The 144,179-nt window shown below is 36.5% G+C and overlaps 10 protein-coding genes across 16 annotated transcripts in view; 5 read left to right on the top strand and 5 right to left on the bottom strand.

Annotated features, from left to right (window-relative positions):
• tnrc18 (trinucleotide repeat containing 18) overlaps positions 1 to 33,636 on the bottom strand; it is a 67,199-nt gene extending 33,563 nt beyond the window's left edge. For all 4 annotated transcript variants that reach the window (XM_067382392.1, XM_067382394.1, XM_067382395.1 and 1 more), the window contains exons 1-6: positions 33,472 to 33,636; positions 31,830 to 32,165; positions 15,452 to 15,598; positions 8,187 to 8,291; positions 5,516 to 7,264; positions 3,814 to 3,916 (exon numbers count right to left, since the gene is read on the bottom strand). In XM_067382392.1, the coding sequence (XP_067238493.1) occupies positions 3,814 to 3,916; positions 5,516 to 7,264; positions 8,187 to 8,291; positions 15,452 to 15,598; positions 31,830 to 32,040 (2,315 nt within the window). In that variant the 5' untranslated portion in view covers positions 32,041 to 32,165; positions 33,472 to 33,636. The remainder of the gene's footprint in view (positions 1 to 3,813; positions 3,917 to 5,515; positions 7,265 to 8,186; positions 8,292 to 15,451; positions 15,599 to 31,829; positions 32,166 to 33,471) is intronic.
• Positions 33,637 to 68,094: 34,458 nt separating this feature from the next.
• slc29a4a (solute carrier family 29 member 4a) lies at positions 68,095 to 80,735 on the bottom strand. 4 transcript variants are annotated; one of them, XM_067382389.1, is made up of 12 exons: positions 80,552 to 80,735; positions 78,499 to 78,538; positions 77,677 to 77,903; positions 76,852 to 76,983; positions 76,234 to 76,347; positions 74,101 to 74,229; positions 73,899 to 73,973; positions 73,543 to 73,808; positions 70,856 to 70,979; positions 69,284 to 69,471; positions 68,962 to 69,202; positions 68,095 to 68,805 (listed from the first exon to the last, which is right to left on the bottom strand). In XM_067382389.1, the coding sequence occupies exons 3-12, from the start codon at positions 77,837 to 77,839 to the stop codon at positions 68,672 to 68,674; spliced, it is 1,566 nt and encodes a 521-aa protein (XP_067238490.1). In that variant the 5' UTR covers positions 77,840 to 77,903; positions 78,499 to 78,538; positions 80,552 to 80,735; the 3' UTR covers positions 68,095 to 68,671. The 4 variants fall into 4 exon arrangements, with proteins under 4 accessions (XP_067238490.1, XP_067238489.1, XP_067238492.1 ...); XM_067382388.1 differs by lacking the exon at positions 78,499 to 78,538; XM_067382391.1 differs by lacking the exon at positions 78,499 to 78,538 and having other exon boundaries at positions 73,552 to 73,808.
• Positions 80,736 to 91,774: 11,039 nt separating this feature from the next.
• Positions 91,775 to 95,734, top strand: atp5mf (ATP synthase membrane subunit f). Its single transcript, XM_067382397.1, has 4 exons — positions 91,775 to 91,895; positions 95,187 to 95,294; positions 95,385 to 95,501; positions 95,616 to 95,734. The coding sequence occupies exons 1-4, from the start codon at positions 91,781 to 91,783 to the stop codon at positions 95,642 to 95,644; spliced, it is 369 nt and encodes a 122-aa protein (XP_067238498.1). The 5' UTR covers positions 91,775 to 91,780; the 3' UTR covers positions 95,645 to 95,734.
• A 101-nt stretch (positions 95,735 to 95,835) lies between these two features.
• cpsf4 (cleavage and polyadenylation specific factor 4) lies at positions 95,836 to 100,572 on the bottom strand. Its single transcript, XM_067382396.1, has 8 exons — positions 100,173 to 100,572; positions 99,957 to 100,007; positions 99,716 to 99,868; positions 99,336 to 99,431; positions 98,240 to 98,333; positions 98,059 to 98,131; positions 96,748 to 96,918; positions 95,836 to 96,647 (listed from the first exon to the last, which is right to left on the bottom strand). Exons 1-8 carry the CDS (start codon positions 100,273 to 100,275, stop codon positions 96,579 to 96,581), a joined length of 810 nt encoding a protein of 269 aa, XP_067238497.1. The 5' UTR covers positions 100,276 to 100,572; the 3' UTR covers positions 95,836 to 96,578.
• A 2,792-nt stretch (positions 100,573 to 103,364) lies between these two features.
• bud31 (BUD31 homolog) lies at positions 103,365 to 104,595 on the bottom strand. Its single transcript, XM_067375800.1, has 4 exons — positions 104,320 to 104,595; positions 103,970 to 104,092; positions 103,716 to 103,882; positions 103,365 to 103,563 (listed from the first exon to the last, which is right to left on the bottom strand). The coding sequence occupies exons 1-4, from the start codon at positions 104,411 to 104,413 to the stop codon at positions 103,513 to 103,515; spliced, it is 435 nt and encodes a 144-aa protein (XP_067231901.1). The 5' UTR covers positions 104,414 to 104,595; the 3' UTR covers positions 103,365 to 103,512.
• Positions 104,596 to 104,743: 148 nt separating this feature from the next.
• On the top strand, positions 104,744 to 110,042 carry pdap1b (pdgfa associated protein 1b). The gene is made up of 6 exons (XM_067375786.1): positions 104,744 to 105,061; positions 105,258 to 105,349; positions 105,827 to 105,922; positions 106,990 to 107,108; positions 107,290 to 107,441; positions 109,505 to 110,042. Exons 1-6 carry the CDS (start codon positions 105,049 to 105,051, stop codon positions 109,567 to 109,569), a joined length of 537 nt encoding a protein of 178 aa, XP_067231887.1. The 5' UTR covers positions 104,744 to 105,048; the 3' UTR covers positions 109,570 to 110,042.
• Positions 110,043 to 111,207: 1,165 nt separating this feature from the next.
• shmt1 (serine hydroxymethyltransferase 1 (soluble)) lies at positions 111,208 to 117,448 on the top strand. Its single transcript, XM_067375772.1, has 12 exons — positions 111,208 to 111,399; positions 112,320 to 112,415; positions 112,716 to 112,861; positions 112,993 to 113,108; positions 113,220 to 113,380; positions 114,389 to 114,470; positions 114,823 to 115,035; positions 115,471 to 115,587; positions 116,236 to 116,358; positions 116,483 to 116,599; positions 116,749 to 116,859; positions 116,945 to 117,448. Exons 1-12 carry the CDS (start codon positions 111,223 to 111,225, stop codon positions 117,115 to 117,117), a joined length of 1,632 nt encoding a protein of 543 aa, XP_067231873.1. The 5' UTR covers positions 111,208 to 111,222; the 3' UTR covers positions 117,118 to 117,448.
• Positions 117,449 to 117,697: 249 nt separating this feature from the next.
• smcr8a (Smith-Magenis syndrome chromosome region, candidate 8a) lies at positions 117,698 to 122,158 on the bottom strand. The gene is made up of 2 exons (XM_067382387.1): positions 119,879 to 122,158; positions 117,698 to 119,749 (listed from the first exon to the last, which is right to left on the bottom strand). Exons 1-2 carry the CDS (start codon positions 122,002 to 122,004, stop codon positions 119,302 to 119,304), a joined length of 2,574 nt encoding a protein of 857 aa, XP_067238488.1. The 5' UTR covers positions 122,005 to 122,158; the 3' UTR covers positions 117,698 to 119,301.
• A 782-nt stretch (positions 122,159 to 122,940) lies between these two features.
• top3a (DNA topoisomerase III alpha) lies at positions 122,941 to 131,448 on the top strand. The gene is made up of 19 exons (XM_067382385.1): positions 122,941 to 123,120; positions 123,221 to 123,280; positions 123,371 to 123,444; positions 123,549 to 123,624; positions 123,705 to 123,813; positions 124,189 to 124,332; positions 124,426 to 124,596; positions 124,690 to 124,793; positions 124,943 to 125,017; positions 125,636 to 125,718; positions 125,961 to 126,168; positions 126,249 to 126,434; positions 126,530 to 126,659; positions 126,747 to 126,860; positions 127,819 to 127,984; positions 128,114 to 128,260; positions 128,380 to 128,502; positions 129,585 to 130,315; positions 131,251 to 131,448. The coding sequence occupies exons 1-19, from the start codon at positions 122,950 to 122,952 to the stop codon at positions 131,403 to 131,405; spliced, it is 3,027 nt and encodes a 1,008-aa protein (XP_067238486.1). The 5' UTR covers positions 122,941 to 122,949; the 3' UTR covers positions 131,406 to 131,448.
• Positions 131,449 to 133,412: 1,964 nt separating this feature from the next.
• The window catches only part of flii (FLII actin remodeling protein), a 17,668-nt gene continuing 6,901 nt past the window's right edge, over positions 133,413 to 144,179 (top strand). The window contains exons 1-22 of the mRNA XM_067382384.1: positions 133,413 to 133,550; positions 134,643 to 134,753; positions 134,857 to 134,928; positions 136,578 to 136,658; positions 136,833 to 136,918; positions 138,836 to 138,997; positions 139,156 to 139,259; positions 139,365 to 139,540; positions 139,743 to 139,900; positions 140,002 to 140,086; positions 140,184 to 140,331; positions 141,629 to 141,762; positions 141,866 to 142,078; positions 142,190 to 142,369; positions 142,462 to 142,544; positions 142,636 to 142,710; positions 142,802 to 142,885; positions 142,964 to 143,135; positions 143,221 to 143,325; positions 143,462 to 143,653; positions 143,758 to 143,946; positions 144,033 to 144,172. Of these exons, the coding sequence (XP_067238485.1) occupies positions 133,488 to 133,550; positions 134,643 to 134,753; positions 134,857 to 134,928; positions 136,578 to 136,658; positions 136,833 to 136,918; positions 138,836 to 138,997; positions 139,156 to 139,259; positions 139,365 to 139,540; positions 139,743 to 139,900; positions 140,002 to 140,086; positions 140,184 to 140,331; positions 141,629 to 141,762; positions 141,866 to 142,078; positions 142,190 to 142,369; positions 142,462 to 142,544; positions 142,636 to 142,710; positions 142,802 to 142,885; positions 142,964 to 143,135; positions 143,221 to 143,325; positions 143,462 to 143,653; positions 143,758 to 143,946; positions 144,033 to 144,172 (2,813 nt within the window). The 5' untranslated portion in view covers positions 133,413 to 133,487. The remainder of the gene's footprint in view (positions 133,551 to 134,642; positions 134,754 to 134,856; positions 134,929 to 136,577; positions 136,659 to 136,832; positions 136,919 to 138,835; positions 138,998 to 139,155; positions 139,260 to 139,364; positions 139,541 to 139,742; positions 139,901 to 140,001; positions 140,087 to 140,183; positions 140,332 to 141,628; positions 141,763 to 141,865; positions 142,079 to 142,189; positions 142,370 to 142,461; positions 142,545 to 142,635; positions 142,711 to 142,801; positions 142,886 to 142,963; positions 143,136 to 143,220; positions 143,326 to 143,461; positions 143,654 to 143,757; positions 143,947 to 144,032; positions 144,173 to 144,179) is intronic.

The raw sequence follows: 144,179 nt of genomic DNA, 5'->3' as shown, positions 1-144,179 counted from the left end.
CTTATATTCTTATATTAGCCCAAAATGTTCTAATTTAATATATATATTTGAAATGTTCGCCATTTAGTCATTTGACCCTTGGTGTTATGGTAGTAATGCTACCTGAATGAAGAAAAGTAATCACCTGAAAATTTTTTGAATTTGTTTAGTTATTCCCAACAAAGACTAACTTGGAGAGAGAGAAAAAAAAAAAAAAGAAAAAAAAAAACTTTCAGTTTTGGCTGTTTTTGGCCAAGGATGTTAAGTTTGGGACAACACTAATTATAACACACCCACACACACACACACACACACACACAGTCACACACAAAATGTACAAGACTGTTGCTGTATGTTGAAATCTGAATTCTAAACAATAATAATAGTTCACCCATAAAGGAAAATATGCAATTATTTTCTTATTCTTTCAAACTTTCAGGACTTTTTGTTTCATAAAGCTTTTTGCTTTTCTTATAGTTTTTAATGTCAATAACCACATTCATTATAGTGGCCAGAAAAAAAGTCCTGTTTTTTGTGTTTGATAGAAGAAATATGTCAAACAGGTTTGGAACAATATGAGTGGGTAAATCATTTTCACTTTTGGCTTAATTGCCCAATATCCAGGTGCCCACATTTGATGACAATAAAAATGTATGATGCTTCTACATTGCAAAATGCATGCTTATTCAAGACCAAAAAGGAGGACTGGTGGCCATTTAGCCCCAACTGTGACACAAATTCCCCAGTCTATGACTTCTATTCTGCCTTACACTTAAGGACAGACACTGAGGGCGGAATCCTGCTGAGAGAGCCAGTCACTTTTATAAGCACCAATTTCCCCAGTGGGGAAGACTGACTTTTTCTACTCCTCGAAATGAGAGCCACACTTTGAAAATAGGCTCATATTTGCAGAGAACTGTTGCCATAAATCTGTCCACTCTAAAGAAAACCATGCTGAGAGTGTGACCAATGAAAGTAAAATGTTGCTCCGTTTAGCCAGTGTGTGGAACCAAAGAAACAAGAATCCTTTCACATTGGCTGGATGTGCTTAGTTCTTAATTATTAAGGTGAATTATTTTAATAAAAGGTTGCTTTAATTTACAGAATTTCATTCAGGAATCTGACATCTTTTTAGAGCCAGCTGAACAAAGATGGCATCTATTTGGGACATATCACTGTCACTAAATCCATGCTGAGATTTTAACTTCAGCCAAGGCAACAAAGAGTATCTTTAAAGACCCACAAATTCAAGCTGTCACTGATTTGAACTGAAGTGACTTTAATGAGTCACCTTCACAGGACACTTATGCATTAGCTGCCCCTATCACCGGCTTCAACACATCATCAAGGTGCAATAAATAAATAAATAGCCAGCTTTCTTTTTTTAGCTTAAACACTGCTTTTTTTTTTTTTTTTTTTGACAAAACTGTAAATACAACCTGATCCATTTTCCATCATATTTTGACAGTCAAAACTACCTATGAACCAACAAAAAGAGCACAATATGGAAAGTACTCATATTTTAATGCTGGGATTCTAAAAGGTACCATCAGTCATTTTTATTTGTCTCGTGCTGGATGATATGGCAGTCAATTTAGTCAATTTGCATTTGCAGTAGGTTTACTGCGGTAGTCTGTGTTACCGGTGTTACACCGTGTTCGGCCATACACTGATTACATTACTTTCTCACTCTTTTTATGATCCATTTTAACATGTTAAAAAAAATTAACAACATTTTGCAGATTCTGCAAGGTGTATGTACACCTTTGACCACAACTGTGTGTTTATTTGTGTGTGCACGTGTATATTATACTTCTATATAAACACACACACTAGGGCTGTCAAGCAATTAAAATTTCTCATCTAATTAATTACATGAAGTGGCAATTAATCTAAACAACTGCAAATTAATTGCACATCAAATTTGGTTGAGAAATTACCAAAAAATCATTTAAAGTCATTATTGTGTAAATAATCAAATGCATGACAAAAAGTAGCTTCAGAAAGACCATGATGTTGAGTAAATGGTGACTAAATTTTCATTTATGATTGAACTATTCCTTTAATGCTTTTTTTAATAATATGGAAATATGAAGTTATTTTTTATAAAATTATACTCTAAGAAACTAAAACTGCCAGTAGGTGGCGGTAAATGTCTTAATGATTAAGTCATTCGTTCATTCAATTTGTTCAAGTGGTTGATTCATTCAGGTGTGAAGTAAATGGTTCTCTTTATGAACGGTCCATTGAATCATTGGTTCACCCCATTCATTTAAAATGCAGATTTAGAAAAGAAACATTGCCGTTTTTCAGTCTCCGAGCAACAAACAGCGCTCGTGTGATATTGTGCTTGTTACTTGTGTGATATAGCATGGCATTTTTGCCCCCATATCTTGAATTTTAGGGACATTTTAACTGCATTCTATAGGCTCCATCGCGCTCCATTGCCCTGCAACAACTTGCAAGTATAAATGTATACTGTGTGCAGAATTATTAAGAAAGTTGATTTTCTGATATTTTTTTTTCCAAGCACATTTTTACCAATTACAAACCAACCAATCAATCTTAATAACTACTATTAATTTTGCATTTAATAATTTATAAGCGTATTATTTATAAGCCTGGAAAGTGGAAATGAAAAACGGAAGATCATTTGGAAGATAATTTTTATACCATCTCTGCAAGACAGAATTCAGGGTAGGAGATGGACTAAAAATGAAGTCCCAAAACTTACTGCCAGATTCTGGACAAGAGGATGTGGTGCTGGTCCTTCAAGAGTCACTCTCAATCTGTCTGTCTATAAAGCCTATAAAAATGTCTTCATGTATTTTACAACACTTCAGCTTGTGATTCTTATTATGAGGGGGTCATTTTTTAGGATTCTTTACCTAACCCAAGTATCTGGGATCCTGACACCTTGCACATCTGGAGACTCCAGGTAGGTTGCAGTTCTGGACAATTGTGGCGCTGGAGACTAAAGGGTTCTTGGTGGTTTCACATTTAATTCTTCACCTTAATTCTTAATTTTTTTGCAGTTAACATGTGTCTTTTCTTCTCCACCTGTTTCTGTCTGACCCTGCTGACCCATTGAGCATTTTGCTGTCCAATGGTCATGCCTTAACTGCAATTTCTAGTATTGCATTAGTATTGCATCCTTCTCATGAGCATTTAATAATTTTTGACTTCTCAGTCTGAGCTAAATCTCTTTTTGGCTCATTTTGCCTGTAAAAGACAACTTGCCTATTAATTAAGCACACCTGAATATAAGGCGTTTTTCTTTCCAGCCTTCATGTACGATTATATAACACTTATAAATGATTAAATACAAAATTAACAGATGTTAAGATTGATGTGGTTTGGAATTGGTAAATGTGCTTGAAAAAATATGATTAGTCAATCAGCTAGCTTAATAATTCTGCACAGGGTGTATATGAAGGTATACACACTCATTGCAGACCAATTACATAATTACATAACTTTCCTTATATCTAGCTTACCACAAAAAATGACCAAAATCAATGTAATTTTAGCATTCAGTTTAGTTTAAAGCACCATGAACTGTCACCACACAGTTAAAATTTACAGCCAGTGAAACATAAAATCATTATAAAATCACAAATGTAAGAGTTGGACAAAATTAACCTAAGAAATGACTTGTGACCTAAAACGGAGATGTTCACAGTCTTCAGTCTAACTAATGCTTCTATAAAACTCCAAAAGCAGGATTGAATTAGCAGCTAGAATGATGCTTGGTACATTTCTGAGAGCTCACTTCAACATGCACTCAAAGTGTTTAGGGTGCTTTTTGTCAGCATTTATGAACTCTCATCTTACCTTAACACTTTCTCCTGCTCACGCTCCACACGTCCCGACAGCAGGCGCTCGTCACGGTGGCGCGTCCTTTCATCTCCTTGTTCTTCCTCTGTGTGGATTGGGCCTGCAAGGTTAGGACATTACACTAACTAAAGATGTTGGCAAACAGTTTTTAATGAATATGGTAATGTTGCCAGTGATATCTAATTTTTCACCATTTCAGATATGTGTGATCCCAATTTTCACATTTTCTGACATCTTAGCTTAAAAACAAATTCAAACATTAGTAGTGTCTGCCAGTCTGGTAGAACTTAAATGTTACAGTTTTCTCTTTATAAATACACTGCTCCAGAAATAGCCCAAACTTATCAGTCCCAACACTCAGCACCAGTCATATTCAGTGTCTTACACATCTATGACATTGCAGACAGACTTTGCAGAGGAAAAAAAACACAGAGAGTATGCAGTGTAACATATCACATTTACAAGAACCCACTGAGGCCCATCAATCACTTATCAATGTTTCAACACCACTGTGGCGTCATATATGGTTCAAATTGCTCTTCATAGAGAAGCAGCCATTTGGAGAATCATCATACAAAACAAGCAGCATTTCACATTCCGAACTAAACTAAAAGAGCCTTTGAAGTTTGTGTTCAAAATATCACAACAACACAGCCCTGTAAAAGATAAACACGTAGAACGTATCCGAGCGGGATTTAGTTAGGAGTGTATTGAACCTTTCAGTACTGACAGACAGCGGCTGAGAAGGGATTGTGTTCTTTTAAACAGAGGAGGGGGACGAAAGTGCACACAGATCTCTGTCATGCTCCAGGGAAAAGGTTTCAGTCTGTTTCCAAGGTTACCAAAAGCCTGTCCGACATGCTATCCGTTTGCATCAAAAAGAGGGCAAATTAGTCAAGCAAAGCTCTGTCCCTAACACTTGTTTTAAATGTAAATTCAAACCTTCTCTCAGAGTGTGTAGACTAATGTTATTACTGCAATTTCCTTGCTCACAAGAGGACATAAATTAATGCCTTCACCCCACCTCTCTTTCTGTCCCTTTCCAAAGCTGATTCAATTGCTAAGCAACGAAACTAAAGTCATATTAGAATGCACTGCTTGTTTGCCACCTTTAGTAGAGCTCGGTAAATTATGTTTATAAGCAGTCGAGCATGCGGTGTCTTAGTGAAAGGCTTAATACACTCCCTATGCTAACAGGAAACACCGTGGGCCAAAGCAATAGCAGAGCTCATGCTGTTTAAGAAATAAAAACAAAAGAGGGAGTAACCTTGCAGCAGAGCATGCCCATGTAAATGGGCTGTAACAACGGAAAATAAGACTGGGTCAGCGTGTTGTTCTTCAGATCCATTAAAGGTGTGAAAGCATGTACAAACAGTGGCCAGAAATGTACAATTTATGACACCTTATAGGTTAATTGTTCTTTTTTCTGAAGAACACAAAAGTCTCATCCGTTTTGCCCATACACTGAAAGTCAATAGTGCCCAAAACAACACTAAACCCCACTGACTTTCATTGTATGGACAAAAAAAAAAAAACAACAAGGCATTTTGCAAAATATACCCTTTTGTGTTCCACAGAAGAAAAAAAAAAAGTTGTACAGATTTAGAACAACTTGAGGGTGAGTAAATGAAGGAATTTTAAATTTTAGGGTAAATTATCCCTATAAAAACAATGCATGCAAAGATATGAGGCAACGCACCTTTGATGGCTCCTCCAATTGGCCTGTCTCTGTCCGATACCGAGCTGGGCTTGCTGCTGTTGTCCCTCTGTCGGGCAACAGCCACCGCAATACCCACCGGGGGGTGACGAACCTCCGCTTCCCCCTGAGAAGAGCTTCCGTCTCTGCCAAAGGATTTAGCACTCTCTGGTCTCTCAGGTTCCTTCTTCAACTGCTTTCCAGGCTGCTGTGGTGGAAGGTGCTGAACTCTGGATACTCCGGGATAACCAGCCTCTAGTTTCATGCTGCCCAGTCCTCCAAATGGACTACGGCTATCGGATCCGTGCCTGGAGCCAGACTCGTTGGAAAAATTGCCACTGTACTTTATGAGGCTCTGCATGGCTGAAACCTCCCCGTGGCCCTCAGGACTCCTGCCGCTGCCTACCGGTCTGTGCAAGCCAGTAGTGTCTAGGTACATTCGCTTGCCCTCTTCCTCACCTCGGGGGCCATGGTTGTGTTGAGCCGCCAATGTGGCGATGTGACTGGTAGCATAATTGCCCATCTCAAAAGGCTTCCATTTGGGCTCAGCAGAACCCAAGCCCTTCAACGGATGCTGCTCTGAGTGAAGTGTACCTGGATCCATTCCAGAGAACGGATGGGCAGACCTTTGAACCCTATCCCGCTCTTGACTGCGGGATTCATTCTCGAGTCCCATTTTGATCACATGTTTTGATGTAGTGTTAGTTAAGTCCCTGGCATCAGGGCTATTTCCAGATTTATTCATGCACATTTCCAAATGCAAGGGCTTTTTCATGGCCAAACCATTTGACCTAATTATCGAGCCTTCCTCTCGTAAAATGTCTCTCTTGACGTCCCCATGAGGGGGCGACTCACTCCTAACGGAGGACCGACCATGGTCCATATGTGTTCTCTCATTCCCCACCTGCAGGGCTGATCTGTGCGAGTCCCTCTCCCTGCTCTTGTCATTTTTATTATCTCGAGCTTGGGAGGCAATTTGAATTGGCCCTTTTCGCTCATCGTAAACCTCGACAGAAGGCACATAAGTAGGAGCTATCACTCTGTGTTCTTTGCCTGGCTCTTTCGCTGTAGAGTAGAGCGGGTACATGTTGGGTGGCATGTGGTGAGGGGGAGGGTAGGTGCCAGAGGACACCAGCCTGGGCGGGAGATGGGACGGGTTGGGCTGCAGGGAAGAGGGACTAGCATACGACACATGCAGCGTGCCAGCTGATGTAGCAACTGAATCGCATCTTTTCTGCTTGTCAGTGGAAAGGTGGCCCCCTGGCCGACTGGTTTCGTCATCCCGGTCCCTGTCCCTCCTGTCCTGTTCTGTACTCGGGTGTCGGGCTGGTGTGCCGCTACTTGTCCCACAGTTGCCATGTAAACTCTGGTGAGAGTGTTTGGGTTTAGTGTCCGTGGTGCTCAGAGCAGGCGAGTGCTGGTGAAAGAAAGGCCGAGCATGTTCCGTAGTTTTCGCAGACCTTTCTGAGTTGCCCGCTCTGCGCTCATCTTCTGCCTTGACATCCAAGGTGAGGTCCACCACACTGTGGGGCCGTGACTCCTCTTTTGGCCTTTCTCGTTCCTTCCTTTGGAAGGAGTGGCCTAGGTCACTCTTACAGGGCTTTTCTTTTCCCAGATCTCTGCTTGAGTCTTTAGAGCTTTTGTGAGGAGGTAGGGCCTCCTTTTCCCTGGAGAAGGAGCAGGGCATGTGAGCCACTGGGCTCCTGGCCATTGCAGACTGGGAGTGCACTGAACCTGGCAGGTAAAACCCCTCTGAGAGAATAAGAACAAAGTAGAAAGAGTGAGTCCAACAAAGCTTAAGACATCTGGTGTAAAAGATAAGACTGCTCAAAGGCCCTGAAGTGCAGAAAGTATATAAAAAGATGGACCATAAACTAACTTGTTAAAACACTCTAAACAAGGCACTATCTGCAAGTACAGCAGAACAGAAATCAAAGAACTTGAAAAAGTTCATGCACTAGTTGGTGAATGCTAACAAAAACAAAGTGCTGTCCTTTTCCCTCAGCTCTGAGGCAGAATAAAGTCTAAAGTTTTACATGGTTATATTTTATTGTGACACAGGTAAATTACACAGGGTGTTAGACATACAGCCATTTTTAAAACCATGCAATTTTAGCAATTGCTTTAAGTTGCACATCTAGCATAATAGCTAGCAATCCATCAAACCACTCATCCATGCACTTTAGTTCTAAAGCTTAATTTCCATCTGTTAACATATTACAGAAAATAATAGAAAGAGAACATTCAGAAAGCCATACACATACTATTGGTATTTTCATAAAGATATGCCAAAATCAAAATAAGACTAAAAATAAGAAAACCCTTTCACAAAACACAAAATATAAATAAAATAAGAAAAATAATTATATTTTGCATTAATAGTAACTTTACACCGAACTATTAAATTCTGCATAAATTATTATTATTAATATTATTATTATGCATTACAATTGGATACTTGTGTATAAAGAGTCTTATAATATGCTTTGCACAATTTTTCCCCCTTTTTGATTTTGGGGTGAAACATGACCATGACCATGACCATGACCTTTCTTCACAGTTTGGAGAGATTCACTTTATATACACTTTAGGCATAAATGTTATGATAACAGTCATATACACACATAAATCACAGAGATAATGGTTAAACATGATTTTACAGATGTACACAGACCTTTTTGGGAGTCAAAGAGTGCATGTTGGCTGAGCTGTGGATGCTCAAGGTGGCCCAAGGGAAAATAAGGGCTGGGGTACAAACTGCTTGGCAAGTGAGGAAAACCTAGAAAGGAGAGAGTACGGACATGTCAGGTCTTATTATTCAAGAGAACTGTCAGTTCTACTTACAATATTTAATGCAGCATCTGTATCTGGCTATCATCAGGCAAAAGGAACGATAGTACAATAACCTTTGAATATAGTTTATGACAGTGGCACTTGAGTCATTGACTGTACATTGGTCCACAAGACCTTTCGCCAGCTGAACAAAAATCTTTCTGTGTCATTATTCAAAGCCAAATTATGCACATTTACAAACACATGGATTTGACGATTTATTATCTTATCAGTTCATGAATCTGCTTCATAGCCAGAGCAACAGCTCACCTCGATCCAATCATAAAATTGACTTATTACCACCACCCAAAGCAAAAGGAGAGAAATATTTCTCACATCTGACATCTGGTAACTGGGGAACGGCCATTCACACATGCAAAGTCATGAATTTCATCTAAGATTTCACCAAGGGCAAAGATACACAAATGCACATTCATAACCTCAATCACTACAAACAGCCATAAACAAAAGCACAAAGGCACGCACAAATAGTGCTGACACATAACATTATCCTTCCCTTAAAAAAAAAAAAAAAAAGCTTTAGTGAGAGACAAAAAGGCTGTCAGAGCCAAGAAAAAACAGCCCTCTAAAGATAGAAATGCTTGACATTCAAAAGGAAGGACGAAATATTTAGAGTATTATCCTCTGCAGTATAGGATCATATAAGTGCATTCATCATTCCTAGTTGTAAAAGATTAAAAGATACGTTCAGTTGGAGAGGATCACATCCTTCATTTAGAACCTCCATTGTGAGACTTTTATTGTGGGTGGGGCATGCTTGCATTTAAAACCAGCAAGACCCAAGGCACATACGAGACCTGTTGCTGCTTTTACGGAGCAGCTTGGCAGGCCTGTACCACCCTGGCCCGCGGTGCATGCTGATCCAAAAGCAACTCTGCATTAGGACAGGTAAATGAAATGTTTGTTTTCAGACGGCCGCGTCTTAAAGCATGCAATTACTCAGAACACTATCGGCTGCGTCATGCAGGCTTGGAGGTTTGGCAAGAGGTCAGGTGGTGCTGGAATGACTCATAAGAACACCCTGAAGAAATGAGTAACCACTAAATCAAAGAGCGCAAAGTAAACGATGTGTTCGCGCTAAATGCTAGCTGCTGAAAAGAGACAAGAGCTGCTTCTGCTGCAAATGAATTGAGCGAAATGAAGCCAGAATGCACTTCTCCCATGCCTTTGGCAAAATTGCAACACAATCAGAGAGGCTTTGCTGGAGAAAGGTCAAGCAGCCATTATATTGGCCAAGTTAGCGGGGCACTGAAGCACTCTTTAAGATTTCACAACAAATTTCTGCAACTGAAGAAGACCAGAAAGCAAAGTGTTAGGCCTAATTTCCAAATAAACAGAGATTAAGGGAGAATATTTACGACACAGCTGTCCGTGCATAGCAAACTCTTCATTCTTGCCATTCAAATCTGCTGTTTAAACAGTGTGAACGGACCGGTCTACTCTCCTCTGTGTGAGGATATTGACAAGTTCAGTTTATGAACAACAGCAGGAGTGTCTTAGGTGTAATGGATTAGTTCTTACCGTCAATGCAATTTAAATCAGGTCACATCAACCATTATGGATTGACTTGCACAGGCCCGGAGTGGTCAGTTCTCCGAAGCAATGTTTAGAGAGAGATAGCAGATACAGGGTGCTGGAGGGGCAGGTTCAAAGGTCGGCACCATTTCAGTGAGTGTTACCAGAGCTCTAAAGCAAGGTTTATTGGGGGCACATGGAAATTCAGAGTCTCAAAGCCTCAAAAAAACAAAAACGTGTCTTGGATCTCATATGCCATAGATTAAATTCCTCAGACAGAGCAGGCAGTGCTGCTTAAAACAGGTAGTGTCAACAGTATGCTAAATAAAGGACCGAGTCATCCCACAAAGCTAGTGTGGTAATATCTAGTCACAAGATTGCCAAAGTGCCAGTGGTTGAGATGTTTGTTTATGCATTGTGCGAGTGGCAAAGACATTCTTTCGTCTATCTGTCTAAATAAGCTACAATCACATGGAAAGACTGCATTCATTTCCTTTATTTTAATTGGGAGTCAGAGACAAAACATTGCACATAAAACACCAGGGTTACTCAACATTTATCTACAATCACAGCCTCAGTCAAAGCAAAGTCTTCGTAATTAGAGATAACGGTAACATGAGAACATTAAGTGTTATTGACAGTCAAAAAACAAAACGTCTAAAAATACAACCTTGTTTTAAAGTGCACAGTGTGTTTATAGCACTACAAGTAAGAAGAGCAGTGGTTCAAAGGCTGTCACTTTATTTAGTACATCTCAGGCGACTGGGTAGTGCTATGCCGCTGATTGCATTCACACACCATACTGAGAGATGATTGAAGGCGTCCTACTCTTAGCAACAGGGCTCGAACTGCAGCACCACATTTATTTCTGTGTTCTTCTGCATGCCTCGTGAGGGGTGTGGTGGAGGCAGGAGTGCTCTCAATGTACGGCACATCTAATCTCAGTTAATCTCGGTTTCTCTAATGTAAAATAGAAAGTCTCAACCTACACGATATCTGCAGACTAATTAGTTTTGATTGCCACTGCCATTTCCTACAGTTCTGCACCACAATGTGCCTAATGCAGAGAAACTTCCTGACAAACCAGGAAGCTAGACACAGGGATTCTACACGTTGACCAATTATTTCTCAGTGCCTTTTCCGTTTGCTCACGACTACTGGAAATTTTTTATTATTATTATTATTCCGAATCATTTTATATGGGTTGCTGGACAGAATACCTATTTGTATGCAAGGTCAGTTTTTTTGTTTTTTTGTTAATGGCTTTAAACTTAATTGTTTTTTGACTCTAATAAATATCTGGACATACACAATGACTGTGTCTGAAATCATGTACTATTGAGTAGGTACTACATTTGAATTTAAATTTACTTCATGACCGTTGTACATTCTATATAGTACGTGGCATCATGGGATAGTAAGTCATCCGGGTACATTTTCGCCTACTGTTTGTCGAATACTATGAATTCGGACATGCTACTCTGTTCGCATACCGTTTTTCCTATACTATATAGTAGAGAAGTATTTGATTTCGGACGCAGCTAATGTTTACAGCAGGCTTTTAGGCAAGTTTTCACTCTACCCAAACAAGCAATATCGAGCCACAAACTATAATAATAATTTTTTTTCCCCCAAGGTATGAATTTAAGATACTCATTTCCATGATGTTTCCAGTCAGTTTTAAAATTTCCTAATATTTCAAGGTTTTCCATAGTTGTAGGATTAATGTAGATAAAGGAACCTCCTAAAAATTCCTGAGAAAAAAAAAAAAAAAAAAGTGATTTTCCCAAAACATTTGGTTTAGTGTGACTGTAAAGAGGAAAGATGTGTGTGTGTTTCTGGAGCACAGGAAGCATTTAACCTAGCTCATTCTTTAGGGATATATTACGAAGGACAGTGGAAGGTTACGTGTAAATGGGTTACGTGTGGAGAGGGAAATTTAGCTCAGAAAGGAAGTGTCAAAAAAGCAGGCCCATTAACATTCAAAAGCAAAGATGCAACGACATACCCTTGCTGACATAAAAAAGAAAAACTGTTCCCTGAGGTTCGGATTATATAAAAGTCATAGAAAAGGCTTTGAAGGAGAGGATGTGGTTCAAGACCTGTATTTAGACACAGAAGGGCTACAAAGGTCAGAAGAAACTGCACCAATTTCAACAAACCCATTTATGTGCACCAGAAAGAAGCACCTACCAGAATTTCTGTCAGTGTGCATCTGCCTCCACTCTCCCTCTTTTCATTATATATATATATATATATATATATATATATATATATATATCTCCAATTTCACAAACACACCAGTATTCGAAACCGTCATCTGGACCCCAGGGACACCACTGGAAGCGCAGCAGAACATCAAAGCGCTACCTGCGCCAGCAAATCCATCATCATAGTCAAAGAGGGGCATTCCTTTCTGAGCTGAGCCCAACGTGTGACAGGAGCAGCAGGCATGGACGCTCTATCAATCACAGAGCACCGCCCTGCAGCCACCATCATCTCCTGCACAGTCCAAAGGTGAGCAGACCTCAGCAGCCATGCATCCGATTACAAACTGCTGCAGATAACAGACACAGACACTAGCTTGGACAAAAAAAAAAACAAAACAAAAAAACAGTGCAGCTGCAAAGCCACAGTGGCCCGTGAATTAAGTCCAGGGAGGACACATTCCAGGAATACTCTGATTATTGTCTAATATAAACAGAGACGAGATCTGCACTCGCCCGATCCACACAAGACACCCTTGTTGAGGAACGCCTTGAACTTTCAAAACTCTCATTAGCCTATACGCAAAAAATTGTGTATTTTAAAAGGTAACCGCCAATCAAGAGGTTATCGCGCAAAGACCTAGCGTGCATACAAGCCCCACGTCAAACAAACTAACATTTCACAGATCGCTGCAATTCATGTTTATTAATTGAACTTCAAAGATAAATCCGACAGCACGGCAGTGGTTTTTCCCTTTGATTATGAAATATTTGCAATCCGCAGTGGGGCGAATGCGGCGTGCCTGATTGTTTCACACATTTCGTGTAAAAATAGCCAAATTCCACAGCTGCTACTTCGACTTCCTTCAGTTAATAAGATCCAGGTGCACCCTTCAGAATAAACAGGCATGTTCAAATATTTTCACAGGCTGCAGAGACAGAGTACACTTCAATGTCAGCTATTCATCGCAATTCTACGCAGGCAGTGTGAAGCAGGCTTACTATGATCTGTGCCAAGGTTTTAGACAATTCATCTGTACTTTCTCTGCAGGGACTTGAAACAAAGGCCTATGGGTACAAGGCCCTTCAACAAACCTTGTTAATAATCCACCCACACCCTTTTACAGAGCTAGAGTTGCTTTTCTTTCGATTGTTTGGCATACACGTGAACCATTTTGAGAGCTGAAATCTCTATCTTCTCAAAATGGCAGGGTCTGGAACGGCTTCAGTGCCGAATGAATCATCTTGTTTGAACATGCAAGTTTGAAGTTACAGCACAGATAAGGGCTTGACTTTATACACTAAGATGAGGAGGAGAGAATATGAAGGAAATGTGTAATGCTACTGCAGGGCAAAATAAAAAACTCAAAACTCTTCAGCGCTCAACAAGTATGGCTTGGTGGCCCACTGAATTTCAAGCAAGTTGATGTAAAATTCATTGGCACTGTTAATCTATTACTCCACTGACACTAAAGCTTACAGTGATTGATTATATTCATGTCTTGTGCAAACTGAAATAATATTTCATAATATTATCTATAAGGTAAAGTTATCTAGCTACCAAATGAGCCAGGTTTCATCCATATATTTTTATGTGAAATTCAGGAAATGCTGGATATAAGCGAAATATGAATAAATTCTCAAATGTGTATAAATTTTTGCTTGTGGTGGATGAATGAGGAAATAAAAGTTGATTTATTCATTCAGTTTGTAAGATGGCATGCACAAATTACCGTGCTGCTTTATTATTAATGTTTTTAACATAATCAGTTTTGTTTGTTTTGTTTTTTTACATGGATGGAAACTAAGTTTGGATGAGGTTTTAATAAAACAGCAAAAATGATCTGTGATAGCCTTAGAAGCATCAGTTGAAAAGGATAGGGAAAAAAACATGAATCATCATATGCCATTGGTGCCACAGAGTTGCATTATACTTGTATAGTTACAGATTTTATTGCCATTTATAAACCTAAATTTAAGGTTTTAAAAATGTACAACACTGTTGTTGTTTTTTAAAGAAATTAGTACTTTTATTTGTAAAGGATGCATTCAATTGATTAAGTGATAGTAAAGACATTTATAATGTTACAAAAGATGTTTTCCTTTCCTTTTTTAATGCCATCTATGGCTTCCAAAAGATTTCTATTTCCAATAAATGCTGTTATTTTGAACTTTCTATTCAACAAAGAATCATGAAAAAAACAATGCATCAGTTTCCACAAATATATTGAAACAACTGTTTTCAACATTGATAATAATAATAAATGTTTCGAGAGCAGCAAATCAGCAAATTAAAATGATTTCTGAAGAATTTATTAGAATGATTTCTGAAGGATTATGTGACACTAAAAACTGGAATAAAGGCGGGTGAAATTTCAGCATCATGGGAAGAACAACATTTACATTTTTAACAATAACAATTACATTTTTAAATTTTTAAATCATATTTTTGAGCCCTTAAAAGCTGCTAGAAATCAGTTACATCAGGCAATACAATACAATACAATATAATATAATATAATATAATATAATATAATATAATATAATATAATATAATATAATATAATATAATATAATATAATATAATATAATATAATATAATATAATATAATATAATATACATAGAACTACTATACAAAGGACATCGCTAATATCTGTCAAAGCTCTCGGATATCGACTATTGACTGCCACCAGCTATTTCAAGAAAGGAATTGTTTACAGTTACGTTGCAGCAGAGTGACTGTCAGATGTGGCCTATTCTACATTAGGACTGCAGGGTCGAAATTGATTTTTTATTGTCTTTTCTACAGTCGTTGCACACCATTCACACAAATCTAGTTTATTGACTTCAAAAGAGAGAGAGAGAGAGAGAGAGAGAGAGAGAGAGAGAGAGAGAGAGAGAGAGAGACAGAGAGAGAAAGAGAGGGGGTAATCCATCGCAGACGTCAGACATGAATGCATATTACACATCACTGGCCGACAGCCTTAACCAGCCCCACACTCACTTATCAAAAACAATACTGCACCTTTATCTGCTTAAGCACAGTCCACACCACATGCTCATACTCCCAATACCAAGTCGATTTCCATTAACTTAAAATATAAAGCTGGCTAAAAGTCCCTGTGGGTCGTATCATGGAGGGTGTGTTTTTTCCTTTAGCCCGTCCACCCAGCCCTGCCTGTCACCCAGACCTCTGACTACAGCCTTTGTCTGAGTTCACTGATCTGCCAACAAACCTAATCGTTAAACCCAATACGTTCAAGCTGCCGTGTGCAAATGCAGGTCCCGCTTTGCTTTAAGCAGTGACATGCTTTGATTTAAAAAAAAAAAAAAAAAAAAAAAAAAAATTGCAGTGATTCTTACCTTCATGAGGGTGAGAGGCCCAGAGCTGGGCCATTTGCAGGCTGGCTGAGTTGGGAGCTCGGAAGGCCGGATCCGACGACCCGTGAGCGCTGGAGGCGCTGACGTATCCGCCAAGGAATGGGCTTGAGGCACCTGGGAAGGCATCACCTGCGAAAAAGAGGATCAATCGTTTGCTTATGAAGTGCCAGAATAAAATGAGGCTGTAAAAAAAACGTAAGCGCTGTCATTTGATATGATGACATTCCACTCAAGAGAAAAGCCTTGGCAAAAGTGGAATGATTAGTCTGTGAAGCTCTGCGGTTTTCTTTTGAAATTCAGGAACCACAATCACAAACCTGTTCTGACTGCCGGACAGCCTTTTAATTCCCTTCAAAAGAAGAATGTTTACTGAGAGGCACAGAAAGACCACAAACACGAATTTCATTTGCTTGTAAACAACTGTCATGAATAATTATTACTCATCCTAAATGTTATGTTAACTGTCATTACAATAGCCACCAGATGTGCAGCTTCAAAAGGGGGAATGTCTAAATAAACGCACGTTTTCTTTTTGCCAGCTTTGACATTAGAGCAAGAGACGACGCAGAGACGCGTATGGTATTCGGTCCGCCGCCTCCCTGGAGTTTTTAAAGTTGAATAGGTAAAACCAACAGCGATAGCGCATGTGGTTTCTCCACAGAGATCTGCAGAAATGTTTACAAATGCTGTTCAAGTCCATGACGACTCTGGACGGGTCACTAAAAATCCACGGGAATGGATTGAAGATTCCCCCTAGTAGGGATTTTGCTTGCATTTAAAGGGAGAGTTCACCCAAAAATGAAAACTATCATCATTTACTCATCCTCATGTCACTGCAAATCCATAAGGTTAATCTTAATTTTGAATTCATTTATTTTTATGATAATTCTATATGATGAACAGATTTGTTTAGATGTAAATGAAAGCCTAAATTAAATCCATTCATCATATAAAGCAATCATATCTTTGCATAAGACTTTTTAGTTTGGATCTTTAAAGTTTTGGTTACCTGAACATTTAAAGGAGGGACAATAAAATATTTAATTAAAAATATTTTAATTTGTTTCAAAGATTGGTTTGCATGACAATTTTCATTTTTGGGTGAACTATCCCTTTAAATCACTGAATTAAACCCATACGGCACACTATTCAAGCATGACGTATAAATGGAGGGCAGTGAAAATTAATGAGCCCTTCCCCCAATTCCTCCAATACAACAGCTCTCCGTTCCCACATGCCTTTCCTCAATCCAGCGTAGGAGGGGCACTTCACACTTATTACTCAAACCAGAGATGGACTCGGACACACTTTCACAGATACACATACACACAGCATTTCCTCCTGTGCTGCAGACACCTTGGCACAATGGGTCCATTTTTTGCATGTGTAAATAGTGCATTAGCATGACAAGAGGAGGAGGAACAACAAGGCATCAACGGCAACATGAGCCTTTTGTCGGAGAGGTTAGCATGCGATTAACCTAGGAGGGAAGCAGTCTTGCTCTGCTGATGAACCGTTGGGCCATTGTATTGCACATCGCTAACAGCAGATGTGAACCCATTGGACTGCATCTAAACATTAACCACAGGACAGATTACACCTCTGGATGGGGTGCAAATGGAGGAGAGGAGATAGTAGAGCAAGAGGGGATCCATACTTGCGAGATTTGGAAGGTTATAGTGCAGTATGCAAGACAAAAGCCATTAGAGATCGACAGATATATCGATTTACCGATATTTTCCCAGATTTTTAAGCATTTTACCATAATCAGATATCAGTTTTGTAATATCGTATTTACCGATAAACGCCCGCATCTTGTGGGTGTTTTGAGAATTGCGCGCAGGATTGCCATTACAGCGCATTTGAGGGGAGACGAGACAACGGTGTGCATAGGTAAAGTAGCCTACTTACCTGTGATTAATGAAATTTATTTAACTTAACAGCCATTAATGCACAAATTAGATGTGTTACATAAATGCCTGAAATTTAGCTAGTTTATGCAGCTTGTCTCTAAGAAAAAGAGACAAGCTCATGGAGTCACATAAGATAATCTGTCAAGTCCTGTCCCAACAAAGTTGTAACTTTGCATGAATTAAATAATACAGCCATGAACGAGCACATGATGGAAATAAAAGCACCGAATTTAATTCTCTGTGTTGTCTATGCTCATCATTAGTCTCGTCAAGTCGTCTGCATTTTGCTGTTCACTCAACGGGTTGATGCTTAGGAAATGCTCCTCCAGCACGGCCATGGAACTTTTAACAAGATTCACTCGTTTAAAACAACGTAATTATATAAACATTTACTATATAACCATTAATTCGCTAATAAACATCCAAGTAAACGCAACTCTATGGAAATTAATTTATTATCTCCGCGAGCGATCGCAGTTTGAGTATAGTTCTGTGTAAATGCAGATAAGCAATGCAGATTTTGTCAGCAGATATTAATTCTGATATAACATACCAGTTGAGAAATGCAATAAAATACAATGTTTTGTTTGTTATATTCCAATATTCCAGAGAATATTATTCAATTATTTAAAATCATCCAGCAAATTATTCTTCACTCTTTACTTTAGCCTATTAAACAGCTTATAAATCTACTAAAACTGTAGTTTAAAATGAAGTATTACATTTCTGCAAAGTTGATATGACTCCTGTCTTTAATTTATTTACTCCATTTGAAAACATTAGACGTTCTAAATTTATTTTGCTTATTGTTAACATTAGTGTTGCTGCTGATGCTTTATGTAAATAAAATTACTTGTGTAATATGAAGATTAAAATTAACATGAAAGACTACTAATTTTCAACAAAAACAGTTTAGTAACCACACTTTTTTATTTTTTGCACTTTCAAACCCCTCTATTTCTTGGTGTATAAATAAGATTTGTTTTGTTTTCCATGCAAGGAGGGAGTGATTGTTATCAATAAAATGTAAAGAATGTTATGTAAAAATAAAATTCTCAGTTCAGTGGTGTTGTAATCGTGTCAAATACAGAAGTATAACAGTAAATATATATTGGTTCTGCATCGGTTATCGGGCACAAACAAATTATCGGTACTGGTTCTTAAAAAAAAAAAAAAAAAAAAAATCAATATTGGTCGATCACTAAAAAAACCATAACTTATAGCGTTTGCAATAACACACATTTATTGCTTTGTAAAGAAAGAAAGAAAAAAAATGTCAAATTGCACACTACTGGGCTTGAGGGTCTATTGGGCGGGCCAGGGGTGCATTTCAGACTTGTAAGCCTTTTCTTCAAACACACAGCAAGGGCATCGCTTTATTAATTCAAACAGAAGATCTAGACTATGGCAGAGGTCACGTGACAAGAAGTCAATGTTTTTTTCCATTTGAGTCCAGTTCTGTTATGCAAAGAATGAGAGAGGAGTCATTTACGAGACACTTCTAATCCAAAGCAAAGAATGGTACATTTTTACTACAGGGTCATCCTCTCCTCAAGAGTGCAATGGTTACTGGGTAACTCAGCAACTGTCCAGTTTACAGTTCACTCCTTATGTGGTTTGAATAAAGAACCTTTAGGGTTACTCTTTAACCACTACACCAATACTCCTTTGAGAATTTTCAAAAGTATATATAAAAAGGTACTTGTTCAAACATCAAAAATCTGAAATTGAGCCATGATTGTTTGGGAAAAGCTTCATATTTTTTTCTAAAGATATGCTGTATACTAATATTTGCACTATAGTTAAATATTAACAAAATACATCAGGCTATACATTCAGTCTCACAAACTGAATTTCATATGAGAAATTCCATGTACATTTATTATTGATCCAATTGAAAAAGGATAACAAGAAGTGTGCAAACTAACACAAACAGATGCTTAGTAGATCATTAAATATGCATGACAGATTTGCATATAATGTGACAATGTACTGAACCAATAATATCAAGCAGGGTTATAGAACTAACTATAAATTAATGGTTCAATGTAACAAAATTAACAAATAAATCATCACACAAGACATTTTCTAAGTATATTTTCCAAATTGTCCACAAATATGCATAATTAATAAAATCACAATGCATTTTTGCATGCCCAGGTTCTATTTATGACTAAAGTTTTGCACTAGATGTTGGAATGGGATTTGATTCCATTTAGCTCAATAACATTAATGTCAGGCATTTATATGGAGCAGTCATGCTAGATGGCATTCTGCTTATCCCTATGGTGTTTATTTCAATGCTCTGTGCAGGTCAATCAAGTTATTCAATTCCCATCTCAACCATTCCATTTTGTAAATGTGTGTATTGACATTAAATCAGAAAAAGGCCTTGCCTCTTTCAAAAAGTACAAAAAGTCTAAAACATCTTTGTATTTCAATGAGAGCATAAGTATCAACTGAAATGTGATGAACTTGATGATATTTTAAAGAGGTGGCATCCAATGAAGTCTTTTTGTCTGGAGTTGGGAATCCTTAAAAACCAAGAAACAAACAAACAAAATTGATTCTGCCTTACGATTCCAGTTCAATTACCTTTTTTTGTATCAAAAATAACTTTAACATCAATTAATTCAACATATACACTGTAAACCCTTTGATTGAGTAGGGCACACTTAAAAGAAATTAGTTCAAACAAATTAACCTGAGTATTTAGAACTTTGCTTTTCTTTCACAAAACGGACACATTTTAAGTAAATCAAAATGGTTTAATTGTTTTGAGTTTAATGAACTTGATAGTTTTAACTTAGACAAACTTAAATTTAACTGAAACTGGGCTGGGATTTCCATTTCCCAGTATGCTTTCTCCCAGTTTTGATATGCTAATTTAGAAGAGTTTCTGTAATGTTGGTAGGGTTTACCATCATATGAGTGGAGCATGAGCTTAGTTTGAGAACAGGTAGGCTGTATATGTTAAAATGTTCTATACTGCTTTGCTCATTCAGTAATTGCTATGCTAATAAAAAAACTAGGGTTCTAAAGTCGATATGTGGATCGATTCTGAGATTTTTACCGGATGCATCACGATTCTCTCTTGAAATGATTCTGAGCTTAGTTAACAGCAGACGGTTCTCTAGGCTACTTTTTAACTGCACACTCAAATGCTGATGAAGAAGAACTTGTGCGTTCGGCTACGTACTTGCACCACAGAATGCTTTTATGATGCGAGATTAATGTAAACAACCCACCGCAAATACCCTTGTAATCGGTGTGTGTATCAATATCAAGTAGGGCTGTTTCTAAAAGCATGCAGTACCATCTGCTTTTAAAAACGAAGCACAGAATCGATCCAGAATCATTTCTCGATTCACAATTCAAAGATTTATTGTTCCCAGCCCTACAATACACTTACCAATTTACAAGTTAGCATTTACTGAATTAGCTAGTTATAGCTAGATGTGTTTCCACTACTAAAAATATTAAGTTGAGATTACATGATAATTTTAAGTTAAATGTATGAGTTTACTTACTCATATTTCAAGTTAAGAGCAATTAAAATGTACAGTACAAAATAAAACCAGTTATGCTTACTTAAAATTTTAATTTCTTAACTTAAAAAAATGTGAAGTAACTGATTACTAACTACTAACTAACTATTTCAGTTTTTTAATAGTATTTTACCATTTTTGCAAAACTAAATTTTTCTGAAGAAAATTTAACACTTGTCTAACCTTTGTATGATGACATGACTGTCCTGTAACTATGCATGTCTACTATCTGCTATCCCATCTGTCTGTCTGTCTGTTCACCCAATCCACGTCACATCCTAAAGTCTTTCAGTATGGTCCATTTTACTGCCAATGTTTGTCTATGGTTGTGTACTTCACTGCTGGGTGCGGCTGGATTGACTGAATCACAAGTTTGTCCAGACTTTTGGCCATGCACAGAATACATTTTTGCAAAGTGAGTTTTGACTGAGTACAAGTATCCTTTAAGTTTCTGTAGGGTGAATGCTCCACTCAAAAGGAATCACAGTTATGTCTGCGCCACAGCCTGTAACATAAGCAGCAGCAGCTCCTGTCAAATAAATAAAACTAAACCTCAAAGCCAGCATCATTGCTGTGTGCAATTTCCGGGCACAGTGAGAGAACCACAACACAACAGCAACCATAAAACTGTTGCCCTGATCAGTGCCGCAAGATCGTTTACCTAGAAGGGAGTCCAAGAAGGTCTCAATGGGAATTTACAAAGTCAGTTGTTTCGCATTATCTCTGAAATATTCATATCCCATCTGCAAACATTTCCCAGTGCCATATAATCTCTCTGAACCCAGAGTTTGCAGGGCACGTTAATTGTTTCCAATCACTCAGCTTTATAGCGCTCAGTCGTCATCCAAGATGCATGAAGAAAAACACAAGGAGTTCAGTAGGTCAGAAATAGTTCAGTTCCTTAACATGAGAGAAGGGTTCAACCATTTTCCTCCTCCAAACGAAATGGCCACTGTCAGAAACCAGCTGAATAGGACACAGGAATTTCCTAATTGCTTATGTTGCACAACTCAACTGCAACCCAACAGGCCTTGCGCTGAGCTTTCGCAATTCCCCAACCAACACCCCTTATAATTAAAGCCAGACCCTTAAAAACAATTCAGAAAGAGCTGTTGTAAATTAGAAAAAAGAGAGACACTAATTAGAATAAGGTCTTAAACTGAGGCAAAGAAAACGGGACCATTAAAATACTCAGAGCCACTCTTAACTGGTCCTTCAAAGCCCACCACCTGCTCTGAAAAACATAAAGAGCACTCCCACACGACAATAGACGACATTATGATAGACATTACAATGCTGTAGACAAAGCATGCTCAGCCGACCAATTCACACATCAAGGGGAAACTGGATTTAGTGTCATTTAAAGCAAAGACCATGACGGAATTACACAAGAACGCAAAACATTTGAATGGTGAAGTGCATATTTAAGTTAAAATAATTTCTTTCCCAAATCAATTTTTTCCTAGTCATTATAAAAATCTAAAGTTACCCTATTTATACAAGGCCCTGCCCTACCTTTTTTGTAGTTTGATAGCAGTTTCACACAGAAATTTGTTAAAATATGGAAGTTCATTTCCATTTCATGCTGACTTTAATATGCAGACACAACTAGAAGTATATAAAAAATTAATTAAGTAATTAAGTACAACCATCATGCAATCATTAGTCCAACACAGCAACATTATCTCAAACAATGTAAAAATCTTTTTGTTGACCAATAGCAGGTCCAATAGTGTACCTTAAATTATATTTTTATCACACACACACACACACACACACACACACACACACATCTTATAATATCTTCCACTCAAGCATGTAGCCTTTTAAAACATGGTTATTTCTTTGATACCCAAACACAGAACAGAAGAGCAAAAACCTTCACACAAAATCAAAACAGCAATCTAACAAGCTCCTCGCTAGTTTTGTTTTTAAAAAGAAAAAAGTTGATTTTTATCTAACCCCACTGGTAGCCCAATGATTACGGTGGAAAACAGCTGTTCAACTTTTACTACTAGCCTACTATTAAGAATTAAACACCACCCTTGTTGAGCAACACCAACATTCACTTGGAAAAAGTATACATTTAAGATGTTTTCAAGAGTTATTTTTGTAAGCATTCCTATCCGTTAAGTTCTGCATATTTTTATGGCCCGATGGAAAACGAGTAATTTGGGATTCTATCTCAGCTCGATGCATCACCTGCAAAGAAACAAAAACATGTCCAAATGTACCAGTTCTAACAAGTAAACCTGGATCTTGTACAATATATACACTGAATTCCTGCATCTCACTCACACCGCAGGGCTCAAACTGAAATTTTTGTTCAGATGTTTTGACAAGACAAGAGTGACAAAATAATTGCTGCCTATAGTGGTAAATCCAACATACTGAGGTAATCTTTGTCTAATAAACTAGCTTCTAAGCGTCAAGTTTAGGCGTCACTGCCTATTCAACTACCAAGCCTACAACTGTGTTAAACAATGTGTCTGGGCAGCAATTCATCCTAGAAAATGGCAAGGATTATACATGGCCCTTTGTTGTATACAATAGTGAATGTTTAGTTTTGCATGCAGAATTTGTCCTTTAGTTTGAGCAGAATAATATGTAGTCAAAAAGCACATGGGAAGTAAATATGATTCAGGACAAAATGTACTTTTCTTTCCTATTTAAACAGGCTTGAAGTACAAAGACTCCAAGTAAATAAACTTAAGAAAAAGTATGCGTTCTATTGCTGTCAAAGGATTTGCCTTTGAGCTCCACCCAACGCCTGATTGGTTACCAGGAGAGGCAGAAACATGAGCCAGCAATAGAAAGGTCAAGCACATTTGTGACCATCAGCATTCAATCCTTCCTTTCAAGACAGAGTGCTGTTAAAGTTACAAAAGTAAAATTTGTTCACAGCGTGTCCGCCAGCGAACAGAGCCGTGACCTTGTGGCCAAGGAACGATTTGCGCATGCAATGAAATTCTTTGCAATTTCTTTGCAATTACTTGCCCACAATGAAACATGAAAAAACAGCAGAAAAACACCACAGAAGCAGCTCTGTAGTACGGGACAGCTTTCTCATCATATCTACTTCAAACAGCTGTGCGATGTGACGCACTGCCCTTCTAACATTAATATCTGCACTGAAGAAAAGCTGCTCATCACCTTTTCATTACACAAGAGCAACATTGTACATTAGTGACATGGAAAAGAAGGCTTTGTGTCCAAATTCAAGATCCCACCATTCCAGATATTACACAGGGAGCTGTGATTTCACCTGACCCTTTCATCTTTCCTCAGACAAATTAGCACATGATGGCACATGCCTGAGGAGAAAAAAAAAATCTGAGTAAACAAAGGATACCGTTAAGAATTATTTTTATTCACTATCCTTATTAATAATAAAGAATAAAATAAATAGAAAAGGGAAAATAGCACATTTCTACAAAAGATGGACACATTTAAAAAATAAATTTAAAAAATAAAAATGACCATTTAGAGTAAGTAACAGGAAAACATTCTGGAAGTTCTAGTTTAACAAGATCCCATTCAGAATCAGATGGTATTTATTTTCCTCAACCTTCACAGCTGATCAGAAGCCTAGTAACTAATAAATAACACTAATAAATGGATTGTTTACCAAGATTACTCCTAACGTAAAAGCAGTTCCTTAACTCAAAACTGCACATTTAAAGAACATAAAGCAACAAATAATCCATGTAAATGAAACAACAGTATGTATTTGGTACATTTTTGCCAGGGCTGGGCAAGCTAAAACAGTACAAGCGTCTTCAGCACTTTATTCCAGGCACTGTAACTGGAGTCAGTGATATGAGAGCAGGGCTGCAGTGCTGGCTTTCATTTCACATCCTTTGTTAGCTTTTCAGAGGCAAGGCCTAATCCCAGGTCAGGTCACTGCTACCCTGCGTGGCCCTTCCCCCGACACAAACTACCCCATCCTCATGCAGGCCGGTCTCAACACCACCCTCACTGCCCTTCGGCCCATCCTTCAGACACGCGTGCACATGCAGCCTCAGCAACTTCAGATGTGAACACTAATTATTACTGCAAGTGACTCAATGAACTGTAAATGTCATTATCAGCCTATAAAATCATTTTTAGATACCAATTTAAAAAAGAACTTCCAGCAAAGCAATCACTGGGGCAAAGGTTTGAAAATCAACCCTTCACAAAATAAAGGGGAAAAAAAAAAAAGAAAAAGAAATCACAATATAACCCTACCAATATATAGTAGTCAACATTTGAAGTAGATCAAAACCTTTCATCAAAGTTGTCATAAAACCCTTCTTCTTAGGACAACTTTGATTAACTTTTTTGATCCACTTCAAATGTTGACTACTGTATATGTGTAATGCAAAATATATTATAATATAATATGCAATAAAATGTAAAAAACTAAACAAAAACAAAAAACAATACCAATTAATGCGAAGAGTGAGCAAACCTAAATGTGGCATAAATCAGCAAGCTATTTCCGCTTTGTCCTTTAGCAAAGACATCCAAATTAAACAATACACATGGTGTGGTTTTTCTAGGCCATAAGGGTATGCAACAAAGAAACCTGATCTAATCATTCTCAGTCTCAATCAGTCAAATTACATTTTAATAACATTTTTACCCTCTAACACTTCTTGCAGATGTTAAATCAGGGAAGTTCCATTTCCCACTCTTGCTGTAAGGAAATTCTGCATTAGTTCCTGGCACTTCCCAGGTTTTTTTTTTTTTTTTTTTCCCTCAGGCAGCATTATAAAGGAAGATCAAACACTCAGGGAGAAGAGCTTCAAATGAGGAAAAAAAGAATCATTCGGACACTTAAAACAGAAAAATAAAGCTGCAAACACACTCCAGTGAGACCTCAGCACTCCTCATAAAACACGTTCATGTGAGCATGTCTAACAGCCGGGGCATTTTATTTCAAATATGCGCATTGCATAACCCATGTAGGATGAGCAAATGGGGTCTACGCGGCAGGACACTAAACACTTTATGTTTAATTCAGAGGAAAGTCAAGGCTGCAGGACGTTTACACACATCCTCCCCCCTTGCTCTCTTTCCGTCAGCCCCTTCTCTCCTTCCATACCACTCAGGACGAGAGGGGGTTGGACTCCTGCATTTTACCATTCACCCTTTCAGCTGAGCTCCTCGCCTGTCACAGTAGATCACAATGAGGGACAGGTCTCATACTGTCTACTACGGCCCGCTCGGCCCACGCTGCAGGCAGAACACAGAGTAAGTCCCACTGCCGTGATAGAACCAGACAGCACCGAGGACGGTCGCACATTAATTCGGCTCTCGCCACATCCCGTTGCTAAATAAACGGCAACAAATCACTGGTTTAGCTCCTTCCCCCTCTCTGCACTTTATAGGAAGGTTCCTGTAACCTTGAAACCTCAGCATACAGAGCGGGAAAGGATAACACCTGGATGGCAAAGGCCATTTTTACAAGTGGTTTTCCCCCCTAAAAACACCCTTCAAGGGATAAATGAGGGTTTGTTCCCTTCCTGATTAAGGCAGCGCAGCCATTTCTGGAGAAGTCATCAAAACGATGGTATAATGTATAGCTTATTAAACAGAAAAGGCTGAAATAACAAATGTAACGCAACAGGAACGTTCATGCACAGCTCTGGATACCCGCAAGCTAGTGTAACAACAGGAAAATGCTAAGATAATTCTAAGATTTACAGAAAACTGAGCTGCCATTTGGGGTTTTTGCAAAAAAAAAAAAAAAAAAAAAAAAAGGGTGCTCAAATGGAATCAATAAACCAAACCCCAAAATCTAGAGGGGAGTGAACCATGTGGAGGCAGTCATTCCTATCTTGAGGCCAAACACCAGGGTCCTCTATTTAAAACAGCCCATAAACCACCAGCAGGGCTGCAACTCCGGGATCCTCTGATGCGGCATATGAAAATCGATCAATCGTACATTCCAAAAGGCAGCGCACTTCAAAGGCATATCAAGCAAAGATTTGCATTTTCCCATGATGCTTCGGTAATTCAAAGTTTCACGGGAACCCAGTTAAAAGAGTGCACTGTGGAGTAGAAAGGCACGTTTCATGCACTACATTTCATGTTCAGCATGTTGAACAAATATTAACATCCCCCTATTAGTAAGGCTATTACAATTGCTAAAGCTAGCATTACTAATATAAGGCAAGGAAGTAAAAAAAAAAAAAAAAGTAATGGATGATTGTTTTAGCCTGAACAACAGACAACTACTGTCTCTAAGACAACGAGAAAGGAAAAACCATCAAGCAGAAAATGCAGGTCAAAACGAACTTAGTGAATCATTCTCTGGAGTTCAGAAAGCTAGATAATCTTCAGGTAGACTAATATCCTTTAACAATCCCTGAACATGTCAGTCATTACCAAGAAATTGAGTATTACACAATTAAAGCTTACTCTCCTTCATCCTCCTTCCCAGCAACAGAAAACCATGTTAAAAGGTTTGTTCACCCATGAAGCTTCAAAGCTTTACGAATCATTTGTTTCAAATCAGTGGTTCAGAGCGCCAAAAATCACATGATTTCAGTAAACGAGTCTTCGTTACATCATAATTGTTCTGAAACTTCAATAGTTCACTTGACTTAGGCAGTTTTAACCACTGATTCGAAATAAAAGATTCATAAGGCTTCGAAGCTCCATGAAGCAGTGTTTTGAAACCGCCCATCACTAGATATTGTTGAATAAAGTCTTTTTTTGTCATTTTGGTGCACAAAAAGTATTCTTGTCGCTTTATAATATTAAGGTTGAACCACTGCAATCACATGAACTGTTTTAAATATGTTTTAGTAGCTTTCTGGGCATTGAAAAAAGGAGGGTTATGGTTGGCGATGCAGGCCTCACTGAGCCATTGGATTTTATCAAAAATATCTTAATTTGTGAATGAAGGTCTTACGGGTGTGGAACAACATGACGGTGAGTAATAAATGACAGAATTTTCATTTTTGGGTGAACTAACCCTTAAATGCTACTGTCCCTAAACTACAGTATCATATAGGGGAGTAAATCCACCTAGTTCCAATGTGCCCTTGCAAATCACTTTCAATTGCATTACAAATTGTATCTTATATAAAATAAAGGGGACTCAAATGTAATGTAGTGCTATGCATTCCTCTTTCAGTGATGTTCCTTGTTAAATGTGAAGACCAGCAGATGGGCAGGTTATATACCTATAAAACGCTCCAGGATTCATGTTTCTCAAACCATCACTTTAAGCTCTCAACATCCACTGGCATTTCCTACTAGACGCCCAAAAACAAAGCCCTTTGGGTGATGATTCATATAATTTATGCTGTGTTTACAGGTCAGTTTTAAATGGCTGCACTTTATCAAGAGGTGTTCAAAACATATTTGAATGAGCTGATCTTCTTTAGAAGCAAATCAAATGAGTAGATAAATGTGAAAAGTTAAGAATCTAAACTGTAAAAATGAGAAAGCCAATACTTTAGGAAAACATGTATAACATTAAATACAACATTTTCCCATTTATATACATCTAAAAGAAAAGAATGAAAAGAAAATATCTGCAGTTCTATTAACATTATGATGATTTACAGTTCATAAACAATGTGTTCATATAGGGTCCTTGTCAGACTGCATAAAATTGGTTGCTATTAGGACAAATTACAGATAAACCATGTGGAGGAAAAATGCATTTCCTATAGAGACACTCTGCAACTACTTTTCAGTAAAAAGCTTTCCATAACAGCAATGTAAAGCATTAAAGTTAAGGGACAGAATGTTGTCACTTTGAAATCCAAGAATAACAGCCATCTGGCGAGTTGGATTCATGCGTGAAATTTTTGGAACGAGTGTTCAATGTTGTACATGTTTGCTTCACAAGCTGGTGCAAAAACTCCAAAAGGTCCACCCACCCCTTTCCAAAAACAGAGCGACACTTACATTTAATTTAGCTTGCTCAAGCATCTACTTTCCTCGAGTAAGAATATTACAAACTAAATTACTCGTTTACACGGTTCTATCCTCTCCAGAACTACTGCTTTATTCTTTATTCTGAACAATTCTACAAAGTCTTACAGAATCAAACAGCAGAGCATTAGTAATGCAGCATTACAAACGGTTGGGTTAAAACCAGTATACTTCTGAATCTGTTGGGAAGCACACATATGGCACAAAATGAGATTGCTTTCTTTCCACCCCACATGTACAAGGCCATGTATATTCAAATTACATATATTCCACATGAAACTTCAGGCATGAAGTTTTTCTCACATGCCCCTCAAGTCTTTCACCATGTGACTTGGTTTAAATCCAACAAACCAGAAGCCACCCTCCCTCGTAACCTGGCACTGAGACTGGGATTCAAAAGCAGCCTTCTTTTACAACTTCAACATGTCCGTGTATAAAGTGCTTGAAAATGTCATTTAAAAACCTCACTTCCCGACATTGCGCACTGTACTGAACATTGAACAAATTTGAGTTATAGCATGCTTACATGCTGCTCTTAACTCTTCCATCTATCCTTATCAGTAACTAATGTATCTAGTCACAAAAAACAACATATTCCATAGAATCTGGTGAACGGCAGAACAAGAGACTGAAATCTGTTTTCTCTTTCAAACAGAGGAAATTTGGCTATTGAACAGTTATTATTGGAAAGAATGGAATGTTCGGGCAGTTCCCAGGAAACTGAGTCATTCCATAAACATATGATGTATCCGCCACTCATTACAACTACGTAAGAAGACCATTTATGAAAAAAAGTCATAAAATACAAACAAACATCTCAATGAGAAAGAAGTCAGTGTGATGACCACTTGGATGGAGTACATTTTAAAATAAATGCTCTTATATAATCTCAAATTTGCATTTTGTGTACAAAATTCCAATGACATCATTGTGTGGTAGGTTAGTGCCACATAAAATGTATTGGCAAGATCAAAAAACAAAATAATAAGAGCACAAATTTTGGCTCATGAGCAAAAATTCCACATGCCCTTTGAAGGTTTCTATTGATTCTTGTAACCAAGAAATTGCAAAAAAAGATAGATATGCATTTGTACACACACACAGACCACCACAACAACAACAACAAAATGCATGTTTTAATTCTTTAAAGAACTAGATGACTCAAAGCTCAAGGCAATAATAATAAAACCATCATCTCTGAAAGTTAGTCATCCAAGGGTAAGGTGCTGTCAGATGCAGTGATATAATTTATTATTACACACACTAGCCAAATCTTATCAGTATAAAGCATCCAATAACATGGTGTAAAAATGTCATGGTAGTCGAGGGTTAGTGTGAGGGCGACTAAACGAACACAAAGCTCTCAGGTAGATGGGAAATATGCATGGTAATGCTGCTGACATCTACACACCCCTAAACAAAGTGAAATCTCCTTTCTTCAGAGATCTAAAGGTTCTCTTTGACATCTGCAAGGTGTTACATCTAGTTGAAGGAGGAAAAGGAAAGAAAGTCTGAAACTTCATTAATCACTATATAAAGATTAATGAAATATCAGAGATACATTTTTAAATAAAAACCAGAACGTGACTGAATTTTTCTTCAACAAACCCAGCATTGTAGTCAGTTGTGATAGCCTTTGATGCATACATTTGTTACAAATAATTTGCATTGGGTCCAGCCCCAGGACACAAGGCAGCTATTCTATTTGGCATCATTAACGCTGTTCTGCAGTCATTTGGTTAATGACGACTTACAATTTAGAATTTTAACAACTACAACAATAAACAACAATAACTACTGAATTATTGTAGCAATACAAGCCGTTACACATTCATTTCAATTAGCGCACAAGACAGAAGCCACCATTTCAAAATAATGCATCGAGACAGTAACAGAAACTGATATTAGCTGCAGAAATACATAATACACTACGGGTTCTTTCTCTGAACTCAATAAAGCCTTTTTTTGCATCCTAAAAGGGACATCACAACACAATGTTCTCCTTCAGCATCCAATTAAGTAAATTATGTCTATGCAGTACACATTTCCTGGAAAAGGGTCAAGTATGATATTTTTAACCTCAAAAATAACTTGTTACACTTTACAGATACAGATCCGTTTCCACTGATGGGCAACTAGAAAATATATAATACAATAACATGTTACTACTGCAAATTCAGATATTGCATCTGCATAAAATCATCATAACACTTAGCCTACAGTACAAAATGCATCTCAGCAAACATAATTCTCCTTTAATATGCAGTGTAGAGCATTTCTAAACACGATGGTCAGACACTGCGCCTTAAATGAGTGACAGGGAAGGCAATACTTCACTCGGGGAGAGCAATAATTGTAGTGTTTGCCCCAGCCAGAGGAGGGGGAACGATGGAAAACAAATGGGGCAATTTCAGTCATAAATCCATACTGTCGATTTTCAATAGATGCTAGTTAAAACATTTAGGTCTTTTGCCCAAAACACACCTCGTGCTTTACTCGAACAGCTGAATTTGAAGTCATGCAAAAACGCATTACTCTACACGCTTTTAGCATTTTTCTGATGTTGTTCGCGAGCGAACAGAGAAGAATTACACGCTTGATTTGAGCGCTGCTAGTCCACGGTTTTTCAAAAACAACTGTTCGCATAAATGTTTATAACGACAGCTGAACGCTAAAGTGAATGCGCGAGTATTGCTTAGTGAATATATTCATTATTACAAGTATATTTTACACAAGTGTTAGCGCACATATACTGCGTAAACTTAAAAGGATGCATTAATAATTATTAACACTATCAAACATTATTCACTCCTTACCATATTTCTGTAAAGTCTTGTCAAGCGATATAAATATGCGCAGCACTGCAAATTGTTTACAAAAGTTAGAAAGCGACCTTACGTTTTTACACTTTAAAAATAAAAAATAAAATACTGAAAGGAGGAAAATTAAAACTGCACTTACTATGGTGAGAATGTAGGTTCATGGCCGATGAAAGAAATTTTCCAGTGTGTAGAGCCGCCGGGTGCCCCGCGCCCAGATGACCGGGAGACGGTGGTATTCTGCCGGCTGCAGCGGCCGCGCCGAGTCGGTGAGACTCCATGGGCAGCCCCGAGAGAAGGGGCGGCGGTACGTGAACAGATCTGGGGGGTCCGAAGTCTCGGCCATCCATCATCCACAATGACCCAACTTGATCAAAGAAACAGTCCGATCGGGTAAATCCGAATAAGCCAGTCTTAATGGCTATAATGTCCCTAGATTCCTAGGCAAATCAGTGTCCTTATCCGGCATTCTGCCGACCTACAAAAACAAAACAGAAGAAGAAAATATTCTTGATAGATGCGGATCACTACTGAACAGAATCCAAAAATTACATGGAGATGAACACAAGCAGTGCTGTCAAATAATGACGCAGTTTTAATCTCAACTAGATCGCTGGAAAAAGAGTAATCTTCTCAAGTGCGAGTGGTGAGGCTGCAAACAGACATCAAAACGTTTAATATCGCTCTCGAAAAGTCCGTTTTAGGATAAACACACGGTAATCTGCAGTATATTGGGCGAAAATCCATCCTTTTGGAGGGGACTTGACCGATCATTCGCGCATTAAGTGACTCATTCAAACGTATTTATATTCTTCGAAGGCTGTATATATACATATATAAACGGTCACGAGCAGTGTGTTTATGTTTAAACGCGCGATGTGCACGAGACAGTAAAAACTAAATATTTCTAAAAAACGGACGTATGTAACAACCACCATTTGCGAATGACTGATATCGATTAAACATGTTAATGATTGAAAAACAATATTATTTTCTCTCTCTTTTTTTTGCTTCTTGTAGGCTACCTTTTAACGGACTGTTATTGCCGAACCGTTTGTCTGAAAACAAACCCAGTTTACCCACTCCAAATGGGCTTTAATAGGCTAAACATTATTCTGTAATATCTAAATAATGTCGGAAGCATCTCAGAAAACTAATAACCATATTTGCATGCAGTTTGAATCATGTAATACCCTGCTGAACAGTTTGTCACTGCAGCCTCATATCGTTATATTGGGCGTTATTAACTTCAAACAGATGGTAATGTTACAGGACTATCATTTGTGCGGTTCCACTTCTTCCTTTTCAAATGGGATTTAACGCACTACTTTATCAAGTTGTTGTTGTTGTTATTATTATTATAATTTCAGGAATTTTAATAACGCCTTTTTCGACTGACCTTTACACACGGCAACTTTTAGTAGCTTGGATGTTGCCGCAAATGGCAAGGTTAAGTAATCCAACACGAATGAAAATAAGTTTAGATACGCGCATGTTATACAGCCATGCTTCATGATGGCAACAGCAGCCCGATCGACAGACAGACAGCCACGTTTCAAACTTTCCCGTTTCCATTTCCAGCAACGAAACTTTTACGCCCAAACGTTAATGGCTCGAGCACAGTGCTCAGTGCGCTGCAGATAAAGCAGTACTAACCCGTGTTAGTCAAACTATCCCCCGCCTTTTCGTCGAGAAAGCAGCACATTCTTTCTAAAAGTGTCTCCGATTTTGCTTCCTAAACATCATGTTACTGTGTAACGGAGTGAAAGCTGGCGACGTCTTACTTGAAATGGCGACTCAGTTTATAAAATCCAGTTTCTTCGCAAAATCCGTGAGACGTGTGGTGGAAAATTTCTTAGACTCCATTTACAAACCATCCGCAGTTACGCAGAGCGAAAGCACATACGGGGGGAAGGCCCTGTGTTCAAACCACTGTAGCTCTCGGTAAACTCTTCTGCAATGAAACAAGCATTGTTTAACAAGCTCCGCCTCCGCGAAGCTCACCCGACACGTTCTACAGCGAAGCACGTGATTGGTCCAGAGATGTGTCAATCAACTCCATGTAAACACTTTGGCTGCTCGCCAGCTCTATAAAACCAATTATGGAACAAGGAGGTTGAACTGTTTCAAGCTCCCCTTCCTTCAAGACTTCAATGATCAAAACAAGCGAAGAATTTTTGGAGGGCAGTTTCAAGGCCGCTCAAATTCGACTCATTAAAAAGACGGATGCGGGCATGGTTATTTTAGCAAACTCAATGAACACACTCTATACGCGAGTCCACTCTCTAAACTAAAGCATTATTGGTATGAGCTGTAGGCCGACCTAGTAGTTCAGACCAAGGGTTTTCGTAGTTGGGTCCGGGTATCGCAAGGGGGCGCTTGGCGTTCCGCGAAAACATTTAGAGAAAATAGATGTTTTGTGGGGCTGCCAAAGTTAGATATTAAAGGGTTAGTTCACCCAAAAATTAAATATCTGTCATTTATTACTCATGTCGTTTCACACCCGTAAGACTTTCGTTCATCATCAAAACACAAATTAAGATATTTTTGATGAAATCTGATGGCTCAGTGAGGCCTCCACTGACAGCAAGATAATTAAAATTTTCAATGCCCAGAAAGCTACTAAAAGACATATTTAAAACAGTTCATGTGACTACAGTGGTTCAACCTTAATGTTACGACATGATGAGAATACTTTTTATGCGCCAAAAAAAAAACAAGCTTCGAAGCTTTACGAATCTTTTCTTTCGAATCAGTGGTTCAGAGCGTGTATCAAACTGCAACGTCACGTGATTTCAGTAAACGAGGCTTCTGCCTTGTCACTTGCGGTCTCTGGCCACTTAAGAGCGCGTGCACGCAACAGGAAGTAAGTGCGCAAGACTGTCCCGTGTCTTAAAAATGCCCAAATGCAGTGCCCTTAATGCACACTAAACCCACACTATTCAAGGCTAAGCGTATCCTGATAGGATATGCATTATGTTCGGGAACTCGTATAGCCCAAAATTGTGAGATGTAAAGGAAAACATTCGCGTGTAAGTTAAATTAATTATATATAATTTGGTAGTAAAATAGTGTTGCTCATTTTATTTTTTTAAAGATTTATTTTTGGCATTTTTGCCTTTATTATGATAGAACAGCGATTAGACAGGAAGCAGAGAGAGAGGGGGACGGGATCAGGAAAAGACCACGAGCCGGGGCTCGAACTCAGATCGCCCGAAGCGCATTAGCTCTACACGTTGGCGCGCTGCCCATGAGCTTGCACATTTTATTGATGTAAAGATGAGTGGGCTATGTATGTTTTGTACATCATTTGCACCTGCTTTTTATCACTTAAAGAAGCACCACAATTTTAAAATTGTGTCTTCTGTTAGTTACATAGCGACCACTGAACAGACATTTAGAAGTGCATTTTAAAATGCAAAGTATTGAAAATAATAATTTAAAACATATCTGTAAACGCTTGCATTTTTTACAACACTATAAGTGCGTCCCATCGGGTAATCAAAAGTTCTACACACTCTTGCAGTCCTCACACCTACTTCAACACTTGGGCCAAATACAGGAAATACGTCATGTAAGTAGACAAGTGGTCAAGTGCAAAGACAGCAATGTCATAAGTGTTTCGAAATTTCAATGGTTCACCACTGGGGGTGTGACTTTGGCAGTTTGAAACAAGTTCTGAACCACTGATTCGAAACAAACGATTCGTAAATCTTCGAAGCTTCATGAAGCATTGTTTTGAAATCACCCATCACTAGATATTGTTGAAAAAAGTCGTTATTTTGTTTTTTTTTTGGTGCACAAAAAGTATTCTCGTCCCTTCATAACATTAAGGTTGAACCACTGTAGTCACATGAACTGTTTTAAATATGTCTACTTTCTTTTTAAAAGTGTAAATTAACTTGCTGTCAATGGAGGCCACACTGAGTTATCGGATTTCATCAAAAATATCTTAATTTGTGTTCTGAAGATGAACAAAGGTCTTACGGGTGTAGAACGACATGAGGGTGAGTAATAAATGACAGAATTTTTTATTTTTAGCTGAACTAACCCTTTAACTGTGTTCAACACTTTATGTTTTATTATCTGATATTATTACAGTTCCATTCTGTTATTCATAAATCTCTAGATAAGCAAAAATATTTCATTTTACTGACAGCCTTAGTTTTCAACTGAATAAAAAGAAGTTTGCCTATTTAGTTTAGCGACACAAACATTCAGGAATAGTTTGTTATAGGCCTATCTTTCCATATAGTTTATATTGTCGTCTCCAGGTGGCACACTGAATAATAAAAAATAACCTGTCAAACTATAAATTCTCCAGGAAATATGTAATTGGTTTTGCCGTTTGTTGTTAAAAGCTTTGGTTTTTGTACAATAACCATAAAAATTAAATTATATAATTTAGGAAACAGAATGTTGTCTTACAATATCATTAATAATTTTTTTCACGCAGTATAAATGGGTTTTTATACATGGAAATAATCTTATGTGAAGGTTCTTCAAAAAGATTGAAAATTCCTGTGAACACATATGAGACTCTCTTAACCCACTTTACCAAAGGCGTATTATTTCTTTAGGCTAAATTTAATTACATTTATCAACTGGATGTAAAGTTTTGCATATGTTTATGTTAAATATTGGGAAATTTCCCTGGTCTGTGATCTGTTTTCAAAATCACAGCCAAGCTCAAGAAACATCATAGTTTATTTTGCCAGTTCTCGGAATCACTTCCAAAGTAAGTCACATCACGATTTCATCTGAACTTGAACTGCAAACTCTAGGCGATCAATCGATCAGTTCACGAGACCTTTCCACATTGGGAAAAAAGATGATTAGGAAAAAAACGGGTGCGGTTTCTAACCGCCCCTTAGCGCGCCTCTCCAGTGAAGCGGTTTCAAGGCGTCCTCGTGAAGGCAGTGGAAACGGGTCGCACAGGAGGAAAAGACCTACGTGAATTGTCAGGTTTAAAAGAGCATACCTCAATTGCAACTCCTACCAAAATGACGACACTTTCGGGAAAAAGCAAAGCTTCAGGACAGGTCGTTTTCTCCGAGGACTCGCGGGAACAACAGCGCTGCTTTGCTATGGGAACCGTGTGGTCATCAGTGCAGCCCTACGGCTGAATTCATGGCTCTCCGAGCGCCTCGTCCTGCTATTAATGACCAGCCGAGCGGCAGCGAATGGCAGACGCACTCGGGTTTGTTCGTGTTGGCAATTGTAACTGTACTGATTAAATACCTGTTTCCCTCTGGATGTTGTTGGTTGCATACGTGCGCCTTTCCCAATGCCTAAAACCAGCATGGATTGTAGATTTAGGATCCCTTCTTTCGTCCATTGTTCACGATGACCCTCATCTCGGTTGTTAAGGTGGGTGTTGAATGAATGCGTGTCGTGGAAATAAACATTTTACATATACCAGGCCTATGTTTTTAATTGTTCTGCCTTTCATGGTCATTGTTTACATGTTCAGGACTGAAATAAGCTGACTATTTAATGAGTATTGATTTTTTTTATTAAGGAAACGTGTACAATTGTAATTGATAAATATGTTTATGCCTAAACGTTCATGGAGTAGGTATGCTAGCCTACACAACATAATATGTTTCACAGAAAAATATGTTGAGGGACTAGTGCATTAAACTCTCGGCTTTTATTGTATTTTACCCATTATTTTATTGAACAAATGTTTCATGTTTATATTTAATCAGAATCTTTTACATGTCTCAAAGCTAAGTACAATGTATACAAACAAAAATTTATTCAATAAATTTTAAAAAATATATAAAAGTCTGGTGTATTGGATGTACTACTTTGCGTCAACTTGCAGTCAGTTTACAACCTTAGGGTGTCTGATGCTTCGGATGAGTGCAAAAATAAAATACAAAATAATGTGGGGGAAAAAAATCAAATGAGAATTGAATTCATTGTCCATTCATCATCTCCTGATAAGTCGAGTTAGTGTATTAAAATAAGTAAATTATTAAGTCTAGACAGATCTCAGATAAAATGAGAATTGCAGGGCTTGACATGAAGACTTTGGAGCTATATGCAAATCTTTGTTTATTCAGACCAGAAGGGAACTAAATAATTTAATAATAAGCAAAGTACAGATGCAAACCAACACATTTTGCATGTGCGTAACAGGCCTTTTTCCTGAAATGTGCAAATATAATCAACTAATGCCCTGAATTTGCAAGTCACACTGGTACAAGGAAATGGAAGGTAGACTAGATGTTTGTTTGTTTGTGTGTGTGTGTGTGTGTGTGTGTATATATATATATATATATATATATATATATATATATATATATATACACACACACACACACACATTTGTGAATAAGCAAACATTATATCCAGCTTTAGTATTGAACACTATATTATATGTGACCCTGGACCACAGTAAGATTTATACATCATCTGAAAGCTGAATAAATAATCTGTCCATTGATGTATGGTTTGTTATGATAGGACAATATTTAGCCGAGATACAACTATTTGAAAATCTGGAATCTCGAGGGTGCAAAAAAAAATCAAAATATTGAGAAAATCGCCTTTAAAGTTGTCCGGATGAAGTCCTTAGCAATGCATATCCACTCACAAAAATACAGTTTTGATATATTTACGGTAAGAAATCTACAAAATATCTAAATGTAACATGATCTTTACTTAATATCCTAGTGATTTTTGGCATAAAAGAAAAATCAATAATTTTGACCCATACAATGTATTGTTGGCTATTGCTACAAATAAACCTGTGTGACTTATGACTGGTTTTGTGGTCCAGAGTCACATATTATTGACATCTTACTTGTATCATGTAGTTCATTTGAAATATGGTCCTCTTCAAAATTTCACAAAAATAAATGGTATTCCTGAATAATCAAATGCCTAAGGAATATGGAAACTGTTACTGCACAGAAGAAAGTATAAATAACTAATAATATATATGGTATTTTATCAAGAATCTAAGATTTTGCATGTTCTAGGTAAACACATTCTCATAGAATCTTGCCTGGGTAAACTTTTTTTTTTGTTTGTTTGTTTTTTTGGGCATGCTGGGAAATCATCCCATAATCATGAGGGAATCAGTTTCCTAAAACAATAGACTTCGACTCTTTTCAGGGCACATGAACTCCTGACATTTCTAAACGTAACAATTTCAACATCACATTTATGTTCTTGGCAGACACATTTTTACCAAAAGAATTTCCAAAAGTAATAAAAGCCCTAACTTAGTGTAACCAAACATATGATAGTATAATGTTGCCTCTACCAGTTTAGAAAAAGGTCAATTCTATAAAATAAAGATATGATCTGCCTCCCACAGCCTCTGTTGCTTTTGAATCAGATGACTCATAGCAGCCACTTTCTGTGTGTGTGTGTGTGTGTGTGTGTGTGTGTGTGTGTGTGTGTGTGTGCATTTTTGTGATTTATGAGGACACAAATTTATATAATGACATGGGTATTACACTGGTATTATGACGTAAACATGAAATAAGAGGACATTTCATGAGTCCTCATGTTTAAAATAGCTTTAAAAACATACTAAACAAAGTTTAATTAAAAATGTATTGTGTGATGGGTAGGTTTAGGGGTAGGGGTAGTGTAGGGGGATAGAAAATACAGTTTGTACAGTATAATAACCATTATGCCTTTGGAGAGTCCTCCCTAAGATAGCAAAACAAACCTGTGTGTGTGTGAGAGAGAGAGAGACAGAGATAGAAACAAAAGATAAAAACTGTAGATTGTTGTGGCTTCCATTTCCTTACCATCTTAAACATATCTGATGCAGTGCATGTTTTGTTTTAAATGCCTTTTTAAAATCATGAATGGTTGGTTTGAGAAATATGTAATATATGGATTTTTATAGAATGGCAGTGTTTGTTACATTATGTGTAAATTTAGTGTATAAGTGTGTGTAAAATGTTATTAAAAATTGCTTATTCTAGCCTTAGTGAACACCTCATTGATAATGGACCACAGGCTTGTGGAAGTAAAGACCAACTCGAGGCGATTTCACCCTGCCTGCTGTCATGCTGCATATGAAAGTATACATTCAGACGAAATTGTTGAGCTATTGTTATGCCACTAACTCATTAATGATTACTGTGGATAAAATATGTCCTTTATTGGGATGAAAAGATCGTGATTCAACCTAAAAATATGAAAGCGTCATGAAAAACAGCGCCATCTAAAGGTCGCGGGCACACTGTAGTGTATGTCAGTGGGCTTCATTTCTCAAGGTCCTGAAAGGGGAGGAGGAAAAAGCTGACCCTAGCAAGCCATGTAATTTATTCTACTTGTATCTAACCTTGATATTTTAACAACTGGCTAAGCTCATTTATATAACTTATTACCCTATAATTTTCATACAATACATGCGACAGAAATTCACCTCTGTTTCAGTGCAGGTGTGACCCCTCCTCATAAAAGTGTGGAGGAAAAAAAAACATAAAAACAGACATAAACCAAAGCATCTGCTTTTGCACTAAGCACTAACTCTGAAGAGCTCGGTGTAGTGGATGTTAGCCAGTCTCTTCTACTCCATCAGCAATAAAGATTACTGTTTATCAACAGATATAATTTACAGTCAAGGGCAAAGTAATGCCAGTGCTGTGCTAGTAAAGCTGTTGTGATAACCTTCAACGTTTATTTCTTTATTTAAAAGCCATATTTTCACTAATACATTAGGCAACTAAAGCCAGAAGTGTTTGAAATTATCGTAAAAAAACTTGACAAAATTTCAGAAATCAAGAAATGAGATTATAAAAAAAGGATGAAATATTTCAGAAGGCATGTCACCATCATAATGGTGATGTCATGACATGACGCCGGCAATTATTTCTGTGTGCGCGAGAGATGAAAATATACTCTTTAAATATAGTATGGTCGTATGTGCTGACAGCTTAACAACAATTTTCTTGAGCTGGAAATTTAAGCAGAGACGGGCAGTGCAAGGGGAATGCCAGTGGGATATTTTAAGAGAGGTGTTTTTCTGTGCTTGTTTGACCACTTGCATGTGGCAGAGCATAACCGATACAAATAAATGTTCAAGAATCGGCATGCGCGAGTAAAAACGATGCCCTTAAGTTCAGTCGCACCTATTTGATTTCAGTGGTTTTGCTATATCTGTGATTTCAGTCACACAAATGCTTTACATTGGTCGCCTGGGGCAGATGTAATCTACTTTACGGCTTTATCTGCACTTTATGAAGGCACAGCTGCTTACTGGGAAAATACTTCAGTGCATCAAAAGGTAAATAAACAGCTCTTCTGCAAAAAGAAAACCCTATTCTACATCACTTAGAAAGAGAAAATCTGTTTGTCTTTTGAATAGCATTTATGTGCAATATCATATGCCTGGATACAGAATTTATTGCGCTTTACAGACTCGCATTTTTTGAGGGATCCTTGGTAGAAATCCTCAGGGAATGTAGCTTTCTGCCTTCCTGTGCCTTCGGTCTTATAGGCAGTGACAACTCAGCGCTTGACAGGCGAGTGAGACAACCTGCCACAGAGCTCAGAGACCTTCCCAGGATGTCGAACCCTTCTGGGGCTTAATCTCAGTGTGGTGGGCCGCTCCTATGACAGCTTTTAATTCTCTCTGGGCAACATTCATCATGCACTGTCTGCTATGGGCGCTGGATCAAATGTACCCCAGGATATTCACATTCCAGCCAGCGTGTCCCAACCCACTTTACACCATCACATATATTCATGGCTCTTTTATTCATGAGTTTGTTTGCCTTTTGTTAGATTGCTCACTCCCCTGTGCAGCGTCTGTCTGTGAGTGACAAGAGAGCGGCCGGTAGAGAACAGACTGATCTAAATGCACAAAAAAAAAAGGATTACACATCAAATCATACAGCGAGATGTGATATTCATGGTGCATCTAATAATAGTCTTCTTTTTTATTTTAAAAGGAAATCAATAAGTTCATTTTCTTATTAAAGATTTTCTTTGATAACTCACAGACTACTTCTATTTAACTGCCAATTTGTGGTTTAAGAAATGTGTCAAAAGCTGCACTTATAATAAGAATTTCATAATACTAAATTTGAACATTCATTCATTTATTAACAGTTGTTGGGGCAATTGTAACAGTGGAAAAATAAATAGTAAAAAATTATATATCCACTGTATCTGTATATACACTTGTAAGGGCTTACTATTTATAATACCATTTTTGAATTCATACTTTTTAATATTAGGGAAAAGTTTTTCCTTTCTACTATGGTTTTATTTTTTTTAGCTTTCAGGACTGATTTGTGTTTAAAGCCAAAGTCTTTCTATTTAAACCAACATTTTTATTTTTTCTTTTTGAAAATATACTGTTTAATTTTCTAAATTATTGTATTTATTGTAAATTATTGTTTTTAATAACTAGCATTGTTTCTCCCCAACAGCCATGAAAAAAAAAATTAAATGACAGCTATTAATAGCAGTCTTATGTTTTTGTGATGTCAGATGATTCATTGTGATTAATTGCATGCAAAATAAAAGTCTGTTTGCATATGTGTGTATACTATGTATATTTATTATGTATATATAAATACACATGCATGTATATATATATATATATATATATATATATATATATATATATATATATATATATATATATATATATATATATATATATATATATTAAATATACAGTCAAACCAAAAATTATTCAGACATTTTTAATATATTTTTATTAGTGGGTTCAGGACACTATAATTCATTTATGTAAGTGAGGAAAGCAAAATAAAGTAAACTGTGACACATTATACCCAAAAATTCTTCATACAGTGCACTACTAGTCAAACTGATAAAAATTTGGGACCAAAAATTATTCAGACACTTTGACCTGACCATGTTTTGCTGAAGTGTTATCTGACATCATTAAGAATACATTTTTCTGACACAGTTTATCTCTGAGATCTTGTCATATTTTATTACCATCTTTTATTGAATAAACTGTTATAATGAATGAAATGTTCAAGGGGTCTGAATACATTTTAGTTTGACTGTATGTGTGTGTATTTATATATACATAATAAATATACACAGTACACACACATATATTGTGTAAACAAACAGCACTAAAAGTCATCAAAACTTTAGACTGCATTTTTTAGACTTTCATACCCGGACATTTTTTATTTTTATATAACTTTAGAAATTATAGAAGCACTTTGATAGAATATAATATTAAAAAATCATGTAAATACACACTATATCATGCTGCTCTTCAAAACTGCTGGGTTAAATATGGACAAAACCAGGGATTGGGTTGTTTTTACCCACAAATTTTGGATTTATTTTTTTAGCCAGCAATATATTAATATAGTAAAAGGCATGTTTTGCTCACCCCCATATAGGGACAAATTTGTGGGGTATTTTAAGCTAAAAGTTGACCAGAGACTTATATTACATCTTGTGAAAAAGAGCACAATAGGTGCCCTTTAACTCAACCTGCTGGGTTTGTCCATATTTAACCCAACTTGGGTTGTTTTTAACCCAGCATTTTTTAGAGTGTGTCTATTAAGAGAAAGAAATTCTTCTTTAACTCTGAATTCTGATGACTTACTTTCCAAAATATTTCTTAGTTTCCAGTTTTTAATACAAGAACTACAGCAAATCCATTTGTAAAACCTTAATCTTCCTCTGGAAAGAAACGTTGTGAATAAGAATGTTGTTGTGGCTTAAACATTTCCAGTGAAATCCAATCAGGGTCTTAACACAAAGCATCTATCAGACTCTGAGGGTCAGAGAGAGCTTTCAGGAAATTAAACTTATTTCAATGAAAAATTAAGCGCAGTTCAAATCAGGCCCTATTGAAGGGGCGTTCAATGTGGGTGGGAGAGCGTTTGACATTTTTAATTAACTCAGGCTTTATATTATCCCTGGGTTCATCACAAACCAGCAGTGTACCTCAGTAGTGGAGATGCAGACTTTCAAAAGGGCAGTGCTTCAGATGTTTCAGCCAGGGCCGAACTACGCACATACACAAGCTCTTCCCCAATAACCCTGCGCGCCTGACCTCCCGTGACCTTCCCGCTCTCTTTTTCTGCCAGATTCAACTGACTTCTGGTCCTCAAGTGTCAGTCAGAATAGAATTTTGTTGCCAGAGCAGAATTTAAGTCCGTCTTCTCCCCTAGAGCTTTGGCTGAGTTCGCACACACATGACACTGCGTCCTCAGCATGGGGAAATAAGGCCCTCATGCAACACTTCTGTCATCTTGCCACAATGTTCACACCCCCCACTGTTTCAAGAGGCTGCGACATATCTGACCATCCATTATTCACAATAGAGCATGGAGCGTTTGAAGTCCCTTGACGTGCTTTGATTTAAGCTCTGTGATCACAAACATATCACGATGGTTTGGCTTTTAAGCCATTTTTTTCCCCCTCTCGTAAGTGTGCTTGGGTTCTGATGCTTAATAGTGAGATTAAATGTACTCTTGCTGTAATGATGTTGTTTATGTGAGTTTGTGTTTTGTTATATGCAAATAATACTCTGTTCTGATGCACATCAGAGCTGCAATTAAACCTTAATATCAAAAGAGTCCTTTAGGGCTTCGGAGTTGAGAATAATATCATTTTAAAGTCATTTCTTTATTTATTTAACAAACTCCACTGAAAGACTGGCTGATTATACGCATGCTGATGTGGATTATAGATGAGATTGTAGAACATAATCAGTGCATATTTATGTTCCTAGTGCTTCTGATTTCAATCTCTTTTATGCTATTGGATCTTTGAACGTCTGGACCGCATGTTTCCGTGATATGGGGAAATTATTTTGCTTTATCTGTGGTGATGGGAAAAAGTGTACAGATCTTGTTACTTTTAACCAGCTGCAGGGAATATAATGAAAAGTACACAAAATCAGAATTGTTCATGCGTTTTGTTGCTCTCGCCATCTTTAAATAGCACAAAACTGGCACTGTGTTCTGAGGACGACGATGGTTGAAAACTTGCTATTAAAAAGTCATGAGAACAACGTAACTGTAAATAGACGCATGCAATTCTGAAGAAAGAGGGGAAAAACATGCTTTATCTCAGCTGCTTATCTGTGGTGGAGTTTAAGTGGGTGTCACAGTCAATTAAGTGAACATGGCTGTTGAAATTAGTAATATTATTTGGGAAAAAAAATAGCTATAGCTATTTAAACAAATACTATGAGCAATTCTGCCCATTTTCCATCAATTACCTCTTTAAAGGTATTAAATTGGGAAGACTGGAGAGTGTAACATTTTTTGTTACTCAGTTATTTTATTTTCCTTTACTTTTTTAAATCTACAGTTCAAATATACAGAGTTGTGTTATACCAGCCCCCATCAGGTTGGTTTAAACTTGAAAATAATGTCATTAAAGGTGCTAAATAGGATCTTTTCGTCGACTGAGAAACCAAAGACTGTTAGTGAGTTTTTGAAATGAGCGCATGCCTAAGAACAACCCCCCTCCCATTTCAAGGGAACGCCTCCAAAACTCGTGCACAAGTACTGGAACACAAGTTTTTGTTTACCACCGCCATTTGCTGTGTCGTGTTAGTGGATTCATTATGTCGGACTCACCACATAACTCATAATCTGCAGTTGTTACTCCTGTCTCCTGACAAAAACATTGCATGCGGCGCCTGTGGAGTGTGGAAAGTTACTGGAGCGTGCAGCCCATAGACTGGTGCAGCCGCGCTCATCTCTCACAAGGAACGCCACGGCAGTTATTGACAAGCCAGAGGGCCAATCGTTTATGTGATTGGCTGATGTTTTTAAGGCCCTACCTTGTGCACAGATGATGTATATTAATATTATTCCTTTCTTTTATCAGTTAGTAAAGACAGTTTCAAGTAATATATAATGTAAAAATGTATAAAACAAAACATCCTATTTAGCACCTTTAAAGCTGCAGTTTTTTGTAAATATTTACAAAACTTATATAATGAGAATATACAACATGAATCCATTTTCCAAACCGTGTTTTTGTCGTATCTTGAATCCTTATGGTACACTTATAATAAGTGTTTATATTCGGACTATTTCAGACCGGACTGGTAGGACTCGCCGCAGAGTATCACAGTAACTGCGTGACTCGCCATAGACATACACGGGGAAAAGTAGCTCCGGCTACAATGTTCCTCCGCAAGACGCGAGTGCTTTTTTTGTGCAAAAAAACAACTTTATTTTACAAAATATTAATCTCCAACACAGGTTCACACAACAATGTCTACTCGCGCGCCAACACAACACACATGTGTCTTGGCGTTTTCGTGAACAGTCGCGCGTGCATGTTGTGTTGGCGCGCGAGTCTGCTCTTGCTTCAACACAAAACGCATGCGTTGTGGTGAACGCAAGTTGGCGATTAATCTTGTAAATAAAGTGGTCAATTATGTTCTTTTGTGCTAACAAAGGGCTTGGAAAGACATGAAGGTGAGTAACCTAAATAATGACAGATTTTTCATTTTTGGGTGAATTAACTAACCCTTTAATTCAAAAGGAAGAAAGAAAGAAAGAAAGAAAGAAGAGTATTTTAAAACAGCAAACAATATTACAACAGCAATTACATAATTTTGCCTACATAAAACACTGAGGTAAAAATAAATGTTAAACAAGGGAACCTGCTGATGCTATTTTGTCATTTAATATGCATTAACCTGAAATTTAAATATTTCTTTAGTTTTTATCTACTCCCAGGCACTTCACCGGTTCACAAATACCCACAAGCTCTGCCATTGCTTCTTTTATTGTTTTTGTACAATAATATGAGGTTGGGAATCATCTTATAATGTCTTATGATATTAATTAGATTTACATTTGGTATAGAGTTTCTGCAACACCAGTTTATGATTCAATTTACCACAAAAACATGTTATTGCCTTTAATTGTAATTGCCTTGCATGTCATCGCTAAAGCTTCCCACACTCTAGATTTCCGACTTCTGACTGTAGCATTGACTGTGGTTGAAAAGGGGAACATTCTGTCAGCATAGAGACCCTAAAAAGGAGCATGGGATGCAATTAAAGTGTTCATCGGCTGGTAGCAGTCATCAGCAGTCCAAAGAAGATTTTATTTGGTTATGTAAGCCGTGACAAACAAGCGGTGGAACAAAACCCTCCTATGACATTTTCAGAATTCATTGTATGCCTATTGATCCATAGAAGAGGGACAAATGACAGTCATTTTCTGCTTTGTTACTAGACTCCATCAGTCTTGCTCATTTGCTCTCATTTTGCTTCATGTCATCAATCACATACAATAGAAATCATTTTGTTTGATGTATTTGCTTTGTGTGTCAATACACAGAAGATTAAAACTGCTGCCGAACGCAGCATGGTATTGTAAATAAACCGTTTATGGGAACCTAGTCACATTAAATGGCTAATTATAAATGCCAGTGCTTTGTAGTAATAAAAAAGCAGTACGTAAATCTAAATGAATAGATGTGGGCTTTTTTTAGTCATCCTCAAGCTACATTCGAAGATATAAAAAGGTAAACATTCAGCACGAACATTATGTTGTTTTCAAGTAATGCACTCAAAGACAGTGCCACAAATGAGTGTTTATCAAAAATGACATGTTTTAGAACAAAAACACGTCATAGATTTTGTGCTACCGTGATGCTTATCTTAGAGTCTAAATAGTCTTTATGTGCATGAAGGTGACTCAGAGCTGGGTGGTAAGTGTAGCTGGCCATGGATTCTGGGAAATACAATGTGATGTGCTTCAGCTGTTTGCCATTAACCCAGGCGCACCTACCTTGGAAGGTCATCTGACCTCTTCCGTGTTAAATAAAGGCCTGATGCTTTGAATAAATCGGTCAGATGAAGAGCAGGATTGCTGTGGCACAGCGTGAGCGTCACTGCATTGTGATACAATGACCCACGATGCCTGCGATTTATAGCACAGCTTTTTATTTAGTGATAAAAGCTGCTGTGATGGAAGGTGACAGCTTCTAGCACAGAAATAAATCACACAGAAAATGGAAGGCTTTCGCTTTGAGCCTGCATATAAAAAGTGTCATTTTGCATTATTGATCTCTTGGAAACTATGACCGGGATGATGGATGCCTAAATTTCTGTAAACCTGCATGGATTTGAAAAATATCATGTGTATGCATTAGGGATAAAAAAAAAAATATTAATATTTCATTGCTTCTGACCATGTTTTTTTGGTCTGGCAATTGTGTTGTGAAATATAAGGAAGCATAAAGCTTGACAGAAATAGGATAATGGCTTAATGCAAGCAGGCAGTACAAAACCTTTAAAATCAGCAACAATTGATGTTTTACTCATTAATAATATATATATATATATATATATATATAGGTTTTTTTTTTACAGGAACTAAAAAAAAAACAACTCATACGAGAATGTTAACAAAGTGCAATGCGCATTGTATCTGTGTGCAAAAACCCAGCGTGGAAGTGGCTTTGAAGTTTGCTAGCGACTGTGCAAAAATAGCATAGCATGACAAAAACAAACTCCCGTTAATATGCACTGTCTCATTCTGAATGCACCCACACGCCATTTTCATCTACCCGTGTGTGGTTTGCGTAGTCGGTGAATCTGAGGCCTCTGGAGTGCGGGCGTCAGCCTCTATCAACCGCAACATGCAAGCCATTTCTGGGCATGAAAACCACAGCTCACCCCGGGAGCCGAGACTTAGCATGCCAAACAATACCTTACAGTTACACTCGGTCTTTTCAGCATTCTTTTAATCATGACATCATGAGTATCGGCTTCCTCCTCTGAAAAGGCGCCCAGATGCAGCTGCTCGTGTCACTCCACAAAGTAGACAAGTGCAAGCAGATGAGAGAGAAGCTTTGCCGCTTTGGCACAAAAGCAACTTCATATTACAAGAATGAGAGACAAATGTTTGAAAGACTTTAATGAAACTGTCACTGTCGATGATCTATATCCAGCTGACGGTGTCGTGCTAATGCTCAGGAAATATGTGCATGTTGCTAACAACATTTTCAGATGGTTTCCTGAATGAAGACATTGCTGTATGTCGAAATCGAGTTGCCTTTTATAAAGACTCTTGGGTCACATTACTCATGATATCTTCCATTTGATTAAGATGCATAATAATATATCCTACTTTTTTTGTTTCTTTAAAAGTGCTGATACATACAGACCGAAATCACCAAGACTTTTCAGTGTATTTCTTTCTGTGTGCACGATCCAGAAAAGCAAGGATTTTCTGTGACACTTTCTGCACATTGTATTTCATTATGTGCTGGCTTCATGAACGAGTCATTACTGAATCACTCATTTAACTGATTCATTCAGGAGCTAAAAAAGTGACAGACACACTGTAAAAATAAGAATACTCAAAACATTTAAGTAAACTAACTAATTTTTTTAAGTTAGCAGAAGTAAAATTTTTTGTGACAAGGGGGGTGAGGCCGAGAGCCTTGGAAGAGGAACAAGGCCAATGTGGTGCACATGTGTTTCTCATTAACAATCATGGGCATCCCTTCACTCCCACAGTTCTTAGCCTCGCCCCACTTTTTGCAAGTTTTGCAGCCCATCCTCAACTTAACCACAGGCTCTACTCTTCACCACAATGTTAACTCTACAAAACTAACATAACAGAACCCCCTGTAAATCCCAACATAACATGAAACACTAACATATGTCTCACTATGTTAATCTTGTGCAAAAACTATTTCAATATTTATTTTCCTTATACAGTCTGACGCAAAGCATGCTGGGAATTAAAAAACATTTTAAGTTCAGCTTACTACAATCAAAATTTGAGTTCATGCAACTTTTTTTCTATTTAGTACAATGAACATTCGTTATTATTTAAGTGAAAACCAACTCATTTCATTGATTTCACTGTTCGGTTTTACAGTGCAGCCCATGTACATCTCCAAGATATCTTTAAAAGAGTGCTTCATCTGGAAATCATCTTAATTAACTTGGAACGTTTTGAGAGCTCTGACTAGTGCAACGTGACCGCTGTACCACCTGACTACTGCAGATTCATTTTGCAGTTGATCACTGTAAACCCTAATGCTCAAAATAATTAATTGGTTTGAGTAGGACAAACTTAAATTAAACAAATTAGTTCAATCAGATGAACTTTTATGAGTATTTAGAACTTTCTTTTTCTTTCTAGTTCACAGAACTGAAATATTTCAAGTAAACTGAAATGTTTCATTGTTTTGAGTTTTATGAACTTATTTCTTTTCATTTAGATTAACTTAAATTTAACTGAAACTGGGCTGGGATTGCTATTTCCCAGCATGCTTTGCCCATGGCACTCGAAATGGAGAGTAAATGCTAAAATTAAGTGTTATATAATGTTTTTTTGTGCAAGATTAGTATTAGGTGGGAGATTTAGTAGTGATTAATGTTTAGTTATGCTTATTCAAAAAAGTTTGTTAATGTGAGTTTTTGGAGAGTTGTGGCTTGGTTTGAGAGCAAGTATGTTAAATGCTTTATATTGCTGTATTCATTCAGTACAGTGCTAATACCATGTTAATGTTAACATTTTAACAAATTAGTAAGTTAGCATTTTCTGAATTAGCTTGTTATAGCTAGCTAATTTTACACTAATACAAATGTTTACATTGGGGTTACATGATAATTTTAAGTTAATTGTATGATTGTACTTAAACATTTCAAGTTAAGAACAATTAAAATGTATGAGTAGTACAAAATAAAAATCTGCCAGTTCTGCTTACTTAAACTTTGAATTTCTTAACTTAAAAATTTTGAGGCAATTGCTGATTGCCTCTATTTTTTTAGTTTTGCCAACTTATTCAGGTTTACGGTGTGGTTAAATCATTCATGTTTTGATTTAAATGATTTTTTATTAGTAATTTACAGTTATTCAAAAAAAAAAAAAAAAACCAACAAAAAAAAAACTAGCTATGCTTACTGATAATATTTAAGTTTGCAAACTTACAAAAATAGAGGAAATCAGTTGCTTCAAATTTGTTTGAGTTAGTAGAACTTATCCGGGTTTACAGTGTAGTGTTGCCATAGAATTTAATAAGTCCAAGTGTTTTTATTTACTGGTGTACCTATGCTATGTGTATGAGTGAGTCATTGAATCATTCACTGAAATCATTCAAAAACACTTGCTGTACCTGAATAGCCCCTATATACCATCATACATCATTTCATACACTGCACTAGTTGACTGAATGAGTGAATGAAAACAAGTGAGCGAAATAGGACACTGAGTGTGTGTTGGAACTGCTGCAGATGCATTTTCTGGCAAGACACAGGAATCCATTGGCCGTGACCCTTATATTGTACATTTGTTGAATTGTACTCTCGTTATTGAGGTGCATTATGGGATTGAAAGAGTGTACTTGATAATATCCACTATGGTTTCGGACACTCCCCACAAATAGTGCACTATATAAGGGTATAAACTGTGATTTTGGACACAGCCACCGATTCATTTGGAAAAGAAATGCTACTGTGTGTCGCTCAGAGACTCAACAGTTCGTTCTGTTGTAGCTTTGTTTGTAACTTTTATTAACAAAGCAAAAATACACTAAGTAACTGTCAATATTGTGTCTGAAATTTAAGATACACTCTAAAAAATGATTTTAATGGTAAAAGACTGTAAAAACGCTACAGTAAAAACCTGTTAACAGGATCTTACTCGATAACATTTCATGTAATTTTACAGCAAAATACATAAAATATGCAGTTTTTGGAAGTGAAAAAACAACTCTTATAATTTACAGGGAAAATCATAAATTGATATTCACAGACATTTTCTGTGACACTTCAAATCTGATTTTTTCCCCCCGAAACAACTGTTTCTTCTTAGTTTTTTATTATCAGTTATATGGTTTTATGTTACATTTTATGTTGTTAAATGAATGATTATTGCATTATTTTAGTGTCATGTGTGTTACTATGATGGTGTTTTGTGTTTGTGTTTATGACACTGTGTGTCAGCTTATGTATTTACTTCAGCATGAGTAAAAGCTATTTATGATTAACTTTGTGGCTTTCTTATTACCACCTGTGTTATTAATGTTGGTTGTTGTCAATAAAGGTAAAAACAGAATTTAGTAATATGGTACCTTAACATTACTTCATAATGAAATACATGTTTTTTTATTAAGGTCAATCTGTAAAACATAAAATGTTGCTGGCAACCACAGCTGCCATTTTTTAATTTAAATTTCACAGATTGTTTTTACAGTGTACTCAGTATTAACTTGTAGTTTCCTAGTTTGTAGAACTTGTACAAAATCATTATCACACTCATAATTGTTTTGCTGAGCTGCAGTAGTAAATATGTCAGCTGGATAATAATGTTCTCGCTTAAAATGTAGCATGTGTGGTGAACGCAAACCACAAATTTCAACAACCTTCGGCATTGTGTAGTTCAAAACTCGAGCAACACATTATATAATTGCAGCTCATGTCTGCAGGGATTGACTGTCAAACACATTTACTACAGCATCATGAAGCAGCCCTTGCCATGTTTGAAGCCTACATGCAAGCAGTGTTTTTCCTCCAAGGATGTAATGTCTCTAAAATGTTACTCATACCACATGGGTGGAAACCTTCATTACTCATTTTGCCTTATGAGTTTTCTGGCTCAGACCAAATAAGCTGTTACCAGCACCCCTTCTCCAAAACGAGATACCCAGCTGTGTAGGAAGAATAAAATTATAAAACCTGAATAAAAGATTGGTAGGAAGGAGCAGTAAAAAAAAGTATGCTATTTCAAGCCCAGCAAGGCTGATCGCACTTTGTTTCCTTTTAATTTCTAATGGCTTCATCTCCTGTGCTCTCTGGGGTGTGTCCAATGCATAGAAACAGCTGTCTGCAAATCTGGGTCATACCAGCCCAGCCTTCATGGCCTTTAACAAAGCAGAAGCCAGGGAGCAAGGCAAACAGAAGCCATCCCATCTTCTGTATAAGAGCTTAGAATGTTTTTTATAATTTTGCACAGATTCAATCAACATGTTTTATTACAAAAACCTGCACCCATGTCCTTGCTGTCAAACCGTTTTTCCTGGATTTGTGATTGCTTGAGCGGAGCATTGACGGATGCAATTTTTTACAGGCATCCTAGACATCCTTGGGGGTGCTTTATAGTGACAGTAAATGTGGCTTGGATATTGAAACGCACACTGCAATTCACATGACAAGATCCAAAGCTTTCTGAATCGCTGCGCCTTATAGCTGTATTCAGTGAAACAACATTATCTAAATAGTCCTATGACTTGTCTGTCTTGTTTTGAACAGAGTGTTTGTCAACATTCAAGTCATTGTTTAAAGCATCCCTATGGTCAAAAAAAAAAAAAAAAAAAAAATCCTAAGGAATTTTATCAAAATCTTAAAGGATCAAATCAAATGTCATCTGAATATACATTTTTATTTGATTTATAGATTATTCTTAAAGAGTTCTTTTTGGATATTGTGTCATCTTTATCAAAGATTTTCTAGTATGAATATTCAGGTATTGTATTCAGGATAATTAAAAGGAAAATATATGAGCTTTAAAATCCTGAAATTCCAAACTTCCAAGGGGGACTCAAGAAAACTTAAAAAGATTTAAAATAAGACAACTTTAAAGGTTTAGTTCATCCAAAAATAAAATTTCTGTCATTAATTACTCACACTATGAAAAATGCTGGGTTAAAAACAACCCAAGTTGGGTTGAAAATGGACAAATCCAGCAATTGGGTTGTTTTAACCCAGCGGTAGGGTTAAATGTTTGCCCAATCTGCTGGGTAGTTTTATTTAACTCAACTATTGTTTAAAAATTACTGTATTGCTTACTTAAAATTAACCCAAAGTATGTTGGAAATGAACATTTATTAATGTTCAATGAATAATTATTAAACAATAAACATTTATTAAATTGCTTATTGATAAATTTATATTAATAAACTATTAAATTTATATTAATAAAATATTAAAGCTTATTAATAAACATTCACCTTTTGTCTATTATTGTTGCCTCTGATTACATCTGGTTTTTAATTTCCCAACTATTTTGGGTTAATTTTAAGTTAGCCATATAGCAATTTTTAAACAATAGTTAGTTTAAATAAAACTACCCAGCAGGTTGGGCAAACATTTAACAGCTGGGTTTGTCCATTTTCAACCCAACATGGGTTGTTTTTAACCCAGCATTTGCACCATCATGTCATTCCACCCCCTTAAGACCTTCGTTCATCTTCAGAACACAAATTAAGATATTTTTGATCAAATCCAAAAGTTTTTATTTATCCTCAATAGAAAGCAAAGAAATTACCACATTCAAGGTCCAGAAAAGTAGTAAAATCATCAATAAAATAGTTAATGTGACTGCAGTGGTTCAACCTTAATGTTATGAAGCGAAGAGAATACTTTTTGTGTGCAAAAACAAAACAAAAATAACTTTATTCAACAAATTTGTCTCTACCCTGTCAGACTCATAAGCAGTTGACGCGATGAACACAGTTCAGCACTTCCGTGTTTACGTCCGCACGCCGACTCATTAGCTGTGTCTCATTTCAAAGGTTGCATCCTCCTGAGGTCACATTCGAAGGTTGCATACGTCACTGAGGCTGTATCATGTCAGAAAAGTAAGTAGGACACTCCGAACGCGACCTTGGAATGCGTCCTTCTTTCACAGGAATTCGGAGTATGCATGAGGTGTATCCTTCACTGCTGCAGATAGCCCACAATTCTTTGCGTTGCTGTTAACAACCGTCATTTATTAAAAAAAAAATAAATAAAAAAATAAATGGCGGCGTCATCAATTGTACATACACGCGAAGATGTGTTTAAATTAAGTAGTTTCATGCTTTTTGTTTTAAACTTTGTTCTTCCTAATATCCTCCTCTTTTGTCTCTGTAACAGATATATGTTGTACATAAGCCAGCTCCTCAAGCATTAACCAAAATAAAACAAGTAAATACATTTTCTTTTCAAATTACATACAAATTTATTAATAATTTTCATTCCTTTGCTGAGAGCGCAACGAGGCTGCCGTTAACGCGTTGGCATAGCAATGATATACTTCCTGTTTCCTTTCCTGCCTGTGTGTCCTACGAAGGACGTCTCGTTTAATTCTGGCTTACTCCATATACCGCATCCTTCACAGGATTCGTCTATTGCAGATAAAAAACTTCTTGGATTTCATCAAAAATATCTTAATTCAAAGATTAATGAAGATCTTATGGGCTTGGAACGACATCAGGATGAATAATTAATGACAGAAATTTCATTTTTGGGTGAAATAACACTTTAAATCTTATACAGTAGATCATGAACATCTGAATATTATTGTTGCTAGATGGGTCTTGGTGTCAAAAAGGTTGAGAACCACTAGTATAGAGGCATTTTATCCAGATAATCTTTGGAAACTATGTGTTCCTAAAATATCTAGGTTTTAATTTTGTGTTATGCTGTAAAGGCCGAACTGGCGTGATGAAAAACAGGCCAAAACACGTTCATTTTGGGAGTTTGGAACAGCTTGCCAAAGTGAACTTTATGGAAAAATTCACTCTGTCTGGTAAATACCGAACAGTTCTGCTGCAAACAGGGCTGTCCTTAGGGAGGTGCAACCGCTCCCAACCAGAACGTGAAAGGACACAGAGGAGGAACCCCCCCATTCTTGGGATGGCCCTGGCTGCATGTATTTTGACTGTTTTTACCCCCAAGTAAAGAACGAAAAGGAACTTTTATATTGGGGCCTTATATAAGCCAAATTATATGCCAGTATTATATATGGCAGAAATTTGATTTATATATATATATATATATATATATATATATATATATATATATATATATATATATATATATATATACACACAGAAAATGGATTTATTTGGATTTTTTGACTAAAGGGAAAGTTGAATTAATCTAAAACTATAAATATACATTTTATAAATATTATAATGTAAAATATTGCATGTAGGAGCAGCATCCAGATCATTTTCCTTTTGTACGGAGAATTGTTTCTAATAACAAAACTGCCCAATTGTTACCTTAGCAGCTGAAGTTTTTCACTGACTCATTCAATAGAAATTAAATACGAGTTTTCCTACAGTACATAGTGCATTGTGAAAACCTTTAGTGGAACAGGAGAACAGTGGTTGTCCTGACAATCCAGGTTTATAGAACAATAAAACGCACTTGTACTCAACTGTGAAGCCTGACTGGAGAAGAGTTACAGCACAGCTTCAGATCATAAAATGACTTTCACTGAATGCTGGCTTACCAAAAGTGACGTCACAAGGTTTATATGTTCTCTTTTTCGACACAATGCAGTAATCCTACCAGCAGCCATTTCAGTGGAGTCCTGCTGGGCAGCTGTAAAATGGAGAACGACCATATATTGAGAGCTGATGGGAAACCAATTTTCTTTTTCTCTAGGGAACATATTTCACATGGTTCTGGTTCCACAAAATGCTTTGAAAATTGTTCTGAAAATAGTAAGTACCAATAGCAGATAAAAAAAAAAAGTTGGCCTAGAGAAAGTGAGGGATCAATGGACATGCTCAGTAATGCTGCGGACACCAGCGCTTTCATTCAACATGGCAGACACTCCCTGGCCCAGATTAGCAAAAAGCTCCCTGTGTAACACCTGATCTGAAATTCAATCCCATATTGAGTGCATGTGTGAGTGAAAATTGAGGTCATACTAATCTGTACCTCTGTCTCTTCCTGTCAAATCATAATCCAATCCATAACCTGCCACTGAAGCCATACAAAAGTAAATGCCTAATCCCTTATAAGCCTGGTTTTCACCAAAAGCCTGTAAACTACAGCTAATGCCTTGTGTGTTTTAAAAAAAGAGGTTAATAAATGATATCCCAAATCAAGTTTGTACCACACTTTTAACCGTAAAAGAGGTTTAGTACATGAATACATGAATGGAACCTGAAGTATTATCATGACACTCCATTTGTATTCAGTACCATACAACACAATCATAATCCTGATTGCATTTGCTGCTCAAAGTGGATCTTTTGCCTGCGCTTATCTCATAATCCAGAAGTAGAAAGGCAGGATGCGGCGCTTTCAGAGAAAAAGAATAAAAAAGAAAACAGAGCCAGCATGTGGTCTCTAGTGTGATTCCTCTGTTACTTCTGTCACTGTGAAATCAAAGAGCAAAAACGCACTGGCAATCACTTTCTGGAATATCTCTGAAGCAGCAAATTAATTTGTTTCACTGTCTTGGAAATTACTGCTTTTACTTTTTATTTTTAATCACAATTTTTTTAAATAAATAAATAAAAAGTGAGCATTGCTGATAACCACCAGTTTTGGAGAAAGCTACTTTTAAAACTATAACTAATAGCATTACTTGGTTACTTTTTATGTAAAGTAAAACATTACATTACTTTTGTGTCGCTTTTTCTCACCTGGGCTGGACTTGCTTGTTTGTTTTTTAATAACAAACCAATCATAAGTTCTATTTTTGGGAAATGCAAAGGTCCTTTAACACCAAAAGTGAAATGAATAAGCCACAGGCTGAAAGAAATGCAAATTCACGTCTGTAAATTAGAAACAGACAAACCTTTCGGATGTGCTGCATTTCAGGATGGCAGAAGAATAGGATGCAGGAGAAGTTCAACACTCCTACTACTTAAGAAATCATTTTAAAAACAGTGAAACACAAATTTGATATTTATCTAAAGTCATTTTTACTTAAGTGTTTGGTTGAATTGGATCATCAAAGGACAGCAGCAAACCCTTATGGAAAGAAAATATATTTCCTTATATATGAATGATCGATATATTACATGATTTAACAGTATATTTGAAAATATTCAGGAAAAATATATTGCATAAATATATAGAATAATACATAAGGAATTGCCGCTTTTCATATATTGAAAAATATTTGATAATATATTTAATAATATATCATAATGTATGTAATTTTAGATTCAATAATACACCTCATAATATATAGATTTATATGTGATCAGATATGGTATTGCATGCATAATAAATTGCAGATATATTTACTCATGCAGTATAAACACATATATGGTAAAATATACTATGATACACATTTCTTATATTTTATAATTATTTACATTTTAAATGTTTCATATTTTCAAATTAGTTAACAAAAACACACCTGCATGTACTAAAGCTTCCACCAAAGAGACTATCATTGGGTTATAGTGTGCACAGCTGTTACTTTTTAAATAAAGTTATTATAGCCGTAATGGTGTTCAGCCTAACCACATGCTCTACTCTTCAGCACAATGGTTACCCCAAAAACTCAAACATAACAGAAAACCTTTTAAATTCTAAAATAATACAACTTTAAACACTAACAGATCTCCCCCTATATCAATATTGAGCAAAACACATGAAATATTTTAACATTTACTCTCCTTTAAAAGTCAGAAGCAAAGCATGCTGGGAACTAGATGTCTGTTGTAACCTCTGATTGTAACTCATTCCATGAATATGTGTGTAGAATACGTTTACATTTATATAGGAACATGTATGTGCAATATATGTACAAATAAAGGATCAAACTTTATGAATGTAATGCTATTTTTGTCTTCATTTATACATATTTTATATGTACCAATATACATGGTCAATGCATATATTGCAGTATATTGAGAAATTAAAAAGCACAAGTTTCCCATATATATGGAAATGTATTATGTAATATATCATATTATATTTTGCAGTATATTCCCATATATTTTTGTTCCGTAAGGGAAGTCAGTGGTTAATAAAGTACATGAGATTAAATAAAGTATTTTGATCTTTATCATATTTAATTATTGCAGGTTTGCATAATATTCTGAGTTTGCATTTCACTGTTTTTATTCATTTTGAGAAATAGGCCTACTGAATCTGCAGTCAGTCAATAAATGGGAAAACAAAGTAACTTGCGTTACTTATTTGAAAAAGTAACTCAAAAGTAATGAGTTACTTTAATAGTTACTTGTTGGAAAGTAATCTGATTATGTGACTCAGGGGCCGTTTACACGACACCATTTTCAACTAAAAAGAAAAACTTTTTATGCGTTTTGGCCGTTCATTTTTTGTGGTCTGAAAATGCAAACCTTCAAAGTGCAAGTTTTTGAAAACGGTCTCCGTGTAAACAACAAAAACGCGTATCTGTGAAAACGGTGCACATGCGCATTACACGTTCAGTCTATAGTGTTTCATCGCCATCTAATGGCCTGCCATCAGAATACAGCCTTTTTAGTCATTTTCACGGATTCGTTGGAACAATTGACAATGGTATCGTATGTACACGGAAAACTCAAAGGAAAAACATACCCTCACATTACTTGTAATGCTTTTCCCCAACTCTGAAAACCACCATGTCTTTTGGATGCTGGTTTGTTGAAAATAAGCAATAACCAGCATAAACTAGCCTGGACCAGCATGGAAATTCATGCTACGCTGGTCTTTTCAGCAAGGAAAACTTAGCTGATAACATGATACATTAAGCTTGTGTAGATACATCTACTTCTTAAACAATGTGTTTTTGTCTTCAGTTTCAGCAGCAACTGTCCTTCCCAGTGTTTCTCTTGCTCTATGAGTCATCGAGTGTAGCCACATTAGCACCTTCACAGTCAAGTCCGACTCTTAGCACTGTCTGGAGCAGCTGTGTCAAATGTAACCTTCCCAGTCTGCTCATTACAGTCCCTGTAGCCCTGCCATTAACTGGGTCATGGTAATTCAGACACCCACAAGTAGCTATTACAAGAGCCCTGACTGTACAATAACTTAAAACCAGCCAACATGGAAACGAATGCGCTGCTCTAAGGTACTGTATCTCTAACCCAACAACAGAAGCTCCCCATCTGCTGGCCAAGTCGAAAATTACTCTAGACTGTGACTGTGATATTTGTTCTAAACAGCATGCAAAATTAGAAGTAGTGTGTCCTACATCATAGTACGCTTAAATAAATATGCCAAAAGTTTCTGGGAAGTGTGTATCTGTGCATGTTTTTTTAAATTGCATTGAGCTCTTGCACTATTGAAAAAGAGGAATTGCCCAAGTGCTGAGGAATACAAGGCTGAAACTGCAACCTCCTTTTTAAATGCATGAATCCAAAAGTTGAAAATTAATCATCTTAAGGTAATTTAGCTTAATCTGTTTAAAGATACACTATATAACTTGAAAATGTGTCTCGTGGAAGAATATTTTCTTGGTTGTGATTCAGCTCGACGCAGATGAATGTGGTTTTATGAATATAGGACATCTTATCAGAGCAGATGGACAAATAAAAAACTTTTTTTTTTTTTTACAACCGGTGATTCTCCTTAGGTTTGCATTTTAAATGATCCATGTCAAAATTTTCTTCTTTGCTGTGACAACAAACTTTCAGCTTCATTTTCCCCACAACCAGAACTACTTTTCAGACATTTCCTGCTACATCTGTCCCCACAGCTCTAAAATGTAAATTGCTATTATAGTTCAATAGCATTAATAGCATTTTGTTATTTTTTATCAAAAAAGTTACATAGAGTAGCCTGAAATAGAAACTGTCTTTTATCATCTTATGCCATATGTCCCAATACTTTGTTACAATACTTTTACTCAATAAGGCTGCATTTTATTTGATGAAAAATACAGTAAAAACATAAATATTGTGAAATATTAAATATAAAAATTATTTAAAATAACATTTTATTTGAATATATTTTAAATGTAATGTAATCCTGTGATGCAAAGCTGAATTTTCAGCATTATATACAGTCTCCAGTGTCACATGATCCTTCAGAAATCATTCTAATATGACATAAAACAAAAAAAATTGTTTGTTTATATATATATATATATATATATATATATATATATATATATATATATATATATATATATATATATATATAAAAAATACACACACAGTCAAACCAAAAATTATTCAGACATGTTTGATATATTTTTACTAGTGGATGCAGGACACAGCAAAATAGTGTTACATATTATATATTATAAAGTGTTACATATTATATCCAAAAATTCTTCATACAGTGGACTACCAGTAAAATTGATAAAAAAAATTTGATAAAAAAGAACCAAAGATTATTCAAACACTTTGACCTGACCATGTGTAGCTTAAGTGTTATCTGACATAATTAAGATTAATTTTTTCTGACACAGTTTAACTCATATCTTGTCATATTTTATTAAAAAAAAAAAAAAATTAAATAGTGAATAAACTGTAATTAATGAATGAAATGTTCAAGGTGTCTGAATAAATTTTGGTTTGACTATATATATATATATATATATATATATATATATATATATATATATATATATATATATATATATAGTTTGTATTTTAACATCACCAGCAATGTACATAGTTCAGAATTATAAATACTAGTAAAAGTATGCTTATTGCAATGCAGAGTAGAAAAATAAAAAAGAAAGAAAATATGAATCGATGAACTTACACGCCCTAACAAGTAATTTTTAAAATTTTGGTCAGCATAAATGGTTTGAATATGTAATTTGTTGTTGAATTACTTCCTTGCATGATGATCATTAGAAAGCTCTCAGTATAAAATGTGACTTCTCAGTACACTTGCTGGCTAAGAAGGCATATGTCATAAGATTGGGGCCACAGTGTCTGGCATGTCATTAAACATTCAGCACTGTCTCGATTAGAGGTCTCACAGCGGGGAAAAAAAATTGTTGTACGATGGTATGATGTTCACAATCCGCTCCATCCCTTGAGAGTGCAGCACCTTGTAATCAGTATGTCTGTCACGGCTGAGACTCTCGCTCTGACATACTCACAATTTAAACCATTCACATGTCTTTTTCATGAGTTTAAACTTCAAGCAAAATAACTCCATTGCCTGTGTACATTTTTATTGGATCATCCCTAGCGGAAAGTAACACATACACCTGTAGTATTTGCTTGAGTGTGCTGACACTTGTACCACATGAAACAGCTATTAGATACTGTGCAGTCGTGAGCATGTGCGTGTCAGAGAAAGTGTATGAATGCAACCTTGACGATGTCCTTGACTCGCTGAGAAGCTCACTACAAAGAACAAGAATATTCCACCACAGCTTGGAAACAAAAATAAAAATCTCCTACTTCAATAAGGGAAGGACTCTTAAGTAGCCCATTTACAATGAGAAACTGTTGGGTTTTTATCTTTGAAACAGTAAACTAACTAGTTGGTGACAACAATGATAACAAAACAATGACAACGATGTTAAATCAAGGAGAGAGACGGCAGTTTCTGAATTGTTACTGGCCAACAGTGTGATTTAGACATTAGTTATTTCACTGCAGTTTGGAAAACTTGATTCTCATTGGTCAATTGTGGCATTCTGCAATCAGATATTTCCTAATATTCACCATCGTCCATGGCAAACCTCGCGTTTCATACAAAAACAGCTGCCGCTTTCTTGCATCTCAGTTACTGATTGTACTAACAATGACCATCAGTGGATTAAAGGGGTGGTTGATTATGTTTTCACTTTTTTAACTTTAGTTAGTGTTTAATGTTGCTGTTGGAGCATAAACAACATCTGCAAAGTTACGACGCTCAAAGTTCAAAGCAAAAGGAGATATTGTCTTTTAATGAATTCTCTGTTTAAGGACTTCAACAAACGGCTGGTAGGGACTACAACGAGCTTCTTCCCGGGTTAGTGACATCTCTAACCCTAAAATTTACATAAACCCTGCGCCCGAGAACACAACAAAGGGGGTGAGGCCATGTTACTGCTTTACAGTACGTAACACAAAGATGACAACATAAGTTATAACCATAATTAAAATAAACTATACCTGTTCAGTCTTCATGCAGCATATATTCTCTGGCTCTGTACAACAGTTCCCACATGAGCGATTTATAGATTATCATGACAGAATATGCTAATCAATGACTTTAAGATAGTTAACTCCACATTAGCTACATAAATTCATCAACTAACCGTTCAGAAACGTCCTGTTGCGTTCTACATGTTGTCACTTCTTCTTGAGTCTCTCCATCATTGTCCGACTCCGGTTTGGACATAAAAGGCTGAACAGTTTCTGACATTTTCAGTGAGTCTTTGTGAGGTAATCGGCGCTGCTGAAACTCTGCCCTCTTCATAGGAGCAGCAGCTCATTTGCAATTAAAGGGACACACACAAAAACTGAGCGTTTTTGCTCACCCTCAAATTTAACATGCTATAAAAATGATCTGTGGGGTATTTTGAGCTAAAACTTCACATACACACTCTGGGGACATCAGAGACTTATTTTACATATTGTAAAAGTGGCATTATATGACCCCTTTAAGTATTAACATTACTGTAGTATTGTTGCAGTATTTGTGTTGCTATAGGCAATATATTGCTTATAGGCCCCATGTGTTTTTTATCTTAGCAGAAGCTTTTTCACAAAACATGCACAGCCATTGAAGGTTTTTGGAAAGAAACTAATACTTTCATTTAGCAAACATACATTAAATTGATCATATGTGAGAGTAAAGACATTTATAATGTTACAAAAGATTTCCATTTTAAATTGTCATTATACTTCACAATATTACTGTTTTTACTGAATTTTTGATCAAATAAAGGCAGCCTTGATGAGAATAAAATATTTTTTTTCCAAAAACATAAAAAAAAATCTTACTTTTGAATGGTAGTGTGCATGTAATTTAATAATAATAATATTAATAATTTTCAGTCAAATCAATATTTCATTTAAACATGTTTTTAGTGAGTTGCCGTGTAAATGGAATAACTACTCACGGTCATTCCAAGGAGCCATAAACTTACTTTACTGACATTGTTCTATTGGTGTGTATCCAGTTTAGAGGACAGGGAGCAAAGTGGGATTATAACAAAGGATAAAAGATGATTCCCAGTGATAAATTGTATGTCAGTTGGCACATCCTGGCCCGTTTAACTTTCGGCGAGTTGATCCATCTCCTCTAGAGTTTTGGAGGCTGCTCAAAACACAGCGCCAGAACTAGAGCAGAGTGAAAAATGTTCAGGAACTGTACTATTAGACACCAGAAACCCTCCAGCGGCTAGACCAAAATTAGAAGCCTCATTGTAACCAAGACTACACCCTATTTTAATTCTCTATGGAGTTAATTAGGCCAGCGTGGTTACAACACTACTATACATAATGTTTCCACTATACTCTGCTCAGGTGGTTTGATGAAAAGAGTGTGTGGAAAAAATGATAGACGCAGGGCCGGATTGGGACTCATTTTCAGCCCTGGAGTTTCATACCTTAGACCGGCCCACTTTAATTCACGATTAACCTTATTAAAATAATGTGATTAAAACCTCAGTATATAAGTCTGCAATAGTGCACTGTTCTCTACAACCTTGTAAATAATTGTATTTTTCAAAAATATCTTCAAATACCCATGATAGTACAAATGATAGTACAAAAAAATGCTAAAATTTGATATAGAGTTATTTTTATAGTTATAATAATGATTTTATAATGTGAACCACTGATTAATTCTCTAGCCATCTAGTGGCTGTAGTTAAAAATTCATGTTATTTTAATTTTAATTTAATTAAGCATCTTAGCATCCAGTAGATGGTAGTAATCGTTCACTAAACCCAGGCACATTTCTATCACTACGAATGAAATTTAGAAATGTAGATCTTTATTAAAGTGGATTTAACATAAAATTTCGCTATTTTATATAAATGTATATACTTAAATTATTACAAAATTAGGCAAATAAATAACACAAAATACCATAAATCCTACAAAATTGCTTCACAGTAAAATAATAAAGTAGGCTATTATGTTTATTTAAAAAAAAAAAAGTTACATGTTACAAAATCACATTTTACTGTCTGGTTAAGCTAGTTGGACAGAAAAATTAATATTGTTGGCCAATGTGTAATAGCATTGCAAGCAACACAAGTGATAGGCCATATTTTATTATTTGCCTACTATTATTACAATATGAGTTAGCTGCATACATGCCTTTATCTTTTGCATGTTTTCCCCTCTTCCTTTTTATTTATTTACGTTACTTAAATCGGCCTCTGGTGTCTTAGACATTTTGCCTTACCATAATTTAGCGTTGATTTAGAACTTGTCCCGCTGTCCCTACAGATGTCACCTCCCGATTAGCCAATCCGGGCCTGGGTAGACGCATGAGAAATTTTTATAATTGAGGGTAGGTCAGATTGTGCAAATAATACAAATATATATATATATATATATATATATATATATATATATATATATATATATATATATATATATATATATATATATATGTATATTATGTTGTTGTTTATTTCATTTGTCAGTTCTCTTCTCTTCCCTTCTCTACTATACCTGTCAATAAAACATTAATGGTTGCTATTTGAATCCCCACTAGAGTCAATTCATGAACTGGAGAGTGACTGGGATCTCCCATCTCCATTGTGCCCTTAAGCAGCCTCAGGTTGCCATGTAATGGCCTAAAAGTACTTAAAATCTAGTGTCTAAATATTTTAAAAGTATGGGAATAAGCTTTTCCTGCTGCATGCAATTAAAACCTAATAAAATGACTATTGTCATTATATTCAGTAAAAATAATTGGGTGAGGGCTTATACCAGCCCAGCAGGTTTTATATGAATGTATTAGCTAAGAATAGGTCAGCTAATTTAGGAGGAAATCAGTACTGTGCCTGCTATCCAGGCAGGAAGGGATCGATTGCCTAGAATTTGATTGCCAATTGCACTTTTTTCCCTCACAGAGTCGCAGTAAATTGTCTGGTGCTTAACTGGATTTAGCTGATTATCCCACCAATCGTGTTCATAGCAGCATATCACCGCAGTAAAGAGGATCTCCAGAATGTCCTGCCATTGAACCAGTTAGTAGTACGAGGATGTGGGCGTAGCATCATGAGCTGTCGATCGTGGTGTATATGCTATGTATTAAGTTATCGTTTGTGTTTATTCAGATTGATCTGTAAACCGAAATGTAACGAATGTAGCCAAGATAAAATTATATACAAATCAGTGTTTGCCAAGAATGCTGGACAGTGTATCTGTGATATATGATAATCTATTTTGTAAACGTTGTGCAGCAGCGCCATCTGCTGTCGGGAAGATATTACATGTAGCAGGCTTTTTTTGATACCTCACATAAAATGTCTCCACGATCTAATAGATATCACTGAAATATGTGTCTCATAAAAATCTTATATGTCCCTGCGACAGCCCTAGGCTCTATAAAGGGGTAAAAACAAATAACCAATGTCCACTCTTGTTAGCCAATCATGCAACAACGAACAGTGTTTGGGAGAACTGTGTATATTTCTGCTTTATGAGGGAAAATACTATAGTGATTTATAGTAAATACTAGTGTTTTTGAACCATACTATAGTAAAGTACTTGAATTAATTTACTGTGGTAATTCTATAGTTGCTGTGATAATATAACAACAACTATAGTAATATAAACAAATTACTTCACCTAATATTGTACTAAGGTATAGGGTATGTATACTATACTACAATACACTACAGTTTACTGTAGTAAAAACTAAAGTATACTACAGTATTTATTACAGTTCATCAGTATGCTATAGCATTCATTAAAGGGTTAGTTTACCCAAAAATGAAAATTCTGTCATTTATTACTCACCCTCATGCCGTTTCACACCTGTAAGGCCTTCGTTAATCTTCCGAACACAAATTAAGATATTTTAGTTGAAATCTGATGGCTCAGTGAGGCCTCCATAGGGAGCAATGACATTTCCTCTCTCAAGATCCATTAATGTACTAAAAACATATTTAAATCAGTTCATGTGAGTACAGTGGCTCAATATTAATATTATAAAGCGACGAGAATATTTTTGGAGTGCCAAAAAAAACTAAATAACGACTTATTTAGTGATGGCCGATTTCAAAACACTGCTTCATGAAGCTTCGGAGCATAAATGAATCAGTGTATCGAATCTGGTGTTCGGAGCGCCAAAGTCACGTGATTTCAGCAGTTGGTGGTTTGACACGTGATCAGAATCATGATTCGATACACTGATTCATTTGTGCTCCGAAGCTTCCTGAAGCAGTGTTTTGAAATCGGCCATCAGTAAATAAGTCGTTATTTAGGTTTTTTTTGGCACTCCAAAAATATTCTCGTTGCTTTATAATATTAATATTGAACCACTGTAATCACATGAACTGATTTAAATATGTTTTGAGTATCTTTATGGATCTTGAGAGAGGAAGGCCTCACGGAGCCATCAGATTTAAACTAAAATATCTTAATTGGTGTTCTGAAGATGAACGAAGGTCTTACGGGTGTGGAACGACATGAGGGTGAGTAATAAATGACATTATTTTCTTTTTTGGATGAACTAACCCTTTAACAAAATGTAAATTATATAATATATACTGCATACTACAATTTACTATAGTATGGTTCAAAACACTGTAGTATTTACTATAAATTACTATAGTATTTTTTTCATGTGGGTAGCACTAGAAATCACTTACAGTTGCTCTAGGACAACAATGAGAATGTTCACATCAAACAAATATGCTTTGTGACATGACAAAAATGTAAACACAAATCATGAAAAGTTTAAAGGGATAGTTCACCCAAAAAATGTAAATTCTGTCATCATTTACTCATCCTCAAGTTGTTCCAAACCTGTATGAATTTATTTCATCTGCTGAACACAAAAGACATTTTGAAGAATATGGGTAACCAAACAGTTGATGGGCTCTATTGACTTCCATAGTACCCCCATACATGGCTAATCAAAAGGTCAGCTGATATTTAAAGCATGTAAAGTGTGTGGGAAGGAGCTATAATCATTAAATATGCTTTCTTCATAATATATATAATGTCATTAGGTAAACTACAGCTGAAAATACAATCAGGTTTTATCTTTCATGTAACAATTTTGTCATTGGAAAAATGGATGTTGTGGTTACTGTGATGTCATTTTATGAACTGGATGAAATACTCTGATTGATGTCCTTTCACAAGCAGCCTGGAATCAATCACACCTCGTTTGTTCGAAACCCGACAGGTTACTCCCAAGTTTTCTTTTTTTCTCTCCATCTCTGTCACCAATGGAGTTTGGGTTCCTTGCCACTGTCGCCTCTGGCTTGCTTAGTTGGAACACTTAATATTCAGCAATATTATTGATTTGACCGTATTGACACTATTGGATGAGAACTGACTGAACTGGACAGTGAGATCGCCATTTTCTGCAGAGCTGCATTATAACTGAATTTAACTCAATTCACTTATTGAACAGAACTGAATCAACACTGAACTGACTTTAGCTGAACAATGACACTATTTTCTTTTTACAGCATCATTGGTTGCATCATTGAATTATTATTTTCCAGTTTATCACTGTAAAGCTGCTTTGAATCAATCTGTATTGTATAAAAATAGAAGATGAAGATGAAGCATGAAGATAACTAAAAATGCTAAAAGAAAAATGCAGGAACATTTATAAAAAAAGAAAGAAAAAAGAAGCATTTATTTGGAGATGTTTACATTCAGTTAGCTTTAGCAAAAAGGTCCAGTATCCATATTGCACTCAAAAGACTATGATTTTCTTTTCGGCAAATCCCTTTAACATGCATTCAGATATAATGACCCTCATCTAGTACAGTTCCTCGGTTCTGTCAGAATTAACTCATAAACGTTCATGTTTGTCTGTCAATACCATATACAACACAAAACGTGGAGAAACATCAAACTTATTCACCCCAGATTTTCACATTGCTACCATCTTTATCACCACTCAACAAACGTTTGGCATCTTAACGAAAGCGCCTTCAAAGAACATTTGGCAACATGAAGAAAACGCTCTCAGAGAACAAAAGAGGCAACAGAACACATATATAACTCTTTACAGTGTCAAAGCTTGTTTCTTCATCTATTTGACTACATTCACAGGCACACAGCATTGCAGGCGGGTCAAAAGAAGCCTGCAGCAGAGGTCTGATTAATGGGAACTGCGGAGTTGCTACACAGTGTGGCAAAGGTTCCGCCTGATGAGATTGATGACAGGAACAGACATGTTTTGTTTTTTTTTCGGCTTGGACTGGGGTACTAGTACCCCTGGGTGAAGTTGTAGCCAGTCTCTGAGTGGAAGATGGAGCCTGAAGCGGTGAAACTGTAGGCAGCATAGGCGACCACAGAGCCCAACATCAGTCCAGACATGTAGGACACAGTCATTATGTTCCCTGTAGGACAATATCACATGAACTAAATTTAATGACTGCATCTCTAGAGAGAAGATTATAAATGCATCTTTCTGAAGACTTACATACAAGCACCTGTTCATCTGCATAGACTTGTGCATTTATACTCAATGAATCAAACTGGAGTGATACATTTACCTGCCAGCTCTCTCTGCTCAGGTGCCACCTTGCCTGCAGCATGAATCATGGGAACACTGCCAAAGTAGCCATTAGTGATGCCCATGAGGAGAGAGAAGATGCAAGGCCATGCCGGGTGGCTGAAGGTGGGCTTCTGAGCGGGATACACACACATGATGAACAGAGGGATGAAGACTACTCGCACACAGGAGCAGAAGAGAAGACGAGTCCCGTTCCCTTCATACGGCAAGGCTGCTAAGATCTACACACACGGACAGACAAGATTAGGCATCAGACAATTTCAAAAAATGTTCAAAAATGTTCTGTATGTCTCGGAACATACTTTGCCCACAAAGTCGGATATGTTGAAGATGGCCATGATCAGGATGGGCAGCCATTCCCCCAGTGTGACATTCCTGATCTCAGACTCCAGTCCAGGGAAAAGACACAACGTGATGAAGTAAGTGACGGCAATAGACAGCATGTAAGTCCAGATCACCCGGGCAACTACGTAACGATGCAGGATCATGTCTGCAACAGAAGGGGTCACTGCTCAATTACACAATAACATGAAAATTAGGTTGTTTTGACACATTATATTGTTCAAAAGAGACAGTAAAGCCATTTATAAGATTTCTGTTTCAAATAAATGCTGTTTTTTTATTTTATTTTTTTTACTTAATTATTAAATAAAGTATCCTGAAAAATGCTTCATGGTTTTTACAAAGAATACTAGGCAATAAAAACTATAAAAGGCTCATGTGACACTGAAGACTGGAGTAATGATGCTGAAAATTCAGCTTTGACAACACAGGAATAAATTTCATTTTAAAATATGTTCAATTCTAAAACAGTTATTTTTAACTGAAATAATATTTCTCAACATTACTGTTTTTGCTGTCACAAATATAGAGACTTCTTTCAAAAACTCAAACTTTAGTATATTTGCAAATTCTTGCTAATTGGGAATGCACAATATAGCGGAAACATTAATTATCTGAAAAAAGAAAAAAAAAATTTATATATATATACGCACACATACATACAGTATATATACACACACACACAGTATATATACATAACTGGAACACAATTGGAGTTATATTAAAAAAATATCCTGGCGCTTCCAAGCTTTATAATGGCAGTTAATAGTACCCAAGATTTTGAACTCAATCATGAAAGTAATCCATACAGCTAAATGCAAAAATGCATCGCTTCACTTTAGAAGTGAAGCGATGCATTTTTGAAAGAAAAATATCCATATTTAAAACTTTATAAACTATAATCACTGGCTTCTGGCAATGGCCGTACGCAAGTTGAGTTCCAGTGGAAGAGTGACCTCTGACCCGAGGCATGATGTAGGAGCTTAGGTGAGAGAAGACATCTCTCGTGGTTCAAAAAAATAGGGCTGTGCAACAAACTCAAGCTCCTCTTCCCTTATATCGAAATCCTTCAACATTTCTCTTTAAAAATTCTCGTTTTAGACTTCTTTCTTCCGGTATTTTGATTTGCTTTGTCAATACTTGCGTCAGGTCAAAGGTCACTCTTCCGCCAGAACTAGACTCGCTTACGGCTGTTGCGGAAGCCAGTTATTATAGTTTATAAAGTTATAAATATGGATAGTTTTCTTGCAAAACTACATCGCCTCACTTCAGAAGGCCTTTATTAACACACTGGAGTCGTATGGATTATTTTTATGATGGATGGATGTGCTATTTATTTTTATTTATTTATTTAGACAAAATAATATAGGATTTTAATATCAACCACTCAGTTAATGACAATGAAAATGAAAATAATTTATAGTAATATGTTTATCAGTTTAGGCTAGAATTGTAATATTATTGATCATACTTTCTTTATAACATGCATGAGGAGAATTATATAAAATACAGTACTGTAAATTAGATCACACCTTTGATGCCTGGCCAGCTCCGTTTAATCTTTGGTTTGGGTACATCAAATCTTACATAAGTGTTTCCTCCAGCAAAATCTGTGCAGCCGTCCTCAGCTGGGGAAGAGCCCACTGCACCATTACCCTTGAAAACAGACAGGACATCTGAACAATTCATACTCAATACATTATATCGGTATAGGACAGTGGAGTGACCATCAATAATAGTCTTTGCTTCATTATGGCAACCTTGCATTCACTAATACATGAAACAAAAACTAACACATCAGAGCCAATGGCCGCATCAAGCAGGTCACTGCAACTTTGTAAGAGCGTGCACCGCATTCAGATATTGTAATGCTCCTCCTGATGAACTAGCATTTCTGCAGGGGTTTTGTGAGGAGGGCCATTACTTGATTAAGTGTCTGGCTGAGCTAGTAAAACCACTCTCCTTAATTTGCTGAGAATAAAACAAGAGCACTCAGGTCCCACGGCAGCACAGACAGGGAACTGCTCAGGAGAAATACCCCTTCAGAGTATCACGAGCTACACCTAAGCTATAGCAGGGAAGAGCATTAAATATATCAAAAATAAATACACAGCAATGACTAACAGAGATACAAATATAGCCTCATTTTGGGGTGTTTTGTCTTTGCTACTTTAAAAATAAGCCATTCTTCAAGTTCCCCTGTAGTCAATAATTTTATCCCCTAAAACTCATCTTTGATCACCAAAATTACATATTTAAACGTTTTTTCCTGTGGAAAAAAATCTTAATGCCTTAAAATAGCTTGAATGTAACTCTACACCTTTGCCTCATTTAATATACACAGATCTATGAATATGATAATTAGATCATTAGAAAATACTCAGCAATGGTGTTGACCTATGAATTTGCATTACAGCATATTAAAAACACCACATATACATAAAAACAACATTAAAAACTTGATTTTCACCACAGGGGGACTTTAAAAGAATTTGTATTGGATTGTTCATGGATTTTTTTTCCTCATTCAATTCTAAACACCCCTAGGATAAATATTCATTAGGATTTTTGTTTGATTCTAAGAGCAAATATTTTTGGAGAAAATAAGATCGGTTCCCAATTATGACAAAAAATCTGACTAGCAATCATTTAGGATTTCTAAACAAGGAAATTTCTGGATGAAGATGAAGAAATTTTGAGAGGAGAAATGGCAGTGCTCAGTCTGTCACCCACAGGAAAACATGAAGTCACTCTGAAGTGCTTTCATATATTACTGTGTCTGAGTTAGCACTTAAATCATGCTCTCCAGTGTGCTTCTCGGGGCCGCTGAGAGCACAGTCTCAGAGAGCACTGACCGGCACAAATAGAATGAAGTTATGGGAGATTTTACAGAAAACGCTAAACATTTACAATTCTACATTTCAATGAATTTCATCACACATTACCAGCAGAGCATGATAATGCTACTAATTTATTTAATTCCAAATGGATTTCTAAACCATACATTGCAAAGAGAGAAGATTTGTTGTTTAATTTACACAGAATTCTTGGGGACATTTGCCTGCATAAACTGACCTCACATGTTGGGCTGGGCAGCAGTAATTATGACAAAAACACTTAAAGCAAAAGTATGAGAAAGCTAGAGAACATTGTGGACACACTCAAAATAAATGACTGAATTAAAGGCCCATGCACACCAATAACATTAACTATAAATATATTCTCAATACAAGATCTTGATGTGAGGTGCATCAATTTTTGGTCAAGATCTTGTATTGACAATACAAGAGGTGAGCACTCTGTAAAGTCTCCTCCAGCACATCCCAAAGACTTTCAAAGAAATTAAGGTCTGGACTCAGAGGTGCCAATTCATGTGTGAAAATTATTCTTCATGCTCTCTGAACCATTCTTTCACAGTTTTATCCCTGGTGAATCTTGACATTGTCATCCTGGAATATGGCGATGCATATTCCTATATGGTTGTTTAAGAAATGAAAAACTATACATCTTTAAGGGTTAAAAGAACCGTTGCCAAACATATAACATGCTAGAAACATAATAATCACTGTAATAATGATCCATCCATAGACTCTTAAGTATTTACCCATTAAAATACAAACAGCAACCTTTTTTTTGGCCGGGCAGTGTATATTAGAAAATTGCATTTTGTATATTTTTTAAATGTATTTTTATATTAATTACGTATTATATATCTAATATGTGTATAATACAAATTATATAATTGTATTTTTAATGTTTTCATTTTATAATTATAATTTATTAATCTATTTATATGTATACATATCAATACAAAATAAATGTTTAATAATATATATATATATATATATATATATATATATATATATATATATATATATATATATATATTCTAATGTGCTTAACTCCCAGTCAAGCTGTAATTTTGTGAAATTGTTATTTAATTGTGTGCATTAGAATGAATAAAATACTAGCTATGAAACTAGCCTTTAAGAAAGCAAGGAGTCTGCGACTATTCTAAAAATAGATGAAATATTAAAAAATATTTTCAATTTTATTTTTATTATAACAATAAAACATATTTAAAATCTCATGTCCAGCACAAATTGAAACAAAAATTTTTTTTTAGATGTGGTGAAAATGCCATTTGTTTGTTCAGAAGAATAACAGAATCACTATTGACCTTAATATGTCCTTCTCGCATTTGACATGCAAAACTTACAAATCTTACTTCTTCTGTAATGACATCATGGTGGACCTGGTACTGAGTTCCGTGGTGTGGATGGTCTTTGGCATGGGACAGGCCCTGTCGTGCCAGACTCGTGTAGTACTGGACAAAGCGTGTCCGTCGCACCAGCATGTGCAGAACAAAACAAACCAGCACCATACAGATGGAAATGACGAAGAAGATGATGGTGTTCTCCCTCTCGTTTTTGATCAAGAGTTTGGTGAAGATTCGGCTGAGTGAAATGATTACTCCTGCTGTGCCTACATAGAAAAAAAAATAAGCAATGAGAATCTTGTTTTTGAAGTTAGCTCAAACATCATGACAACATTAGATGGCAAAAAGCCTCTTACTCTCTCCGGTCATCACGCCCTGAGTGTAGCGTTTGGGAAGCATCCCCATGTATCCATAGAAACTGGACTGCTGCACTGGAGACACACCAGGTTAAAAGACTGTTATGGCTGGAAATGGTTGGGAACACAGTGTTCTGAGCATGAAAGAATGATAGAGACTCCCAACATGACATTCTGCAGAAAGGAAAATATGAATAAATACCAGTACATCCAAATGCCACAGTGCCCATAGACATCAGATTGATTACGTATGCCTGCTTTGTGGTGAACTTCTCCAGCCACAAATCAAAAATGGTGACAAAAAGCAGAGGTCCAAGTGCAAAGAGGTAACCTGCAAGAGATGATCTCAAATATAAACAAATCTGACATAGCAAAACTCAAAATCAAACTATGTTTGCAAGTAATATCATTTAATATTTCATTAAATTGTAGTAGATATCTTAACAGGCCTGATTTGTTTTTGAAGGGCTCTTAAAGGCATAGTTTTTCCCAGAAAATCTTTGACACTCTCATTACATTCCAAACTTCTACGACTTTCCTTCTTCTGTGGGTCACAAAAAAGAATTTTGAAAAATGTCCATATAATCAAAGTTAATGAGGCCTTGTTAGGGGTTCTCAACATGCAGTCATTTTATGAATTTAGTTTTAATTCATTTTTATTTAATTAAACTATAAAATATTAAAATAATATAAATATAAAAGTATAATGCAATAATTTAAGACATTTCTCCTTACATAGAACCTTTTTGGCAAAAAGGGTTCTTTAAAATTGAGTCAAGAATCCAAGATACTATAGTGAACCTTTTTTTCCCTAATAGTGTACGGACAAAACACTGAGACACATCACCTTGTGTGTTCCACAGAAGGAAAAAAAGTCATAGGGGCGATCCAGACAGAATGAAAAAAGATGTGTTTAGAGTGAATTATTATTATTTCTTAAGTTTAAAATGTGAGACGCTGCAAAAGACACAAGACGTGAGCGCAATGGATAAAGACGTCCGTCTAGCACGTGTTTACATTGGAAAACAAAGGAAAAGTAGCGTGGTGGAATGGAAAAATGCGTTCTAGGTGAACAATTTCATTAAAGGTGCCCTAGAATTAAAAATTGAATTTACCTCGGCATAGTTAAATAACAAGAGTTCAGTACATGGAAATGACATACAGTGAGTCTCAAACTCCATTGTTTCCTCATCCTTATATAAATCTCATTTGTTTAAAAGACCTCCTAAGAACAGGCGAATCTCAACATAACACCGACTGTTACGTAACTATGTTACATAAACAATATTTGCATATGCCAGCCCATGATCAAAGCATTAGACAAGGGCAGCCAGTATTAATGTCTGGATGTGCACAGCTGAATCATCAGACTAGGTAAGCAAGCAAGAACAAAAGCGAAAGATGGAGCAATAATAACTGACATGATTACATGATATTTTTAGTGATATTTGTATCACTTTCTAAATGTTTCGTTAGCATGTTGCTAATGTACTGTTAAATGTGGTTAAAGTTATCATCATCTATTACTGTATTCACGGAGACAAGAGCCGTCGCTATTTTCATTTTTAAACACTTGCAGTCTGTATAATTCATAAACACAACTTCATTCTTTATAAATCTCTACAACTGTGTGTAGCATTAGCCGTTAGCCATGGAGCATAGCCTCAAACTCATTCAGAATCAAATGTAAACATCCAAATAAATACAATACTCACATAATCCTACGCATGCATGCTGCATGCATGACGAACACTTTGTAAAGATCCATTTTGAGGGTTATATTAGCTGTGTAAACTTTGTTAAGGCACTGTTTAAGGCAAGCGCGAGCTCCGTGGGCAGGGAGCGTCAGCATTTAAAGGGGCCGCACAGCATAAATCAGCTCATATTTAATGATGCCCCAAAATAGGCAGTTAAAAAAATTTATTAAAAAAAATCTATGGGGTTTTTTGAGCTGAAACTTCACAGACACATTCAGGGGACACCTTAGACCTATATTACATCTTGTAAAAAAACGCTCGATGGCACCTTTAAAAACATGAAATGGACATATTATTCCCTGTTTGCTGCCATTCTTGATGGTCGCTAGTGAAGAGTTTGTGGCAGTGTGTGTCATCAACCAGTTTCCCTGTGTTTTCCTACTGTATCCATTACATATGATCTTCTTAGAGTGTATTTAGCAGTATTTTGTGAGTGCTATTCTTCAGGTTCAGATGAGTGATGCAGCTGTCAGACTGGACTGTTGCCGCTCCTCCCTTTCCCCTCAGGGCAGTCGCTCGCTCAGGTCAATCAGTGGCCTCCTCCCCCATCCCTTTGTGCTCTACATAAACAGACTCACCCACAGTGATCCTGGTGTGCAGGCTCAGCATCTCCACCAGGACATTGTTTAGGATCACGGCCACTAGGGCCACAAGAATATATGTTAAACCCATATCAAACACGATAGATGTTCCTGGAAGACACAGAAGACAAAGACAAAATGACCTCCAAATTTATTGCACGAACCACAAAGTGTCATGCATTTTCAGATATCAGATCCAAAATGTTAAAATAATAGTTTAATTGTTAAATTTGTTCAATTTAATTGCTGAATAAAGTATACATTTCTAAAAAAAAAAACATACTGACCCCAAACTTTTTATTATACTACATTTTAATCTATTATACTCATCTTATTATATTAGTATACTTATATTTGTAATAAATAAATTGTATATTTAGATTAAATAAATAAATAAATAAATAAATATATATATATATATATATATATATATATATATATATATATATATATATATATATATATATATATATATATATATATATACATACAATAAAATACAAAAAAGAAAATGTTTTAAAACTCACAATAATTAACATAAATCATAAGTGACTTGATTTAATTTTACAGTTATAAATTCTAGGTAAGATATGAGGCATAAATATAATGGAGTACCTTCAAATTTATGATGCAGGTAGTCAACGTCTGTAATGAAGCTATTGTAAGGCAGCAGGAAGCCCACTCCAGCCAGGAGCATGGCAAAATAGATCCCATGGTAACGGTCATCTGGAATAGGTTCCTCAAACACTATGCACAGAAATCACACACATTTGTATGCACAAACAACAAGTCAGAGATAGAAACAAAGTCCAATCTATGTTTTATTTGTATGACATTTCAAAATATATGCATTTTAAATATTTGTCTCCTAGCTTGTCTGCAGTCTCTTTGAAGTATATTTATGCATATGTATGAGACGTTTGACATTTTGCTCTCTCTCTCTCTCTTTCTGGATGAGGAACTGATTGATGGAAGCATCAGTGGCCTCTTGCTGGCTTCCTCATGGTTGTACAGCTTAAGTGCTTTAGATGGAAGAAATGAAATCATGTTTTAAAATGAAAATATATATATATATATATATATATATATATATATATATATATATATATATATATATATATATATATATATATGGCCTACCAAACTCCACAGTATCTCTTATGCGAAAGATCAAAGAGTAACCTGTTCTCCTGATCAACTGATTTAATAAGCGTGACCTTTGTAACCAGGCAACATGAGGGGACAAAAGACTCTCCACATAACATGATTAGACGCAGCAAGCACATGCCAAGTAATGTAACCTTTCCAACCAAAGCCTTTATCCTTGCCAAACCAAAGCGTGTATTTATACACATTATACAAACACAGCTAATATGAAATAGTGACTCAAATGACCATTTGTAGTCAAACTGAGGCACATCATATACATCAGAGACTCACCAGGTTCTGAAAGGGCCAGCACTCCTTTATCAGAGATGTCTTTCACCTGGCTGTCCTCTTCTTCCAGCTGATAGCTTTCAAAACTGAAGCTCATCACCACATTGCCCTCGGGGGTCGTGCCAGGGGTGGCCTGTTTACGTCTCTCTACTCCTTTTGAGCCCATATTCCCCGTTTTGGGCTGAGATGTCTTTCAAAAAGGCCTTTTTTAACAGTGGCAGAAATATGATCTGTAAGAGGATGAAAATTATTTGTGTGTCAGCAACTTACAATACAGATTAGATGCTATACATTACATCCAAAACTATAAATATCTAGATATTTAGTTTTAGTTAATCTCAAAATTTAAAGTATAGCTATGCGATATTTCATTTTAAAGTCTTGTAATAATTGATTTTTTATATTTTTTTAATCACTTTAATATAAGGGTCAATGACGTGATGGGTCATTTTTTTGTCCAAAGGCCTTAATAATAATAATAACAAACAAAGATATGACATCCAAAGTGTGTAAGGTAGTACAACTAGATCTCTTTTACTGAATCCAAAAGGTTTTAATTATATTTTTGCTAAGTTTTTGAAGTGCATACGGTTTAACCATCCAATACAGCCATTTCATTTGTGATTAAAATATCTTAAAATGTAATAAATGTATATATTTTTTATTCTAGCATGATTTTATAACATCATATATCAACACAGTGCAACATGGTATTAAAATTATGTGTAGAAGTCCTTGATTTGTTATGAGAAAGAATGTCCGAAAAAATGTATTTCACTGATGTTATTCGGAGTAAACAATATAAAGGGAACATTTTGGATATACCATTTTCAATATGTGACAGGATGTGACATCATTCAGACACCTGCAAAGAACCACATGATCATGAAGCAAAGCAACTAACTGTCTCTTAACTATTTGAAAAATTCATGTTTTCACTTGTTCATACGCATGTCCCGAAATATCAGGTCATTCAGTACAACCGCTATAAAACATGGAAAATGTTGTAATATTTTAAAAACTTGTACTAAATATAAAATGTTTGATTGGCCTTTTGATATCAGCCTGTTAGCATTGTTTGAAAATATTGCCATTCGGTGCAACCAAAAGTGTCATTTGGTAAAACCGAAATTTTGGTTAAACTGAATGACTTTTTTGACAAACATGACAAATTTTGTCCATCTTGTAAAAAATGACAAAAGCAGCGTTAACTGATTATAAAACCACATAATACACAACATTGTTAAAACTTAATAAAACTTAAAAACTATATATATATATATATATATATATATATATATATATATATATATATATATATATATATATAACTATGCACAAAGTCACAGAATAACATAAGATAATGACATTCTGATCAATCTTAACATCTTAAACAAATAACCAATACTTAAAAGATAGTAACATGTATTCTGTGTTTTTATTTTGCATGCATTTCTGATGTAAACAAAGCTCAATGCACATTTTATATGCATTATGACTCTGGATTTGAGTTTTTTCCCCCACTGAGATTAAAGGGCCCTGTGATGTCAAAATGGTTCTAGTGACTGAAGTGTAATAAAAGCATGCGAAGGCTGAAGAGCAGCCTCAAGCCACTTTCTGTTAAGTCAACCATGCTATGTGACATTTCACTTTTGGCTATTCTGTATGCCTGCGTGCAAGTGCAGGTAATGTTTTCTTTATATTTGCATATGCATGTGTGTGCATCATTACTAATGAATTGTCAAGGGATATATTGCATCCCTGTGTATTCTATTTTAGGAAGGGACAGTCAGATAAGCTCAAAAAATCTATTCTGTTAATGCAAATCAGGCACTTCCAGCGAGCAGAGCATTGGCCAAGATGTTGGACGCGCTATTGAAATTTTTCTCATCTTGGAAATCTGCCAGTGCGTCCTTTGAAGGAGGCTGGGGCTAGCAGAGCATGACTGGATCAAAAGAAAAGCAATCTTTGATATCAATGTTACGTCACTGACTAGAGAGCGGTTAGGCACATTTTGTGCCTTATCCAACCCGTGTTTGAACTGAGTGATGAACAAACCAAAAGGAATGGTTCATTGTCAATAATTTACACAATGAGAGCTTGTAACCAAACACTAAGACATACAACATATTCACCAAGCTGTCATGTAGCATATATTGTCATAGTGGCTCATGCTGTTTAACTAAGATACTGTATGTAAACAGTGATGAAACAAGCAAATAAAAGCACAAGAGCAACACCTGCTCCTGAACCATGAACCGTCAGGATGTGTCAGACTCATTTTACTCCGCTTATTTACAGTAATTCTCTATAGGCTAGATGAAAATGATAAGCACAAGCAAGGAAAGGAATATATGTATAAATATATAAAAGCTTCCAAAATGAATAGAATTGAAAATAAGCTGATGAATGCAGACGAAGGATGTAAGAGGAACAATAAAAGGACCTGATGCTCGCGTGCTTTGTTGTGATATAGCCTAGTGTTGTTGTGTGTTTAACATAAGTTAAATCTCTAAAATTCGTGTAAAAATGTGATAAAAAACAAGACTAAGTCTAAATCCAAATGAAGTATGAACACTTGCGCATGAAAAATAAACTAATCGTGCACTTCGCTACATATAATTAGCAGTACGTCAACACGCCTTTCAGTGGGCACTAATTTAATCACTTTCTTCTTTTCAAAACACACCATCCCTGAGAGAAAACCTCACATCATTTTCTGCTATCTTTCAGGTGCTTTGTTGCTCTCACGGGACTTGTTATAGTCATACAGTCAAATCGCAGCATATATTTCCATTATTCATCTAGCAGCGCTCATGCATCATTTAGAGAGACAAAAGCGATACAGTTATCAGAAAGACAACAGGTTAAATCTTACCCCCGGAAATTTATATGTCTCTTTCCTGCCTTGTTCGCATGTTATTCTGTGTAACCACAACCCTACTTTACATATGAAGCATTTTCATCATCCGTGCGGTGATGTTTAGGTTCTCCGGTGTAAATATCCTCCTTGCCAAGGTGAAGAGCCACAGAGCCGCTGTCATTCTCCCTCCCACACAACCCGTTTGTATCGGTCTATAAGCCTCCAGCTGTCTGCCAAGGCAACCCGCTTTCATTATCGCTTTATTAAAGGAAACCTGCATTAATGCACTTTATGATTCTGAATTTCCATATCGCAATGAATAATAAATGCGAAACTAATCAATGATTATCATGCAGTTTCGCAATTTAAATATAAGTATTCAGTTCTCATTATTTCTGAATAGATTTCTGAACATTTTTTTTTTAATCCTTGTAATAATAATATACTGTTTGGGATCAATAAGATTCCATATTTTTCCTCTTAATGCATTAAAAAACCTGCACACACCTTTTTGCATGGGTCTGTTTGGACATGGTGGAATAAGCTTATAAAATAGCCATAACTTAATATTTTTCAGCTAAAACCATATTGTATCTAATCATTAATTTCTCATTAATTAACAAAAGTTTTGAATGTTACCATGTTTTACCATGTATATTACTATATTTAACCCTTTTTTATTAATTAAATGAATTGAAACATTCTTTGAAATTTCAGATTTTTCAAGAGCTATTGCAAAAACCATTGTGATGCAGGAAAATATATATATATTTTTAGCAATATTTATGAGAAATTTTATTTGAATATATAATTCGATCAAATTTGAAACGTGTAACTCTTGACTGCTCAAAACAGTCTATATTTATGAAACTTACATATTCTTTTTCTAACAAAACAACATCAATATTACTCTGAAATGCCTTCAAACAAATATATTAGTTTTACTTGCATAAACTTTTATTTATGAAAAAAATCTGATAAACAGCATAAATCACCTTTTAATGCTGCAATAGTTCATCAATAGGTGGCAGCAAAATGAAACGTGGACTTCTTCTTTTCCAAATCCTCTTTCCTTTTTAAAATTTAGACTATTTGATCAATTAACTTTTGCTATAAAACATTAAATAATTTTGCTATAAAACATTTAAGTATTGTTTAAATATATTAAGACACTGTCACAATCAGTTTAGTTTTGTTCATGGACCTTCACTTTGCTTTTCATTTGTCACGTTCCTTTGTTCAGTTTCCCGCCACTCATCCATCACCCTGGTTACCATCATTATTAGATCATGAATCAGCTGTGTCCCATTAGTCATCCTCATTTGTGTTTGCTACATAAGTTGGTCCCTCACATTCATTCTCTGTCCAGTCACTGTTATGTTTATTAGATGTCTGTCTTCTATCTGGATCATGACACCTACAGGGCACTATGAATATCTTGTTATGCCGTATGGCCTGGTCAATGATCCCACAGTATTCCAGGACTTTATGCATGAGATACTCCAGGACTTCATCCACTGATCTGTACTAGTATACCTTAATGACATCTTGGTGTATACCCAGAGTATTGCCGAACATCGTCAGCATGTGTCAGAGGTTCTCCAACACCTGAGAGAACACCATCTATTTCTGAAAGCTGAAAAATGCTCCTTCCACCAGTCCTCAGTGCAGTTTCTTGGTTATAAGCAAAAAAAAATCCCAGGCAGAGAGAAACTACAACCCAGAACTGCTCACCAATGGAGGCATTGGCTGGAGGGTGCTCAACATCCATTCACAGATCTTACTGATCAAAAAAATCTAGAATACCTCAGATGCCAAGAGACTCAATCCCTGACAGGCGAAACTGGTATTATTCTTCACACGCTTCAATTTCTCTATCTCTTTTCGACCAGGTGCAAAGAATGCCAAAGCTGATGCACTGTCTCATCTCCATGCTCTTGAGGAAGAACCCAAAACCATTCTACCTTGCTACCTCATCGTAAGTCCTACCTAGTGGACCCTACATCAGCAATTCACCTCCTCCAATGCCTCTTAGCCTTCTCTGCCAGGGTGTCCCCCAATCTACACCTATTACAAACCCAATTCCAAAAAAGTTGGGACACTGTAGAAATTGTGAATAAAAACAGAATGCAATGATGTGTAAGTTTAAAATTTCAATATTTTATTCAGAATACAACATAGATGACAGATCAAATGTTTAAACTGAGAAAATGTATCATTTTAAGGGAAAAATAAGTTGATTTTAAATTTCATGGCATCAACACATCTCAAAAAAGTTTGGACAAGGCCATGTTTACCACTGTGTGGCATCCCCTCTTCTTTTTATAACAGTCTGCAAATGTCTGGGGACTGAGGAGACAAGTTGCTCAAGTTTAGGAATAGGAATGTTGTCCCATTCTTGTCTAATACAGGCTTCTAGTTGCTCAACTGTCTTAGGTCTTCTTTGTCCCATCTTCTTCTTTATGATGCACCAAATGTTTTCTGTGGGTGAAATATCTGGACTGCAGGCTGGCCATTTCAGTACCCAGATCCTTCTTCTACGCAGCCATGATGTTGTAATTGATGCAGTATGTGGTCTGGCATTGTCATGTTGGAAAATACAAGGTCTTCCTTGAAAAAGACGGCGTCTGGATGGGAGCATATGTTGTTCTAGAACTTGGATATACCTTTCAGCATTGATGGTGCCTTTCCAGATGTGTAAGCTGCCCATGCCACACGCACTCATGCAACCCCATACCATCAGAGATGCAGGCTTCTGAACTGAGCGCTGATAACAACTTGGGTTGTCCGTGTCCTCTTTAGTCCGGATGACATGGCGTCCCAGTTTTCCAAAAAGAACTTAAAATTTTGTTTCGTCTGACCACAGAACAGTTTTCCACTTTGCCACAGTCCATTTTAAATGAGCCTTGGCCCAGAGAAAACGCCTGCGCTTCTGGATCATGTTTAGATATGGCTTCTTTTTTGACCTATAGAGTTTTAGCCGGCAACGGCAAATGGCACGGTGGATTGTGTTCACCGACAATGTTTTCTGGAAGTATTCCTGAGCCCATGTTGTGATTTCCATTACAGTAGCATTCCTGTATGTGATGCAGTGCCGTCTCAGGCCCCGAAGATCACAGGCATCCAGTATGGTTTTCCGGCCTTGACCCTTACGCACAGAGATTGTTCCAGATTCTCTGAATCTTTGGATGATATTATGCACTGTAGATGATGATAACTTCAAACTCTTTGCAATTTTTCTCTGAGAAACTCCTTTCTGATATTGCTCCACTATTTTTCGCCGCAGCATTGGGGGAATTGGTGATCCTCTGCCCATCTTGACTTCTGAGAGACACTGCCACTCTGAGAGGCTCTTTTTATACCCAATCATGTTGCCAATTGACCTAATAAGTTGTAAATTGGTCCTCCAGCTGTTCCTTATATGTACATTTAACTTTTCCGGCCTCTTATTGCTACCTGTCCCAACCTTTTTAGGAATGTGTAGCTCTCATGAAATCCAAAATGAGCCAATATTTGGCATGACATTTCAAAATGTCTCACTTTCAACATTTGATATGTTATCTATATTATATTGTGAATAAAATATAAGTTTATGAGATTTGTAAATTATTGCATTCTTTTTTATTCAGAATCTGTACAGTGTCCCAACTTTTTTGGAATCAGGTTTATACATTGGCCTCTTTAGGAGAAAAACAAACAAACAAAAACAGTCAAAACAGTCCTATAACACATTTTGAAAAAAAATAATACATTGACAACAGATTGTCATTTTTAAAATTTCTCGATTATGTTTTGAGATTATCTTTTGGATAATCATTGTGTTGTACTGTTGTGCAATACATGGTCGGACAGCATTCAGCCTTGACCTTGATTTCACATCAGATGTCCAGACAGCATTATTGGGTAAGATCAAAGCTCAACAGTGACTCTTGGAGGAATCAATAGACACCTTTTCATTCTGAATGTACAAGTGGGAAGGTCTGGATACTACATGCATAATACATAATGCTGCTATCATATATCTGTCATCACATATAGAGTAAGAAAACAACAAAAACAAGGGGACAAAATGCAGCGTTAACCTGTCAAATAAACTATGCTCTATATACCCTATAAATGGTCCTCTGTGTTTACTTTATAATAAATAGCATATCACACACTTATTCTGTAACAGTTTAAAAGAAAATGTCAGCTTAATATTTTCTCTTTGAGGTATTAATTCAAACAATATTGAGAGAGGTTGAAAAATGCACACGTTATTATTTACCATTTAGCAATGAAATAATACACTTAAAATAATACACTGTGTATGGCTGAGCCCAGCAATATTTGAATCCCTTGATGTTGTTCCACATTTAACCACACTTATATTCATAAATTAGCAGTTTTGACTCTTCAAATTCCCATTACGTCCTTCAAAAGTGTAAGATAACTATCTTGTTTCCTTGCAGAATGATTGATTCAGGATATTCTATATTTAAAAATATGGCAATTGTTTGGTTGACTGATATTCATAAGGAAGCAAATTAATATCATTCAATCAATGAGTTATCAGTCTATATATATGCCTTTTGTTTTCACATGCAGCAATTGCAAGCATAAGGATCTGGTGAAATAAATCCTTCTTACATGAGTTAAACGAGTCGATCTTAGCCTGGATGTTCTATTTACCCGGTGGGAATCTAATTTCCTACCCAATGACATTTCCCCAGAAGGCCTCTGTGCTTGTGTATTCACAAAGCTGACTGGGCTGTTTCATTACCTCCTCTATCACCTGCTCTGTGAGAGAACAAAATGGCTCAAAGGCATTTTCCCAAAAGGCATTTTCTACATTTTGAGTGAAATGGTAATGGCAGTGTTTACCGTAATTTGTCCTTTACCATTTGCAATTTGACAGCATGCATATTTATCCGTTTTATATATTATTTTTATTAAGACATAAAATCCCTGGCATAATTTTATAGTACAGATATCAAATTATATTAAGACAAGGCATTCTGAGTCTCATATTCACCCAGTGCATTATTGGCATTAAGATAATTACCTATCTGTAATTTCATGTATTTAGCTGTGAATTTAGTAATTTTTTTCCTATTACAAAAAACAACCATATCAGCCAGCACACCCTTAACAAATATTTACAGACTCTTTAAAGTCACCATTAAAAAAAAAATGACAATTCTTATTTTTTATGGAATATTGCAGTATTAATTATAAATTATTGATATGTGCACATCATTATTCTATCATAATCAAAATAACTTTCCCTCCCTCGTGTACTGACATCTCTTCTCTTCTCTGGCATGAGGGCCGGACAACCTGTCACTCACATAAGATCGACCAATAGCAAACCACAACCATCCAATCAATTCCCCATGGACAACATCAAGTCCCGCCCTACATTTTTTCTTGCTCAAGAAGCTGTTTCACAGAGGGTCCGTTTGCACGACACCCTTTTCAACTAAAAACTGATAGCTTTTTATGCGTTTTGGCCGTTCATTTAGACTTCTGGCAATTTCAAGCATTTGAAATCAGGTTTCAAAGTGCAAGTTTTTGAATATGATACTGTTATTGTCCCCATGGAAACAACAAAAACTCAAATTTGTGAAAACGGTCACGTCATGCACATGCGTATTACATGCGCCAATTATGCCTGGCATGCATAATACAGCGTTTTTAGTCATTTTCCTGGATCTGGGTGAATGAGGATCATTTTGACAATGTTGTCGTCTGTTGTCGATGATGCTGACTCACAATCTCCGCAGTAGTGGACACGCCTATATGCACATTTCTTACGGATTACATAACCTGAGAAAATATTTCTTTTCCATTTGAATTGGTTCATTTAAAAGTAGACATTTCGTTTTCTATAGATACATTTTTCATGTCTGTGAGGCAAGTTTACATGGATTTTTGGTTATTTTGTTGTTGTTGTTATTTTGAGTGCACACAAATAAAACTCTTCACAGATTCAAAAGATGTATTACTCTTATCTGTATGACTAAAAATGACGGAGTATTTTAAGTGCAAGTGGCACCGCCGCCTCCATGTTAGCTGTCAGTAAGCGCGCTACTATTGAGCTTTCACACTCTGCACAAACACTTGAATAGCCCACATTTATCTAGGTTTACGTTACTTTTACTACTTCCATGTTTCAGAAGCAATATTTGAGGTCGATGAATGATAGGCAAGCGTTTGGATGTCCTGCCTGATGTACTGTAATTACCACATAAACCAGCTGTTAATGATCTGTCTGTCACAGCGTGACTTCGCCACTTTTTCCTGCAACTAATAAAATTTTGTTTGACTAAGCTTCTTCTCGTCGACTAACGGTAAGCCGATTATTAGGGGGCAGACCTACAGATATGTCACAATAGGGAAGAAAAGACCAGAACAGAAAGATTGTAACTTCTGTTTCACGTGGACTTTAAATACATAAAACAAGAGCTGACAAGGTCCTGATTTCATCTTTGTGCTAGCTGCCCTCTATCTAAACTTTGAGTTGATCACTTCTTATTCAGTTAAGTATTACTAGTAGGGCTGCTGTTCAGCATATGGTGCTGCAGGAGACGAGTGATGAACCATATCATGCAGAAACAAGATCCAGACTGGAGAGTAATGAGATATAGCTAAAAACACTGGCTATCATTAATTGTGTTTACTGCTGGGGTTTGTAGCACATCATGAGCTACTTTAACAAAGTGGAGGAAATGTTCTCATAGCATGCGGCGCAGCAACTGCTATAACAAATCAGTGTTATAAGTTTTAAAGCTTCAAATTAATAGCTATTCCAACAAAATATACATCTTATACAGCATATACAGCACAAATTCTGTACAAAATAAGATGAAATTTATCTGACCTACAATGAATGAATGGTCTGACACTCATAAACAAGCCAGTGATTAGATACGGATAGACAAACTGCTTGATTGTGTGCAAGTCACAGTTGGCATAATGTCAAATAAATGAAGAAATGAGAAATATGATCTGTTCCTAGTCCTTGCTCAGTATAAACAATGCCCTCTGAGCACCTTATAGTCTTATTTGCACTGTATTGTGAGCACTGCTTGTACAATCCTGAAACTGCTATTTTATTTCATGTCTTTGAAATATTTCATATTTGCTTGACTATGTATTATTATTTTAACATTAAATCTTACAATGGCATCAGGAGGTGGCCTCCAAACACAACTGTTCCCAAAGTCCCTTTAAAGCAAGTCATTTCACTTGGCGGCCATCTTTGAAATGCCTCTCCAGCCATGCAAGTACAGCTCCTATCTTTTTGAATGGGGAAACATTCAAAGAGATAGGACCTAGGTGAAAAGCTGTTTACTTAGCTTACGATTAAACTTCATATTTGAAATCACCAATGAAATCTGAAAACAACTGTCTCATAATTTTTATTTATAAATGCTCAAATCATGACAAAAACCTGCATTTTTCAAGCTAGACTAGCCAATGTGTATGTGCAGTCATAAGAACGTGTCTCAGCAATCGGAGCTTCTAAAGGCAGCTGCAGTGACACCAAAGTGACACAATGACTATACCAATGGGCTCTTTTATTTAGAAGGCGGGACTTATTCCGTCATATTGCGCATTGCACTTTCTCCCATTCTTAGTAATATAAGTGCACGTCTGTGTATATATAAAGTCTTTGCTGGCACCCCAGGGCCTCGCAGGACCATAATCCATCTTGGATCTGAACAGTAGCAGCATATACTTGCGGTACTAGAGAACAGTGTAAACACTGCAGGTTGAATTTAAATAATTTCCCAAGAATTGGAATGAGGTACAAGGGTATTAAGGAGCCTAATAGATCCTAATAGAAAAAGCTGATTCAGAGTCTAATAGAGTTAGTCTGTGTATTATAATATCATTTGTGAGATTGTGTGAGGGTGAAGGGTTTACAGGAGGTGGCATGTATTGTATCTTAGGCCTTACAGAATCTACAGAATAGATCATTACCATAACAATTATTTATTGTATATGTAATGAGATTGAATATTGTTAAAAATCATTATGCTATACATGTTAATTCCTATCATGACAGTTGTTGCAGATATGAATATATAATGCAAAACATAATAGACTCTCTTCTCTGCCAGACAGATTTTTGATATATTGTCAAAAGCAATTAGCTTGTGAGACATACAGACATTACTTGGACACACCTCAAGGCCTTAACTTTATTAATACAATCAGTGTAAACTGATCTCCCTCGTAAGATCTCTCTTATAAGATTAAAAACATAGCCTGTGTTCAGAATGCAATACTAGATTACTGAATACTACACTGTATACTGCCATACTGCCAATTAAACCATATTAATCTGCAATAATTACATAAAACAATGGTATGCTATAGTGATATGACTGTGTAATTATGCATGTTGCGTCAATTTATCATCTTGAAAATAAAAATGCATTTTGAAACAAATTTTGCATATAAATTACATTTACATGAAGCAGACTGAATAATGGGTCAAGAAAGAGATGGTAAAGATTGAAGAGGATATAGTAGTCCATGCAGTAAGGTCATCTGTATACTGCTTGTTTTGGCAAATGGAAGTAGCATCTTAGGTCTATATGACTCTCTTCTTTCAGATGAACACAATTGGAGATATATTAAAAAATATCCTGGCTCTTCCAAGCTTTATAATGGCAGTGAATGGGGGTCGAGATTTTTGAAGCCCATCCATCCATCATAAAAGTAATCCATATGCTTCCAGGGGTTTAATAAAGGCTTTCTGAAGTGAAGTGATGGGTTTTTGTAAGAAAAATATCCATATTTAAAACTTTATAAACTATAATAACTAGCTACCGGCAACGGCCGTACACAAGTTGAGTTACGGTGGAAGAGTGACGAACGATGTAGGAGTAATGTTGTGGTTCAAACAAATAGGGCTGCGCAACAAATTCAAGCTCTAATTCTCTTATATTGAATATTTCTCTAAAAATTCTTGATTTAGACTTCTAATTCGTGACCGGTGTTTTGTTTTGCTCCATCCTCTGTGCTTCCGCTGGAACTACACGTACAGCCATTGCTGGAAGCCAGTGATTATAGCTTATAAAGTTTTAAATATGGACATTTTACAAAAAAAACAATCGCTTTACTTCAGAAGGCCTTTATTAACCCCCTGGAGCTGTATGGATTACTTTTATGATGGTTGGATGCACTTTTTTGGCCTTCAAAATCTCCAATTCACTACCATTATAAAGCTTAGAAGAGCCAGGATATTTTATAATATAACTCTGAATGTGTTTGGCTGAAATAAGAGGTCATATACACCTATGATGGCTTGATGGTGAGTAAATCATGGGATAATTTTGATTTTTGGGTGAACTATCCCTTTAAATTTAGAAAACATTCTAGTATACATACTATAGACTGCAGAAGTAGCTGTTTTGTTGCATTATAGAAGAACAAAAAGTAAAAAGTTACAGAAAAGAAAGACAGAGTCCACTGGCACACAGAAAATTCATAAATTCTCTAACCTTCCCATGGCAGATAAATGAGCTAGCCTAGAACAATAACATTCTTTCCATTACATCATTTTCCTAATCATGAGGATTATTAACTTATTCAATTATAGAGTCTGGAATTGAAATTGGCCCGATCTTCCATCTGTTAGCAGACATTACGGATGAACTAATAAACCTGGGTCTCTGAAAACACAGATTAGAAGTAATATTATTTTAAAATGTAATATTTTTCCTACGGCAATGAAAGAACAATATTTGTGGAGTAAACATATGGATAGTGAAAATCAGAGCAGACGTGCGAATAATGAAAATCAATATAATGTAACTGCACGCTGAACAGTTGTGAAAGACTATGAACTGATGCGTCCTTTGATGTGACTGCGGCACCATCTTAATTAAAATCACAAAATTATAATTCTGCCGGGGATTTTTATGGCAGAGCGGAGTAATGAATGACACTTATGCCTTTGACCTCCTGTCTAATGCATCTACCACAGTCTCTCGTACATTCTAATGAGATCACCATGACAGCCTTCTCTCTTTCTCATTTACTGAACACGCATTTTGATTGTAACAATACATTGTTATTACTGTCTTACAATGATTCCCCCTATATATATATATATATATATAAAATCACTATGGTTAAGTTCCTAAATGCCATGCATGAGAAAAAAAATCCATGCAATATAAAGGATATTCACAGTTTAAAGTATATACATCTACATTATATACATTATCTAAGATCTACCTATCCACTCAAAGGCTTTCGGCTGTCATGAGAGCTTTTGGTCTTCTGCCATACAAAAAGATGTATGTGCACCTTAAGGCAAATGGCTGGAGGAAAGACTTGGATTAAGATTTACTCTTGGCTTTCAATTAAGGAAAGAGCCTGTAAATACTGGTACTGTTTTAGTCATCTGTATCATCTGTACTGTATGACTTTGAAAACTTCAGAAAAAAAAAAATAATCCTGGCACAATGCTGAATCATCACATTTTGTAATGTTATAATAAATTTTATACGTTATTAACTGAGTTTGGCATACAGTTAAATGCACTTGCATATGAATATCCCTAAAACAATTACCTAATTTTGCAATAATCAGTTGTGTGTCTATATGTCTCTGAGAGGGTGATGCTTTTGCCTAAAGCACATAACAACCACTGCAACAATCCAGTCATCTTCTCTCTAGCTAAACTTAAAACAAACAAAACAACAGATCTGCATAAACATCTAAAGGCATATGCAAGTGTTCACACATTATAAAAACCAACAAGTAGGACTGATTACTTACCATTAAGCAGCACATGTTTACCACCAGATGCGTTTTCATCATGCCTGTTTTACCGTATGCAGTAAATGTCTCCCTCCAGTGGTACTTTAATTTATCAATTATAATAACAGACCAAGAAAACAAACAAATAAATATTAGTTGTAGCCTATTATAAATAGTATTATTGCGCGTTTTAGTTTGTTGCAGAGATTTTTTTCACGTACTGTTTGTGTCATTTTGCCAGAAAACGTGTTATTTAGCGTATTTTATCAGTTTTTGTGTTAATTATAGTTAATTTTATAATAAAAAAATAAGATTGTTCTTTTTCTTTCTTTCTTTCTTTCTTTCTTTCTTTCTTTCTTTCTTTCTTTCTTTCTTTCTTTCTGTATGTATGTATGTATGTATGTATGTATGTGTGTACATTGATATCAAAGTCAAATATAAAAAGTAAGTATGATCATTTCTATGCCCCTCAGAGGTCACATGATCCATAAACCCCGCCCCACGTTTTGCCCGTCGACGTCACTCCATTTCACTCCCAGCGTTCCCTGCTGCAGCCATCATCTTGAAGTTCAGAGCAAGATGGCGGATAAACCAGGTATGGCTGAATGGGAATTGCATAGTTGAATATATTTCACTGTTTAGCGTAAATGTTTAATATAAATCGTGCTGTTTTATTCATCTCCGTGTCTGAAGACAAGAATGGAGTTGATGTTTATTGTGTCGTTTGTGCGAAGTGACGCTGAAGGCCTCGAGGCAGCAGACGCGAGTCATGTCAAGGACTTTCAGTAACATTGGCTACCTGATTACGGTCATGACTCAATATAATGTTCAGGACATGCAAATCCTCCAGTAGGGTTTTGTGAGATATTCGTTAGTGAACTGTGCTGGTTGGTTAATGAGAAAATAGTGAACTACTGCATACAGTGGTAAACTACTGCCTGACAGCTTTCACTCAAGAGTAAAAAAGCAAGTTTTCTTTTAAAGCAAGTGTTCAATTTTGTGAGTCAAGGTTGTCATTGTGTTGCATTGAGTTCACAATCTGCAGAAAATGCCGAAATAATTTAGTAATTAATACAGTAAATATTGTGGCATGGTAGTGTTCTCCTTACAAAAAGTGCATTACCATAGTTTTACACCATGGTATAAAATAAATAATAGGGCAATTCCACGCAAAGGTCATCTTTACTATGAAAAAAAAAAGTTTTAACCAAAAGAACAAAACCCTTTTTAAATTGTCCATTTAGGTCTGTAATATACTGTATTAATGTGCTCTAACAGAAATTTTAAGAAAATTGCCTTGTTTATCCACAATATATGTGGTAAGTAACAATGCTTAAATTAAATTTTCAACCAACCATATTTCATGCTTTCAAAAAAGGGATCAAAGACCCCATTTTTTAAACTTTAATTTTAGCAGTAAGCATTGTGTAGAAAGATGGATACATGCCTGAGAAATAAATACACTCATTTAGTCATAACAGCACTGCCTGATGAATTTATAAGGGCTAGAATAAAGAGGTCAGGACGCTTCAGTGCTCTGTCACGTCCGTAACGTTTTAATGATTAAGTTTATGTCATATAACAATTATAAATGCAAATAACTTGAAACTTTATATGCAAAGCTAAATTATGTTTATGCTTATTAGGATCAACAATTCATTTCACTACGTTGCTGTGAACAACCATAATAAGCGTTACGGACGTGACCGTTACGGACGCTTCATATTAAATCCTATGAGTTTGCTTCTTTATATTGCTATCATCTGTTTCAGGCTTACCATATCAGAACATACCCAATAATCGCAATACTCTTTGTGCTTTGTTAGTTTTAATATGAAAAAGGTTTAACTTTCAAATTCAGTCGATTTTATTATTTTTTTTTTTAAAAAATTAAACAATAGATGTCGCTCTTTAATAGCCTACGGCGTGTGACAGATTAGCTTCTGCAGCGCCTGTAAGCGGCGGATCAGGCGCACATGAATCGATCTTCTCTTCCTCTTGCCAGAGAACGAAATATGAACATCAAAAGGTAGGCCTATATGATACAGTACAACTTATAGAAGAGCATTGTGTCTCATAGGACACTTCCCTCGGGAATTGGGATGTCGCGTTACCTGTTGGTTAAAAATGAATAGCCTAGCCTATAATGATCACAATCCGCGCGATCAAACAAAATGAAAATAATACGATTGCAATAATTTTGACTTGAAATAAAGTTTGATCATTTTGACTCAAGACTCCGCTTTAAACTCTGAAAACTAGACGAAAAAACCGTGTGGTCATTCATACACAAAACATAAAACTGACATGATTGCGATTGGCAATAGTGTCAATCGGTTCACCTGACTGTGGGGAAAACATGCGATTTTAAACTGCTTTATGATAAACATTAATATTTGTCAATGTATTTTAGCATGCAGTTCTGTAAGAAGGAAAATCATGGTCTCTAAATTGATTCTTGAACAACGCACATGCTTGTCAACATGAGAAATAGGTCTAATCTATAACCTTTTGCACTACAGAGTATAACGTTACATTTGTATAAAGTTTAGTAAAAAGTTGATCAATTGTGGAGTCTTACCATACTGGTATCCCAGATTTCAATATTTGGTGGTGTACATGCTTGCTTGAGGTCTCTGTGAAAGTTTTAAAGCAGTTTTAAACCAGTCTTCTGTGCCGCTTTCAGACCGGTCACATCCGTAACGGAAAACTGTCACATCCGTAACGTTGTTTTTTCCTCATTAATGCGAACACGAAAAATGAAATAAAATTATTATTTTATGCTCTGTGGAGAGCCAACCCTTCTTTATTCGGTGGGCAGTATTACTTTTGGTTTGCGCAATGTAATTCACAGAATTCTTAAAAAATATGTTGTCACCCAAAACTTAGTGACTTTTTTTGTCACGTCCGTAACGCTGTATATTTCCCTCATCTAAAAAATAAAACAGTTGAGTAGACTGACATTTTTCTAATGTCTGGACTCCTTTAGTAAGGGATTATGAATATATAAATAGACGGTTCAATATGTTGCTATTAAATGCATTCTTTGAGCATTTATATTTCAAGTTTTGACTCCAAATGTCACGTCCATAACGCTGGAATTGCCCAATACTGTCATAGTACTGAAAATGATACTATCGTCATATGTCAAAATGGGCATCCCAGGTGAAAAAAGTACACTTCTATAATGTACTTAAAGTGCCCTATTTTCGTGCGCTAATTTTGTACTTCAATATACTAAAAATTCTACTTTAGTACTTAATCTTAAGAACATCTAAGTGTACTCAACTGTGCTATTTTGAGACACCATGAAATATGAACTAAAATGTGCTTTTAATATACTACCTCTGTTTAAAAAATGTATTTAGATACTACTTATAGTACATTTGAACCCATAGTGTACTACAAGTGGTAACTAAATAAATGTTTAAATACAGAGATAGTATATTAAAAGCACATTTTAGTTCATATTTCATGGTGTCGTACTCTTAGATGATCTTAAGATTAAGTACTAAAGAAGAATTTTGAGTGTATTAAGTACAAAATTAGTGCGTGAAAATAGCACATTAAGTATATTATAGCAGTGTACTTTTTTCTTTCTTTTTTTCACCTGGGAAACAAACATAATACCATGGTGTTTTTTGTCTGCTTTGGACGAATTTGAAAAAGTGCATTTTGCATAAGCTTTAGTGTCAAATACAAGTGTGACATTCTTTACCTTTATAACAATGCAGTTATCTACAGCTATTATTTTAGGTAGTTACGAACTAGTTCTATGTTTCATTTGAATGCACAAGCAAACTGGCTCACTGAGCTTATCAAATAAAACACTGTGAAGTGTCTTTACCCACAATTGTGTTTATTTAATTGTGGCTTTTTTCACTAGTTGCCCTGGCCCAGAAGAGGCTTATGGACGTCAAGCTTGGTCAACTGCCATCATGGCTCGGAACAAGAGACTTCACCCCGAATGGACTTATTGGTGGAGTTCGTGGAGGTAATGACTGTATTTAATATTAGAAAAACATCTTTGATCAATATTATAATTTTTGTTTGTTATAATCTCACTAATCAAATCTTATCTTAGGCTATGAGAGATATTACAACAAATACATCAATGTGAAGAAAGGAGGTATTGGTGGAGTTGCCATGTTCATTGCTGGTTACATTGCCCTGAGCTACCTCTGGGAATATGATCACATCAGTAAGTACTACAAAAGTGTATTGGAGAATCTGTAGTAATGTGTCCTTCACCATTGTACTGTTGTCTACATTTAGTGTTACTTAGGAAGTGTTTTCTGTTCTTGTCCCTCAACAGAGCACGACAGGTGGAGGAAGTACCACTGAAACAAATCTTTCGTCTGCAGCAGTGTCGCCACACCTCTCAGCTTTCTGTGTTTGACTCTTGTGACCAAGAATAAAATGACATTTATTTAATTTGGACTCTTTATTGAAAGCATACAAAAGTGTAAGCTGTATGTACAAGAGCTTGATTATTATTCATATTTCTTGTGATTAATTAAACATGTATTAAATTGATTGGGGTTTGAGACTTTTGTGTTTTGTCACAACTCAAGCGTTAGGATGGTTTCACTGATTTTAAATACAAATTCAGTATGGCGTCAGTAACATTGCAACCAAGATTGTAAGGAGGAAAATGTTCACTGCATTTACAAAGCACAAGAATGGAGAAATGGAGGGACAAAATGATCTTTATCCAGACACAAAAGCTAAAACAGCATGAATAGTTTGTTATATCCTAATTGTCATATTGTAAAATACAGATAAAACAAGTCAAAGATAATGCTTTCATAAATTCAGTTAATCTTTATTATAAGTACAACAATAGTCTTATTTTACTGATACAAACAGGCATCTCAATAGACTGCAAAATGATGCCCATCTCTTCAATTTCATATCATCTTGGTTGCTAATTGACACAATGTTCATCATAAAGACTGTTTCATATGTAATTTCAGCACTGTTTTAAAGTTTAAGCAATCAAGATGCTTGTTGCTCCAATACAAAAGACTCACATTTCAAAGTATGTGATCATGTAAGGTTTCATGTGAAAGAAAAACAAAAATCCATATAAAAGTGGTTTTACTTCTACCTTTTCAATGTGTACTGACTGTGATGCTCTTGGCACATGGACAGTGAGGTAGAGCCACATTTCCATCACTCATCTATTACCCTACAGTGAAAGGGTAATGTACCAGGAATCAAACACTTCAATTTGCAAGATATAACCACATATATTGGAGATCCTTTATTCAGAAAACTACTGTCCACTCAAAAATGCCAGGTGTCCTTTTGTGCATTTGTTTGCGTAATGGCCCTTCTCACCGCACTGAAACAAGCAAACAGACATTCAATGTAATCGTTCATTTAGTGGGCATCAAAATATGGGTGGAAAAAAAATGATGCATAAAATCAAACGGCGTCCCCACCTTGTAACACGTAACTTGGTCCAGTGGACGAGGACCGCGAGGTCCACCCATGCTGTTAGAATGCATTATCCCAACAGCATTTGGAATTCTCTGGTGGTTGTTGTTGATATTGGGGTTGGTTAACTGGATGAGTGACTGTGAAGATCTGTTTATGGGCTGCATGTTTTGCTGCTGGAGAATAAAATTAAGATGAAACATTAGTATCAAAGTAAGCATTAAAGAGGCCATATGATGTCATTTAAAAAAATCATTATTTTATGTACTGGGTGTACTAGATTAGTAGGGAGCCCCTAAAGGGACACAGTGATTATGGGGGGTTTATTAGATGGGTTTATGTGCTTTTGCTTTGTGTTTGCTCACAAAACTTTTGAGTTCTTTGAGAGTGAATGCAAAGTTTCTCATGGGGTGCAAAAGCACTGGAAGATATTTTTCTCTCCCATCATCTCATATTTTTTTTTACATTATCATGTCCTTTTAGGGGCTCTGTAGAATAGATTAACATGCTTTTAGGTTCAAAGAACATTATTTTTCACATACTGTACATTATTGCAGCACCTCTATTCCCAGTCTGTCTGAAAAGTGTCGATTGGCCTCCAACAACACTACAATTCACTGAAGCCTCGCCTTGTTTCTTTCCTTATACTTTTGGCTGGGCATTATGCTAACATTTCAGATTGTGACAACGATGCTTGGAGTAGTAATATCTGCACTTTGACTTTGCATATTAAGCAGGTCTGGATCAGTGTTCTTTTTTAGATAAAATAAGGGGCGACACCTTTTTTAACTAAAAACAGAAAACTGGCATTTTGGCCAATCATTTACATGACAATGACATTTTGGGGCATGGAAATGGGTTTCAAAGTTTAAGTTTTTAAAAACTATACCGTTAACATCTCTGTAAACTACAAAAACATGAATTTGCTAAGACGGTGACGTCATGTGCATGCATATTACAGGTGCGTAGTGTTTCTTTACAAAGTGACATTTCCAACTACTGGCCTGGAAGCATAACACAGCGTTTTTAGTCATTTTTGCGGATCCGTGTAAACGGGGAGCATTTTGACAATTATCGTCTGTACGTGAAAAATGCAAAGGAAAAACATTTCCATTTTTACTACATTGTTGATGTTTAACCATAACCTAATTCCCTTTTGTGAGAGACTATATGCTTTGAAACTTTGAAGATCGTATACGTGCACAAAAAGATACATTACACACTAAAGGAAAAAGAAAACATTTAAAAGCATCAGTTGTGACCCCTTTCAATTATTTAAAAAAAAAAAAAAAAAAAAAAAGTAATTTTTTAAAAACCTTTTGCTGAGACTGTGCTTGTTGTGGTAGTGGTGGCTGTTCAGTCGCACCCATTGGGAGTTCAAATCTTGGGCTAGGAATTACAAAATAAAAATTCATTTGGTTAGATTTAATGCAGAAATGTTTCTTTAAATCACATGTATGAATATGCATATGCATTATTGCAATAAAAGATACTCACTGCATAAATTTGCATGACTTGCCCTCCGGGCAGAAGCCAACAAGGTAATTTACACAAATGACTCTTCTTGTGTGTCTGTGCCTGCAATCCGGACCTTAAGAGAAGATGGGGGGGAAATGGACATTTTATATTTTCCATTACAATCAATTTTGAAATATCTGTAATGTAACTTTCATTTAAATCATGAGATCCAAGATTGATTTAAAGGGATAGTTCACCCAAAAATGAAAATTACCCCATGATTTACTCACCCTTAAGCCATCCTAGGTGTATATGACTATTTTCTTTCAGACAAACACAATCAGAGATATATTTAAAAAATATCCTTAGTCCTCCAAGGTTTATAATGGTTGTGAATGGCGGCTCAAATTCTGAAGACAGAAAAAATGTATCCATCCATAAAAAAAAAAAAAGAAGTAGTAATCCATACGACTCAGGAGGGTTAATGAAGACCTTCTGAAGCAAAGCGATGTGTTTTTGTAAGAAAAATATCCATATTTAAAACTATAAATTCAAATAACTAGCTTCCGGCAGACGACCATACGCATACTGTGCACGTCAATTTGGGCGGAAGAGCAACCTTTGACATGACGCAAAGGAGAACAAAACAAAACACCGGTCACGAATTAGAAGTTTAAAATGAGAGTAATCAGAGGATTACTCAATTGGCGCAAGCTGACTTGCGCAGTCTGCATACGGTCGTCTACCAGAAGCTAGTTATAAAAATATGGACATTTTTCTTACAAGAACGCATCCCTTCGCTTCAAAAGCCCTTTATTAACCATCATATGGATTCATTTTTTTTTTATGGATGGATGTATTTTTTCTGTCTTCAGAATTTGGGCTGCCATTCACAACCATTATAAAACTTGGAGGACTAAGGATATTTTTGATTATTTCTCAGATTGTGTTCATCTGAAAGAAGATAGTCATATACACCTAGGATGGCTTGAGGGTGAGTAAATCATGGGGTAATTTTCATTTTTGGGTGAACTATCCCTTTAACAGAATTTGATGTAATATAATGTTTATACAACTTTTTTTAATGTAAAAAAAATAAATAAAAGTAAAAATGCAAATATCTGAAAAGACTTACCATGCTTACAAAAACCTCTATCATACCATGGGCAATCTTTAATCTTAGATTCTGGATCAATGTGCAAGAATGGACACTCTTTGTTACTGCACTCCCCTGCACAAACAAATTATTGACACTATTATTCACACACACACACACAGATAGATAGATAGCTAGATAGATAGATGATGGATAGATAGATAGATAGATAGATAGATAGATAGATAGATAGATAGATAGATAGATAGATAGATAGATAGATAGATAGATAGATAGATAGATAGATAGATAGATGGATGGATGGATGGATGGATGGATGGATGGATGGATGGATGGATGGATGAATAGATAGATAGATAGATAGATAGATAGATAGAGAGAGAGAGAGAGATACTAACCGAATTTAGAGTAGAAATAACATTCAGGCATCTTTGTCATATCATACTCGTGTAAAAATTCACATTGGTCTCCTTTCTTGCATAAACCTCTAAGCCAGTGCTTGCACACCACAGTCTTTTCTCCACTGATGTGTCTGAATGGGCACATTCCACCTGTCAAAAGAGAAAGCTGTGAAGTCTGATCAAAGCAATGAATCTGATTCACATGTTAAAACCTTAAACAAGCTTTAGCTACACATGCCTTTTATACAGGCAGCTCTCATGAAGAACTCGCACACAGCCGCGCCAGACTCTGCAGAAGAGAATATTTGAACCATTATTAAAAGTCTTCTGTCCTAAAAAAAAAAATATTTATCAAGCAGCTCGTCTTATATGTTAAAAAAAATAATAATGAATAATCAGAAGCAAAACACTGAAGATGTAAAACAGATATTCTTCAGTGCTCCTATCAACTTACTATCCATTCCTGGAAATGGCAATGGTTGAGCGCCCAATTGTTGTTCTACAGCAATTTCTAGATCAAACTTGAGGTGATCGACATTTGCGATTAATTCCTGCATTTTGGTATTATGTTCTTAATGTTTTTAACCAGCAACTGAAACTCTCCTCGTTATAACACTAAAAGAGAAAACTAAAAGAAGTCTTGATAGCTAACAACTTATCAGTTTGCCTTTGATCAGGTTTAATAGAAGACGTAAAAAGAGAGAATAGCGAAGAAGTACGCAGATGTATCAATTGAGTAAACGGCTTTTAATGCAGCGCATGAGTGGATCGCTAAAAGAGATAAACATTGTAAATAAACAGTTGATTTTAGAACCGTCTGCTCCAACAGCGCTGCTCAAGAGTGACCCCTGACCCGCGAACTCCAGGCCCTATAGTCGATCACAACAGCATCGAGCTCTCGGGGAACGCGCGAATGCATGTTTAAAAAAAAAACATATTTCTTAAAACGAGTATTTTTGCCTCATTAATATATGATTATTAATATAAAAAACGTGCTAATGATCTACTGGTGATTTGTTGTTAGATGGGCGACATAATCCGCAAATAATACTCAAAATGCTGGTCTTGATCAGTGTGTTGGTTGTTGATTAAAATGTCTGCTTTAGTCACTAGCGCCTCTAGCGCCATGCAGTGCCAAACAATTGTATTATAAAAGAGTGCTGACAGTGGTCTGGATGGGCAAATTGTACTGGGATTTTAAATTTAATGAGAAGTGTATTAAAAAAATACGGTTATTAAAATGTCGCATAGTTGTAAATTATCAAACAGAAGCTATTTTTCTGTTTTCAGTGAAATCGGCTCAATGTACAGGATATCATGAACTTTTTACAACTAATTTTAAAAGTTTGTCAAATGACAAAGCCTTTTATGGGTCTCTACTCTTATTTTAACCCCAGGGTACATCGTTATATTGTTTAGAGAACAAAAAAAACACACAAAAAAAAAAAGGAAGAAAGAAAGAAAGAAAGAAAAAACACTGGGTAATGAAATAGCATATCTGTAATGAAAAACATTAATATTATGGATATTTTTTTTGTTAGTAGGCAGTTAATATTGCATATCTGGAGAAAAATAAAATAATGAAAAGGAAAAAGAAGAAAATACCTTTTTTCAGGATTATTTGATGAATAGAAAGTTCAAAAGAACAGTGTTTATGTGAAATATAATCTTTTGTAACATTATAAATGTCTTTACTGCCACTTTTGATTGATTTAATGCATCCTTGCTGAATAAAAGTATTCATTTCTTTAATTTCTTTTCAAAAAAATAAACATAAAAATTCTTACTGACCCCAAACTTTTGAACGGTAGTGTATAATGCTACAGAAGCTTTGTATTTCAGATAAATGCTGTTCTTTTGAACTTTCTATTCATCAAGGAATCCTGAAAAAAAAGTACACAACTGTTTTTTTTTTTCAAATATAAAGACATTTGTTAATTTTATTTGGAACAAGAGACACACTTCTGTATCAATGAAAGTGGGTGTTACAACTCCCTAATCTTTTATTTTAAGGCAGCCCAACTGAAATCAGCATGTTTCTGGTTTTCTGGCTCATCTCATATACCAAAATTCATCTAACCCCTTAGCTAAAAGCACTATTTCAATATGGTATGAGTCACAGGTTAAGCTAGGAGTGACACCTGTATTATCTCAGTTCTCTCATATTTGCAGTAATGCATGTTTGTTCTAGGCAAATCAGACTCAGGCTTTAAGTTGTGGTGGCAGAAAGGCATACAGAAGATCGCAGACCTTTACGCAGAGAAAACGCTGATGTCTTTTGAAACCTTAAGAGAAAGATCAATAATTTTATACGATCTAAGACTCAGTAAGCTGTCCTCAAGCAGTTTAGAAGAAAAGGCAGTTAAAAATCCCAGTGCTCCGTAAGACCTTCGTTCATCTTAAAAACACAAATTAAGATATTTTTGTTGAAATCCGATGGCTCAGTGAGGCCTGCATTGACAGCAATGACATTGTAAATCTCAAGATCCATAAAAGTACTAAAGACATTGTTAAAACAGTTCATGTGACTACAGTGGTTCAACCTTAATGTTATGAAGCGACAGGAATACTTTTGTGCACCAAAAAACCAAAATAACTTTTATTTTTTAACAATATAGTGATGGGCCGATTTCAAAACACTGCTTCATGAAGCTTTGGAGCTTTACAAATCGAATCAGTGATTCGGATCTCCTATCAAATGGCTAAACTGCTGAAATCATGGCTGCATCCGAAAACTGGAAAATGCTGCCTTCTGAGGACACAATCCTGTGCTTTCCATTCTGTGACAGTTGAGCTAGAAAAATAAAGATGGCGTCTGAAAGTTGCGTTTGCGTATAAATGTATGATTTTGACCAACATATTTCAATTTTGATATAATTTCTATCGATAAATTACTACTGTAATAATTAAATATTTGTTTAGTTCTCACCAAAGCTCGTGCTATATTGCTGTAGATCATTAAACTGTTACGCTGCCTCAGAAGTCTGTCCGAAATCAATTTCGTGAGGTACCTTCATGCACAAACGCTGCCGTACAAGTCATTCTCTTATAAGACAGCGAGGCAGCAAGACAGCTACCTAGGTTTTCGGACGCAGCCCATGTGACTTTGGCGCTTTGAACCAATGATTCGATTCATAAAGCTCCGTAGCTTCATGAAGCAGTGTTTTGAAATCAGCCATCACAAGATATTGTTGAAAAGTCATTATTTTGTTTTTTTGGCACACAAAAAGTATTCTCGTCGCTTCATAATATTAATACTGAACCACTGTACTCACATGAACTGATTTAAATATGTTTTTAGTACCTTTATGGATCTTGAGAGAGGAAGTGTCATTGCTGTCAACAGAGGCCTCACTGAGCCATCGGATTACATTAACAATATCTTAATTTGTGTTCTGAAGATGAACAAAGGTCTTAGAGGTGTGAAACGACATGAGGGCGAGTAATACATGACATTATTTTCATTTTTGAGTGAACTAACCCTTTCATATTTTTTTTAATGGGTTCTTTTATGGCTTTCCTGTTGGGGGTAGGGAAGGTGTTCCTTGGCTATTTTTTTTTTCATGAATATATCTTTCAGTGTAAATAATCAAGAGGTCCACAAAGAAAGAAAAAAGTAAAGTATGAGACTGGACACTAATCCAGAATGATTAAGATACAGCAGTTTAATATAAAAAAAATTCAAAACATACATAAACAATAATATGATTTCAACAGATCCAAAATCGTAATGACAAACCATTAAGTATTTTAAAAAGACAAATCAAAGCTCAGTAAGCGGTTTCTCCTTTGCCTCATCCAGAACATCCTCTGCATCCACAGTGAGTGCACTCAATGATACGACCCTAAGAGAACAAACAACAAATTATTGACAATGGAAGAAATGCAAAAAAAATATTGGCATACAGTTACTAACAGGACCAGTGCTTGGTGAAAAAAAGAAAAAAAAAAAACAGGAATCTGACAGACGTGTAGGGCTTGAATAACTTTAACTCACCACTTCAAGCTTGCCCTTGGGAACTCTGCATATGCAATTTGTTCCAAAGTTAGTGTCGCGCGTCTGAATGCACCGCAGACAGCACAGATTCTCATAGCCCTGTTTCTTCCATTTGGCAATCAAATTTTTGTCTGCATAGCCCTCTTTGATGCAATATTCATAAAGCTCTGTGAATGAAAACAGCAAGTTAACAACTTCCACAAGCAGATCTCGAAATAAAACAAACACTACCGACCCGAATCCCACCACTATACCTCGACTGATGGCCTTTCTCTTGTAGAAAAGGTCGAAAATGTAACGGCTGCGTTGGTGATGAAGTCGGAAGATTGGCCATAGAGACTCAACTTTACGTTTGCCCTCATGTGGCTCGGTTTCAGCTGTGGATTTAAAGCATCGGTTAACAACACTGTGGTACTGCTATAAACGTGATTATATCTAACGTTAGCCAAATTATAAATAATAAAAAACTGACAAGGGACCAATTATCCCTTTAAAACGATCCACACATCTAAATATTAATGTTTCATTACTCCAGTTAACGTTACAGATAAACAATGGTCTTGTTAGCATTCTGGCTACAGACAGTAGCTTCTGCTGAACGAACCTTCGCGCATCTTCTGGTCCAGCTCGTCGAGAGTCGGCTCTATGAGCTCCCAGCCATCCGGCGGTGGTTTCCTACTCCTTTTCACCTTAGGCATTATACTATTTAGGCAATGTCCGATCGTCTCAGTGATTTATAAACAACAGCGAGCTGATGCATTAGATGCTCTTCTGTCTGTCGCCGGGCAGATGACGTCACGTCAGAGGTCCTTATAGGATGACTTGTTACGTCAACGAGCTGTCTTTGTTTTTACACATAAAATACGAACTATAATTATTATCAGGGTTATTTTATTTGACATTCCATTGCTAAAATGTACTGCAGTGCAATCCTGACTAGTGCACATATCAATATTGGTTTTATTATGGTGAGGCGGTGATGTTATTCTTTCTTCTAGCAGATTGCATCAGGCTAGGTGTCTGATTGTGTGCCTGAGTGTAAATATAGAATATGGACCCGCTGGCTATATGCTAATCGATGACTGTACTTACTTAATCGTGGATTTTTATATTTGTTTTATTTATCGTATCGCCCCCGAGCCAATTAAAACCACGTACAATTAATTACTGTCATTTTGTACCTAACGTACAGTAAGTTATTGGTTACACGAGAGTCTTGGTGAAGTGAGGCAACCTGATATCATAACTGTACCAAGCTTTTTTTGTTGGGACTGAGAGAGTGTTTTTATTTTATTTTTTATATTTTTATTTCAAGTTAAGTCTAGTCTTCATCATGCCTAAAGGAGGTAAGAGATCATTTAGTTTTTTAGTGAGATCGTCACGAGCTGCTGCTGTTTGTTTACAGTCTGTTTTTATGATTGACATCATATACACTCGGTATTTTGTACTTTTTAAACAAAGTATTCGGTTTTATCTGGATATTTTTTTTTCACTGAGAACAATACTACTGGAAAGTGACATACTTTTTTGTGCTTATTTTAGGGAAAAAAGGTGGCCATAAAGGTCGCATGAGAACCTACACAAGTCCTGAAGAAATAGATGCTCAAATGAAAGAAGAAAAAGAAAGAAAAAAGGCAAGTATTGCAACTAAATACAGAAAAACGAACGAATATGGGTAAGAACGAGGTCTTAATAGTAGGAAACACAGCAGCTCCCTCTGCTGAAACAGTTTTGAGTAGTTTCTCTAAGCATGGCATGTTAATAAACAGCTGTCTAAAGTTGGCATGAAATGGAAATGAACCCCATCTATTTACTAAGTGTGTCTTATTGATCTTACTGTGAAGGATTCATCCATGTAATGTTGTTTTGACCTCACAACAATGTCATAAATCTTTCAGTTCAGTGACATACTCCAATCATTTAGTTTAAACTCCACTCCTTCTTTCTTGCAATTGAAAATAACTGCAATAAAACAAAATACAAAAGGTGATTGATTAATTCTCAAGAGTTCCACTCACTACAGCCACTTTCATATTCAGTGGCCATCTGCAAGTCAAATTACCTAAAAATTTCATTGTTGCATGTGGTGATGGTTTATTTTCACGTTGTAGAATGAAGAAGAAGAAGGTGCAGCAGTGAACGACAACCAGAGCGAGGACAAACTGACAGCATCGGGCTCAGAAGACAGTGACGATGATGGGTCTCAGGTCAGTTTGATCTCAGAATATTGATGATCCCATGTTCCTGCTGAGCTATCCATATCTTTAGAGATCCTTCTGCAAGTTCATTAATCAGAGACTACTGTGGCACAACGTACACATTCAGCCAAAAGGACCACTCACACCAAGCACAATAACTTTAACGATGACTATATTAGCGTCCACACTGAATTCTAAGTGTGTGCTGCAGCTGTGTCGTCTGCTGCTTGTTAAAGTCTGTGGATTCTGATTGGCTGTCAATGTTTTTGATCATTCATCAGCTGAAAAAAAATCATTCTAAAAACATTGTTGCTCTGTGTCGTTATTGCTATAATTGTGGTGTGGACTGCCCTGTTCTCATAGAGCTAGAATGATTTTTAAAACATTATAATTATCGTTATGGTTATCGTGCCTAGTTTGAATGGACCTTTATTTAGTCTAATTAATGTGGAATCTCATTGGGTGGAGCAGAGCATTGCTCTATGATCAATCACTGTGTTTAAAATGTAGGAATTGTATATGTGAGTCACAGTCATCTGATGGATGAAGGTTGGTTGTCGATACTGCAGCTGTAGAATCAAATAACTCGTCTAGTTTCAGGAAGAACTTTTGTATGCATGCACTAAATGTCAGTATGAAGACAAAACTGACCTCTTGTTACCATCCTTTTTATTTTTAGTATAATTTATATACTATTGTAGTATTTATAAATATTTTGATTTAGCTTCTATTTTTATATTTTAATTTTAGGTTAAGTTTTATTTTTAAGCATTTGTCATTTTTATTAGCTTTTATATTTCTATTTAGGTTTAATTGATTTTTATTTCAGTTTTAGTTTTACTAATTTATTACTTCAACAAAAAACCTATTTTATTTCAGTTAGTTACAAAGGCAACATTTCTAATTTTCATGTAGGTTTTTAAGTTTGTCTTTTTTTTTATCTAATATTCTTATTTTACTTTTCTCTCTGCATTATTTTCATATTAAAGTATTTATATTTCCATGAACTAAAACAATTTTTATTAATAGTTTTAGTTTCAGTTAACCATAACAACACTGTCTCCATCTTGTCACAGAAAAGGAAGGGTGTTGAGGGATTGATAGAGATTGAAAATCCTAATCGAGTTGCCCAAAAAACAAAGAAAGTCACAGAGATAGAGCTTGAGGGTCCCAAACAGCTTTCCAGAAGAGAAAGGTAAGAGACAACGTCTTTATCTCAAACTAATACATTATTCACCATCATTTTATTTGTATCATTTTTTGTCATTGCTGCTCACATACTGAATGTTTGATATACTTTATTATGTATTTATACATAGACTTCTAGATACGTACGTCTTTCTGCTATTTCAGTTTATATTTTTTCCTTATTTCAGAGAAGAGATTGAAAAGCAAAAGGCCAAGGAGAGGTATATGAAAATGCATTTAGCAGGAAAGACAGATCAAGCTAAAGCTGACCTCGCTCGACTCGCCATTATTAGAAAACAACGGGAAGAGGCGGCACGGAAAAAAGAAGAGGAACGTAAAGGTAAATCTTCAAAACAACTTGTCCAAGGCCACATTTACACTGCAGGTCTTGATGCCCACTTCTGATTCATTGACTATATCTGAATTTTTTTATTACCTGGGCCCAGTTGCTCAAAAAGTTTAATCTGGATCAGAATTATTTATATTTGAAAAATCCCATGTTTTACTATCCAGGATAAGGTAATCCATCCTACTTTTGTGTCGGCTTTTCAAAGTAATATAGGATTGGATAGTGCTGATCACACTTTCCAAGATTACCAAATTTGGATTACCAGTGCTCCAGATGGGGTTACATTTCACAGTATAGGCTGCTAGTAAAAAACACCAGCTGACAAGAGCCAGAGTGTAGGGTCATATACATATATACATATACCCCTCCAGTTTCAAATTCCAAATTCAAACAATCAGACCCTTACAGAGGCACTAAAAGGACACGGTGATGTAAAAAAATATGAAATGGGATAAAAATTATATATTTTAATATATAATATATTTAGTTATCTCGCTTCCCCCAAGAAAGTTTGCATACATTTGCAAAGAACTCAAAAGTTTTGAGAGTGAATGCAAAGTTTCTTGGAGGAATGCAAAACACAACATAGAGTTTCCGTAGCCCCTCATGTGACCCACAACAAAAACAAGCAAGGGATGCAGTTGTTAGAAATAGGGGCTGCACGATATATCGCATGTGATTGTCACGCACATTTCGTCAGTAAAGCCGGTTCCCTGATTGCCGCTAAATCACCATCACCTGCTTTCAAATGGAGCGGCGTTTAATAGACAGAGCCGTAGATCACTGACAAGCCACGCAATATCCCGTTCATTATCGAAGTTGATTCATCTGTGATATGAACGCGATATTGTGTGGCTTGTCAGTGAACTACAGCTCTGTCTATTAAATGCCGCTCCATTTGAAAGCAGGTGATATCGTGCAGCCCTAGTTAGAAACTACTTTCAAGTTTCAACTGGTTTATCTCTGATGATTGGGGAAATGTAGTTTATATACAGTGATTAAAAAAAACACTTAAAGTTTAAATATATTATTTCTGTTTGATATTGACAGCTGTTTGGGGGATTATTTTTATGGCGGCAAAATTTATTTTATTTTTTTTACTTCACTGTACTAAAAGGCTTATTATGTAGCTTAATTATGTAGTCTTTATTATTTTAATTGTTAAACTAGAGCAAAATAAAAATATAAATGTGTGTTTATATTACATGATACCAGTTTTAAATTTTTATTAAATTTTTGTTCCTGAAATCCACTCTTCTGCTGGGATCAGGATAATCCTAATTTTTTTTTTTGTTTTTTTTGGGGGGGGGGGGGGGGGGCAAATCTATTCCTGTTTTACTAAAAGGTTTTGAAAAACATAAACTGACGATTTGATCCAGATCAAAACCAAGATTGGATTTTGTTATCTAATTTCAGAATCTATTTTTTCTTTTGAACAACCCATTTTCAAGATTTAATCCAATCCGATAGCCGAAATCTGTTCAGAGTACTTTCGAACAACTGGGCCCAGCTTATGCATTCTTTTAAAAGTCACCCATATCCAAAATCTGCATTTACACTATGCACTTGACGAAACAACCCAAGGTAGACCTACTGTCCCAGAAAAGGCCAAAAAGGAAGTAAAAACTTTAACTTTAAAGGTCAGCTAGGCAGAGGAAAAAAAGAGGAGAGCCCTTGTTGCTCCCTTGCCTTTGAAAACAGTCATGTGATCATGGTTGGCGTCCACCTGAGTTGACGTCATTCGCCACTGTTGTTTTTTCAATAGCGCATGACTCGCATTGACAGGGGAATATCCGATCTGTCTGCTTATAGCAGATGAAAATGCACGTAACCAATGCATATCAGATTTATTTCCACACATGAATGTGGCCTGAAACAGATCTGAGAATATCGGAATCCATGTGCTTGTTTTCCTGCTTACGCATTTGTGGGTCATATCCGATCTGTGCCACAAAAATTGGAATTGGGTCACTTGAACCATGTTACGTAAATGCGGCCAAAATGTCCCATGGGCAATGAGAAATTAATTAATGTTTTCTTCTTTGTCATTGTAGCAAAAGATGCAGCGGCGGCGGCAGCAGCAGCGGCTAAAGGACTACACACGTTGTCACTTAAATAATCCAAATATTGGATTCTTAGAGGTTTTAATGCATTTGTGGACAGTATACAATTATATTGACAATGTTATTTTTGAAGACAATGCAGAAGATAATGCGGTATGCTATGTAAGATGATATAAAACTATGTTCCATTGAAAAGGAATATTTCAGAGTATATTAACCCAGAAACAGGCATTTAATTGTCTTTGTGAAAGTGCTGATGCTTTCACTAAAGTGGCTAAACAAATCTTAATGCTTGCTTTAACTCTGTGATATTAGAAATATAGACATATTTATTAATATATTAACATATTGCCACATGTAACTGAGTGGATTTGGCTGACTCAGTTTAAAGGATCACTGTAAGAATAAAAACATCTGTCCTCAGTTGTGAAGGACCTGGTGTAGAACGATGTAGAATGATGTTCTGATGGTATTCTCTTCAAATAATGTAAAGAATAACATACCAATAAAATGCCAGAACTTTTTATTACATTGGTGAATTGTTTTGTAGATCTTAAAGGATTAGTTCATTTTCAAATTAAATGTTCCTGATAATTTACTCACCCCCATGTCATCTAAGATGTTCATGTCTTTCTTTCTTCAGTCGAAAAGAAATTAAGGTTTTTGATGAAAACTTTCCAGGATTATTCTCCTTATAGTGGACTTCAATGGACTCCAGACGGTTGAAGGTTAAAATTACAGTTTCAGTGCAGCTTCAAAGCCTTTTACGTGATCCCAGATGAGGGATCTTTTTCTAAAAAAAAAAAAAAAAAAAATTATATATGTTTTAACCAGAAATGCTCATCTTGAACTAGCTCTCTTCTTCTTCTTCAGTGTAGACACATTGCTAAGTGTCTTACTGTCCTCCACAGGTCAAAGTTTGAACTAAACTGTCATATACAATATGCTAGTGCAAGTATATAACAGTTTAGTTCAAAGTTTGACCTGTGGAGGACAGTAATACACTTAGCAATGTGTCTACACTGAAGAAGAAGAGAGCTAGTTCAAGATGAGCATTCATTGTTCAAATGTAAAAAAAATATTTTTTTTAGAAAATGAGTGATGGTTTCTCTAGATAAGACCCTTATTCCTCGTCTGGTATCATTTAAAGCCCTTTGAAGCTGCACTGAAACTGTAATTTTGACCTTCAACAGTTTGGGCTCCATTGAAGTCCACTATAAGGAGAAAATCCTGGAATGTTTTCATCAAAAACCTTCATTTCTTTTCGACTGAAGAAAGACATGAACATCTTGGATGACATGGGGGGTGAGTAAATTATCACGAAATTTTATTTTAAAAAGTGAACTAATCCTTTAATAGTATTCTTGAACCCTTCTGAGGAACTGTTTTGAACTGTTTTAAAAGGTGCAGTTTTGTACTTGATGTATTTATATTGACATTTTGAAGTCGTTATAAGTGTATATATATATATAAATTTTATATATATATATATATATATGTATATGTATATGTGCATTATAAACACTGCAAAGGTCCTTCAAATATATATTTTATTAAACATATTATTGGTTTATATAAACATATTATTGGTATTATCATATTGGACACAACCCCTACCTTTGTTCTCTCCCAGAGTTTCCTCAAGCATTACAATAGCATTTATGAAGTCTAAGATATCAAAATGTAAGTCAAAAGAAGAAAAAGCAACAATGCAGGCTGTATCACGCCAGTCATTAGTGGGCGGGGCAGGAGGTCATCGACTAGCCACGCCCCGCAGCGTGCTCATTGGTCTCCAAATTTCGCGGACTTTGGCACGAGGAAACCTAAAAGAAAGAAAACTGACATTGAAAGTTATTTGGGACGCACCGTTCATCACGTTTGTTAAGGTAAGTGGAAGAACATTTCCACTGTATGTCACAGCTAAGTTTAAAGCTTAGGTAACATAAAGCAGAGTTGTGATTTAGTGGATCAAATCAAAACCTTGTGACTGTGCATGTGCTCCACATTCTCGGCCGATGAATGCCAGTCTGTTACACTTGTGCAGATAGGTGCATAAAGAGCGCGTGCACATGATGCTATATAACATTTCTATGTCAAAGAATCGCATCGTCTCCGTTTTTATTAGGTAACGTTGCACGCTTGATATGTAACGTTTTGTTACAGGATGTATTTCGCGGGAAAAATGTAACCCTAAAGGCAGTAGTTCCGGTTTATGTGCCGCTCTATAACTGCGAACCTAATTTTATTTTACCCCTAAAGTTGGTAACAAGACATGGGAAAACCTACTCAGAGTTTTGTTTCGTAACCTGTCAGAAGCGTGCTCTGCACTGGCAGCTGCAGTTACATCATTTGATTGACCGCTGAGCAGTTTTTTTTTTTTTTTTTTTTTTTTTAGCTTTTATTGTTATATTTTCTGTTTTCATTCAGTTTTTGCCTGTTTTAAATATTCCTATCTAACTTATTTCACATTGTTTGAGTAATTTTAGTACTTAAGGTTAAAAAAAAAAAGTAAAATATTGTCTTGTTTCTGCTTTATTTCAGTTAGTGACAACTATTGTTATAGGTTTTAGTTAATAACAACTCTTCAGCTTGTGTGCACTACACTGCAGATTCCCTAATACCAGTCTAATCAAGACTAAGTAGTTATAGAACAATAAACATACTGTGCATTTGAACCAAAAATACTCTGCTTTAAAGTTTAAGAACTCAAACTCAAGTGCATTAATGCTTGTATTACTAATGACGCAACTGTATGTTTGTCATATGGGAGTCTTCTCACTTTAAACGACAACATATTTTCCTCTAGAGATCAACCATGGCTCAGCTCAACGGCCATAATAATAAAACATGGGAATCTCATAACCAGATGATGCTGGAACCTCTGAGCACAAATGACCCTGAGGTACGTGAGTGATTATATAGTAGTCAACATTTGGAGTGAATCCAAAAAAAAATTATCAAAGTTGTCCTAAGAAGAAGGTTTTGATCTACTTTAAATGTTGACTACTATATATACAACTATACCCAAATCTATATTATTTTGAAAGCATGCAGTGAACCATGAGTGATATTGTGAAATCGAGTCTCCTAGGCTATATAGATCTGCCATGTGACCGACAGCTTTGGCCCATTGCTCAACTCAATCAAAACAGCTTGTGTCATTGCTATCTGTCTATAGTGTTAATATATTTGTTTGCACTAGGTATTTGACATAATAAAGAAGGAGAAGCGGCGGCAGACGTATGGATTAGAGCTCATTGCCTCTGAGAACTTCACTAGTCGAGCTGTTTTGGAGGCTCTTGGTTCCTGCATGAACAACAAATACTCTGAGGGTTATCCTGGTCAGAGGTGACTATTGTGCAGTGACATTTTACGTACTGTTATGTTGTTGTAGCAATAACATAAGTATTATATAATTTACACTTTCATATTGAAAAATGGGCTTGTGTTAAATGTCAAAGTTTGTTTAATGTTGTAAGATATTATGGAGGCACGGAGCATGTTGATGAACTGGAGCGATTGTGTCAGGCGAGAGCTCTCAAGGTGTACGGCCTCGACCCGGATAAATGGGGCGTGAATGTTCAGCCATACTCTGGTAGGCTTGTTTCTGTGTCACTGGACTGTTCTTGCTATAAGAGATGATGTAACATATGAAACATTAACTCAAGCGCACATTGATCAAAATAAAGTTTATTTTTTTCCTCAGGGTCACCTGCGAACTTTGCTGTATACACAGCCATCGTGGAACCTCATGGGCGGATCATGGGCCTTGATCTTCCCGACGGCGGCCATCTCACCCACGGCTTCATGACTGACAAGAAGAAAATCTCAGCCACGTCCATTTTCTTTGAGTCTATGCCTTATAAGGTAACCTTGTGATTAGAATTTGCATTGTGCTAAACTCTTCAGTTAATTTCAACATTTACTAATACATGATTAAAATCAAAAGTTGTATCTGTTGATATTGTTTAATTGAAGTGAACTAACATCAACTAACCATGAACGGTTGTATTTTTATAAAATACAAAGATTAATAAACACTATTACTGTATTACTCATTGATAGTTAGTATTAGTTAAAGGGATAGTTCACCCAAAAATTAAATATTATTCCATGATTTACTCACCCTCAAGCCATCCTAGGTGTATATGACCATCTTCTTTTAGACAAACACAATTGGAGATATATTTAAAAATATCCTTAGTCCTCCAAGGTTTATAATGGTTTATAAGTGAATGGATGCATTTGCGTAACACAAATATACTTATTTAAAACCTTATGAAGTAAAATAACAAGCTTATGGCGCGACAGCTATACGCATTCGGCATGCGTCCAAAAAGCGCTAACTTCCATGACATAGTACACAATGATATGACATACTACATGTTCACTAGAACATTGTGTAGAACGCCATGGCATTGTGTACTATGTCACGGACGTTAGCGCTTTTTGGACGTACGTCAAATGCGTACGGCTGTCGTGCCGGAAGCTTGTTATTTTACTACGTAAAGTTTTAAATAAGGATATTTGTCTTACGCAAACGCATCGATTTGCTTCAGAAGGTCTTTTTTTGACCCTCTGGAGTCGTATGGATTCATTTTTTTATTTATTTATTTATTTTTTTAATGGATGGAAGCATTTTAAAAAATGCATTATCATCAAAATCTGAGCAGCCATTCACTACCATTATAAACCTTTGAGGACTATAATTTTTAAATATATCTCTGATTGTGTTTGCCTGAAAGAAGATAGTCATATACACCTAGGGTGGCTTGAGGGTGAATAATTTTCATTTTTGGGTGAACCATCCCTTTAAAGCTTTAACTAACATTACAATAAGGTCCCATTAGTTAAAGTGTTACCATTGTTTTCCAGGTAAATCCAGAAACTGGATATATTGATTATGACAGACTTGAGGAAAATGCTCGCCTCTTCCACCCAAGACTAATCATTGCAGGTCAGCGTAGTTTCTTATGAAATCTGAGGACATTTTGAACTACAGGATGTAAAGTATTCATAATTTTAGTTTTTGGACAACACATTTTTAACATTACTTGAAAACCCATTTTTTTTTTCTCTCCTTGTTTTCTATTCTGACAATTTTAAGAGATTTTTTTATATATATATCAACAACAACAATACATCATGCAAAAAATAATAGCATTCCTTTTTTCTGCTATTAGTCGGACAAACGGTCCGCCCAGATTCACATCATTAGTTGAGCCAGTGTTGCTGGTTGGGACAATGTATTTTAACATTGAAAGAAATGACAAACGTCACTTTTAACGTTTCTGTGTATCATTGTTAAGGAACCAGCTGCTATTCCCGTAACCTGGACTACAGTCGGCTGAGGAAGATCGCAGATGAGAATGGAGCGTATCTTCTGGCAGACATGGCTCACATCAGTGGTCTGGTGGCAGCAGGAGTCGTCCCATCTCCGTTTGAATACTGTGATGTTGTTTCCACCACGACCCATAAGACCCTGAGGGGCTGCAGGGCAGGAGTCATTTTCTTTAGGAAGGGTGAGTTCATTGTGAACTGACCTGTCACACTAAATCTAGGCTGTCATCGTCAGTTTTGGGGAAAGTTACTATTAAATGTAATGCATTACAATATTACTTATATTGAAGTAAAATGAATTGGCAAATTCACACCAGTATACACACCTATACATAAAATATATGCATTATCATATTATATATCATATTCATTTTGAGTAATATTGAAAACAATGCCTCTGCACTTTCTCCCAATTTCTCTCAACACGGGACAAGAGAGCTGTCAGTCAATAAATGAGAGAACAAAGTAACTTTAAAGTAACTCCGATATTTTGCTACAAATTTAAAAGTAGTGCATTACTTTACTTGTTACTTGAAAATAGTAATCTGGTTACATAACTTGCGTTACTTGTAATGCGCTACCCCCAACACTGGTCATGATACACTCTTGAATTTCAGGAGTTCGTAGTGTTGATGCAAAGACAGGCAGAGAGACCCTGTATAACCTGGAAAGTCTGATTAACCAGGCCGTGTTTCCTGGACTGCAGGGTGGCCCTCACAACCATGCCATTGCAGGTAAGAGCTGATGTCCTCCATGTCTTTAATATACAGGTTAGATAAGTTTGCATTTACACTAGGGATGTTTATGATTTAATTGACATTTGATTAAGCTTGCTGTTTAATTTAGTTCAGTAACCATGCAATCAGATGCTGAAAACACTATACGTACAGTCATCTGATGCTAGAGTGCACAAGTGTTTATCTATATATAAACGCCATAACACCACTTGACAAAAAGCACCATTCATTTGTTGGCCTCCCTGTATCATCCCAATCAACAGTCATGTCAGTGCTCGCCCGGAGAGAGCTTGTAGGGACACTGTAATCTTACAATGACCAGTGTAGTGCTATGTTATGCCCTGGATTCAACCTGAGTTATTACTTGACTTAAATTCCAAATTAAGCAAATTAAATTTATACTATGTACAAACTATGTTCATGCTTAATACATAAATGTATTAAAATGTAGTAAACTTGTCTTATTTAAATTAAACCGTAAATATGCATTAATATTTATTGTTTGTTGTTATTCCTTAAAAATAATTACTAATTAAATTTTACACTTATTAATATTCCTGAAAATTGGCATACTTAATCTAAGATTTGACATTCTTATTCTGCTTTCAGATTTTTTTTATTTGTTTGTTTCTTTGTGTTGTGCAGGGGTTGCTGTTGCTTTGAAGCAGGCTCTGACTCCAGAGTTCAAGACCTATCAATTGCAAGTTCTGGCAAATTGTAAGGCTTTAGCAACCGCCCTAATGGAAAAGGGCTACAAAGTTGTTACAGGTGAGTTCCTTGTAAAGATTTAGAATTTATAAATTATAGGTAGATGAAACCGTTAGCTGAGGGTGATAGAAGTTGGATACAGAAGGTCAACTGTGTTCACTTGTTCTTTCGTTTATAAATTTAGGTGGCTCTGATAATCATCTCATCTTGGTTGATTTACGTTCAAATGGTACTGATGGAGGAAGGGCAGAGAAAGTGTTGGAGGCTTGTGCCATTGCCTGCAACAAGAACACCTGCCCAGGTGCCTTTATAAATTCTCCATTAACAATACTTGCGTAATTGACCCATTCTTTTACAATATATTTGATCTTGTCTGACATCTTTTTGTATGTTTTACTACAAGAATAACCATTTTTTTCCAATGATCCCTCACCCAAACTCTTTATGAAGGTGATAAAAGTGCCTTGCGCCCCAGCGGCCTTCGTTTAGGATCTCCCGCTCTTACATCTCGAGGACTATTGGAGGACGATTTCAGTAAGGTTGCAGAGTTCATTCACCAGGGTGAGTTCGTTTAAAGCAATAATATTAAAGAATATCATACAAAGTTATAACCTACCTCAGATATTGATTGTGTAACTGCCCTTAGGTATCGAGTTGACATTGGAGATACAAAGAAACATGAATCCTAAAGCAACTCTGAAGGAGTTTAAAGAGGAACTGGCCCAAAATGAGAAGTACCAACTGAAAATAAACGAAATCCGAAAGGAAGTCGAAGACTTTTCTGGAAAGTTCCCAATGCCTGGGTTGCCAGAGTTATAATTACTGTCTGAATTAATGACTGAAATAAAGATTTTTGATTTGACGGGCACAGAGGCTTGAATATAGCGCTTGGCGGTTCAACACATTCATCATGCACTTCAGTGTCATGATTTCCCTTTTAAATTAATAATTCAAATGATCCATTTGTCTTTAGATAACACACATTGGATTGGTTTCTGTACTCTTGCTTGTGTTTTTCTTGTTTCTGTGGTTAAACTCAGTGAATTAACCTGGGTAATGAAAGTTTTACTGTACCACTGAAACAGAAAATATCCAACTGGCACAATAGATTTGTGCATGCAAAGCAAATAAAGCCTATTGTAAATGAGAACCTGACTGGACCTCTGTCTTGATAATTGAGTATAAAATTTACTTTTCGCTGTTACTATTTGCCATAATAAGTTTCCATGTGTAAGTCATTACAAATTCAGAATGAGACCAATCATGTGCCTTTAACTACCTAAAGGAAAGTATGTTTTTGCTGAATACACAAACTGTTACAGGGTGTGTATAATGGCATTTAATAAGGATGTGATGCACATGGCTAAATCAGAAATAATTTAATGAAATTGAAGGCAGAGTAATTTCACAGTGGGCAGCAACTTAAAGCACACAGATGACCCTCAATTTACTTGACTTAACATCCATTAATATTTTAGCATGAAGATTACACCTCACCCCAGACAAGCTCACAATACTGTCTTCAAATAGATTTGTGAACAGTAGCAACAAAACAGAATGATTTGGACAGATACAGCAAACAAGGTTTGTTCAAAACCAGAAAAAAGAAAACCTTCTTAGAAGATAATGTGCGTATAATGGTATGGCTTATTCTCAATTTACATTCAACAGACTGCAATTAAATGCTGAAAAATCAGTCTCTGACAAATTGTTACAAAGGCCAATAATTACTGGGCAGCCAAACAACTTAATATTAAGACACACTTGTGATGAAACGGCGGTGGTCTGTAATTCTAGACTACAACTGCAATCATGCAGTAGTGGGAATAACAATTACAATGTAGTTTTGGCAACAACCACCACTATCGTTCATTTCACAACACTGCAACAGCCATTAGAATCAAGTGCCACTTCATCCACACAGTTACTCATGCTGACGTTGCTTGCACACAACTTGGACAACAATTTATATCCATTTTAAATATATCTAGAAAAGCTGAATAGTACAACACATGAGATACAATGTCTATAAATGCCCCCATATTTTGCCATTGTTACATTTGTGTGTTCTTCAAACATGCAGAAGATTGTGTAACAGTTCTCCACGATGTGACATGCAGTACATTCATACACCTTATCACACAATTACATTAAAACACAAAGGGCAGTTGGCTCAATTGCAATTGTTGTTTAACAATGTCTGTAACCTTTGTTCATCTTTGTATTATATATATAAAAAAATCCTCAGATTTTGTCCACTAGAGAGGGCAGAAGGAGCTAATTTGAATGTTTTTCCTATATTAATAATCAATTAGTGCATTAATAAATCTCAAGCTCAGAATGCAAGAATCAAAAAGCTAATAACTGACTGATCCAAATTTTTCTGCTAATTAAAATGCATATAATGCAGTTCATAAGGCTGTTGGTCAATGGTAAACAGCAGCATACTTAAAAGAACGTGTATTGTAAAATACCCTTCTGATGCCACGCAAGTTATTATGCTTGTGATTTTCAACAGTTGCATTGCTTATGAAGGCAAAAAAGCATTAATTATTAAACAGGCTACCAGGACCAGATTAATTAAATAGTGATTAGAGACTCTCCTGCTGTTGTTCCTGTGTAGCTATAGCCGTTAATGAAAACAAGCCTGTAACAACACATTTAAAAGAGCCCTCTTTAAAACATGTGCTTGAACAATGGTGAAATCTTGCTGAGTCCTAATTTTATTATTACAGAGCTTCTGTAAGGTCTTAGGACCATATGAGGAACCAATTTCTCAATTTTACGGAAAACGGTTTGGCAATAGATTTAAATATGCAACCTTTACTCTAAACAAACAGACCACAATCTATAACACCAGACGTTCAACCAGCTGCTTCCTGGAATGCCATGAGGATATTCACAAAAAAAAAAAAAAAAAAAAAGTGATTACATTCAATACGTTTGGTCTCCTGATTTTAACCGGGGTTGGTTAATGATGAACAGATAGTGGACTGGACACATTCAGATTTTGTACAAATAGCTGGTGGAGTAATTAAAACAAAAAGACTGGTTGACCCACTTGGAGGAGCCCTGAATGTAATGCTGCTTGATGAGCTCACTCAAGTACTGGACGATTTTACTCTCCTCCACAGTGTAGCCGAGCTGCAACAAGAAATTAGTCCTGCGTGATGTTACCGAGCCCTGGTCGTTGATGTCCATGGGAAGGTGAATGTGATGGCAGAATGTGTAAAGGAAGGCCTTGGCTGTAAGCTGAGTCAACATACCCTGAACATGGAGGAAGTAGGTGCTGCCACGTTTGATCTGAGTCCTGTGGTCCGCCAAATGGCTTATTAGTGTTCCTCTGTACGGTGGACACCGGAGGGTCTTGTTGTCACAATCCAAAATGCCAATGTAACGGCTGTATCGATTCAAAGAGTGGAGGATGCTGGATCCAGTCGGGGAGGCAGCTCTGGAGAAAAGAAGAAGTCAAAATAATAATCAATCACTTTGCACTTTTGGTCACTGATTTAAAGCATTAAGTATTGACTAACAATGATAGAGTTATTGATTGACTACAGGTCACATTTTCTCAACATACCTCTGCAATCCAATAAGTTTCCATCTCTGCAAGTCTGTCAGCTGAAATGGTGTCGTAAGCCACGGTTGGATGGTTTCACCATACTTGCCGAGATTGGGCACAAAAACGAACAGGGCGTTGACCAGCTTCCTCACGGTGCTCTCGTCCACCCCCAAAATAACAAGCGTTCGGCCACTCAGAAGGCAGAAAATGGCTTGCTGAGCAAATGGATATTGCCTGATGAATCGAAGAGCGCTGTGACCAGCTTTCTTTTTCTGCTTTAGCGTCAACGCACTGCCATAAGTGAATGGAGACACCGCTCGGTCAGAACTGGTGGAGGCGCTCATGAAGCTTGTACTATCAGAGGCATCTTCGATATTAATTTTTGCCACATCCTCTGAGAGAACACAAGTGTTTAGATCGGAAAAAGTCAGTCCCATGGTGTTGGGGCTCTCTGCGAGGGCTGACTCTTCGAGGATGTAGTTTACCTGTAAGGCAGGATCTCCTTGAAAAAGAGACAGAGGTTCTTGGTTCACAACAGTGTCGCCACAACACTCCTCGGCGAGCTCAGGTAAAGGTTCCTCAAAAACAAAACCATCCTGTCCAATACAGCAAGCTGCATCCATCGGGACTAGATTCCCATCGGATGACCAACGTGGGACTGCAATAGAATGGGACGTATTTTCAAATGAGGACGCAACGGATACCTTGCACTTTCTTTCAAGGCCATCAAAGTAATGTAGACTGGAAGGACTAACACCTCCAAGAGCCTCGATGCTCTTGTCGCTACTTAAACTCCCTTTGGTCTCCGTGTCGGCGGCCTCTGAGGTTTCCTGCGTGATGTCAGATGTACTGGATTCAGGAGGCCCTTCCACAGACTCCACGCCTGGCTTAGTGTGATCTACATCTATGCAGGTGGTGTAGGAGTCAAGACTCAGCGGCTCACCGGATAAGTTCAGAATGGGGATCGTTGGGTTGTTGGAAGTGATATTGAAGTTCTTTGAGGTTCCTTCGTCCTCCCAGTCACATTCGGATTCAAAGAGAAAACTAGTAACTCTCTGTTTGCTCAGAAGAGCCCTGTCAATCTGGCTGGTATAAATAGAGCACAGATCTCCTCGGAATGACTTCTCGATTACATTTAGCTGCTCTAGAGTTTGGTGGAAATAGCTGGTATCGCAGAGCTCTTCTAATGTTTTCAAGCGTTTATCAAAGCACTTTGCAGATTTGGCCTTGATGAGCTGAGGCGTGTAAGAGGGCTTTCTGCTATCGCTTTCGGATTCCACAGTCTTATCTGCAGTTTTGGAATTATTACTATTTTGTGCATCATCTGATACACTTGTGTCAGCCTCGCACTGTACAAAATCCATACCTCTCTTTTTTCTCGAAGGATAAGATGTGATTTGCCTCAGTAGATCTTTGTGTTCATAGATAGACTTCTCCATATTTGCTAGTTCATTCGCCTTCTCAATAGCTTGTGTGGAATAACAGCCATTGTTCATTTTCTGCTGCTCCTCCTCTTTGTGCAGCACCAATCTGGTGTACTCCAAGTCTTTCAGTTTCTTTTCCAGTTCATTTGCAAAAGCTTTCCTGTTTCCTGATTTGAGAATTTCTGATGCCTTGGAAAACTCGGATGATAGTTCTTGGAACTGCTGCATGATCTTCCTTTCGTCTGCGGAAATGTAGGCCATGCAAAAGGGCCGTACGAATCCACGAGCCTCCAAGTCGTACAGCGTCAGATGATGGACGTAGGCAAAAGCTCCTTCCTTGGAATCACCCAGGACGACTTTTGAGTCCTCCACAAAATTGAGCTTTGGATAGTTACTGCCAGGAGGATGTCCGACAAAAGATGCCTGGTAGTCCACAGACATGATGCGCAGCGAGAAGTAGTTAAGGTCAAATGTCCCGCACACTTTGGGGTCATTGGGAATGGTGAGCAAAGGCTGTGGACCAACCTGCTCCGAAAACTCAGAGATGAGTATGAAATCTTTCGAGAATTTCGCAAAGGATGTCTTCGTCCATGGATTTGCATTGGCAGTATGAGTAAACAAAGGCACAGAAAACTCCTCTGGAAGTGACAGTGGATCCAAGAACGAGTCCCCAAAGTCATCTTCTTTGGTAAAAGCCACCACATCTGGTGAGCCAATCATGTTCTCGGAGTATATCCAGAGACATCAGCAGAAATATCCTTCCATGTTCAGTATCTGCATCGATGAAAGCATACTATTTCACATAGACATCATTTTGAAATCATGTTGTGCACTGAGGAATCCTCTCTCTCTCTCTGTGTTATAGTCCACTGAGCCAGATCACGATCTGCTATGCATGAGCTTGAAGACGATGCTCTCCAGCCTGACAGACCTTTCACGTCACCTGCCATAAATCTGACACATCGGTCTGCTTATATAAACCTATTTATAATCGGCCATCTATGTAGTATATCTAGGCGAAATCACCGCTGTTACAGTGTGCTCCAGCCGCTCACTACACTGACATCCTCTGAAAGCAGCCATATTTAAACGATCGTAGCCTTCCCACGTGACTATCCTGATGAGCGCGCGGCTGTGTTTCGAGACCTAGCGAGTGCCCTAGCTAGACAGCACTTTGGAGGTTCGCAGCCAGCGGACGGTGCTCGAATATCCTGCCTAGGTAGTAACGGTAACTAGGTTTTGACACACAGAAATGGCATTTGTTATGACGGGTTTTCGAGTGGAGAAATTACATTATTCGTGTCATATGTTAAGACACGTTCTTATATCTTTGGGAGTTACACTAATTATTTTTTTGTATTTAGTTTTTGACATTTCTTTGGGGGAAATAATACACAACACAGCCATACGGCATTCTAACACATTGCTTTACGGTATTTTTACGACAATTCTCGTCAGGCGCCGGAATTGGAAGTTTTTACAGAGTTGATTCATCTGCTGTGTTCACACTGCTGTGTATACTTTCGCGGATATATTTTCAAAACTTTCAGTTGGACACTGATATGTTTTATCTCAGTTAGCTTATAACTGTCATGGTTTTACGTTACGCTAGTTAGCAAGCTGCTGTTAATATGTTTTGTGATCATGCGCCGCTAGATCACAGTTATGAACGTTTTGTATAGATCACTAAGAGTGACAGTTCATAGTCAGTTTTATAGGCAAATATCTGTAAACATGATCAGACGCACTCAGATTAAGAAAGTGCTTTGTGTTGCTGAGAAAAACGACGCAGCTAAGGGCATAGCAGAGATCATGTCAAATGGGAGGTCGAGAAGAGTGAGTGTTATTTTGATCTATAATGTCAGACCTTATCAAAAGAGTCGTTTCTGTTATTTATTGGGATGATCGTCATTGTTATTGAATGTTTTCTTGACAGAGAGAAGGCTACTCTGTCTACAACAAAATATATGAGTATGAATACAACCTGTTTGGCCAAGTAAGTAGTTTTGTTTTGGTTAACCACTGAAAAAAACTGTGCATGTAAGTTAGTCTTTATGTGCTAAGCATGGTGTTTATTTCTTTACAGAACGTAACTGTAAGCATGACATCAGTATCAGGGCATCTCTTGGGTCTTGAATTCAAAGCTCCTTTTCAGAAATGGTAATATATATGTTGGTAACACACACACACACACATATGGATGATAACTAGCCTAATAACTAACTATAGTTTATATAAACTTTATCATGTGGTTTGATTCACAGGCATAGTTGTAATCCAGTCCTGTTGTTTGATGCTGAGGTGGAAAAGTATTGCCCTGAAAACTTTATACCGATCAAGGTACTAATTTCCATTCATTCAGTTAGGTTTATTTTTAGAATATGAGCTTGTTGCAAAAACAGTATATTTACATTATCCAGAGGACTTTGGAGAGAGAAGTAAGACAGTGTCAAGCTCTGGTCATTTGGACTGATTGTGACCGAGAAGGAGAGAATATCGGCTTTGAGATCATTGATGTCTGCAAAGCAGGTAAGTTTAGTATATCATGTACTGGTGCTGTATATTTCTATTTAAAGTTGGCATGAAGCAGATGTTGCGATAGACTTGTGATGCATATTCGAAAAAGAAAAATTGTATGGCGGGACTCATCACATGGTCGTCGTTTGCTGTTGCTGTGATGTCATGTGAGTGACAGGTCGTCCTGCCCTCGTGCCGGTAAACACGTCATCAGAGAAGAAAAGGGATGTTGCTGCAAGAGATTATTAATTAAAGATTACGAGGGCACATGAAATAAAAAATAGTGCTGTAGCTGTACACAGAATCGCGGATAAAGCTGCTGTATTCTATTAAAAGTAAGAATTAACTATTTTGATCTCACAGTGACTGTGATATCTTTCAATTTAGTGAAGCCAAACATTCAGGTCTTCCGTGCACGGTTCTCTGAGATCACCCCAAACTCCATAAGAAGAGCCTGTGAGACCCTCACTGAGCCGAATATCAACATCAGTGATGCTGTGGATGTGAGACAGGAGCTTGATCTCCGCATTGGTAGGCATTTTAAAATATCAGAGAACATGATCACAAACTACTTTCTTATAGACAATGTATTGTGTTTAACTTATATACATTATGTTCCTTCAGGGGCATCGTTTACCAGGTTCCAGACATTACGCTTGCAGAAGATATTCCCAGAATCTCTCTCCGATCAGCTCATAAGTTATGGCAGTTGTCAGTTCCCAACCCTTGGCTTTGTCGTCGAGCGTTTTAAAGCAATTCAAGCCTTCGTCCCTGAAACTTTCTTTAAAATCAAAGGTACTCTGATTTTTTTTAATTTCAACTTCACATTTAATATTGATGAACAAACTGCTTTGTCACATACGCTTACTATAAATTTCTGTTTGATAGTTGTCCATGAGCCTAATGAAGAGGAATCGGTAGAATTCAACTGGAAGAGACATCGTCTTTTCAACCACACAGCTTGCCTTGTGCTGTATCAGATGTGCATGGAGGTCTGTGCTTCTGCTTACCTTGATAAGTATTTTTAAAAACAACATTGCTTTTTAATTGTTCCTTCATCAGTTTTAAAAGAATGTTATGAGGTCATTATTCTCTCATCAGTAGTTTTCTGTGCTTGGCTTTAATCCTTTTAATTCTTTAGGATCCCACGGCGAAAGTGATATCTGTAACAAGTAAACCAAAAAGCAAATGGCGACCTTTACCCCTTGACACTGTGGTGAGTCTCTTGACAGATTTTCAAAATAAAATTTCATGTATGTGGACACCCAAACATCACACCCACACATGACCATTATTATTACAATTTAAAATAACTGATTTCTATTTTAAAATATAATTTATTCCTGTGATGCAAAGCTGAATTTTTAGCATCATCACTCCAGTCTTCAGTGTCACATGATCCTTCAGAAATCATTCTAATATGTGGATTTTAAGCTCAAAAAAACATGATCAGTGTTGTAAACAGTTTGGAAACTGCGATGCATTTTTTCAGGATACTTTTTTACTGTCACTTTTTTATAAATTTTTTGCTTACTTGCTGAATCTAAGTATTAATTTTCTTTAAAAAGCCTTACTTAACCCTAAGCTTTTGAACGGTAGTGTACATTTTGTTGTACAGCAAACAAGTTGATTAATATTAACAAATTTGATAGTTTTACAACTATATACGCAATTGTCATTAGCTACTAAAGTTGTTTTAAAAGTGCAATTTCTCGAGTGACTTGTGCCCAGAATGACCCACAAATGATTAGTGCTATTGCATGAGTTAAGTGCAATTAACTGAATCATGGAGAAAAAAATGTAATGTATATTAATGTCTACTTTTTTTGGTCAGGAACTTGAAAAACTGGCTTCAAGAAAATTGAGGATAAGTGCCAAAGAAACCATGAAAACGGCAGAAAAGCTGTACACTCAAGGGTATGTTATTGGTTATTTCATCCACGTCTGCGGTCTACAGCAGTGTTTCCCACCTGCCAGAAGGTTTTTGATGTTTCCCTATTCAACACACTACAAAGCTGATGAGTTGTATCAGGTGTTTTAATTGGCGAGACACCTAAAACGTTCTGGTAGGTGAGTCCTGAGGACTTGAGCTGAGAAACACTGGTGTATAGCATGTCTGTTGTGACCCTTCACAAATCAGCCTGTTTGTTTCCTTCCAGGTTTATCAGTTATCCTCGCACTGAGACCAACATGTTTCCACAGAACCTGAACCTTACCCTGCTGGTTGAGCAACAGACACAAGATAATGAATGGGGAAATTTTGCTCAGCGCATTTTAGAAAGCGGTGGGCCCACACCTCGAAATGGAAACAAATCAGATCAGGCCCATCCCCCTATTCACCCCACCAAATACACCAACAGTTTACAGGTGAGCAACCTCTCTGTTTGGACCAGAGCTGCAATTATCTATCGATTTACATGATTAATTATTTTTTCTTTTTTTTAAAGGGAAATGAAAAGCGGCTATACGAATTCATTGTACGTCACTTCCTGGCCTGTTGCTCCAAAGATGCTCAGGGTCAAGAGGTGACGGTTGAAATTGAAATAGCTGAAGAGAGATTCTCTGCTAGTGGATTGACAATCATCGCGCGCAATTATCTGGAAGTGTACCCTTATGACAAGTGGTACAATAAGGTGATTACTACTCGAAGCATAACACATTTTACAGCCGACCATATTGAGTTGAGTTTTGTTTTCTCAACAGGTGTTGTGCCTCTTTTTTTGCACAGGTAATTCCATTATATAGACCTGACACCACGTTCCAGCCCACAGCGATTGAGATGGTGGAAGGACAGACCAGTCCACCACAGCTTCTGACAGAGGCCGATTTGATATCGCTCATGGAGAAGCATGGCATTGGTACTGGAACTTATCTGTCAAGTTTTGTACCTTAAATGTTTTTAAATAATAGAGTTATGTGACACTCAGCTTGAGTTGTTGTCGCAGGTACTGATGCAACACATGCTGAACACATTGAGACCATAAAGAGTCGTATGTACGTGGGGCTGACGGCTGACCAGAGGTTCCTTCCTGGAGAGCTCGGCATGGGTCTTGTTGAAGGTAACAATATAAATACAATTTTAGTAGTCTTGAAATCTGTAAAGAATGGTTTAAAGTGCCCCTATTATGCTTTTTCAGATATTACCTTTCATGTAGTGTGTAATATAGCTGTTTGTGAATGTCTGCAAAGTTTCAAAGTTCAAAGTTTATGACAAATAGAGTTATTGTCTTCCCAATGAAAGAACCGATTTTGAACAGCTTTGAAATGAGTTTGAAACACTTCCTGCTCCAATGTTTTTAACAAATTTGCATAATGCCAGCCTATGGTTTTCATTGGCTGCCCATGAAAAATTACTATTTTGACCGGCCCTCAAACACTGTTGTTGTAGCCGAGGCCTGAAAGAGTTTGGTTCTTGTTGTCGACATGTCGAGAAGATGCTGTTTTTTGTGCTGCAAAAGCAAATCCACTTTGCATGCACTTCCAAATGAAGTCGTCTCGGATTCAAATTGATACTTTAAAATTAACGCCATTGTTACGTTTGCATCACTGTGTTTACAAGTACTAAGGAAGCCTCCAGAGGTGAAATTCAGATGGCATGGTAATGGGTGTTTTGTTTCTGACATGGACTGTAAGCTGTAGACCAATCACAATAGCCTGGGCCATCTGACCAATCAGAGCAGAGTAGGAAAGGAGTGGTTTAGGGGAGCGTTTAAAAGAACACAGAGGTTTTTGAATTTGCAAGCGCTCAGTGAAGAGCATCACTGATGTCTATTTACAACAAGTTTCTGAAGCATTGATCATTGTAGCCAATCACAGACATCTTACTGATGTTACTGAAGTCGGTACTTTTGACAACACTATATTATGAGAAAATTTAAATGTTTTTTTTTTTTTATCTTGGATGCATGCAAACCTATTGTAGGAGTCACCTGAAACAAAATTAGGAACCTTTAAAATAGCATAATAGAGGTACTTTAATCTCTGATTTGTGTGAAATTGAGTGTTGCATTGTTTCAGGGTATAACTCTATGGGGTATGAGATGTCTAAACCAGACCTGAGAGCGGAGCTGGAGGCGGATCTTAAACTTGTGTCAGAGGGCCGGAAGGACAAGGCTTCTGTCCTCAGATATCATGTGGCAAAATACAAAGCTGTTTTTATTGAATCCGTGAGGAAGGCAAAGAAGTGAGCCACTTATTTCAATTTCGGTTACACTGCAAATATACAGCTCTACTTCTATACTCTGTGCAGCTGGCAATTACATTTTTACATACAAATTTGAATTAAGTTTAATTGTTGTCATATTGTGGGCAGATTGGATGAAGCCTTGTCCAATTATCTGGGCCCGGCTCAGGAGATTACCGAACAGGAGCAAGGAGAGATGGAGATACCATTACCTGTGCGAAAGTGTCCTCAGTGTAACCGTGACATGGTGCTGAAGAAGAAGAAAGACAGCACAGGGTGAGACAACACCATGGTTTAAATGAACAGTTTGGGTTTTCAGGTTGAATTTGGAATGGAAATGGATTGTTGTTTGTTTACTCCTCTTCTGATCATCCTTTTTATCTCACTCTGTGCAGGATGCTTCTTTCATGTATGGGATATCCAGCTTGTAAAGCAGCCGTGTGGTTTCCAGACACAGTTCTGGAGGTCAGCAGAGATGAGAGCATCTGTTCGACGTGCCGTCCACATCCGGTCCATATGTAAGGATTGTGGTACTTGCGTTGCTTTGTAATCATTTTAGTATTGCAAAGCACTTATGCTACCTTCAAAACTTTGGGGTCAGTAATAATTATTTTTAAAAGAAATTAATACTTTTAATAAGCAAGGTCACATTAAATTGATCAAAAGTGACAGTTAAGAAATCTATTTCAAATGAACGCTGTTCTTCTGAAGTTTCTATTCATCAAAGAATCCTGAACAAAAAGAGTCACGGTTTCCACAAAAATATTAAGCAGCAAAACATTTTCAACAATGATATTAATAAGAAAAAATGTTTCTTGACCACAAAATAATCATATTAGAATGATTTCTGAAGGATCATGTGACACTGAAGACTGTAATGATGAAAATCCAGCTCTGATTACAGGAATAAATTACATTTTAAAATAGATTAATAAAGACAGTTCATTTAAATTGTAATAATATTTCACAGTATTACAGTTTTTATTGTATTTTTGCTCAAATAAATGTAGTCTGGAAGAGACTTATTTTAGAACATTAAAAATATCATACTGATGCCAAAAGTTTTGAACGGTAGTGTATTTTTGATTAAAAAAACATCTTTACAATAAGGATTTATATGTTAACTTTATTTCATGTGATAGCTAATATGAAATATTGAGTAATATTTTTACAGCATGTACTTAAGGTTCATTTCTATCAATATTAATACATTTAAAACTCATCAAGTTGTGTATATTAGCATTTTTAAACAATTTTGAGGACTGTGAACATTCATGAATTAACAACAAACAATATATTTATAAATTAACATTAACCATCCTACATTAATAAATGCAGAAAAAAATGTTGTTACTTGTTAGTTCATGATTCATAAGGCATTAACTAATCTTAACAAACTGAACCTTCTTTTAAAGTGTTAATGTTTGTGTGTGTGTGTGTGTGTGTGTGTGTGTGTGTGTGTGTGTGTGTGTGTGTGTGTGTGTGTGTGTAAATTTGTGTTAATAAACCATAGACAGTAAGACCAGTACCACCTATTAAGAAAGTTAATGGGTTAATTTTTTAATACTTACTCTGGTTTTATTCCTAAAATCTTTGACAGGCTGAAGTTTAAATTCAAGAGAGGAAGTTTGCCACCTATGATGCCCCTTGAATTTGTTGGCTGCATTGGAGGATGTGATGAGACTCTCAGAGAGGTCTTGAACTTAAAATATCTCAGAGGAGGAGAAGCAGATTCTGCCTCTCGGATTAATAACAGCTCTAGTTCAAATCAGCATCATGTACCTAGAATCAGCTCAGCACCTCCATCCAGGATGGAGAACGTGAGACCTCCAGCACCCAGACCCCGAGCCGATAGCAACCGCCCCCCTGCCAGTCTGCCACCTCCTCGGGCAGCACAACCACCAGCTTCAGCCCAGGGCGGTGCCATTGTGTGTAACTGTGGTCAGGATGCCCTTCTTCTCACTGTACGCAAAGAGGGTCCCAACCAAGGCCGTCAGTTTTACAAGTGTAACACAGGGGATTGTAAATTCTTCCTGTGGGCTGACCAGCCGACTGAGCAGGGAGCGCCTGGAGGAAACAGAGGGCCCCTAAGTCAGAATTTTCAACCTCCCAGGCCTTCAAATAGCTTTGGGAACATGCCTCAACAGAGGCAAAACAACAGAGGATCTGGAGGTGATGAAGGTGAAACCATGTGTAACTGTAATGAGCCTGCAGTTACCAGGACTGTCATGAAAGATGGGCCAAACAAGGGCCGAATGTTCCACACCTGTGGGAAACCACGTGATCAGCAGTGTGGGTTCTTCCAGTGGGCAAACGAAAATGTGGCTCCAGGTATAACGGCAGTCCATCATGCTTTTGAACTGAAAATACTGTATATGCATAGGCAAAATATAATTGGAATATCTTGAACAGGATCATTCTTACATAGACTGCCATTTGAAAGTTTGGGGTCAGTATTAATTTCCTTTTTTTTTTAATAAAGGAAATTAATATTTTTATTCAGCAAAGACATATTAAATGGATCAGAAGTAACTATAACAAATTTCTTTTTCAAATAAATGTTGTTCTTTTGAACTTTATATTCATCAAAAAATACTAAAAAAAAACAAAACAAATGGATGACAGTTTCCACAATAATGTTAAAGGGTTAGTTCACCCAAAAATGAAAATAATGTCATTTATTACTCACCCTCATGCCGTTCCACACCTGTAACACCTTTTTTAATCTTCAGAACACAAATGAAGATATTTTAGTTGAAATCCGATGGCTCAGTGAGGCCTGCATAGGGAGCAATTTTTGGGTGAACTAACCCTTTAAGCAGCATAGCGGTTTTCAACATTTGTAATAGTTATAAGAAATGTTTCTTGAGCAGCAAATCATCATATTAGAATGATTTCTGAAGGATCATGTGACACTGAAGACTGGAGTAATGATGCTGAAAATTCAGCTTTGCATCACAGGAATAAATTACATTTTAAAATAGATTAATAAAGAAAACAGTTGTTTTTAATTGTGATAATATTTTGCAATATCAAAATCATTAAGCAGTTTTACCAACCCTAAACTTTTGAACACTATTTTACTTAAACATCCCAGTAAACTCCTAATCAGGTGACACATTATTTGAGACATTTTGTCATTCGTTTGGTTTCTACCTCTCTCAAGTTGGCTTTGTTTTGGATTGTGCTACATATGTAAATACTGAATTTCTTCAATATTTTCTTTGTTGTTAATAATTAATTTACTTTTCCTCTCACTTTTCCAGCCACAGGTTTTTCTGGGGGAAATGGTGGTAAACATCCTGGGAACAAAAAGGCCGGCACTGCCTCGAACAAGCCTCCCAATGCCAAAAGGCCGAGAACCTGTGGAATATGTCATGAGCCGGGTCATACCCGGGTCACCTGTCCTCAGGGCCAGTGAGAACAATATTTCCTGCAGTTTTTGTAAAATACAAAATACACATGTAAATGAAATTAATGTTGTCTTATGTATAATTAATGTTTTTTTATGTATACATAATAAATTGTACTGTGTAAAATAAAATTATTTTAAAGTAAAACATGTGCATAGTCATATATTTTTAATGAATGAAATGTTTACATATTGCATGACCAAAGTCAGCTATATATTTTCATGTATAAAAGCCCAATTTATACTATAAGAAATTGTATATTATAAATGTGTTAATACTCACTATAGATGCATTTTTTTTTGTTTATTTTAAGGGGAGACACTACAGGCAAAAACACTGTTTTTTCAGACAGGCACCTGTCAATTTTGAGATTTTTTCAGACTGGTGGAAAGAAAACATACAAAATACACTTTTAAGTGTACATTTTATAGCACTTTATCTATTTGCATCTGTAGATTTCAATTACAGTAAATATCTTTAAAGGCCGTTTTCTCAAAATGATTTTTTTCTCCTGCTCGGAGTCAGAAATCTCCACTTCAGCAGAACTTATATACACCAAACTTTACAGTTTTATTCCTATCTATATTCTATATGGTTTCTATATGGTTTTTTACTGAGGGATTTGTTGATATATAAGCCTGATTTTATGCAACATTTTATTCCTAAAAATATTGAAAATTGTTTTTTTTTCTGGCTGTTGATAGTATTTTCTGATTTATGGAGTGATAAAAAGAGATATCCCAAATTCTCTCTGTAAAAACCTTTTAATTTAATATGTAATCAATCAGCTGGGGTAGTATGGTGATATCTGTTAGTTAATTTTTTTACCCTATTCATCTGGGGTGTCTCACCTTAAAGGATTAGTTCACTTTTAAACAAAATTTTCCAGATAATTTATTCACCCCCATGTCATTCAAAATGTCCATGTCCTTTCTTCAGTCGAAAAGAAATGAAGGTTTTTGATGAAAACATTCCAGGATTATTCTCCTTATAGTGGACTTCAATGGAGCCCAAACAGTTGAGGGTCAGTTTCATTGCAGCTTCAAAGGGCTTTAAACAATACCAGAAGAGGAATAAGGGTCTTATCTAGAGAAACCATCACTCATTTTCTAAATGAACTAAACCGTCATATACAATATGCTAGTGCAAGTATATAACAATTAGTTCAAACTTTGACCAGTGGAGGGCAGTAATACACTTAGCAGTGTCTACACTGCTGGAGTTCAAATAGAGAAGAAGAAGAGTGCTAGTTCAAGATGAGCATTTATGGTTAAAATGTATATCATTTTTTAATTTTTTTCAGAAAATGAGCGATAGTTTCTCTAGATAAGAACCTTATTTCTCATCTGGGATCATGTTGAACAATTTGATGCTGCACTGAAACTAATTTTGAGGCCATTAAAACCATTTGGGCTCCATTGAAGTCCACTATAAGGAGAAAAATCCTGGAATGTTTTCATCAAAAACCTTAATTTCTTTTCGACTGAAGAAAGAAAGATGAACATCTTGGATGACATGGGGGTGAGTAAATTATCAGGAAAAGTTTATTTAAAAGTGGACTAATCCTTTAATATTTTATTATATAGTTATTTAAATAAAGTTTTATTAATCATGCTTTTATTTATTGAAATCAAATTTTTACTTTTTTTATTCAAAAGCATTAATTACTTGATTTTTACATTGTTTCTCTCTAAACTTTTTGACCCTAGCAGTGAAAATAAATAAATCCCACAAATGACCTAAACAACTGGGAATGTTGTGATGGGCCTGTGATAAGGGGGTCGGTATATATTTGTCCCAGGCCGTCATTGGCACTGCAAATGATTGAGAAATGAATCAGTCTTGTGAGTCAACGGGAATAAAGAGTCAGTAACTGCAAAAGGGTGTAGTTTACCACGCTTTGGGCGGGTTTAAGTAGCAGTTGTTCTTGTATAGAAACAGAAAGAGCTTTATATTTGTTATATTGAGTGTCTGGTAAGGCTGAGCAGTGAGTGGGCTGTACCATGAGAGCGGGAGGGAGGGAGGGGGAAGTGTTTGTTCCTCCACCAAACTGAAATAGACTGCGTCTGCTGCCTTATCCTGTACTAGACATGGCCGCCACCGGAGTTCTCCCCTTTATCAGGGGAGTAGACCTGAGTGGGAATGACTTTAAGGTAAGAGTTTTGATTTAGTACGTCTGCGGGTACGGGATATTGTTAATAAATCATTCGCTCGAGCGAGGAAAGCGATGTAGGTTAGTTAGCGTGTCAAAACAGGTTGAGATGGAGAGCTAGCAGTGCTAACTGTGCTAGCTCACAAGAGCACTGGGCGTTAGCTTGTCAAATTTGTTGCGGTCCATCAAGTGGTGTGACAGGCAGGGGAAATAACTAGAAGTTTGTTAGCAAGTCAGCTGTGTTGGGTGACAGTAACACTTCTGGCCTCAGTAAATGAACTGCGCTGCTGACAGTCTTTCAAAACCTGTTAGTTGTTAGGAGAAAGAGTGCAGCATATGGCATCAATATGCAAACAAAAGGAAGATTTTGTTATTTAAAGCATGTGTAAGTTAAGTACAGAAGTCTTTTACATGGGTTCCTTAAGCAGTAGTATTACCCAACCTCTCAAGTGTGTCAGTTCACTTGAGTACATTTGTCTTTGTCTTATTATGTAAAGCCACTTCAGTCAGATCCGCTCATATCGAGAAGATTGTGTTTTCTAGCGTTCAAGTCTGTGCAAATGTTTATAGAAAAGTGTAAAAAAAATAATAAAATAAGTAATATGTGAAATAAATAAAAAATAGATAGTAAATAGTGAATAAAATAAATACATCTAACAATACAGTGCTATAATAATTAGAACAAATACAATAAATGCAGCTAAATGTTTTCTGAAATAATATTTCTTATTATTAATTATTGATTTTTATTTCACAGTACTGATCGGGTCTTTATAGATAAACTATATAGATGTGTATGTGATGTCTAAACAATTGATAACCCCTTTTCTGGCTCTCGCTCATGTTGTTGCCACAGCAGACACACCCCGTATCTGCACAATTTAGTTTTTTTCTGTCCTGAAATGACTTCATTGTACCAGGTTTATCTTGTTTTTGGTCAAATTCATGTGTCAGACTGACTTGAATAGGATTATTTGGGAAATGACATCAGTGTAGCAGATCCATCAAAAACCGGCACAATCACTAACACAGAAACTGACTCGTATGACTCATGATGGTCTGATTTGGGACTTTGCATCTCTTGTGCACACAGGGAGGTTATTTTCCTGAGCATGTCAAGTCTATGAGCAGCTTGCGATGGCTGAAGCTGAACAGGACGGGGCTTTGCTATCTTCCAGAGGAACTGGCCTCTCTACAGAAACTGGTGATTGTGAAGTCACAATTTCATATTTTGCAACTAGGCTTTTTCAGCTTACTAATATTCATTCTCGGGTCTTTTTTTTTTTTGCTCTTTTGTGTGAAATCAGGAACATTTGTCTGTGAGTCACAACAGCCTGACGACACTGCATGGAGAACTGTCAAGTCTTCCCAACCTGAGGGTAAATATGATCGACTATATTGCGCAATACTTCATATGTTCTCTACTAGCATTTCACATAAGTATTTATAGATATTTATGTAACTGTTTTATTCAAAAGTTTGGAGTCAGATTGTATTTTTTGAAAGAAATTACTATTTTTATTCAGCAAAGACGCATTAAATTGAGCTAAAGTGACAGTGAAGGCATTTGTCACAAAAGATTTCTGTTTCATATAAATGCTGTTCTTTTAAATTTTCTTTTTATTAAAGAATCCTGAAAAAAAAGTACACAACTGTTTTCAACATTGATAATAATCAGAAATGTTTCTTGAGCACTAAATCATCATATTAGAGTGATTTCTGAAGGATCATGTGACACTGAAGACTGGAGTAACGATGCTGAAAATTCAGCTTTGATCACAGGAATAAATTACATTTTATATTATATTCCAATAGAAAACAGTGATAATATTTCACAATATTACTGTTTTTACTGTATTTTTGATCAAATAAATGCAATCTTGGTGAGCAGACGAAACCTCTTATAAAAATATTAAAAATCTTACCGATCCCAAACTTTTGAACGGTAGTGTAAGTATTTATGTAACTGTTTTGTTGAAAAGTTTGGAGTCAGATTTTTTTTTTTGAAAGAAATTACTACTTTTATTCAGCAAAGACGCATTAAATTGAGCTAAAGTGACAGTGAAGGCATTTGTCACAAAAGATTTCTGTTTCATATAAATGTTGTTCTTTTAAATTTTCTTTTATTAAAGAATCCTAAAAAACCTATCACAGATTCACACAAAAATATTAAGCAGCACAACTGTTTTCAACATTGATAAAAATAAGAAATGTTTCTTGAGCAGCAAATCATCACATTAGAGTGATTTCTGAAGGATCATGTGACACTGAAGACTGGAGTAATGATGCTGAAAATTCAGCTTTGATCAAATTTATATTTTTAAATATATGTCTACTTTCACACTGTCATTTTCTGGGATTGACAACCGCATTTACTTACAAGTGAGGATCTCGAAATGTCCCATTCAAACAGCAACAACATCTCATACTGTCTGAACGTCCAATGTGAATCAAGTAGCGACAGTGACCAAAGTAATATCAAAGACGTCCAAAAAACTTTATCACTTATGACAAGACAATCGAGCCACGAGTTCTTCCGTTAAATCTTCATTAACCGACAGAAGCTTTTATATTGGGGTGGAAAATGGAGCATTTGAGTCGTGCGTAGAACACAAATGGGTTTTCAGAGATTGCCGGTGTTAATTCTTGAAAAAGTACAGGTGTGAGTTCGGTTTTAGAATGCAGTTGTCCCTCCCTAAATAACTGAACTGTGTGTGAACATAACCGTATTATGGACTCGTGTACAGGACTGACAACCGTATTCTGTTACTGTGTGAACATGGCCTGTTAAAATACAAAACAATTCAGTGGTAATATTTCACAATGTTACTGTTTTTATTGTATTTTTGGTCAAATAAATACAGCCTTGGTGAATATTCAGAAATGTATTAAACCTTGTTGACTCCAAACATTTGAACTGTAGTCTATCTACTTAAAAATGGTTTTGTCAAGAAACGGCATGAATTTCTATTTTATTGTAAATATTTATATTGCTCAGGCAAGCATTTGATCTGTTGTTTTGCTTTAGGCGGTTGTGGCCAGAGCAAACAACCTGAAGAACTCTGGTGTTCCTGATGATATTTTTCAGCTGGATGATCTTTCTGTGCTGGTATGTAGAGAATTACTTTGTGTTTATTTCTCAGTTAAGTGCAAAATTACAGGCATGATTTAATTTTAAGTAAGCAGGGCTGTGTTTTGATTAGTGAAACTATGCAAATTTGTCATAGAGTGTGTGCTGTAATGATGGTGTGTTTTTAAATGTATTGTTCCCTCTTCTATTCAGGATCTGAGCTACAACCAACTAACTGAAATCCCTCGGGACTTAGAGAACTCCAGAAACATGTTGGTCTTAAACCTCAGTCACAATAGGTACGGCCTTTTTTTGTACCCAAGTTCTTGGAAGTGAAGAATAATGATCTATCATGAACACACACTTGAAACATTTTAGGATTTTATATTGTGATCTGTTACTGTGGTATTTTGGAAGATGTCTTGTGTGATTTTGGGGCGTACATTAAGGATACATTTATGTGCACGGTATTAGCTAGACTAGACTTGTGCTAGACGTGCTACTGATGGAATGGAAAATAACACATGGATCTTGAAACCTGATTGTAACTATTTTTAGTTTGACACACCATCTTGGGCCCTGTTTCCACCTGGTATTAAGATGCATTTTGGTTGATCGGATCACAAGTGGACAACGCTAAATACAGGTGTAAATGGGGTAAAATGTTTTGAACTAATAAGTAAAACATTATGGGCCAGACGGGATTAAAGTGTGTTGGCTGAAGACCCAAGTTTGGTTTGAAGACAAAAAAACATACCAAGCACCATTCCTGATTTCTAACACACACTCACCGCATTCGGCCGGCCTTGCGGCTGTCAGAGCAGAAACGAAAGATGATTTCTCTGAATGGTTTTTGTCATCTCCGTGCATGTTCATATGTAGATTGCGTGAGCTTATTTTGTCCATTAAATCGAAAGATCTGAAAAGAAAAAAAAACATAGACCCTCCCCTCGAAGAAATCAGGACAGAAGTGGTTGAAAGTGGACAAAAGAGACGGATTAAAACACCAGGTGTAAACGAGAATGCCTCCCTCGTCTACTTGTGATCTGATCGACCGAAATGCATCTTAAAGGGTTAGTTTACCCAAAAATGAAAATGATGTCATTTATTATTCACCCTCATGCTGTTCCACACCCGTAAGACCTTCATTTATCTTCAGAGCACAAATTAAGATATTTTTGATGAAATCCGATGGCTCAGTGAGGCCTCCATAGGGAGCAATGACATTTCCTCTCTCAAGATCCATTAATGTACTAAAAACATATTTAAATCAGTTCATGTGAGTACAGTGGCTCAATATTAATATTATAAAGTGACAAGAATACTTTTTGTGCACCAAAAATAACGACTTATTTCAGGAAGATTCGGAACATAAATGAATCAGTGTATCGAATCAGCTGTTCGGAGCACCAAAGTCATGTGATTTCAGCCGTTGGCGGTTTGACACGTGTTCCGAATCATGATTCAATATACTGATTCATTCATGCTCAGATGCTTCATGAAGCAGTGTTTTAAAATCTGCCATCACTAAATAAGTCGTTATTTTGTTTTTTTTTGGGCACACCAAAAATATTCTTGTCGCTTTATAATATTAATATTGAACCACTGTACTCACATGAACTGATTTAAATATGTTTTTAGTACATTAATGGATCTTGACAGAGGAAGTGACATTACTCCCTATGAAGGCCTCACTGAGCCATCGGATTTTATCAAAAATATCTTAATTTGTGTTCTGAAGATGAATGAAGGTCTTATGGGTGTGGACGGCATGAGGGTGAATAATTAATGACAGAATTTTCATTTTTGGGTGAACTAACCCTTTAAAACTAGGTGTAAACAGGGCCTTTGAAAGCTATGCACAGCACAAAATACTGAAAAACAGAAAGAGTCAGTGCAGTATCCATCAATATCAATGGTTATCAACCTTTTTAACTCCATGGCCCTACATTGTCCAAAATAATATTTGAAAATCCTTTGAAAGACCACTAATCTGTCTTTCTAATACATATGTACATGAACCCGCAATTTAAAAAATAAATAAATAAAAAAAAAAGTGCAGACCGAACTCACTTTATCCTTTACCCCCATCCCTCCCTAAGTACTTGAGCAATCAAAGTGCTCATCCTTTTCTTTGTCATAATGATTTTAACCATGAATTTCTGTGAACACATATGTTAGTCTTATTGAGTTCTCTGATGTTTGCTTTCTCACAGCATTGATAACATACCGAATCAGCTGTTCATTAACCTCACTGATCTGCTGTACCTGGACCTGAGTGACAATAATTTGGACAGTCTGCCTCCTCAGATGAGACGCTTAGTCCATTTGCAGACCCTGATACTCAATAATAATCCGCTTATGCACGCACAGCTGAGGTAAGATGGGTAGTTTTTATGATTTAATTTCCCTCTATGCAATTGGTACATCGCCATATAGGCGCCATATATGCATTCATTTCAAATGACCTCATTGTGTTATCAACATTGCCTCTGATAAACTCTGGCTCCAATCTGTGTCACTTTTGTCGTAACAGGCAGTTACCTGCTATGGTAGCTCTTCAGACCCTCCATTTAAGGAACACACAGCGTACTCAAAATAATATGCCCACGAGTCTGGAGGGCCTCACCAATCTAGCAGGTAGACATCTAGCGGTGTTACTGCACTCTCTGCAAAATAATCATCAGTGTGTCTCTAATTGCTGCTATTCCTTGTATAATGAATCTGTTGTGTGTTTTTGTGTAGACGTGGACCTGTCCTGCAATGATCTGTCTCGGGTACCAGAATGCTTGTATTCGCTGGCTAATCTCAAACGGCTAAATCTGAGCAGCAATCAGATATCTGAAATGTCACTGTGCATAGATCAGTGGACAAAACTCGAAACGCTCAACCTTTCTAGGAATCAGCTCACATCTCTGCCTGTAAGTCCCTCACTGACAAACAAAAACTTATCAGATAACTGAACTTATCAGTTATCAAACGTTGTTTGGCTTTAAAAGTGCTTCTGTGCATGAGCTGATACTTCACATTAATAATGTTGTCGTTCAGCTTACATTGATATATTTGATATTTGCTTGCCACTAATCTTGTCTGTTCTTTTTCCCTGTTTGATGTGATGCGCAGTCTGCCATTTGCAAGCTGTCCAAGCTGAAGAAGCTGTATGTGAACTCGAATAAAATTGATTTTGATGGGCTTCCATCTGGTGTGGGAAAATTGTCCAACCTGGTTGAGTTTATGGCGGCAAATAATAATTTGGAGCTTGTTCCAGAGGGGCTGTGCAGGTGAGAACTGACACAGTTTATTGGTGGTTAGATATAATTATAAAACCAATGTATATCCAATTGAGAATGGTAATAATATGTGGCTATTTGATTTTGCTCAGGTGTGGAAAGTTAAAGAAGCTGGTCTTGAACAAAAACCGACTAGTGACATTACCAGAGGCCATCCATTTTCTTACGGCCCTGGAGGTAAGAACTCTTGATTAAAAAAATAACTATAATAATAACATGTTAAACCAGTTAATAAATGCTGATCAAACTTGTATTTGTGACACTGATGTTTTAGGTTTTGGATGTTCGTGAGAATCCAAATCTAGTCATGCCCCCTAAACCAGTGGACAGGACAGCTGAGTGGTACAACATAGACTTCTCATTGCAGAACCAGCTGCGATTGGCTGGTGCATCTCCAGCCACTGTGGCAGCAGCTGGTGGAGGTACAATATTTTTTTTCCCCCAAAGAGTTATATTATTGTATTTATGAGCTATCACAAACTAACCCTTGTTGGCTCAAGATGCTGAGTTTGAAGTAACCATGCTGAAAATATGACTGAAATCAGTGTTAATTTTGAAAGCAAATTTTGATTTAGTTTTGGACAGTCTTTTGAATAAAATGCCATTTTAGTAATCTAAATTGTTTCAGTTTTAGTCGACTAAATCTACAGTAGGTTTAGTTGACTAAGATCTAATGGGTTTAGTTAAATTGTAATGCATCAATTAAGAATTTCTCTAAAATTTCCAAATTTCTCCATTGTATACTCTATTAACCATTAATATATTAATGTTTGAACATGAAATATAGACACATTTCACTGCTGTGTCACATAACATCTTTATTTATTTAATCATAAAATTAAATAAAACCACTTCTCCTAAAGAAGAACATAGTCTTCTTTTTAATGAATGATATATGCATTCTTTATAACAAATTGCATGCATCATTCTTTATTCTTTCAAGCAGACATATTTATTTATATATAAATTAAATATAATTAATTCTTATTAAAGCTATTAAAAAGCAGTGAATGCTTTTCTCTTTCTTTTGTTGTTTGATTAATATTAGGGGAACAGACAGGCATTAGGTTTATTAGGCTGCTGACACTTTAAGACCGAATGCGCAGATCCAATGCTACAGTGACCATCTGATATTCTCCCAACTGTTTACATTCTCTTAAGACCTATCTGACTTTGTTTACATGAATACTCTCCAAAATGGACATTTTTACATAATGTTGCGCGTGTTTGTCTATTCAGACGCGAACAAGAGCTCAATTTAGTACTCGTGCATGGTCTAGGTTTGTGCGCTTCGGCTGTGTGCGCACAGAATAGAGTTCTCTTTTGTGTTGTCATCCTTTTTCAGATCTATCCATATGTCTGCTCTTCTCTTTCTCCCAGACGTTTACATTTTTAACGTTTTATGAGACATGCAACAAGTGTCCTGCCTGGTAGATCAGCACGTTATAATTCAGCTACCATGCAGGATATCAGTTCTGACTGGATCTCTTTCCAATTCGTCCCTCGTAACATTTTCATCTCATTTTTATTCGTTGACGAAATTTGTCTTTGTCCTGATTTTCATCATAGTTTTTGTCACTCAAAAACTGTTTTTATTTAGTTCTCATTTCCGTCTATGAAAAAAAAAAATTGTTGGTGGAAATGACAAAAAAGTATTTTGAAATTAACACTGACTAAAATGCAGCTCAAAGTGCAACATGATCTTTATGTGTTATACAGGAAATAGTCCAAGAGACCATATGGCCAGGAAGATGAGGCTAAGGAGAAGAAAGGACTCAGCCCAGGATGATCAGGCTAAACAGGTGCTAAAGGGAATGTCAGATGTGGCTCAGGAGAAGAACAAATCTATTGAGGTGAGGGAACAGCAGAGCTAAAAATGATAGAACCATTACATATATATATATATATATATATGTCCAAACCTTCCTGGTCTTCACATGCCTCTTGATCTTTTAGGAGAATGGAGACATGAAGTACTCTGATCTGAAAACCAAACGCTGGGACAAGAACCTTGAGAAACCTCAGCTAGATTACTCTGAATTCTTCTTGGAGGATGTGGGGCAGATCCCTGGTGTTTCGATTTGGCAAATAGAAAACTTTGTACCCATGCAGGTGGAAGAGGCCTTCCATGGGAAGTTCTATGAGGCAGACTGTTACATTATTCTCAAGGTCAGCTCTGTAAAAAAAAAAAAAAAATGCTAATGATGATCATACTCTAGTTTAAATACTCCCAGTCTGCATCCCTTCTTTCAATTAATGCTTTGTAATGCACTTTTACAGACGTTCTTAGATGATAACGGCGCCCTGAACTGGCAAATCTTTTACTGGATCGGTCAGGAAGCTACACTTGATAAGAAAGCCGGCGCTGCTATCCATGCTGTCAATCTCCGTAATTATTTGGGTGCTGAGTGCAGGACAATCAGAGAGGAGATGGGAGATGAGAGTGAAGAATTCACTGCGGTCAGTAAAACAAATGCCATTCCCTGCACAAAATGAAGTAATGCTACATTATCAGCATATGCTTAGCTTTATTTTTCTGCACTGTGTTTTAGGTGTTTGACAATGAGATCTCTTACATTGAGGGTGGAACGTCTAGTGGATTTTACACAGTAGAGGACACGCAATACCCAACCAGGTGCCCCGCCAAAAACAACACCTAGGACTGCCTCTCCAGCTCACCCCTGATCTGACTCACACTAATCCTGTTTGTTTTGTGTTTTGGGCAGGTTGTACAGGGTTTATGGGAAAAAGAACATCAGATTAGAATCTGTGCCTCTGAAAGCATCCTCACTCGACCCACGGTGAGTTTTGTGTGCCGTTTGCTCTATGTATGTTGATTGGTATGATTCGGTCTGATTTTTTTTTTTTTTTTTTTTTTTTTTCTGTTTCTAGATTTGTCTTTTTGTTGGACGCTGGTCTTGAATTATTTATTTGGAGAGGAGGCAATGCAACACTTGGTGGCACTACAAAAGCAAGGTAATATGTAAACAATTAAGCAGTTTTTTTATTATTATTATTTGTTCAGACTTGTAATAGTCTCCATGCTATTTACAGGTTATTCGCTGAAAAGATGAACAAAAATGAGCGAAAAAGCAAAGCAGAGATTACGACTTTGATGCAGAATCACGAACCTCCAGAATTCTGGGAAATTCTTGGAGGACAGCCAGAGGAAATCAAGAAACATGTCCCAGATGACTTCAGTCCTGTCCGGCCCAAGCTCTATAAGGTCAGGGAATGGTCTATGGTTTCTTGTGCATTCCTTTCTAAAATCACCACGGTGTAAAATATCTAGTTCTTTCTTGTTCTGTTAGGTTGGCTTGGGCTTGGGGTACCTTGAACTTCCTCAGATCAACTACAAACTGTCTGTGGAGCACAAGGACAAGCTCAAACTAGATGTGGTTCCAGAGCACAGACTGGTAATTTAGTGATGTCATTTCCATAATGATTTTTGCAGCAAAAAATTTCAGTACAAAATGTATACTATCATTCAAAAGTTTGGGCTCCTTAATCATCTACGAATAAACTAACTGATGGAATATTTTCTCGTTATAGGTACAAGGTCTTTTGGACACTAAAGGTGTCTACATCTTAGATTGCTGGTCTGATGTCTTTATTTGGATTGGCCGTAAGTCCCCACGTCTTGTGAGGGCAGCTGCGTTGAAGCTGGGCCAAGAGGTGTGCAGTATGCTTCATCGGCCAAAACACGCTGTGGTTATACGTAATCTGGAGGGCACAGAGTGCCAGGTAAAATTGACAAAATAAGAGATTAAAAAACTGTTTTGCCTTTATTTAAAGTTATTTTATTAAATGTCACAATCTACATTTTAATTCCATGTTATGCTCAACAGGTCTTCAAATCCAAGTTCAAGAATTGGGATGACGTTTTGAAGGTGGATTATACCAGGAACGCAGAGAGTGTGAAGCAAAATGAGGGCTTGTCTGGAAAGGTGAAGAAGGATGCAGAGCAGAAAGACCAGATGAAAGCTGACCTAACGGCTCTGTTCCTGCCTAGACAGCCAGCCATGCCCCTCACAGAGGTGAGACTTGAATTAACAGCTCATTAATCCCAAATTTTAATCATATCATTTCATTAAATTAATTCTCTATGTTGTAAATCTGACAGGCGGAGCAGATGATGGAGGAGTGGAATGAGGATTTGGATGGCATGGAGGGCTTCGTTCTGGAGGGGAAGAAGTTCGCCCGTTTACCAGAGGAGGAGTTCGGTCACTTTCACACTCAGGATTGTTACGTGTTTCTCTGCAGGTTGGTC

Source organism: Chanodichthys erythropterus, chromosome 3, assembly GCF_024489055.1.
Source record: "Chanodichthys erythropterus isolate Z2021 chromosome 3, ASM2448905v1, whole genome shotgun sequence".
Lineage (NCBI taxonomy): Eukaryota > Metazoa > Chordata > Actinopteri > Cypriniformes > Xenocyprididae > Chanodichthys > Chanodichthys erythropterus.
Note: the sequence above shows the minus strand (reverse complement) of the source record. Positions and strands in the feature narration are given on the sequence as shown.

Bases quoted from the DNA above. Each gene is read 5' to 3' on its own strand.
- pdap1b (XM_067375786.1), top strand. The intron at 105,923-106,989 runs GTCAGTTTGATC...ATCTTGTCACAG, and splicing joins GTGACGATGATGGGTCTCAG to AAAAGGAAGGGTGTTGAGGG. The intron at 107,109-107,289 runs GTAAGAGACAAC...TCCTTATTTCAG, and splicing joins CAGCTTTCCAGAAGAGAAAG to AGAAGAGATTGAAAAGCAAA.
- slc29a4a (XM_067382389.1), bottom strand. From the start codon at position 77,839: ATGGGCTCAAAAGGAGTAGAGAGACGTAAACAGGCCACCCCTGGCACG. The intron at 76,984-77,676 runs GTGAGTCTCTGA...TTCTGTGCATAG, and splicing joins GCTGGCCCTTTCAGAACCTG to TGTTTGAGGAACCTATTCCA. The intron at 73,974-74,100 runs GTATTTATTCAT...GTGTGTCTCCAG, and splicing joins TGTGGCATTTGGATGTACTG to TGCAGCAGTCCAGTTTCTAT.
- bud31 (XM_067375800.1), bottom strand. From the start codon at position 104,413: ATGCCTAAGGTGAAAAGGAGTAGGAAACCACCGCCGGATGGCTGGGAG. The intron at 103,883-103,969 runs GTATAGTGGTGG...TTTCATTCACAG, and splicing joins GAGAAAGGCCATCAGTCGAG to AGCTTTATGAATATTGCATC. The intron at 103,564-103,715 runs GTGAGTTAAAGT...TTGTTCTCTTAG, and splicing joins CCAAGGGCAAGCTTGAAGTG to GGTCGTATCATTGAGTGCAC.
- smcr8a (XM_067382387.1), bottom strand. From the start codon at position 122,004: ATGATTGGCTCACCAGATGTGGTGGCTTTTACCAAAGAAGATGACTTT. The intron at 119,750-119,878 runs GTATGTTGAGAA...TCTTTTCTCCAG, and splicing joins AAACTTATTGGATTGCAGAG to AGCTGCCTCCCCGACTGGAT.
- top3a (XM_067382385.1), top strand. From the start codon at position 122,950: ATGAACGTTTTGTATAGATCACTAAGAGTGACAGTTCATAGTCAGTTT. The intron at 126,861-127,818 runs GTAACAATATAA...GCATTGTTTCAG, and splicing joins CGGCATGGGTCTTGTTGAAG to GGTATAACTCTATGGGGTAT. The intron at 128,261-128,379 runs GTGAGACAACAC...CACTCTGTGCAG, and splicing joins AAGAAGAAAGACAGCACAGG to GATGCTTCTTTCATGTATGG.
- cpsf4 (XM_067382396.1), bottom strand. From the start codon at position 100,275: ATGCAGGAATTAATCGCAAATGTCGATCACCTCAAGTTTGATCTAGAA. The intron at 98,132-98,239 runs GTGAGTATCTTT...TGTAATTCCTAG, and splicing joins AAGTCATGCAAATTTATGCA to CCCAAGATTTGAACTCCCAA. The intron at 96,919-98,058 runs GTTTTTAAAAAA...TTTATTCTCCAG, and splicing joins AAGCACAGTCTCAGCAAAAG to CAGCAAAACATGCAGCCCAT.
- shmt1 (XM_067375772.1), top strand. From the start codon at position 111,223: ATGCAGGCTGTATCACGCCAGTCATTAGTGGGCGGGGCAGGAGGTCAT. The intron at 112,862-112,992 runs GTGACTATTGTG...TAATGTTGTAAG, and splicing joins GAGGGTTATCCTGGTCAGAG to ATATTATGGAGGCACGGAGC. The intron at 113,381-114,388 runs GTAACCTTGTGA...ATTGTTTTCCAG, and splicing joins TTGAGTCTATGCCTTATAAG to GTAAATCCAGAAACTGGATA.
- atp5mf (XM_067382397.1), top strand. From the start codon at position 91,781: ATGATCCATAAACCCCGCCCCACGTTTTGCCCGTCGACGTCACTCCAT. The intron at 91,896-95,186 runs GTATGGCTGAAT...TTTTTTCACTAG, and splicing joins CAAGATGGCGGATAAACCAG to TTGCCCTGGCCCAGAAGAGG. The intron at 95,295-95,384 runs GTAATGACTGTA...ATCTTATCTTAG, and splicing joins TATTGGTGGAGTTCGTGGAG to GCTATGAGAGATATTACAAC.